Source organism: Cupressus sempervirens, chromosome 11, assembly GCF_028749045.1.
Source record: "Cupressus sempervirens isolate cs-2001-9-10 chromosome 11, ASM2874904v1, whole genome shotgun sequence".
NCBI lineage: Eukaryota > Viridiplantae > Streptophyta > Pinopsida > Cupressales > Cupressaceae > Cupressus > Cupressus sempervirens.
Window position 1 is genome coordinate 181,522,952 of NC_143128.1, and position 144,179 is coordinate 181,667,130.

The 144,179-nt window shown below is 34.6% G+C and overlaps 1 protein-coding gene across 1 annotated transcript; it reads left to right on the forward strand.

The window, feature by feature from the left end:
• Window positions 1-38,296: 38,296 nt before the first annotated feature.
• Window positions 38,297-97,445, forward strand: MSI1 (Transducin/WD40 repeat-like superfamily protein). Its single transcript, XM_089808565.1, has 6 exons — window positions 38,297-38,691; window positions 43,520-43,846; window positions 44,097-44,249; window positions 92,601-92,725; window positions 96,061-96,156; window positions 96,856-97,445. Exons 1-6 carry the CDS (start codon window positions 38,347-38,349, stop codon window positions 97,073-97,075), a joined length of 1,266 nt encoding a protein of 421 aa, XP_089664691.1. The 5' UTR covers window positions 38,297-38,346; the 3' UTR covers window positions 97,076-97,445.
• The last annotated feature ends 46,734 nt before the right edge of the window (window positions 97,446-144,179 follow it).

Here is a 144,179-nt window from a genome sequence, read left to right on the forward strand (position 1 = left end):
ATCTAATTAAAAAGAAAATATGAAAATGTTTAATTAATTAAATACGTGCTTAATTTAAAAGACTTAATTTAGAAATCTAATTTAGAAAAATAGTTAAAGAGAAATTAAAATATGATGATATTTTAATTAATTAAATATGTGCTTTAGTTTAAAAGATTTAATTTAAGAAGTTGGATAAAAAGAGAATGAAAATATTAAAGATTTAATATTGTTTTATTATAAATATTTAATTAATAAAAAATAAATTAGAGTTGCATTTAAATAATGAGCTTTAATTATTATTATTATTAATTTAAATAATAAACTACGCTTTAAATAGTGCCTGCATTGATTAATAAAGCGGAGGAAAAGAAAAGAAAAGAATATTTTAATTAGAAGGATCTTATAGTGTGCATGAAAGGATTAAATAATAAAAGTTTATTTTAAGGAAAGGTCTTTGCATGTTCGAAAACCAAAAACCCTAGGTAGAGTTTAACTCTTTATTAAGAGATTTGAGCTCATTTCTACCCACACGAGGTTTGGGGAGCAAAATTCGAAATTGGATCAAAAGAATTGTTGAAAGTTTTAGAGAGTTTGGGTTTGAATGTGTTGACAAATTATCTCAGATTTTAGCTATGGTTTTGAGTAGACTTTGTACTTGAGACTTAAATTAATTAGTACAAACTTCTTAATGTGACTCAATGTGAAGGAACCCTTGAGGAATGGAAACTTTAATTGTAATTTCTTATTTGTACTTGATGTGTATGTATATATTACTTCCGCAAAAAAAATTAAATAAATAAATTATGAAAATGTGCTTTGTTAGGGTTTGTATGACTTTTGTCTAAGCCCTCGCGAGTTTATCACCTGTTATACCACATTTACTATAGGAATAATTTTCATTTATAATGGCCTTGGCCTTCTTCGAATTAGCAGTTGATGTTGGAGCTAGAGTTGCTGCTATTAGAGAGAATGACATCGCCAAACAAACAGTCGTGCGAGTTTGTACCCAAGGTGTTTCACGAGGTAATTCCTCTCCTGATATTATTTTGAATGTCAAGGATTTTAATAGTGCGTGCACTTGGTTAGAACAACAAACCCTCATTGGATATTATGTGGGTCACACTCCTTCTGAAAGCATGTTGTGGGAATGGGTTTCCAAGGTTTGGACACCTTAGGTTGTTCACCTTGAAGGCATTCAAAGCCTTACCAAAGGCTTTTTCCTTTTTCACTTTAGCAACTTGAACCAAGCTCAACATGTGTTTGTTTGAGGTCCCCGGATTGTTGGGTCCTCCCTCTTGGTTTTTCAACCTTAGTCAAATGATTTTATTGTTTCTAATGATAGCAAGATTAAAGTCCCTACTTGGGTGGAGTTCCCTAGACTGCCTATCCCATGTTGGTCATTTTTGTCAGCCATTGTGCAAACCATTAGCAAGGTTGTTTGCCTTGAACTGAACAAGTTTTTCAACACTTGACCCTAGTGTAGGGTTTGTGTTAAGGTCAACCTATCTAGGGACCTCAAAGACTCTATGGATATCTAGATTTTTGGTACCACCTCCACTTAGAAGGTTCTCTACCTAAACCTTTTGAATACCTGTTATTTGTGCCAGCCCGCTGAGCACGAGATTAGGGATTGTCCTTTGTTGGACCACAACCATCCACCCATTTCAAAATCCAAGCCAGTTGCAACTACTAAGAAAGATGAATGGACTACAGTGGTGAAAAAAGGAAGGGGTTCGACTGCGGCTAAGGTGAGCCCTTTTCCTATGGATAATGGTAGACCTAGCTCAAGCTTGGTTCAACTAGAGCCTTATGTCCCTTTGCCTCCTCTGCCTCCTGTTTCAAACCCTAGAGTTCAAACGACAACAAGTGTTCATACTCCTAATCCTCATCCTTTATGGATTCAAGCACTGCAAGTGGCATCGATGATTTCTCAGAAAACCCTATGTTGGTCTTGCAGCCCAAATGGTTGCGATGAATATATTGATAATGGGGAGAAGATTCAGAGGGTCATCTCTCTTGATGACTCCTCATTTGATGCTCCCACATTTTTGCACAACAATTTCTCCTCTCTTAGAGACAAGGATGACATGCAAGCTAGTTTACCATGAATTGCCTCATGGAATGTGTGGGGGCTGATAGACCTCCCTAGAATATATTTTTTTCATAACACCAAGCGTTGGCTTGGTAATCTTAATGTACTTTGTCTTCAAGAAGTTAGAGTTGTTGGGTTTCTCCTTACCTCAGCTTGTAAGATTATCTAGCCAAACAACACCATATTTGTTTCTTAGCATGAGGTTGGTCAAGGTGGAGTTGTTACTCTTCTTTCCCCTTGTTTACATTCGTTTGTTATTTCACATGGATTTGACCCCCTGTATAGGGTGGTATGGATTTTGTTGTCTTTTTAGAATCATTCTTTTGGTATTGTTAAGATATATGCCCCTAATGATGTTGTTGAGCATTCACACCTGTGGCACTGGCTGGCATATCATTTTCCAACTATGACCTGGGTTTTTTGTGGGGACTTCAACGTGGTTAAGTTGGCCATTGACAAGGAAGGACTTTTTCCTTTTCGATGGGTAGCTGGTGAAAGAGAGGCTTGGTTTTACTAGCAGAACAAGCTAGGTCTTTTCGATCCCAATGCTAGCTATCGCTGCTTAGATGGGGTTTGGCATACTTTGTCCTATTTTTGAGTTGGGTCTAACAGAGTCTTAAAGGGACTTGATAGGGCTATGATTTCTGTACAGTTCTTTTTTTCATTTTCTCACAATTATGCCCTACCTTTCACACCTCTGCCAGATGTGACACTATCAGATCATTCCCCCATTAATTTTTCTATCACTTGGCAAATAACTTAGCTTTGTCCTTGTAAAATCTAATTTTATCTCAATACTTCTTTATTGTCCCATCTGTCGACTATTGCCCACATTCTTCAAGTCTAGAATCTTGAGCCTCGGCCCCACACCCAAGTTGGGTGGATCCAATGGTGGAATGATGCCATCCTCCATACTGCAAGGTTTCTTCATATTTATGGTAGACAGTTGGCTAAGTATCACAAAAGATCTTATGAAGCCACAACTAAAGATTTGCATACTGCCTCGGATGCCCTAGCCATGAATCCGTTTGATACGGATCTCTAGGTTTAGCTTTATAATCTTTAGCACCAGAAGCAAGTTGCACATAGTTATGTTGCTCAAGGAGCTTAGATCAAGGCTCGTCTCCATTTGTTGGAGGTTGGTGATTAGGATTCTAGAGATTTTTTTAATGTTGTGCGGGCTCATCATTCTGCAATTGACATCAAATGCATCCAAGAAAACTAACAAGTTCTTACTTACTTACCAAACATTCTCCAAGATTTTGTGCCCCACTGTGAGAAATTTTTCATGACTCAGGGGTCATTTGATGCATGTCACCAAGCTTTTCAAACTTGTCTTGTTGTCATTCCTAATAGGCTTGCTCCTGAGCAATATGCCTTTTGTGAGAAAAATTTAACACTTGCGGACTTGAAGGAAGCCATCATTTCAATGGTTGATGACAAGGCCCTTGGTTGTGATGGTTTCCCTTGTGAGTTTTACAAAATCCTATGGGATGATATTGGCCCTGATTTTCCTAAGGTGTATCATGAAGCTTACAATTCTAATTCCCCAGGCAGCATTATAAATAAGGGTAATATTAAGTTCATACCTAAAGTTGGTGATCTTGAGGAAATTTGCAACTGGAGGCCTATCACTTTGTTAAATGTCTCCTACAAGATGATTTCCAAAGCCCTCTCTCTTATAATCTGACATTTGCTCCCTTAGATTGTTCGCCCTAAGCAAACTAGTTTCATCAAGTCTTGATACATTTTAGATAACATCATTGTTGTTTGGGAAAGTATGGAATGGGCCTGACAATCCAAACAACGGGCTTTATTTCTCAAGATTGATTTTGCCAAAGCACGACCAAATTGAGTGGCCTTTCATCTTGGCCATGCTTCAAGCTTTGGGATTTGTTTCTAGTCTTTCTATAGTCTATGTAGATGCTTTTGGGTGATGCCTTTGCTTGTATCACCATTAATGGGAGGCAATCTAAAGCTTTTGGGCTCTTCAGATCTATTCGGCAAGGTTTCCCTCTTGCACCTTTGTTGAAGGTTTTGGCTATATTCTTGCCAACGCCATTTTTTGGGGTTTGGTGCATGGAATCTCTCTTCTAGAGTCCTCCATGCAGCTTGTTAGTGGCCATTTTTCTGACGATTCCTTCCTTTGGTAGAAAATGAAGACAATATTGCCAATGCCTTGCAATGCTTGGATACTTTTTGTCTTGCCTCTAGGTCTACCATTCAATGGCATAAAACCCTTGTTATAGACAATCTTTCTTACCAAGCCCTTTGTGGTTGCAGTAGTATGAGTGGAAATGGGTTCAACATGGAGAAATTTTTAAGTTTTTGGGCATTCCCTTTTCTTTTCAAGCCTCCCACGTGGAATTGTGGAATGTTGTTCTTGCACGAATTGAGAAGAAGCTAGAATGTTGGATCACTGAGCCACTCTCCCTTATGGGAAAGTTTCAAATCTGTTCTAAAGTGCTTGTTGTTGCACATGTCTACTACTCTTCCTATTGGGCCCCTTCCAAAGCTTCATACCTCAAGCTCGAGCATCTCCTCTAAGACTTTCTTTGGGCCTCTGATGTTGTGCATCATGACTTTCACAAAGTGGTCTGGGATTATTGTTGTTTGCTTAAATATTCTAGTGGGCTTGGGCTACTTTCCACTCGCAACCAAGGGATTTCCCTTTGTGCAAAGCGGGTCATTCAAGCACTCACTAGAGATGAGACCTAGAAATTTTTATTATAATACTGCATTTCTTCAGGCTTTCCAATTAATCGACCTACCTGGAAGGGGATTGGCTTTCAAACCCTTCTTGTGACTCTAGAACCTGTTAAGATTCAAGGCACTTTCAATGTTAAGAGCATTTGAAAAGCCTATGAAGCCCTCAAACCTTGGCTTCATTGGCCAGGTAATGAGTTCAAAGATGGCCTCTCAATGAACCAACAAAATCTTTGGTGGTCTCCCTTGTTTGCGGCTCCAGGTGTTCCTTTAGCTAAGATAGAAGGAGTTAGTGCTCTGCGCTTGTTTTGAAGGGGTATCATAACTCCCAAGGATTTATTTTCCTGGGTTACTATGAGCCTTTTCTCATGGGAGAACCTCCAAATGTAAATTAAGCTTATTCATGTAGATCAGTAGATAGTTGATCTTCTAGTTTTTGTGGTGCCTCCCAATTTGTTACACAAGCTTGGTATTTACTCATCTCGCCATGGAGGAAAGATTGGAAGTGGTATCTTGCCACTCCTATGACTAGTTGCAAGCTTAAGATAGGATATCGGTGGCTGGTGCCCCATCTTCTAATGGTTGATACTCTTAATCAGCGTTGGTATTTGCATTCTTCTTATAAGACTTAGAGTGATAGATTTACCATTATGGAGCCAAATATTGCTCACTTTGTTTGGTGCCTCCTCTTCCAGGGCTTGCCTTTGGGCCCTTGGCTCCAACATCTAGGACTCCCATATCTTAGATGCCCTTTTTATGGCTAGCCTAAGAGCTTCCTACCCATTTTCTAGTTCTATAGAAGAGCCCAGAAGTATTGGCTTTGGATCCATGATTTTTTCAAGCCTTTTCATCCAGGGGATTTCACTTGGCATATGGTTGTGCTGGAAGATCTGCCCAGGCTTTCTTTTAGATATGCTTGTTGGCTCTTGATTTAACAGTGTTTTAATAACTAAGTATACAGGGTAAGATTGCATCTATGGGTAGCTATCTCCAATAATGGACACGATTCACCAAGAACCCAGGCCAACTATAAGGCTACACTCCTTCTTCATTTCAGGTTCTGCAAAACCTAGGCGAGTGAACCTCTTAGGATCCAATTATGTGACCAGTGCAATGAGCATAATCAGAATCCAAGATAACAGATAAAACCCCCAGTTCTTCTATACTTAACCAAGAAATCACAAGCATGAAATAGCTAAGAACATAACTCATGAAAATGGCAAGCTAAGTGTGGGTTAACATTGAATAACTTTCAACATGAAAGGGGAAATGTTTGATTAATGATGTTGATTCAACACAATCTCAAATATGCAGAAGTATAACAAGTGATCCTATAACTGATCAGTGCCTAATCCATTGGGCAATTCCATGAATTCAAAACATACATCTATGACATTAGGACATATTTTGTATACCCAGACATCAGATCTATCTAATCACCTTGTGATTCAGACATCAGTGTTCATTCAGATCTCATTCTCACAAAATATCCTTCTCAAGTAACCAGTAACCTTGTTAAACATATCAAGCATTTACTTGGCCCTTTGGTCCAACAACAAAATACATCAAACATACAACCTGAAGGGGATGCAAATGGATCTTAGATCTTTGTTCCAAGACCACATAAGACTTACAGATTATTGATATAGGAGACAAGAACAAGAATGGAACTAGTGAAATTATTGCTCATATGTATTCATTTCCTTGAAACTATACATTCAGATGCATAAAATTAAAACATGAAAACACCTAACATATCAGAACTTGCTGTATTATCTGTACTACTGCTATTTACATGAGAGAATTATGCTAAAGAATGGTGTCACAGTCAAGGAAACATGTCAAAATACTGGAACCAATGGTCTCACAGCAATGAACCTTTTCTTCCCAGAAACTGGAACCCGTACAATGAGAAAGAATGAGATTGATATAGAGGAAGGAATTCCTGGATTGAATCTACAATTGACATCTGTTCACATGAAATTCCCTCTCTTTGCCATGAAAAAACTCTCTTTAATCTCTCTCCTCAACTGCCTATCAGATCCCCTTTTTCAATCTGCTTTCAGAGGCATCAAATATCTCAGAAATGTCATGATGAAAGATCATAACTGATTCAGAGGTAAAAGTGAACTCAAGGTAAAAGGTAAAAAATAGTTGAAATGGCCTCAAGAATACAAGAGAACTAATTAAAATCAATTTTCTTCACTTTTACACTTCACGAAGCCTTTATATCTGCCTCATGACCAATTATGATGATCAGTGATGAATTTTGGTCATTCTACTGAGGGAGTCACAAATTGGCTTATAGACTAAACCGGTGAGCACCTGCACAAAAATCAACCTCATATTCAAAAAATTCAGATCTTCCTGGTTCCAATGGTATATTGGAGCACATAGATCTCAATTTGAAAAATCTCCCCTTGGTATGAAACTCTGGCTTGCAAGTTTAAAATTCATAAAATTTAACAATCTCTAAAGTTTATAATTTAGAAAATATGCCCACTTTTGCATTTGTTAGTTATGAACGTGCACATTCTTTTGAAAAAATAATTTTAAAATATTTTTTATTCTTCAATTTTTTCCTTCTTCCTCACCGAGCCCACTAGGTGCCACCTGGGCTGCCGCGTGGCACTCCATTATTGTTCAAAACTTGCATCTGCCATGTCAACACTATCAGGACCCACTGCCACATGTCATCACCACCTCTACCCTCACTATGTCGCCATGTTATCGCGTGAGCAACTTCTCCTTGGCGAGATATCGAGGACTGCTAGATGTGCCACATGGCACGATCTCCTTCCTTTGTTTGTGATCTCGCCACATCATCGCCTACTTCGCCACATATCATTCACTGGTTCGTTGATGGTGCCACATCATCACCACATGGACCCCTCATTGTCTCGCCAAGTTTTTAAGGTTTTCCAGTAGGTTGCTATGTCGCTACCGAAAAACCTTGCCATTTTTCATTAGCGACATAGCGCCTTGTTGGATTTCGACCACTTTCAGGCGATGATGTCAAAAATTTTAATTGTCCATTGGTTCAAAATTTAGCCTTACCCTCCATGGTGGTCAGATGAGTGGGGCCCTTGCACTAGCCGCAGCCTTTCCAAAAGACTCTTTCCTTAATACACAAGCCATTATGCACAAGATTGTATTTAAAGACTTGAAAAGTCTTGCCCACGGTGAATGTGGGATAAAGTCTCACTGTTTTCACATTCTCTCATTTTACATGCCACGACTTGTCATCTTTTCATGTGTTCCCCAGCCTATGCGTGATGCTTTCTATGATTCCCCTACCTTCTATTCAAGACGTGGGTTCTGCAGCTTCACCAGAACTGCAATCTCGCTGTAAGCACATGGGAACAATAGTTGCAAATTTAGCATTGCACTCAGTCCTGATGCTTTCTAACAACCTTCTCTCTATGAATCGTAAAATCCCAATTTTTTTTTTCTAATTAGAAGTCAAGTTCTTGGCATTAACAATCGTCTAATTACAAGCCATCAGTAGGCACCAGTGGTCTTGAAACTTACAGCCAAATTGTTTTAAATGTAAATCAGGCATTACAACAAAGAAATTATTGATTGAATCGGCGAAATCATCATCTTGGATACCATCCAAATGGTCCATCTAGCAAATAAGGTAGAAAAGCAATGAACAGACCAAGCAGAGTCATGCGTGTGTAGAGTGAAGGCTTCACCTTTATTAGCTTTAATAATTTGTGCAAGGTCCATTTTCCTCAATGGAAGCTTCTTGGCATTCTCTCCTTCTCTGTGTCTTAGCCGTGAGCTCTGCCCTTACTTTGTTGGCATGTGGATCTGCAACTTCTTTCTAATTGTTGGGGATCTCTGTTATGGATAGCATGGACCTCCATTTGCATTAGCGGTTTCCAAATTTTGATGTTGCTACTTGTTCTCTTCAGATGGCTTTTTATTGCTATGTTTTGCCTATGATGTGGATGACTCTTCATACATGGTGGGAACTCCCTTTATGTTGACTACGACTTGCTTCAACTTTCGTAGCCTCTTCTTCAATGTGAAACTCCCTCTTTGCATCTTTTATGGGTGTGAATTGCTTGAGTTGCTCCTCATTTCATGTTGCATGAACTGCCCTATTCGTTGTTTTGTCTTTAAACTTAATTGCCCCCTTTTTTAAATTTAATTTAGCGTGTTCTTTTATAAATGGCATGGGCTTCTTTTTTAACATGGCTCCCTTGTCTTTTTGCGTAGGCATCTTTTTACAATATTGTCCTGCTCTAACAGCCATGGATGGATTTTTATGCAATCCTTCTTGTCTTTTATAATAGACAAATGCAAAATTTCTTCTAATTTGTACGTGCATCAGTTTACCATATGGCTCAAAATGTCTCTTGATATCACAAACCTTTGTGGTGTAGGGATCAAAATTGATTACAAGCAACGTCCTTGTTGGTTTTGTATTTCTAGCTCACATACCACCCTCTTGATTTCGAATTCCACAATCTCCCAACCATCTCAAGGACCTTATGAAGAAAGGGTTGAAAAGAACATAATATTATGGAAAATGTTGACTGCAATGAATTGTCTGAATAATGAAGCCAACTAATCCCACTAAACATTATTTTTGCAAGTCGGGTTTGTCAGCTCAATGAAAGTTTGTAGCTACATCCTTTGGGCCTAGGAATGATTTCAATTTTTTCCTTTGACTATAATCCAATGTGCTCAATTTTCAACTTGTGCTAGAGTGTAGTATTCAGAGAGGCAACTTCTATTAATAAAATTCCAGTTTCTTGCCCATCTGAAGAAACCTTATTTTCTCTTTTCCCAACTTCTTTAGCATCTTGTTCAAATTTTTTGTGAGATCTATCATTATTGCCTTTGTATTGTGACATTTAAATAGATCAAAATCATTCTAACCCCTTTTAATCATTCTGACAACTCCATGATGTTGTATTAATCAGATGGAATTAGTCGGGCCCTATAGTGGGTCTGGCTAAAAGAAAAATTCATTTCTAGACAACTAATATGCAAACTGATCCCTCGACCTTCTTAGACTGACTGGAATCCAATTCAATTCACTGAACCATTAATTAAAGCTCACTTTATCACTTATTTGCAAACTGTCAATTTGGTACCAAGAGGTCTTTAGACTGGCCTCAAAAAATGATCCAAACACCTGACCAGGCTCTAGAAACTGGCACATTGAATCTCGGTTATGCATTCTAGCATCCTGTCAAATCTTGTCTCATGAAGAATTTGGGGTCAAAAGATATTCGCTATCGAAGTTGCCTTCTCAGAATTACCTGCAAGTAAACATGTCAGAAGGCAATAAATTGGGTTCGGATTTGACTTTGAAAAACTGGGCAAACTGACACTTGGGAAGACAAAAACTGGGGCATTGGTTCTCTACCATGAGGTGAGTATGATTCTATGATTTGGGCTCATGATGAATAACCAGGCGCAAATGGTGAGCAATCAAAGTAGGCTACTTGGATTTTGCAAACTGGAAAAACTGACATTTTTGCAAATGGAATTGACCTAGAAAAGTGTGCAAATAGATTCGTCAAGACCTAAAAAATGGCACACTTAAATTATTTTTGGAAGAAAATATAGTGGTACAATCCATTTTATCTGACCTATCACGGATCTCAATATATGACGTCACAAACAGGGGTTCTAACAAATTTGCAAATGCTGACACCAGTAAAAAGATAGAAATTGTGTTTGGAATCGCGTTTGAAAACTAATCAAATGGATTCATCACGATCTAAAACTTGAAACATAACAAGTCTCTAATGTCTACAATGCAATGCAAAAGTAATTTCAACATTTTGATCAACTGGTCAAAAGTTATAGCACATCAAACAGGGCTTCCCAGAATTCAGAATTAATTGCAAAAGCATGAAAACAATAACTGACCAACTTTGAGGGATTCAAAACTTAGTCAAATGGATTCGAAATGACTCAAAATCTAAAACATAGGTTCTCGAGTATGGACACTAGACACTCTCAAAGCGGTAAGTCATGAAACATTTTTAGGTGCGAGATATTCACTTGAAAACATGGCCTCCTGTCACTGTTTGACACTTAGGTGAAAATGTAGATTTGGAATTTGCTCAAAATGGGACTTCACAAAATGGCTCAGAATGTCAATTTAACTTCATGAAACACATAGATACACTGAATGGAAGGTGTTAGAAGCATTAAACACCTCATAAGCTTTTTAAGTACAACCAGGTACATAGGCATCAAAAGGCATTTATAGGGCTTAATCTCTCAATGGAACTCAAAATTGATCATGCAATTTTTAGTCCTAACAATGCCCATATTTGGCATGCTTTAAAAATGGAGATTTTGTTTACTATTTAGAAGGACCAAAATGTTGTTTTATTCTCTCATAGCTTTCTTGATATTCATGTTGCTATGTAGTCTAAAGCACATATATGTAATAATGTCATAATGTAGATTAAGTACAAATTAACAAAGTCACATTGGAGGTGGCTCACCTATAGGAGTTATTAGATCATTGGGGAAATGTGCCCTATATGGTTACCTGCATGCCTTCGAATGCTTTATCTAGTGACTACACTTCTCCTCGTGGTCGTCAGTGAGGCCAGAGTAGATCTACATGTCACTCGCATACTCTCGGTCTCAGCCTCATCATTGCTCTCCTAGTGATTTTGGTCGTCGTCGTCGCTCAGCCTCACCTCCATGAAGGTTGGGCTCGGGCTGGTCCCTGGTGGCTCCTCCTGTTGCCCCTGATGTGGGTTGGTCATCTACGCAACATGACCCCAAATGGGTTTTCCCTCAGTTGGACTTAGTCATTTCTCCACCCAGATAGGAGGGAGATAAAGATGTTGATGTTGCTACTGATGATGGTTGAGCTCCCCCTAAGCCAACCACCAACCCAAAGGACTTCTAGGGTTCTAATGATAAAGACCCACCCTCGGTTGGCACTGCTCTTGCAGCCTGAGGGATTTCTTCTTTTGCTTATATATTTTTTTGATGAATAGTTGTTAATCCGACGTTATGTCGTTTGAACTCACGGGCGATCTTGTATCCCCCGACCCCTTTTTTTGTGAATATGTATCTTTAAATTATAATTAATAGAAAAGTTTTATTCATCAAAAAGCTTCAAAAAAAAAAGGTTTAGTATGCATTGTAACATTTTAGGTTTATGTCTCTTGGGTTCCCAAGTGGGGTGTTACATATTACAATTGTCATCAATGACAACCATTTGATAATCATATATGTTCTTATTGTCTTCATGGTATCTCAATGCCAAATATCTCAAAAAAATCCCCCTTTGGCATTGATAGCAATACCAAATACTTATTAACTCCAAATATTTGAGATCAGTGATCTACTCCCTCTTAGATCATATCTCCTTAGCTTTTTGTCTTCTTCCAATTTGCTCCTCTAGTCTTCTTCATTATGACAATACCCTTTAGATATTTGTTCCTTTATATGCTCTATTTATCTTCACCCTTTATTGTCTCCCCCTTTAACAACAATGCCAAAGGTGTAATCTTTCAACAACTTGTAACCATTAATTTATAATCTGTCAAAGATAACCTTGTAATTTTCTTGGGCTAACTCTAAGGATGTCTCCTATGTTTTCTTTGTATGACCCAATGCAATAAACTACTCTTGGATCTTGGTTTCAATTTCATCTAACTTTCTTAATTGACTCTAAACTTGGAAATGCCAAAGCTTCCTCTTTTGTCCTTGTGATTTGTTTCATTATCTCTTTGACAAGAAATATGAGTGTTTTTACTTATAGTATATTCAACATTCTGCTACTCTATTCATCTTGTAGTTGTTTAGTCATGTTCAATGTTTTCTTCACCTCTTTATTGAATAAAGTAATTAAACTTTACAATGGATCAATTCGGTTGCATAAACTCTCAAATTCATTTTGTGCTTCTTCTATTTTTTGCTCCAAATATTTCACTGTTTTTGAATAATTTTATATTTTTGTAAAGATATTTCTTTTACTTCTTTTATTAAGTTAGTTCGCTGACCCCTAACTTCAGTAATTTTCTCTTCTATTTCATCTATCATTTTCTTCTCTAGATTCTCCTTGACCAAATTCATGGTTGTCAATGACAATTCAATGTATTGATCATAGATAGTCATGATTAATGTATCTAATTTATCTATTTTAGGTTCATATATGTGTATCTACTTCAGGTACAAATTCTACTAAAATATTTCTAGCCTCTCTTAGCACTTGTCTCTTCTTGTGGCCTATGATGTCCTTCATCTTTACCTCTTCTGAGTATTCCATTAATTCTTTAGGTTTTCACGTGTTCACATCCATGGGTGTAGGAATAATCTCCTCTTCAACTTCTTCTCCAGTCAAAATTTTTATTGTCTTCCTTTTCTATATTGTGCTTAGATCAAGACTAAGCTTTCTTTTTACTCGATATTATTCCTCACTCTTTTCCTATTGTTCTTGTTGTATTTCTTCAATCATTTCAACTTTCTCTTCTAATTCAACTATCTCTACTTGAAATCTAGTTAACTTAGGCTAATTGGTTGTGTCAATGTCTCTACCTTCACTTGTTGGTGTCTTCACCTATTATGATTGTAGATTTTCTACCTATTGTAGAATGTTGTGTACTACACTACTAATTATCTCTTCAACAGTATTAGTATCATCAATTTTTACTAGTGATGAGTGACCTTGTTTCTATTGTCTTGTCATGTAATGATTGAATGTCTTCTATTAGAATTTTGGTGGTCCTTTCAATGAAGCCATTTTTTTAATGATCTTCATATAGTTTCTTTGCATCTTTTGATTTTAGCTTTGATTGAGCTTCTAATAATGCTTTCTCAATTATATCACTATCCATTTTTATTTTTCATGTCTATCTTGTATTTATAAATTCTTGCAACTCATCAGGTAGTTGTGCATATACATCTGAGGGTGTTCTCTTGAACTCATGCACATGTACAACAATTTACTCTTCAATCTTCTTCCTATCTTCTTCACTTTACATATTGTATCTTCTTGTTATACTTGCTAAACCTCCTAATTATGTTATTCCTCTAACAAAATCATCAATTGTGGGTGCTTTGATTTGCACTCCTCTTTTCTTTAGTTCAATAGCCTTTTGGTTTGACTTCGTACTTTCTTCTTCTTCTTCTTCTTCAATAATAATAATAATAACTTTCTTCTTCCTAGCAGCCTCCTTAGCTAGTTGTCTTTTATTCCTTTATGATTATGCCTTTCCTTCCTTTGTAGTTAACTTGGTAAATTTATTCCTCGCTCTTATATAGGTAGAGGGGATGTTTGTAGATGGATCCTCTATCACAATTTTCATTGTACCATATGTCCCTCCTCCTTCGCCAAGTGTCTTCTGCACTTGGCCAACAAACTTTCTTTGTGTCTTTATTGGTGTCTTCATCTCCTTTGTTGTCCCTACAACAATTTCTTCAAAAGTACCACATCTTTTCTCATTCTTATCCACATGTTTGTACAATAATAAGATAGCATGAAGATTGACCTCTTCTTCGTTGACCTCACAACCCATATGTGGTAATCAATGATTTATGATTTTAATATCCCATAGAATACAATAATTTCTATCTACTAGAAAATAGATATAATTAAATTATAATTTTCTATAGTACTAGCAGGAATCCTTTCATGAACATGCATGCTAGCTAGATTTATTTTAAAGAATTCATTTGTGATATTACTAAGATTTTCATCTGTTCTTTTATCAACTCACCCATTTGAGTAATTATAAGAGTATTCTTTGACCACTCAACTTTCCTTTAACTAGGAAGTAGTTTTGAATATAAAAGAAAATACATACCAAAATAGCTTCATACTTCATTGATTGTTTATTGTCTTTATTTATTCTTTGCATGTTCTCTAAGATTTGTGTCCTCACCATTTCACATAGGTCATAGACTTCATTATTCTTTATAATCTCATAAGTGGTGTGTACTACACTTGTTGGTACACTATTGGTTCTACTTAATCGATACACTCTGTATCCAATAACCTTTGATTCAAAGCTTACTTTGAGATCTTAAATTTGCTCTATAGTCACAGATTGTCCATCATACTTTGATTTGGTTAGATTGGTAAACAAATTAGTTGGTATTTTTCTGTCCTTTCCTTGAGAGATATTGTTACTCTATGGATGCTTGTCTTTGACAACCTACATGGTTTGTCCAGCCACATAAACTGACGATGTACTCTTCTCAATACAATCCTTGTCCAATTTGGATGAAACTTAGTGGGGATGTCTATAACATAGGTTAAACTTTTTTCTTGTAGATGTTAGTGCTCATCTTTCAATACTCCATCTATGCATAAGTTCTCATAATCACTTCTAATAGTCTCATCTCTTATTTCCTTAATCTTTTAGTGAATATAGGCTTAAATATCTTCTAGTTGGGTATAGTGGAAAATGCTCCATTCATGCCCACTTTGAATTTTTCTTCCATCTGAGGTGTGTATACTATTTTTTATTCTTCTTTCTTGCTGATCAAAGCTTTCATCTCAACATTATTTTCCATCATTTCATATAAAAACAATATTTAAATAGTAATCATAAATTGTGGCTTTGTGAATAACTAATTAGGGCTCACGATAAACTTAATTACAATTCCTTTCTCAAATCTTAAAATCATTCTTGCACAATCGTTAGATAATGCCCAACTTTGCTCTTGAGTAGACAAGTGCAATTAAATATGTGAAATGAATCACTTAACTACTATTTATCATCAAAAGACAAACATTGTCACCTCTAACAGTTAGCAATTTACCTTTACTAATGGTAAGAATATTGTCTTGTCACCAATTAATGAATACTTTATCAGTTTCTTCATTATTCACTAGATAAGACCAATTACAAATTAATTACTTAGGATCTCTCTGATTATTCAACACATAATTAATAAAACTTTTTGAAATTTCAAGGTAACATTCCTTAGCATCATACCTTATCTTTTCATCTTTCTTTACTCAACTTTGAGGATTGATGGATGGGATTATTTTGCATGCCCCCCCTAAGCAAATACTTTACATAGTTTGATGATAAGTGCACTGTACTTGGTGATGCAGACGACTTTTCTTGTTCCTATTTCTCTTCCATCTTTATCCAAGCATTTTTTTAATTTCATCTTTGATGTTATCAAGACTGATAGGGTTTTTCATTTTTTCTTTCTCTGACCTATTAAGAGACCGGTTTTTGGACTTGTAGTCTTTTGTAGCATCACCAACTATATTGCAATGAAAACATAACAGTGAAAAATTATTTCCGAAATTGTTTCCTCGTACTCTAAATTTACAATTCTTTGTTAGGTGTGTTGATTTTCCACACACTAGGCATGGGGATTGAACTATCATTTTCTTATATTAGTATTCACTAGTGTAACTGGTGAATTATAAGTTTTAGATCTACATTACTTAGCCTTGTGTGCATACTTATTACATCTATAATAGTAACCATGAATTTTTTTATTACTATCCTTACACTTAGTTTTACAACCATAGGTAGCATGTCCATACTTGAGATAATTAAAGTAATGACCTTCAAAAGAATTTAACTTATTGACATGTTTTCTTCTAAAGACATTTGTAGCATAACCAATCCTTTTGCAATTAAAGCAAGCGGGCTTGTCAGACCTCTTATCTCCTCATGGTTTCCTTTGGAATGATGTGTCTTGTGTTTGGATGTTGATGTTTTATTGATCATGTCTAGTGACCTTTGTATCCAAGACTAATTTTATCGCCAATATTTCTTAGGCTCTTTAATTGTTCATCCAATTTTTGCAAGCTCTAAATGTATTGTTTTAGCTTCTAATTTTCCTCTCTCTCTCTCTCTCTCTCTCTCTCTCTCTCTCTCTCTCTCTCTCTCTCTCTCTCTCTCTCTCTCTCTCTCTCTCTCTCTCTCTCTCTCTCTCTCTCTCTCTCTCTCTCTCTCTCTCTCTCTCTCTCTCTCTCTCTCTCTCTCTCTCTCTCTCACACACACACACACACACACACACATTCTTTCTTCAACTTCTCATTTACCTCTTTCAACCATTGTTTTTCAATTGTAATCTCTTGATTTTCAATAATCCTTGCATAAAGGCATCCATGCATGATAGCATTCTTCTATGATGTACTAAAGATTTATTCATCATTCTCATTAAGTGTATTTTTAGCATTTCATTTTCCATGTTCAACAAGTTTCCTAGCTTATTCAACAATTTTCTTTCTTTCCAGATCTTCACACATTCTGACTGACTAATTTTCTAGTTCCCTTTTTAGGTTCTTAACCTTTTCTTCCAACTTTATATTTTTTTCCATCACTTCCTTAATCACCTTTTTAGATTCTTCTGACGTAGCACCTTCTGATAATTTCTCCATGTGTTCAATGTAGTCATGATGTTCATTCACTTGCATAATAAGCTCCTTTATCAATGCAATAGATTTCCTAAACTTTTCTCATAATTAAAGAATCATGCTAGCTTGCTCCTCAAGTTATTTCTCATGCCTATACCTCTACATGCTATTCAATCTTTCCCTTGAGTTGTTAGGCTTACTATCAAGAGGACCAACACTTTGATACCAATTTTTAGGATTCACAGGTACTGATAGGGTGGGTGGTGAATCAATAAATCCAAACTTCTTCAAACTTTCACTACTAATCCATATTATTGAATTATAAACTTTCTACTTACCGAGCATATAATTGTTATTAGTGATAAAGCATAATAAAACCATTTCACCACATATATGAGATACATAACACAATGATTTTGGTCACATAAACCTTTGGTTAGAAGGTAAAATTGCAGTGGGGATGACACCCACAAATCTTCACTACTGCAATAAATGAGTTTGCCTAGTTAAGAGCATATAATTACTGATGTAGAGAGGGAAGATATTAGGGCCAAAGGAATTCCTAACAATCAACCAACCTTATGTATTTAATACAAGAGAAGCAATTCACAAGAGACAACACTAGAAAGGAGAGAGAAATAAAGATCTTTCATTAATTCATAAAATGTTCATCATATATGCTAAGTCATAAGGCCTTCCTAGTTGTGGCCAAATACAAGATACAATTTAGAATGGATTCTTCATGTATTACAAACAATCTATGATCTTACTCTAGCCTCAAGCACCTACTTCCCCTAATCATCCCCTCCTAAATGTAAGACTCAATCCCTACATTTATACTTGCTATATGGCTTACAGAAGATTCTATATCATCGTAAAAACAAGGTCAACCACTTAATAGTCTATACATATCCTAATGATTGATCCAATATATTAAATGATAATCATGAATTAAACACATAAGTTGGCTCGCAAATGAGAACCTAATAGACAACTTGGTGAGATTCATCACTGAACAATAACAACAAAGGTCACCAAAGAACTCAATGAACATAGAAAAAAACACTCAATGAGAGAAGAGCCTAAGCCACTCGATAAATGAAGACACGACACATTCACCAAGTTAATCAACAACAAAGTTACCGAGTAGGTCCACAATGCTAATCGAGCAAACATCTACCAAGCAAGATAAAAAAGTAACCCACGATGCTCTTGCATCAGACAACCAGGGTTGAAAGAAATAATTCTCCTAAATTATGAGGATGTCACAATCCAAGCTAAATTCAACTTAGATTAAGAAATTCATGCAACATATTTGATTGGTATGTCCTTCCACTTCACTAAATACTCAAAAGTCTTTCCCTCTTGTACTCATACCAACTCTCTAATCCAAAATGTGTTTTATCTCTTTAGTATGCTTCTTAGGATAATCACTTAGTATTTTCATTTTATCATTTGATTCATGATACTTATAGAAATCAACGATATTGAATATAGGAGATATATCCATGTTATCAGGTAACTTAACTTCGTAAGCATTACCACTGTCAAGCTTCTCAAGATTCTACAACAACCAAATTTCTTCTTCAACTTACTATATGTGCCAACAGGAAATCTTCCCTCCTTCAAGTGAACCATCACCTCATCACCAACATCAAAAATTATATGTCTTCTAGACTTATCTACATTCTCCTTGTATTTATGATTGCTCTGCTCCAACTTATGTTTTACTTCCTCATGTAAAGACTTCAAAAATTCAAAAAATTCATCACCTTTAGCACTTCTCTTCATTTCACCAACCACATTCCTCAAATTTTATATATCTATAGGCTACATAGCAGTAACAATATCAAGAGGGTCTTTCTAGTACTTGTGTTCACATAATTATTGTATGTGAACTCATCTTGTGTCAATACTAAATCCTAGTTACTTAGTTTATCCCCAACTAAGCATCTTAACAAATTACCGAAACTTATGTTCACAACCTCCATTTTTTCATCAGTTTATGGATGAAATGTAGAACTAAACTTCAATTTGGTATCCAACTTCTTCCACAAAGTCTTCTAGAAATAACTAACAAACTTATTGTCTTTGTCAAATACAATACTCCTTGGTAATCCATGCAATCTAACAATCTATTTAAACAAAATCTTAGTAACATGCAATGCACCAGTTGTCTTCTCACATGGTATGAAATGTTTCATCTTAGAAAATCTATCAACAACAACAAACATAGAATCATGTCCTCTTGCAATCCTCGGTAAGCCAAGAACAAAATCCACATTGATATCACTCCAAGGTTTCTCAGGTGCTAGAACAGGTGTATATAATCTAGTATTCTAACTTCTTCCTTTTGCAACTTGATAAACTCCACATCTCCTTGCAAACTTTTGAACATCCTTATACAATTAAGGCCAATATTACTTCTCCTTAAGCAAACTCAAAGTTTTATCCATACTAAATTGTCCAACCAATCTACCACTATGTTTATTCATTGTCAAATAAACCCTCATAGATCTTCTCAATATACATAACTGAACTCATTTATACAACATACCTTCTCAAATTAAATAATCTTCATATTTACATAGTTGATCAAGTATCGATGCTCTGCACTCCTTCCACAACTCATAAAAATTAGGGTTAATCTCATACAAATCCTTCATCTCATCAAATCCAAGAACTTCAAATCTTCGTCTTGGTTAACAAAGATCTCCTTCTACTTAATGCATCTAGAACTCTATTAGATACTCCACTCTTATGCTTGATCGCAAATGTGAAATGTGGATAACTCTTAACCCACTTCATATGTCTCCAATTTAACTTATGTTGACTTCCCAAAAATTGTAAAGTCTTATGATTAGTATACTACACAAACTCTTTATGAATTAAACTCCACTTCTTCCAAGCTTTAATAGTAGCATAAAATTCTTGATCATACACATAATACTTCCTCTTACCATCATTCAAATTCTCACTAAAGAAGCAACATGTTTGCCTTCTTGACTCGATATAGCTCCAATTGCACTACCACTTGCATCACATTCAATTGAAATACTTTGTTGAAATTAGGCAAGGCTAACACAGGTAATTCAACAACCTTTTATTTCAAAGTCTCCAAACTCTCATTAGCAACATGTGTCCACTTGAAATCCTTCTTATCTCATCTTATTGCCTCAGTCATAGCATTACAAATCAAGCTGAAATTCTTGATGAACTTTCTATAGAAACTAGATAAATCATGAAATGATCTTACATCACTCATATTCTCAGGTGCAGGCAATTCAAGAATTGCTTTAACCTTCTTAGGATCCATCTTCAAACCATCAACTAAAATCACAAATCACAAATCACAAATACACAATCTCTTCCTTCATGAACAAACACTTCTTCAAACTGATCAACAACTTATCCTCTTTCAATATTTGTAGCACTTGTCTGATATGCTTAAGATGCTCTTCCTTAGTTTAATTGAATATCATAATATCATCTATGTACATAATCACAAACTTACCCAAGATTTTCTTCAATACCTCATTCATCAATCTGATATAAGTACTCAGTGCATTAGTTAAACCGAAATGTACAACTAAATAATAATACAAACCTTCTTTTATCTTGAAAGTAGTCTCTCACTCATCACCTTCTTTGATTATGATATGATGATAGCCACTTCTCAAATCAATCTTTGTAAAATGCATTGCTCCACTCAAACAATCCATTATATCATTTATCCCAAGTACAGGAAATCTATACATTATTATCTTGTTGATAGCTTTGGGATCAATACACATTCTTCACACACCATTCTTTTGTGGTGCCAGTACAACAAGTACAACACATGGACTCAAACTTTATTTGATCAAACATTTTTGCAACAACTCATGCACTTTCATGTTAAGTATTTCATTCTCACTAGGTGTTAATCTATAGGGTGTTTTATATAGTAAACTAGCTCCTAGAATTAGATCCATATAACTCCTAATTGGCAATAATCCATTAGGTAAACTCTCATAAATAATTTCCTAATACTCGGTAATCAACTTCTCAATGTTTGTTGGAACTCAGTCAACACTAGCAACACTTAGTTTACTAGGAATTACAACAAAACAAACTTTCTCCTTCTTCATATCTTCTACAAACTGATTTCCATTCACCATGCAAACCCTTGTAACAGTGCAATTAACCTCTTTCAACCTCCCAATCAAAGGCAACAACACTTTCCTCCTTCCATTCACCTAGAGAGTATATTGATTCAATCTTCCATCATACTTAGCATGTCTATCACATCGTCAAGGTCTACCCAACAAAATATGACAATAATTTGTAGGCATAATATCACACAAGACTTCATCAAAGTAGTTCCCAATCTTGAACTTTACAATTCATTGTTCACTTACTTGTAACTTGTGCCCATCCTTTATCCAAGAAACATGATAGGGTTTAGGGTGTCTTGGCCTTTGCAATAAAAACTTTGTAACCAACTCCTTTAATGCTAAATTCACTAAACTGCCACTGTCAATGATCACCTTATAACATTTTCCTACCATCTTTCATGTACTCTTGAAAATACTCCTCCTTGGGATAGGTTTCTCATCAACTCTCTTATTACACAAAGTTCTCCTTACCATCAAATTTTCTCTAGCCTTAGGTCCACTCAGTGGACTGACATATTCTCCATGAACTACAATGTTTCTACCACTACTACCTTCACTCATCTTTCTAGAATGACCACATTCATAGGCTATGTTTCCTTCTTCACCAAACTTGAAACAAGTGCCACATAAACCTCCTCTTCCGTAACTATATCAATGAGAACTACCACCTTGCCACTTGGTCTTACCTTTCTCATCACTTTTCCATTCAGATTTCCCTTATCTTGTACAATATTGTTAGATTTTGGTGTTTTCTCCATAGGATCTATCTTTGCCTCTTTGAAAAATTCCATCTCTACCTCTTTGTCATTGTTCATGCTTCTTTGTTAATATTTCCTTAGCTTTCAAGGCATATTGATATGTTTCCTCTATACTATCCAATTTCATAAAGATAATCTCATTTTAAATTGTAGTTATCAAACCATTCAAATATCTAGCCACTTTCACTACCTCATCATCAACGTGTCTAGATCTAATGTCCAATTTGTAGAAGTCCTCAGGATACTCCTTCACACTCATATCCCTTTGTCTCAAATTTGTATATCTCTCAACAAATTAACTTGATAATCAGAAGGGAGAAACTTCTTCTTCAATTTATTTACCATCTTCAACCAGGTCGTAATCTTTTATTTTCCTTTTCTCTATCTATCAATTTGTAGATGCTCCCACCAAAGTAAGGCATGACCTTTCAACTTAATAACTATTATCTTCACCTTCCTATTTTCAGGAGTGCCTTCAAATTCAAAGCATTTCTCCATCTCATAAATCCAATCAAACAAAGCATTGGTGTCTAATCTTTCATCATAGTTTATAAATTCAACAATAGGCTTAGAGTGTACCCTAGACAAAACTCTCAGTAATCTTTCCTTGTCAGATTCTACCTCACATCTAGGATTAGGGTTTGGTGCCCCTGGTGCTCCTTCATTATCATTAACATCATCGAGGTGTACTCCTCTCCTTTGGGTTGTCTCGACAACATCTAATCTAGTTGCAATTTTTCTCAACATGTCCATAATGATATTATCAACATTTTTCTCTACCACGAACCATTCTGATGATAGGTTCTTGCAAGATCATAACCCTCTACAACTTATAGGTCAAACTCATATCTGCCACCCTATAACCAAATCAACTAGGGTTCTACACAATCCAAATTCCCACAAACAAACTAAGCTTTGATACTACTTGACATAGAGAGGGAAGATATTAGGGCCAAAGGTACGCCTAAAAATAAACCAACCTTGTAGAGTCAACACAATGAAAGTAATTCAAAAGAGACAATGCCAGAAAGGAGAGAGAAACAAAGATCTTTCATTAATTTGTGAAATGTTCATCATATATGCTAGGTTGTAAGGCGTCCTTGGTTGTGGCAAAATACAAGATATAATTTAGAACTTATTCTTCATGTATCACGCACGATCTACAATCTTGCTTGGACAACCTTAAGCACCTACCTCCCCTAAACATCCCCTCCTAAACCTAAGACTCAATCCCTACATTTATACTTGCTAAGATGACTTACAAAAGATTCTAGATCATCACAAGGAGAAGGTCGACCACCTAACTCTCTACACATATCCCTATGATTTATCCAATACATTAAATTATAATCATGAATTAAATACATAAGCTAGCTCACAAATGAGAACCAAAAAGACAACTTGGTGAGAGTCATCACTAAACAACAACAACAAAGGTAACTGAGGCACTCAGCGAACACAAAAAAAAAACACTTAGTAAAAGAAGAACTTGAGCCACTTGTTAAATGAAGACAACATATTCACCGAGCTAATCAACAAAAAGGTCATTGAGTAGGTCCCCAATGTTAATTTGACGCAGGTAAAGGAGTGAATAACTAAGACCAAAGGCTCACCCAGCTATCCAAACCACTCTGCCAGAGTTAACACAATAGAAGAAAACATAAAGAACAACAACCAAAGGAGGAAGAAGAGCAAAACACTTTTATTGATTCATCAAAATATCTTCATACATGCCCAACTATAAGGCCTTCTGGGTTATGACCAAATACAAAATATAACTTTTAGATCCATGATCCAGCTTCAAATTCACATTTCCAGACACATATCCTTCTCTTTCTCCACCTTCAAAATTTTCCCTAACTCTAAGTCTAAACACCCTATTTATACTTGCCAAAATGGCTTATAGAACATTCAAGAACATTACATAAGAGGAAAGTTGACCCAACAATGGTCTGGACACATCCCAAGAAAAGATCTTAACATAAATGTCATGATAAAAAATAAATCCTGCAAGTTGGCTCGCATAAATCGCATCCAAATGCTGACACTTGGCATGCACTGGGTAACTTAGCACATGAAGGAAAACTGACACTCGATAACAATTGGAAACTAGCAACTTGACATCAACTAGAAGTTGGCAACTCGAGACCAACTAGAAACTGGCAACTTGACATCAACTGGAAACTAGCAACTCGACATCAACTAGAAATTGGTAACTCGACATCAATTGGAAACTGGCAACTTGACATCAATTGGAAACTGACACTCAGCATCAATTGGAAATTGGCAACTCAACATCAACTGGAAACTAGCAACTCGGCATCAACTGGAAACTGGCAACTCGACATTAACTGGAAACTGGCAACTCAACATCAATTGGAAACTGGTAACTTAGCATCAACTAGCTAAATAAACAAAAAGTGCAAGATTACAAGGAAACCCAGGATGCTCCTACTTTAGACAACCGGGGTTGAAAGAAAATAATTCTCCTGAATCATGCAAGTGTCACAACTTGAGCTAAATCCATCTCAAATTGAGAAATCCATGTAGCATCTTCAACTGGTCTATTCTTCCACTTCACCAAATATTCATAGTAATATTTTCCTCTTATGCTCTTGCCAACTCTCTAATCCAATATCTATTCAACTTCTTCAATCTGCTTCTTAGGATAATCATCAGGTATAGCAACTTCATCATCTGACTCATGATACTTATACAGATTAGCAACATTGAATACAGGAGATATATCCATGTCATTAGGTAACTCAACTTCTGTAAGGAAACTCAAGTGTGGAAACAACTTCCTGCACTAATCTCTTGAGAGAAATATGGTGCAAATCCTATTAAAATCTTTTACACTTACAGATTTAATATCATGTAAACAACAATATTGCAGCCAACCAAGCATAAAGAAAATAGATAGAAAAAGAAACACATAACACAAAGATTTGTCGATGGGGAAAAACCTTTTGGTAAAACAACCCCACCCCTCCAGAACCTGCACAATGTATTATCTTCAACACAAGGTTACAATACACTTGCAATGCAAGTTCAACAGTGACAACAGGAGACTCTAGTAGCAACTCACAGTACCAACAATACACTTTCTCGCATCACATCTCTTTGCAACCCTAAAAATGTTTATAACATGTGCTTCACTTTAGGGCTACTCCCAAAGGTAACCGTATTAGGGTTTTTACCATTCTCTGAGAAAATAGGAACCCCGAATTTTTTTTGGGCCGATGCCCCGAACCCCACGATTGGGGTAGAGTGTACAGTACTCAAATTTATCATTTGCCATATGTCTTCACCTGTCATTGAATCTTCCTGACATAGCTCTTACGTGTCATAGGAATTCGTCATAGCCGTTTTAGCCATGATCTCCTTATACAACAATTCAAGATGCCGACACATCAAAATTATTTGCAAGAAATACATTTTACAAAACAAATAATAAGAATAGGAATTATCTAAGGTTGAGACACCTTATTCCTAACAACTTCATAAGCATTACCACTACCAAACTTCTTCAAGATCTTACAAGGTCCAAACTTCCTCATCTTCATCTTATTGTATGTTCCAACAGAAAATCTTCCTTTCTTCAAATGAACCATTACCTCATCACCAACTTCAAAAACATGATGTCTTCTAGATTTGTCAGCATTCTCCTTATACTTTTGATTACTTTGCCCTGACCTCAACTTCACTTCCTTATGCATAAAATCAGCAAATTCTTCTCCTATAATGCTTCTCTTTTCTTCACCACCAACATCTCTCAAATTTGATATACCTCTAGGATGCATTCCAGTAACAATCTCAAAAGGTATTTTCCCTGTACTCCGATTCGTAGAATTGTTATATGCAAATTCAACTTGTGCCAACACCATCTCCCAATTACTTGACTTATTCCCCACTAAACATCTCAAGAAATTACCAAAGCTTCTATTCACAACCTCTGTCTGTCCGTTTATTTGTGGATGGAATGTAGAACTAAACTTTAGCTTAGTACCCATCTTTTTCCATAGTCTTCCAAAAATAACTAACAAACTTACTATCTCTGTCAGAAATAATACTTCTTGGTAATCCATGCAATCTCACAATCTCTTTAAAGAAAAGTTCAACAACATGCTCAGCATCTGATGTCTTCTTACATGGTATGAAATGAGCCATCTTAGAAAATCTATCCACTACAACAAATATGGAATCATACCCTTTCACTGTCTTAGGCAATCCAAGAACAAAATCCATATTGATGTCAGTCCAAGGTTTCTCAGGAACAGTAATAGGTGTATACAAACCAGTATTTTGACTCACTCCTTTTGCAACTTGATAAACTCCACAGCTCTTTACAAATTTCTAAACATCCTTATACATTTGTGGCCAATAATACTTCTCTTTTAGCAAACTTGATGTCTTATCAATTCCAAAATTTCTAGCCAATCAATCACTATGCTTCTCGTTAATCAGATTCAACCTCATAGAACTTTTAGGAATACACAATTAAATACCTTTGAACAACATACCTTCTTGAATGAAATACTCATCATACTTAGTTATGTGATCTGTTAGATTTGCTACTCTGCACTCTCTCAATGCCTTAGAAAAATCAGGATCAACATTATACAACTCTTTCATTTCATCAAAACCAAGAACTTCAACCTTCATTTCAGTCAAAAAAGAACATCTTCTACTCAACACATCAACAACTCTATTAGTAACTCCACTCATGTGCTTGATCACAAATGTAAAACTCTACAAGTACTCAACCCACTTCATATGTCATTGATTCAATTTATGTTGACTTCCCAAGTATTGTAAAGCTTTATGATCAGTATATAGTACAAACTCTTTAGGAATCAAATAATGTCTCCACTTCTTCAATGCTTGGACAATAGCATAAAATTCTTGATCATACATAGAATATTTCCTTTTAGCATCATTCAACTTTTCATTAAAAAAAGCAATAGGCTTACCTTCTCGACTTAATACAGCTCCTATTGCATTACCACTTGCATCACATTCAACTTGAAATACTTTGTTGAAATCAGGTAAAGCCAATACAAGTAATTCGACAACCTTTTGTTTCAAAGTCTCAAAACTCTTATCAACTCCATGTGTCCACTTAAATTCCTTTTTATCTCCCTTTATTGTCTCAGTCATAGCATTACAAACAACACTACAATTCTTTATAAACTTTATGTAAAAACTAGTGGAACCATGAAATGATGTTACCTCACCCACATTCTTAGGTGCAGGCCATTTCAAAATTGCTTTAACCTTCTTAGGATCCATCTTCAATCCATCAGTTGAAATCAAAAATCCCAAATACACAATCTCCTCTTGCATCTTGTATGAAAGAACACTTTTTCAGATTAATCAACAACTTTTCCTCTTTCAACCTCTGCAATATGTGTCTAATATGCTCAAGATGTTCTTCCTTAGTCTTACTGAATATCAAAATATCATCCAAATAAATAATCACAAACTTACCCAAAAATCTTTTTAGAACTCCATTCATCAACCTCATGAAAGTACTAGGTGCATTAGTCAAACCAAAAGGCATAACCAACCATTCATACAAACCATCTTTTGTCTTGAAAGCAATCTTCCTTTCATCACCTTCTCTGATTTTGATCTGATGATAGCCACTCTTCAAATCAATCTTGGTAAAATACTTTGCTCCACTCAAACAATCCATAATGTCATCCATCCTCGGCATAGGAAACCTATATTTCACTTTGTCTTGTTAATGGTTCTGGAATCAGTACACATTCTCCATTCTCCATTCTTTTTAGGTGCTAATAAAACATGTACAACACATGGACTCAAACTTTCTCCGATCAAACCTTTTTGCAACAACTCATGCACTTGTTTATTAAGTTCTTCATTCTCTGTAGGTGTCAATCTATATGGTGCTTTGTTTGGAAAACTAGCTCCAGGAATTAGATCCATACAATGACTTATACTTCTTACTAGAGGTAAACCATCGAGAATATCATCAGCAATAATGTCTTTACACTCATTCAACAATTCTGTAATTTCCACTAGTACTTGGCTATCATTATTTGTTGTCACTCGGTCATTACTAGCTTCTGCTACTCGATGGTTACTACCAACACTCGATCCTCTAGGAACTATGGCAAAACAAACTTGATTCTTCTTCACTTCCTTTTCAAATTGTTTCCCATTAACCATGCAAATTTTTATTGTAGTGCAACTAACCTCATATGGACTTTCAATCAAGGGCAACAATGTTTGTTTCTTCCCATTTACCTAAAGAGTATATTTATTCAATCTTCCATCATGTACAACATATCTATCATGTTGCCAAGGTCTACCTAGTAGAATATGACAACAATCCATAGGCATGATATCTCACAAAACTTCATCAAAGTAATGTCCAATCTTGAACTTCACAAGGTATTGTTCACTTACCAATATCATATGCTCATCTTTGATCTATGAAACATGATATGGTTTAGGATGTTTCAGCCTCTACAACTGCAACTTGGTAACCAACTCTTTTGATGCTAGATTTGCATAACTTCCACTGTCAATGATCACTTTCCAACATTTTCTAGTCATCTTACATCTTGTCTTGAAAAGACTTCTCCTTAAAACAAGTTCCTCATCACTTCCCTTATTACATAAGGTTCTTCTCACCATTAGATTTTCTCCAGCCTCAAGTCCACTTGGTGAACCCTCATCATCTCCTTGAATCACAACATTTATGTTACCTTGCCCACCTTCAGAGGATCTACATTCAAAAGATCTATGTCCCTCTTTACCACATCTTAACAATTACCATGAAATCCACCTCTAGAATAGGGATTACCTCTTCCTCGATAAGAATGAGTGCCTCCTCGGTAAGAACAACCACTTTTCCATTTAGTCTTGTCTTTGTCATCATTCTTCCATTCATATTTGCCCTTATCCTACATAGAACTTTCAGATCTGCCACCTTCACCATAAGATCTACCTCTGCCACCTCTACCTCTTTGTCTTTGTTTGTGCTTCTTTGTCAAGATCTCCTCAGCCTTCAAGGCATATTGATATGTTTCTTCTACACTTTCCAACTTCACAAAACTTATTACACTTTCCAAATTCACAAAACTTATTTCATCTTGTATTCCAGATCTCAATCCATTAATGTACCTTGCAATTTTCTCAACATCATCATCCACATGTCCAGATATGATGTCCAATCTATAGAATTCCTCAATATATTCTTTCACAGTCATGTCTTTTTGTTTCAAATTTTGCATTTTTCTCAACAAACTAACTTAGTAATCAACAGGAAGGAATTTGTTCTTTACCTTGTTCACCATCTTTGTCCAAGTTCTGATCTTCTCCTTTCCTCTCCTTTGTCTATCAGTTTGCAAGTGCTCCCACCATAGTGATGTATGACCTTTCAACCCAATGACTGCAATTTTCACCTTTCTATTATTAGGAGTGTTTTCATACTCAAAGAACTTCTCCATATCAGAGATCCAATCCAACACAACATTGGTATTCAATTTTCCATCATAAGGAACAACTTCTATAGTAGGCTTTGAATTTTCCCTAGACGACACTCGCAACAATCTTTCCTTGTCTTGATCTTCTTCAGGTTCTAAATTATGGTTTGGTGTTGCTGCTTCATCATCACTTACATCATCAAGACGTGCTCCTCTCCTTTGGGCTATCTCTACAAAATCTAATCTAGCTACGATTTGTCTCAATTGATCCAATATAGCAACATCAACATTTCTTTTACCATGAATCATCTTTACAAATCAGGTTCCTGCAAGATCATAACCCTCTGCAAGTTATAGGTCAAATCTATAGATCTGTCATCCTACAACCAAATCCAAAGCAGGCTTCTACATGATCCAGTCTCCACAAGGATGAACCTCAAGCTCTGATACCAACTGATGCAGGAAAAGGAGTGAATAACTAGGGCCAAAGGCTCACCTAGCTATCCAAACCACCTTGCTAGAGTTAACACGACAGAAGCAAACACAAAGAACAACAACCAAATGTGGAAGAAGAGCAAAACACTTGTATTGTTTCATCAAAATATCTTCATACATACCCAGCTATAGGGCCTTCTAGGTTACGAGCAAATACAGAATACAACTTTTAGATCCATGATCCAGCTTTAAATTCGCATTTCCACACACATATCCTTCTCTTTCTCCACCTTCAAAATCTGCTCTAACTCTAAGCCTAAACACCCTATTTATACTTGCCAAAACGAATTATAGAGCATTCTAAAACATTACATAAGAGGAAGGCCAACCCAACAATGGTCTGGACACGTCCCAAGAAAAGATTTTAACATAAATGTGACGATAAAAAATAAATCCCGCAAGTCGGCTCTTAGAAATCGTGTCCAAATGCTAACACTCAGCATGCACTGGGTAACTCGACACATGAAGGAAAACTGACACTCGGTAGCAATTGGAAATTGGCAACTTGGCATCAACTGGAAACTGGCAACTCAGCACCAACTGGAAACTGGGAACTCGGCATCAACTAGAAACTGGGAACTCAACATCAACTAGAAACTAGCACCTCGACATCAATTGGAAACTAGCAACTCAGCATCAACTGGAAATTGGCAACTCAACATCAATTGGAAACTGGCAACTTGGCATCAATTGGAAACTAGTAACTTGACATCAACTAAAAACTGGCAACTCGGCATCAATTGGAAATTGGCAACTCAACATCAACTGAAAACTGGTAACTCAGCATCAACTGGCAAAATAAACAAAAAAGCGTAGGACTATGTCATGAGCCCAAATTTAAGGATATATGAATATTTGAATAACATATTATACAATGATAATAATTAAGAATAATAATGAATAGATAATAATAAATATTATAATTACATTACGAAACCAAAAAAGATTATAATATATTCACATTTGAATATATATGATATAAATAACTAATGATAATTATAATAAATTGATTAATAGACTAATCAATATAATATATATTAACGATACAAGAATTAATATAAATGATAATACACTATGGTATTATATTTGAATAACATAAATTTAATATGTTACAATAACATACAATTATACAACATATTCAATGATAACAAATACCCCATAAGAATATATCAATTATTCAATATACATAAATTACAATTATAAAAGATAAATATTTATAATCTATCTATCCTACTTAATTATTTGATGATAAATTTATATTATCATTACAACATCATTAATAATACACTCTAATAACATTTAAATATAATAAACATTTATAAACGTGAAAACTAACCCATAATCTTGCAATTAACGAGATATTAAATCAATCACCGCTCACACAAGGGTCATGCCACATCGAGTACGGGAGGCACACGTATAAATATGGAATGGTGAGAAGGAAATAAAAAACACACACACATAAATCTAAATATTCCAACCATTGAATCACATTGAAGGACATGAAACGAGTTATGAAGGGCGTCGTCAGGTTTCACGCAGAATAAAGGCTTACGTCCAAGGAAAGTGTGAAACAAACACACCAACGCACACGGACCAAGGTGATAAGGCAGCGGCATCGAATCCCCTAAAAGAAAGAGAAGTAAATATATACCACAATGCTAATAGAAAGTACAGAGAAGACGTGGTTACCAGGAACGACATCAATGTTTTTAAAGGGAATTTGCATCGGGGTTGGACAGACCTAGCATATCAACTTCCGCGAGGGATACACCAACTCACCACTTTCAAAGACGACGAACAAAAGGGAGAGCGAAGGATCCGAATCAGAGATACCCAGTCTACATCGATGTTGGTCGGAAACATAGTGTGTGAGTCACCCAACACAGGGCATAATAGTCTTGACAGCAACTAAAGATCAATATCATATAATCCTTTGAGATGGCCTTCATCGTGATCAATAAACATTATTGGAGGGGGGGTTGCATCCAGTCAACATCAAAAGTCATCAATACTTCATAGCCTCCTATTTGATTGGTCAAGCACGTGGGAGGCCATATGCGATTTAATCGCTATCACTGATATGAGGATGGCATCGAATACAATATTAGACCAAAAAGAACAAATCTCCTTCCCTGATTGTAGAAGACAGGGATCATACCCACACGACATCAAACACATGTACAAGAAGTTATATCAAGGTTATTACTCGAAAGTGATTGAACCATAACAAACATATCTTGCAGAATACTGTTATTACCAACATTCATAATTCCCCATTAAGCCTTTAAGACTCATTTTCAATGCTACAATCACCGAGGAGGTAATCCAGAAAGGACAAAATAGCTGGAGCGGACTTGCATAAGGAAGCTAGCCAACATCAGATGTAGTCCATAGGCTCCAACGAATAATATAATTAGACAAATCCAAGCCACGAGAGGAGCTCACTAAAACACCAAATTCCTTCCTAGTTATTGCTTCACATCATAATGATGGCAAAAATGATCCAAATTAAAGAAAAAATTGCACATAAACAAATGAATCCATTTTGGGTTCATTACAGACTACAAGGAAACCCAAGATGCTCCTGCATCATAATCTATCACACATCTATCGAGCAAGATGGCAAAGTAACCTAAGATGCTCTTGCATCAATTGCCCTTTTTGTAGGTTTACCTTGTTAGGGGTGACTTTGTACCTTGTTATAAGTATGATAAGATCTATTAAGATCTACCTTTTAAAGGGATTTACAAATCTACCCTGTTAGGGGATTTACAACTTCAAAGTTGTTAGGGTCCACCCAATCTAGGGATTTACTAGTTGTAACTGCTAGGAAACAACTAGAATCTTTTATGTATAAATGGAATTATTTGTTGTCAGGTTCCTTGTGTTCTCTAATTTCTTTCTATTGCATTGTTTGCTTCTTTTCTTTGTATCTTGATTACAATCATATATTTATTTTTTGCTAGCTTGTACCAATCATTTTCCTTTACAAGTTTTTGTTTCTCCTTTTGACAACAACATACAATCTATTTATTACTGATACTTTATGTTTCTCTATGATATTTTTCCTCTTAATCCCAACCCTCAATTCGAATTTTTGTTTCCCTCTCTATTTTCTCAAACAATTTACGAATCTCAATAATTAGATTTGAATGGGTCAAATTTCTTTTATGTTCACCTACCTACTACTCGGACTTGTCAAAACATATTACATAGGAATGTTAACCTTGCTACATATCCCAAGGTAACACAAATCTCCTCTCCTAGTCTCCACTATTGGATTCACATTATCCAATGTAATTCTTCCTTTACCTCTTTGCTGAATGACCAAACTTTGTCATGTAACATCATTCTTCATTTAATGATCACTGATTATGATAGGTGCACACATGGACCTTGGTAACCTATTTTAAACATAGTTCTCATCAATCAAAGTTATGCTATAATTTCCATCAATGAAAACCATTCAATAGCCACATACCTTCTATTTGTCTTCATGATATCTTAGTGCAAATTATCACAATACTAAGTTGTCTTATACTTCGTCCTATCTCCCTCATACTGATGACCAAATTGAGGTGGAAAATAGGTCAATGAGATTTTTTTTAAAGATGTCTCACACACCAACACATGCATAATTAGGATATGGTTATCAGCTAAGTAGAGTATGCCTATAATGACTCTATGAATATGAGTATAGGGAAGAGTTCTTTTGAAATTGTTCATGACCAACACCCACAAGGTATCGTGGAGTTGAGAGATCTTCAAGGGATGGACACAATGAGTCTGCAAGAAGAAGACTTTGCAGTGATAATGAAAGATTTTCATGATCAGGTTAGTGACAGATTTCTCAGAAGTGTGAAAAAATATAAGACTAAAGTAGATGAAAAGAAAAGGGATGTCGATTTTTTGGGAGGAGATTTGGCAATGGATTATCTAAAGAAGAAAGCCTTCCAAAAGTACAAAAAACCAAGCTTCTCATGATGAAGCTTGGTCCTTGTAAAGTATTGCATAAGCATGGGTAGAATTCCTATGAGATCGATATGTCATGGGGTTTAACTATCTCACCCATATTCAATGTTTGGGATTTGTTTCCTTTTAAAGGTTTTGGGGATGCAGGTTATGTTGATGAAGATGGTGTGAAATGGCTCAAGATTCTTTCTCATAAAAAACCATTGCAGTTGGATAAGACCTTGGATTCTAAGTTTCTCAAAATGACTTAGAAAAAGACTTGCATAGAATACCTAATCATGTGGAATACCATACCTAATGAAGATGCCACCTAGATGATTGAAGAGGATGTTCTCAAGCATGGAAAAACTAATAAAGCATTGTTGCCTCAAGAGACTTGACCTCTTCTGTCTCTTAGGGAGCATGGTGTAGAACACCTTATGGTTTTAACCAGGGACCTAATTTGGCCTTGGAATGAGTCCATTCAAGTTGTAATAAGGTTTTTTGTGACCTTCACTCATATAACAAGACTAAATAAGTCAATTAGTTGTAATAGAGATATAATAGGGCAATTAGATTCTCATGGTCAACATTGGTCAACACCCACCTTAGGATGGTAAAATGGCCATTTAATGTTTCCAACATATTTATAGATTCTTGTGAACCATTTGCACCTATGTTTGATGGACATTTGTCACAAAATGCAAAAGTTAAAAACTATTGTAAACATTGTCAATATTGTCAAGTGGAACTTGATAACATTTAACAACTTGGTTCTAACACTTAACCAATTCAAATGACCAACAAGGTTGGTTAAGTCATGGCTATATCAGGCCCTCTCAATCACAATTGTAACCAAATTAAAGTTTTGAGAATGACTAAAGTTTGAAAAGATTGCTTGTGCTAAGTTTTCAGTGTAAATCTTGTACTTCTCATGTTCATGTTTCTTTAGATAAGACTGAAATTGATAAAAGGGGGTTCATGGTAGTGTATAATGGCGATTTATCTTCCTTTTGGTGTAATTTTGAATACATTAGGTACCATAGACAAAGATATACATTGATTTAATTGAAAATTGGTCAAAATCGGTCTCTAAAACCTAAGTCCAGATAAATAACAAAGTTTTCCTTATGTTTCACAATTGGTTCTAGCCAAATCTTTGGTAAATGTCAGGGTTATGTGTATACTATATGTTCCAAGTAGTTTTAGAGCAGTCCGGGACAATGACAATTTTTGGCATCTAGCTCAGGCTTGTCATCCCTATGTGACGAGCCTAGTTTTCATACAAACAAATGTGTATAAATGAAGAATGGATGTTGGTATAGAGGTATTCCAAATATTAGTTTGATTGGAGGATGTGAATAGCGAAGGGATTGAAAAGTAAAGCATTAAAAGTGCATAATAGACCTAGATTGAGGGTTTTGGGGATATGTTAGTTAGGAACAAAACCTAATTGGGATATTGTGATATTGTATAGAGATTCCAAACGAGTATCTGAAATGGTTATTAGATCATACCCTTATTTGGGAATTGTAGGAGTAAGGTCCAAAAAAACCAGGCCTAATTCTATTAGGTCTCCCAGTAGGTCTCTTTGCAAAACATTGAGTCTAGTGGCTAGAAACCTTAACATGAGTGGGGGAAATATCCAAAGGATGTGAAAGGGGAATTAAGGTCAGTCCTAAGTTGTTTAGAAGAAGTATGACCCAGAGATCCTTAAATGCTAGGGATTTGGGGTTCTAAGGGTTTGCTTCGAGGGGTGTTTGGTGTGAGAAGTTGAATCTTTTTAAGAGGAGATTTGATTGCTCAAAAAAGTCTTAGAAGTGAGTGAAACTTAAGAGGCAAGGTTGAAGTAAATGGACCATTGTTGGTGCCAAAGTGTGGTGGAAAAAAAACTCTGGAGTAAATAAAGGACGACCCAAGCCTCTGCATCATATTAAAATCATATATTAAACATAAATATGACCAAGCACAATTGTACATTTGCTAAGAAACTTGAAAATTAGGACTACAAAATGAGTGCTACAACAAGCACCACCACACAAATTACTAAAAAAACACTATTTACTTGGAAATTTGATATGTAATTGCAATTATGAGAGATAAAAATTGGAGCTCCAGTTGTAGCCTTTTTTAATCTCTACCAAATTGGGTGCAGAGCGAGCCAAAACTTGTTCAAAGTTTCTGTTTAGAGACAATGCAAAAGCCTTAGAGAAGAATTTTCCAACATCCCATAATCATTCAACACAAAGATTTTTCCTAAAGGATGATTTGTTAAAAAAAAAAGAAAAACAACATTTTTGAATCATTCAATAGAAATTTACATTGACACCCATTTTTTCCCTCACAAATTAGATGACCATTCATCAAAAAACTTTCTTGATGATAATAATTCACAATTCATACAAATAAAGAGCACAACAACATATTGTAATTTGGCTTTCTCATTCTTGATAGAATTAATCATATTCTTGTTAGGAGACAACAATATGAGTGACCTTACCTTCTCCATCCTAGGGTCTTGAGGATTGAGGATGCCTCCATCTTAAAATTCATTGAATATGGGCTCAAATAATCCTTCAAGCTCTAACGAAGACTCCGTTAAAGACAATTGTGCCAACACAAACTATCTTCTCCAACTAGAAACTTTTAAGAGGGCTTTACATCTTGTTCTTCACTTAATTTCTATGGATTAAAATCTTCTTATGCACTTCAAGAATTACCAACAAGATCATTATGAAGGCTATCTGTGCTGACATGCATTAATGCTGCAATTATTAAATGCAATGGGAGACTCAGAGAGTCGAGTCTAAAGGGCACTTTAGACAAACCTCACACATGTGGTACAACAAAGAAGGGCAATGCATATCAAATAAGTCAAGTGTGAGAATAATATAGAGAATGGAAAAACCAAGGAAAGTACATAGGAACACCAACACACTTTGCACACACTCCTAAGTGCAAGACATGGAAGCCGCCTCAACATATTAGTATTTAATCAATATTTAGTAATTAGAGCTTGTTAATTTCATCATACATCGTCATGATCTACTAAAACATAATTTGTGTGATCTAGCTCATTTGATTTGGCAAAATTTTGATGACACATTCATTGAAAACTGTACACGTCATAATTTTGACAAATGTTGGACTTAAAAAAAACATTTTACCTCTTAAAACCAGACAAAACCCCAAAAAGATCCATCATTCATTAGATATATTCAACGAAAATTGCTCCTAATTGAGTTAGTTTGTTGGTAGAGGGGAATATATTTTTTCTACAAAAGATAGTCCTAACTAGTCCATTTCCATGTTTGAAATGACCAATAATTGCCCTTGATCGACGACTCTATTTGTTGATGCATCTACCTTTTTTCTTTCATTATGATATGTGTGGACTATGACAAAAGTTGGGATTTGAGTTAATAAAAATGTGATTTTGTCAATTCGATTAGATGTTTTTCAACTTGGAGAATAGTTTTAAGATATTGCATTAATTACGACATGTGAATCCACCTTTATGCCCAAGTTACGAATTGGTTTATTAATGCAATTTTGTAATTCCAAGGATAATGCCACGTATTTGACTTCATTATTAATACATTATGGTAATTAGATTTTATCCTACCAGTCCACATAGGTACCATCAACATTCCTCTAGTTAACATCCTCCTCTTCTAGCATAACAGATTGGGTGGGATCCAAAGGTTTAGTCTCGATGCTATCATAGATGTACATGAAGTTGTTATTGGTTGATTTGACCAAACTATCTTCTTTTCCCAGGCCTCCTTTTCTATCAACAATGCCTCACCACAATCACTAGTCTTGTCCTCTTCTGAGTCATAATCTACCAATCTCCACTTCTTCCCTCTGATAACCATACAACCTACCAATCTGTTAGATAATCAAAAATTTGCACTTTCACTCTTACTAGGTTCCTCCCCCAAATCCTCCCCTACATTACTAACAACCTCCTATACACTTACATGAATTTTTGATTTTTTTATTACAAAAACTTCATCATATACTGTTTAACCTTCCACACCTAATTACAATTGCTAGCTTAAGCTATCTTAAGAACTAAGACATTTTACTTCTATACCAACACTTACCTTGACTCCAAATTAAATCCTTAGACTTCAATCATTATTACGAATAAGAGGTTCGACCATGGTCCTTTTGTTCCCGCCCTTTTGAGCAAACTGGTTTCCACAAGTTTTTTGGTTTTAATATTTTACCTCCGAAAGGCTTTGACGCTTGTATTCGCAGATGACTAGCACGACCCTCACGTTTATATTTTGAAAAACAACGCCAAATAGAAAAATATATTGCAGGCATTAAAATCAAAATCTATAAACCTCTTCATCTTGATTTGGCGGTAGAACGAAATCATACTCGTTGCTCGTCTTGCTTTTCAAGAATGGCGAAGGACGAAGATGAATTTCGCGGGGAAATGGAGGAACGACTGGTGAACGAGGAGTACAAAATATGGAAGAAAAACACGCCATTTTTGTACGATCTGGTGATCACCCACGCCCTAGAATGGCCCTCGCTTACGGTGCAGTGGCTGCCCGAGAGGGACGAACCGCCCGGCAAAGATTATTCCGTTCAGAAAATGATTCTGGGGACTCACACTTCCGACAACGAGCCCAACTATCTGATGCTGGCGCAGGTGCAGCTTCCGCTTGAGGATGCTGAGAACGATGCCAGGCAGTATGACGAGGAGCGCGGTGAGTTTGGAGGATTTGGCAGTGCTAATGGCAAGGTAGGGTTTCCTTCTCCTTCTCTTTTTGTTTTAGTTCTAGAGGACTTGACCATGTTATATCTGCGAAGGGGTTGGCTTTTTGTATTGACAAAAGTTCGGGAGGCCACAGCCTCCCGTCCCAATCCAACTTCTCAAGGATTCGAACGTAGTATATCAGAAGATTATTTATTGCTGCAATCCCTAACTAGTGCTGGGAAGGGTTTATTTTCTGTTTTTGTAGTTTCGCTTCCTTTTTTGTTTTTGGGCTCTGTTATTTCGTTTTTCCTCTATTTTTGTTTTTAATCTATATGGGATCCTAATGATGACCAGCGGCTCAATAATCATATCCTAAGCCATCTTTATGTTCTTCTAAATGTCAGCTCTGGAAATTTATCAGGAAATAGACCTTCTGTGAAGGATTGCTTCCTTGAAAAGTTCGTAGAAATGGCCCTCCTCCATGTTGTTCTCATATTGACCACAGATAAATTTAGTAAGCAACACATTCAATGATAAAGTGGCATTCAGTTTCACCTACTTCTTTGCTGCAGAAAGTACATGTTTCTTCTTCCCCAATCTCTTTGAGAACCATCCACCCTGTCTCACACCTGAGATAATGAGAACCGGTTCTTAGTTACACCACTGCGATCGAGCCTTACTCCTTCTTGCGAGGTGATGAGATCTGGTTCTCAGTTATATCTCTAACTATCGAGCCTTACTCTTAATTGCCACATGGAAGTAATATTTTTCATCATGATCCCAAGTGGATTGAACTCTTTCACATAATGGACTTATTTGATTGGTTCCTTTCTTTGCTTTGTCCTGTAATTTTGGTTTGGTGAGTTGAAAATAAGTATAACCTGTTCCCCTTTCCTCTTTTTATCCTACGGGTAGACAACATCCGGTAGGCTTATGGTTTTTTGGATCAAAAAAATCTTTACTATCTATTTTGAAGATTTTAATTTTGCTCGGTAAATTTCAAATTCTCTTGCAGGGTTTTTTGTTTTAAATGTTGCTTGGTAAGGTTCCTTTTGTATTTTTTTTTTTTTTGTGACAACCTTCCGTGTTCTTGCTACTATGGAGGGATATTTCTTCATCAATTTCATTTATTTTTCATTCTGCCTAACCCATCCTTTGGGTGCAGCATTTTACCCTATTTCAACATTTTATCGTGCCACAGCAAGCATGCTGGATGCAACATTTTCCTCAATTCTAAAATCTCATTATGCTGCACCCAACATGTTGGATGCAGCATTTTACTTAACTTTAACATCTATTAATGCTACACATAACATGTTGAATGCAGAGTTTTATCCAATTTTGTAATCTATCATGCTGCACCTACTTTATTGGATGCAATAATCTACATGATTTCAACACCTCCAACTTATCTTCCAGGGGTTTGAACATGGAACTTAATGTTTGAAGCCTATTTGCTTTTACCACATATGATCATACCATTCAAATTTAATAACACACTTCATCATGATTTGGATTATTGCAGTTTTTCTTGATTTTTTTGGGAGCCTGAATCTAAAGTAATTTTGGGGCTTTCAGGCCTCCTATAGGTTCAAGCTTGCATCTGTTGCCGAAAGCCTTGTGAAATATCTGAAGACTAATTGGCTCTATTATTATTCTGTGGCACGTCCTTCTTACCTCAAGAATTTTTTAAGTTAAATACTGAGATTCAGATTTGAATGGAAGTCTAAGAAGCAGAAAACCCTGGGAAATCAATTTGATCAAAACACAATTAAAATCATGAAAAATATAACCATAATTTCTTAAAGTTAATTGCCCAATCATGAAAGCTTTGCACTTTTCTTCTGAGACAGAACTCTAAATGAGGAGGGGCAGGTTGCTGCCTTCAAGGAATTTTTCTCTTATATTTTTTGGACGTTTAGTAAGTCAATGTTAAGCCTCCCTTGTTAAGTCAGTTGGACTTGCTAGTTCTCACTTGTTTGGGGTTTGGCATGTATTCCCAAGATTCGTAGTCTCTCAAAACTATATGATTTCTCTAATCTATGGAACTTTTACCAGTGGAATCTGCTTCTATCATTTGGCTCAGTAATTGATTTTCCCTACCACATGATCGAGTGTGCTGGACCTAGGACTTTGTCTACTTAAACATGGGTAGCTTGCTAATGTGATTGGTTGGTGGTATTAATGCTGATGCATGCTTTGTGGGATAGGTTTATACTGTTATAGGTTAGGTTAGTGGGATGTTTTTCTTTTATGCAGGTTTTGTCTGAGAGGAATTATGAACAATAGATTTTTGTGTGTACTCTTATGTCTTCTGGGAATAAATTATATAGTGCAACAATCTGGATTTTGTTTGCAGCAGTTGATACAATGGTTTGTGGAACATGGTTTTTTCAAGTGGTTTTGCTGGAAGAAATGATTATAGCTATATACAAGGGCCATTTTTAAATATTATGTTCTAGGTAGTTGCTTGGACTAAAATGGTACAGCATTTTTAAATGTGGGATAGGTATGTAGGGTTAAACTCTTATGTAAATTTATCCAAGAGGGACATTTGAAATGGTTTTTGTCGGGGTTGGTTCTGTTTCTTTTTTGAGTAAATGTTTTCAACTTATCTTGGAAGGGATTTAGATTTTTGTTTGTCGTGTTGATGAGAATTTATGATTTTGTTCCCTATTATTATGGTTTTGGTTTTCATTGAGATTAAAGTGGTTTTGGTTGGGGTCGTTAGGTATTTAAGTTCAATTTTATTCAATTTTCAATTTTGTCATATTATTTATTGTTCTTTCAAGCAAAGAAGGGATTTTGATTGGTGAGGACTTTTTGGTATCCCTTTTCATGTTATTTGGAGTTGAAATTTGCAACATTTCATTATAATAGGACCATCACGTGTACATCTAGGATTTTAACTTCCACAATGGTGAATTGAGATTTGTTTTTCTTTCTGTCTTTTCATTTTCCATTTAATTGACTTGGCCTTGACCCAGGTTTCTGTTGGACTTTTAGTCTAATGTTTATGAAAGTCACACTGTTATTTCATTTTATATCAAGCAGGTCTTAATTCACCTTTCGTCGCTTGAGGCTGATGCTTAAGAAGAGTTTTAAGTAAGAAGTTGACAGACTTGTTTTGAGGAGCTTCTTAGATGATATTTACCTAGAGGTAGCATGTTTTGAAGAGCTTCATCCTGCAAATAAGAGTGAATGAAGTGTTAAAAGCAGATATCACTGTGTTTGCTGATGCCAGCACAGTAATTATTTCTGCAGCACAGGGTTTTACTATGGTTGTAATATCGAATAAAGCTTTATTTTCTGAAAAAGAGGATAGGAATCAAAGGACTTGACAAGCTCTAAGAATGCTTGGCTTCTATCTGTGTGTGTTTTCATTTGGTATATCATTTGTTAATGTTCACCAGGTCTTGTTTATTATATTATAAACAAGTCAGGTCTTTCATGTTGAAGATATGTATCTACGGGAGATATCTCACTTACCTAAAATTGTTATCTGTGATTGAAAGAGCCATTTCATTTGCACAGGTTCCTGTTCTTCTTTGTATGTACCACATTTGATATTAAATTAAGTGAGCTGATCGTCATTCACTCTGCCAGCGACTATTCTTTATTTCCTACCATTGGCTATAGGCTTTGAAACAGTCTGGGCATTTCATATTCTCTTGCAATAAAAGATTTGTCAGTTATGAGACAAAAGTGTCACACTCTTGTATAATGGCAATGCACTCATTTGACATGACAGACTAATTTTGTGTTGTTCTTCTCTTGAGTTGGTGTCATATATATTTCAGTTGAAATTGGTAGCTTTTCTACTATGCTTTTTGGAGAAAGTCGAAAGCAGCAGTTTTTGTTGTTTTCTGAAAAGTCATTGTTACTGTGTGATTATTGTGAATGATTAGTGTATGTTTATTTTTTGAGTTTTTCATGAGTGTCAAATTGTCCTCAGCAGATGAAAGGTCATATACAGCTGGGCCTCGAATAGTCTTCTTTCGTGGTCTTTGAGTCACCGACTTACATTGATGTGGCTGTTGAAGACTACAAAGGATCACTGTCTAGTAACTACTTTTTGATTCTCAGCGATTAGTTATTCTGGTATTACATTTTGGTGGTGCGGTTTTTGTTATTTTCCATGCTGTTGCAGAGTACTTGAAAATCTGCTTATTCTTTTTGTAGTCAGAGATTACTGTATAGCATCTGTAGGGTGTTGTGATCAGCATGTATTTTTAGCATAACTATTGAACATTTCTGTGTGTTATCTATTCTGTATATTGTTGCTTTCTATTGGGGATTATTGATTCGGCTATCAGCATTCTTCAACAGAGACTAATTATATTGTTTAGAGAGTTTTGGTCATAATTCTTAGAGTGTGAAGTCTGAAGCAGTGGTGAGCATTGTATCTAGACTTTGTTATTATACAATAAATAACTCCTTTTGTGTGGCTGGGTTTTTCATCCTCAAGTGGAGGGTTTTCCCAGAGTAAATCTTTGTGTCCATCTGATTTTGTATTTGTTTTAAGTTATCTGCTCTCTGTTTATGTTATTCTGGTTCAAAATTTAACATTTCAGAATTAGTGGAAGCTGTATAAATCTGCCGTACCTTACAATGTTTGAGGTAGATTTATGTTATTAGTTTGGTTTGCAAGGTTGCAACTTAAGTTTCATACTTTTATTTGTTCTCAGCTAAGAGCATGGATAAATTTTGATTAGTGTTATTAAAGATCTCTATTCTATTTTAGCCTTTTGAGCATGGACAACAATTTTGCCAAATTTGGGCTGCTGGTTTTAAAATGCTTTGCTCTATAGTTAATTAGAAAAAACATCACTTGTTTCTATGCTAGTTTTTTCAGCAATCCTTTTGTTTGCAGGTCCAAGTTATACAACAGATCAATCATGACGGTGAGGTCAACAGAGCCCGATATATGCCACAAAATCCTTTCATAATTGCTACCAAAACTGTTAGTGCAGAAGTTTATGTGTTCGATTACAGCAAACATCCATCGAAGCCGCCTCAAGATGGTGGTTGTAATCCTGATATTAGATTGAGAGGTCATAATACAGAAGGTTATGGTTTGTCATGGAGCCCTTTTAAGCATGGATATCTATTGAGTGGTTCAGATGATGCACAAATATGTTTGTGGGACATTAATACTCCTGCCAAAAATAAAGTACTTGAGGCTCAACAAATATTTAAGGTAAGATCAACAAATATCTAAGGCAAGCTAGTTTAGCTGTTGTCTTTCATAGTAAATTTGGTTTTAAGTTCCTTGATTCGGATGTAAGATAAGCTTCAGGCCTTTACACGACCAGCATTTATTTCCTGTCAATTAAAAATTTTCAGGCCTTTGAAATGTTGATTTATTCTGGGGTTGCAACTTTTCTTAATGTCAAAAGTGTTTTGCTTTTTTCAAGAGTCAACACCGTTCCATGATATAATTAATGCAGGTTCATGATGGAGTAGTTGAAGATGTTGCATGGCATTTAAGGCATGAGTATCTATTTGGGTCTGTTGGAGATGATCGCAATTTGCTGATTTGGGACTTGCGTACATCTGGTCCTAATAAGCCAGCACAATCAGTAGCAGGTCATCAAAATGAGGTAAGTCATATGTGGAATGAAGCTTTCTGAACAATTATCATTTTAGGTTCTCCCCAAAATTTGCTCTCCGTGAATTGAGTTGGAGTTTCAAAATTTGCTTGCCATTTTTGTCCTAGTAGTGTGCTTCTTTTTTATAAACATAGCCGTGGGTTCTATTGGGGCTCACATAGTTTTAGTAAAAAATCTATTGCAAGCTGCTTTGTTTGTTCCTGCTATATATTATAAAGATATAAGCTATTGCATACTATCCCACACAAAAATAACCAAACTAGACATTGTAACAAGGAAATTTAAACAACACAAGCCTAATCTGAGATTAAAACACCAGGTTCAACAAATTCCTTCTGGTGTCCTTGATTCAACCCCTCTGCAGAAGTGAACATGCTGATTATATGGAGATTTCTTTTTTTCACATCACTTCTAAGTTTTCCACCACCATTCCTACAAGCCTATATATCTGCAGAATGCTTTCACACTGGAAAAGTGAGGATCTGTTTCTACCATTCTCCTTGAATCTTCCACAATATTTTTAGTAGTTTAAAGAGTCTATTGCTACATACAAAATAGTACAACTGTAAAACTAAAAGACTAAATTAAATGCTGTAGTAATGTCATATCAATATAGAGTCAAATAATTCAAAACTCACATTACATATGTTTTAGTCATATCTGATTTCGAAATATTGCATATGATCATCTCCATGTCAGATTATTAATTACTGAGATTATCATTACATATTCATATTTCAAATTCAAAAATAGTTTGATGCCAAATTGCTGATATGCAAACAAAAAACATAGAAGTGTAAACAAAAGTCAGAAATCTATCTAGTATCTTGTATGATGATGATACTATCATCTACGTGATCCACAAATTACAAATTTTGTTGTCAGTTGTAGGGTTGGGAATAAAAAAAATAAAAATAAAGATTGATGTTTTTAAAATAAAATATTTCTGACATCCTTGGATTTTGGGATTATGGAATAAAAATGAAAAATATTTGTAATTTTTTTTAAGGTAGTAAATAAAATATTAAAATGACTTAAATGATTAAATCATTTAAATTGCCATTGGTTTAGCTTAAATAAACATTAAAATGAGGGCCAAAATACATAAAATAATTTAATACTATATTGTTTATTTATTTAATTTAGGGATTTTGAGGAGAAGTTCTTAGATTTGGAGACTTGGAGTTTTCAGGAGACTTTGTCGTGAAGTCTCCAACATTTTTTGAGGTCTCCAGAGACGCAAAAAGTCTCTCAGAGGATTATGGAATAAAAATGAAACATGTTTGTAATGGTTTTTAAGGTATTAAATAAAATATTCAAATGCCTTAAATGATTAAATCATTTAAATTGCCATTGGTTTTGCTTAAAAAATCATTGAAACGAGGGCCAAAATACATAAAATAATTCAATACTGTATTTTAAGTTTATTTAATTCAGGAGATTATGAGGAGAATTCAATTTTTAGATTCAAAGACTTGTAGTCATTTGGAGAGTCTTTCGTGAAGTTTTGAACCTTTTTTGAGGTCTTCGGAGATGCAAAAAGTCTCCAAGATGTGTCTTTGAGGATCTTCGAGGGGGGAAGATGAGTCTCTCCGTAATATTGGATTTTTCTCTACAACAAGAACTTTGCATGTGGAGTAATCTATGATTTCTTTCATGTCTGAAGCATAATTTTGTACCATTTGTAATGTGTATGGAATATGCCACAAAATAATTTCATGTTGGGTCAAGTGTATGATCAATAGATGATTATATAATTATTTGTGTCGTGGGAAGTAAAGACATGACAATAATTATTCAAAGGTGTTCATGCAAAGTCTTATGGCTTGCGCTTGTGTTACAATCGATGGATTGTGTGAGATATTAGACAATTAAAGAGATAGTATTTAATCTTCATGATTTTTTTTATGTGATTGTTAATTCATGCATTAGAATAGTGAATTATGTATGCTTCTAGCACTGGTATTTCTCTTGATGTTAGATTGATTTTATGAACTATTACTAATCTCTCTAAATGTTTCCGAGATGGATTGAGGAGCATACTTAGAGATTGCAGTCAAGTGAAGAACAAAATTGATGCAATCTATTAAGAGGTCATGCAAGTTGAAAAATGGAGACATAATTTGCTCTCATAGGGTTAGTAATAGGAAAATTGCGGATTGTCAGGTGACCAATTTCTTCTAAGAAGAGGAATTAAGATTCAAAGGGAGCTTGTGTGGCAAATTGAGAGTGTCAAGGCCTTCATAGAGGATCAACAAACTTTTGCAACAATACAAACTTTTGCAATAGTAGGACTACAAAAGCTCCTTGTTTGGTCAACCATCAGAGTGAATTAATTTATTGTGATTATCAAAGTTGTGAGTATGCTGGCCTTGTTGAGAGGGAATCTCGACTAAATGAGTCCCAAAGTTCAAATGATCTTGTATATGCTCTAATGAGTAATTCTTTGCAAGAGAAGTTCCAAGTGCATGCAATGCTAGGTGCTACCTTCAAAATAGTGTTTCATATTTGTGATTGAAGAGTTGGGTCCTATCTAAATCCTAATCAAGTTATATTGGATTTCAGTGGTGATCCCTTGTTAATGAGTTATTCTTTGTGAGGGAGAAGTTCGAGGTGCAAGCCCTTGTTAAAGATTTCTTCTCTATGAGGGAGAAGTTCAAGTTGCAATCCCTTGTTAACGAGTTCTTCTTTGTGACAGAGAAGTTCGAGGTGCAATCCCTTGTTAATGCGTTTTTTCTTTGAGGGAGAAGTTTGAGGTGTGATCCCTTGTTAATGAGCTCTTTTCCATGAGGGTGAATTTCAAGGTTTAATCAGTTGTTAATGCATTTGTCTTTGAGAGAGAAGTTTGAGGTGAAAGCCCTTGTTCCACTCTATGGGAGTAGCCATGGTGGAAGTTGTGTGAGACTACATGACTTAGGTTTTTAGTTTTTTGCCCTCTGGGAGTAGCCATGGTGAATGTCATGCTGAGATGACTATATCATGTTGGGAAAACTTGTAATAAAGTTTTTTTGACACATGTGGGTGTAGCCATCATGTTTATCTTGATGACATGCAATTTGCAAATGATGTCTCCTTTGATAAGAGGGAGTGTTGATGTTTCTAGTTGCAAGAGATATCTTGATTATCTATGTGGTGCTCTTTCATATATTTGGAAATATGAAGAGACATGTGTTTGAGAGTATGAAGAGACGTGCGTTTGGAATTACGAAGAGATGCACATTTGGAAAATGAAGAGACTTTTCGTTACGATATGAAGAGTCTCTCTCTCTCTCTCTCTCTATATATATATATATATATATATATATATATATTCTTTGTGTGATGAGTTTTGTATTTAGTTAGAAGCTTTGTACTTAGATGTCATGAACCCTAATAATAAGAGACAATGGTAAAGCTAATAAGATATAAGCAAATATGATAATAAAATTTAACATTAGATCATAATGGTTGAAATATGAAGACATAAACACCTTGTCAATATATCCATTAATATATCACATAATAGAAGATGTAAGAGACAATATTTCAATTAATAAGTATTTAAAAAAAATGATTAAAGCATATAAAGTAAATGACTAAATAATTATTAAATCATTATAACATATATGAATATATTAGACATTAATGACTAATAGTAACTAAGAAAATAAACCAATCTTAAATTAAGAAAATGAATGTTATAATTTAAATACTAAAGAATCTTAATTGTAGTCTATGATTATTTAACTAAAACAAATAATATAAAAAGCAATTTCCTAAACACTGATGCTAATCACCATGTATAAAGTGATACAACTTTTTGAGGATAGGCCCACCCTATTTAAGTGGGGTCCTATGAATAGAAAAAAATAGTGAGTCATAAGGTATAATTACAGGGAGATAATAAGGAAATAGAGGAGGAAGAAGATAGGATGATGTGGCTGTAAGGATGGAGAGATAAGGGATATAGAAATAATAAAAAGGTTAAATATCAATTGTGGGTTACAAACATTTTTTCAAATTAATTAAATTTAAACAAGTCATAGTACCGAAAGGGAGACAAAGTAGCCCGAATTATAGGAGGGCCGAAATTATAGGACACAAATAAAATGAATTTTGAGCCAAACAATTTGGATGGTCTAGACAACTAAAAAGATATGGGAATAAATAAGGTGGTACAGATTTAATTTTTAGAAGTGGATTTTTTATTGAATTATTTTATTTACTAAAATCTAAGTCTTTTAATTATATATATATATATATATATATATATATATATATATATATATATATATATAAAAGTTAGATATGATATATAAAGTCTTTAAATAAGATATTGATTTATAATTGTTATATAAGAATTAAGAAATCTTTGTGGGACTTTATGTTAATGGGATTATAGGTAATAATTAGTATTTATAATTAGATTTATATGTATATGAATTGTGATAGCAAAGCATTTAGATTGTTTTAAGTTGAATCCTTTATTCTCTCGTTATAGTTCAAGGAGTTTATAGGTGATGTTGTGTAGGGAAAGGTGGAATAAATCCAGAGAGTATATTGGTGTCAAGCGCCCTATGACAAGTAAATCCACACTCTCCTTATGGTGAGTTTAAGAGGGAAGTAACGATTAAAGGCTTAAACATAAAAACTATAAAATACATAATGAATTATGTAATATTTTCTTTAATTTAATTAGTTTATCACCGAGTAATGAGTGTTAAACATTAGCTATTGACATCCTTTGAGAAGGGGTCATTACATTAGACCTCTATTATTTACTAAAAGAGGTTGTTTTTTGGTGTGGTTGGGTTGTTTCCCCTCAAGTTGGAGGGTTTTTTGAAGATAAATTGTTGTGTCTTTCTATGTCTTAGTGTTCTTTATTTTGTTTATTGCTATTTATCTTTATTTCTAGGGAAGGCATTAACACATTTTGACCTTAGACTTCTTAAAAAATTGCAAAAACAATGACACTTGACCCAACAAAAGATATGTCCAAGGACCAACAGAACTTCATTTTCAAAGTAAGAGAGGAGAGATTGGAATATCCCAAACTTGGATACTCTCTGAAATCTAATTTGAATATTTGAATCTTGACATGTTTTGCTTCATTTCATTACAAAATAACAATATGCAATCTAAACATGCAAGGAAATGAGATAGATTTCCAAGGAAATAATCGATTAAAAACACAAATCTATTGGTAATGATTCCGATATAAAATATGCATGACTATTACATCAAATATATTGCTATCACAATGCTAAACAACATGAATGTTCCTCCAAAATTTGTTTAAACAATAGAATTCTGCTCAATAATGAACTTGACACAAGTTAATCTCTAAGGTAGTGTTGGGCTTTCGTCCAACCTATGAATATCCAAGTGTTTCCATCCTCAAATATGATTGCTAATGTCAAACCAACAACAATGGAGAAATTCTCAAGTAACAAATTTAAATATCATAGTAGAATGAGACTCCCAAACCCCCATCGAACCTTTTATAGAAACCCTTAGTCAAAATGCTATCCATTTCTTTCTTCTAATAATTTTATATAGCAACTTGGGCAAATTATAATATTTGCCTCGCATTTAATAATTCACCCCCTTGGCCTAGGATGGACTTAAAGTAATAACTTAAGTTGGCCCCTTTTTTTGTTATGATAAATCAATGTTATTGTTGTATTAAACAAAGGAGATGAAAGCTCCTCATATAGATTTACAAAGACAATGTTTTTGTTTCGAAACAATCATGAACAAAAGACAAAAATAGAAACTACTTACTAAACTAAAGACTAAGATGAACACTAAAAAAATATTTTAATATTTTTAATTATTGCCAACGAATAATCAAATTCATATTACTGATAACTATAGCTTTTTCCTTTTTTAATAGAATTAAACACTTAATCCCCTTTATTAACTCAATGCTTTAGACTATGGGTAGAATAGATAATAGGCTAGCATTTTATTTATTTATTGATGTACTAGCTAAAAGGGGACATTTCAGAGACAATCTTCCAAACCCACCACATAAGATTGGGATTTACACCTTCTAATAACAAAATCAAGGAGCATTAGATGGTAAAGTATTCATACAATAAAAATAATGTTAAATCTGCCTACGAGGTAGGCCCACATACCAACCACTTGTTCATCTCTCCATGTTAGCAGCAAGGAAGTGTTGCCAACAAAATAATGATTTAAACCATCCAAAACCAAATCAAATAGCTCATGCTAAAGACTAGCTCAAACCCTTACTTGAAAAGATCAAACTTTTGAAGTTAGCAAGTACAAATCCATTTTAGGATGTTTAATGATGAACAATAACAACCCAAACTTCAAAAAATCTCAGTCAGCTTCACATATATTTAAGTTCTATACCAAATTATATGAGTAATGCATTCCCTCTTACCATACTAAAGATGTAGCGATATATCCTAAATCTTGCAATTTTTCCATTGAAAGAAACCACACTGAGTGGTAACTCAAACTTGAATGCACTATGAGATATTTGAACTATAGATTAAAACCTCTTCAAGATGTGGCAGATATCTCTACTTCTCGGGAGAACTTTTGCGAAACGAGGAAACTTAAGGTTTTTTGGAGAGAAATTCAAGCTGAGAAGACCTTATATTCTTGTCGATAAGTTGGCCACTTCTTTGCGATAAATTAATAACATCTCGTAATAACTTAACTACTTCTCTTGGGTGGCACAACTAAAATTGAGACACCCAACGACTTGTCCATTCATTGTTTATTTGCAGTTTTGAGTGTTTCGAGGAGAGGAGAGGGGTTTTAGCAGAGAGATAGTTTTTGGCAGCCATGTAGATCTATCACAAGTGGATTCGAAGCAAATTCAAAGAGGATTTTCAAGCAAATTCAGATTCACAAGTAAGTTTTCTAAACTCTTTTTCGTTTTAGTGAAAAGGGGAAGAGGAAGATGTAGATTAGTTTCATATTATTCTTGACATTTGTATTTGCTTTATTTTTTACACAATTTTTTTTTAAATTTCTAGTTTGCTTTAGAGTTTAGAGTCTCTGAATATGATTGCCATCCATCAACACTCCACATGAGGATGCAATTTTGTTACATAGTATATTTATATGTATCTAGATTAACTCGTTTGGTTTGTTTACTCATTTACTGACTTATTAGATGTATATCCTTATTGAATTTTGTAAAAAAAGCATTTAAATCATTTTAATTTTTTTTAATATTTTCCTGAGAAGTTGCCAATTTATCTTTGATATTTGCCGAGAACTTTATTTTTTGCCTCATTGACAAGTGACAAAGAACAAGATTTTGAACTATCTTCAACAAATCCCAGCTAGGGTAGATCTTCCACCGTTGAAATTGATTTTCTAAAGAGAGTTTTTGTGCGCCGAATGTTGAGATGAACCATCTTAACAACCATGCAGGGCTTTTTCTATTATAAAAAAAATCATATATTCTTCAACATATTGCAAATGATCTCCAAAATGCCTTTTTGTAAATTCCAAATTCAACACCCTAGATAAGGGTTGTGCAATCTTTTAAATTTTACTCTACTAACTCTTCATGTCTCTTAATGTTTTTTTTTGATAGATAAAAGACCTTTGAGGCCAAGAGCTATGACAAATTATAATGGAACCATCTCAATAGGGCACCAAAGATAAGAGATGGGTAGTTATCTTTGGTCTAGCCCTTGCAAAATACCATAGTTAATTTAAAATCACTTTTAAAAGTCTGTTTTTTTGCTTTTTTGTCCTTGATAAAATCTTGTGACAATTTCTTGAAAATCAAAGCTTGGCTAAGATCAAATCTTTAGAGGATAGATTAAAATATAATTCATGTACTTGCATTTGGAGTTAGTTAAGACTTAACTTTTTCTATTCAATAATCTATGTATGTGATAATTTTAAAATCAATTTTTTTTTGGAAATAAAAATTAATTCAAACTCATGCTGAAATATACTGAACAAGATTATTCTTTATGAAAATTAGCAATTTCTTGTTATTTCTTATAGATTAGGAAGAAAAATACAAAGATGTTCACGCACTCCAAATATTTGACTTTTTTGGTCATCCTATATAGACGGAGTAACCTTTGAATCAAACAGTTCAACATAAGGATCATTTGGCTTGATAAATTCTAGGTTGATATTATTGATATCCTCCCATAATCCAACTTGGTCCTTGTTCATAAATTGATCAATCCAATTATTACCCGGAGGATATCTGACGTGAAGAAAGTACATGAGAAAGTCCACATTTCTCCTAATGACAGGTTTCCACTTCTTAAATCTTTTTTGTCTTCAATGAAAACAATAGGGAAAAGAGGAACGTTGTTCCTACCAAGCATATTTATATCATAGTTGCAACGCTGAGGGATCATTCGATTTTCATTGATATTGTTAAGAAGATTAGCAATTCGGTAAAATTGAAACCATTGTTGACGTACAATATAGATATATTGATATTGGTCTACTGTTTACTGTCACTTTGATTTATTCACACACATACACATATAATGATGATTGTATGTTCCTTGATTGGGTTATATATTACCTGTGTATCATGTAGACAGTCTGCTGAAGATTAATATGCTTCTAACTAATATTGTTATTGTTAACCACTGGAGCTAATTGTCTTGCGGATAAAGGGAATAACAATCATGAAATGTTGCCATGCAATCGTGTATCATTTGAATAGTCATATCCACATAGAGTCACAACTCTATGTAGACATGTTTACACTTATATTTATTATGAATAAAACTTTGCAGAAAGACGTCAATAACTGTGGCATGTAATTCTTAAAGCATTAACAGATTATTCAGAGAACAATAATACAGATCTCAGAATCGAAGAGGTCTTCAGAAATCAGATCAAACTAGTTAGATAGTCCACCAATCGGCTCCTAAATATTTACATGGTATCAGAGCCTAGTTGGTAGAGAGACTATTAAAATCAAACATGTCAAACATCGTAAGAGTAGACAACAGGCTTGAAGGTGCTGTAAACTTTTTTTCATGGAAAATTCGGATTACTACGATTCTTGAAGAACTAGAACTAAAATCTTTTATTGAATCTGATATTCAAATTCCTGAAGATGAAATTAAAGAAGCCACTTGGACAAGGCGTAACAATAAAGCAAAGAAAATCATAGTAGACTCTATAAAAGGTCACTCCCCCTTTATATCAGATCTGAAGAAAGCTTTTGAAGTATTTATCGCAATAAAAAATGCGTTTGAAATCAACAACTCAAGCAGATTGATTACTTTGAAGAATCAACTGATGAATACTATAATGAATGAGGGAGAAACAATCTCTTCGTATTTTGGAAGGATCTCTGAAATTAAAAATGATTTAAATTCTATTGGAAACAAGGTAGAAGACCAAGAACTCTCAATATTAGCACTTAGAGGATTACCATTATCATGGGAAGCATTTATTCAAGTCATTAGTAGACCCTCAATTTCATCATTTGATCAACTAAAGACCGATTGTATATCAGAATAGTCAAGATTAATCTCCAAAGGTATTGTATTAAATCAAGAGGGAGAAAATCAAGCTCTTTTCTTTGCTCCAAATCATCAAGGTAAGAAGAGGAAATTTAAAAGAAAGAAACATGACTATAAGAAGAAGAATAATAAGTTCAACAAAACTGATTTCTCCAAAGTTAAATGTTATAAGTGAAAAATTCAGACATATCTCCAGTCAATGTCCTGAAATGGATAAAATCTTAGCATCTTTAGCCGAAAGTAAGAAAGACGAAAATTTGTTATTCTACATTGCTTTATCAAGTGAAATAAACTCTAATGAAATTGTGTTGATAATAGATAGTGGTGCTTCTAGACATATGACTGGATTCAAAGAAAAATTTGAAACACTCGAAAATTATAGATCTGAAGGAGTCACTATTGGAGACAATTCCACTCATCCAGTAAAAGGTATGGGGACTTGTTCCATTCAATTAAGGACTGGAGCTACATTAAAACTGAAAGATGTTCTATTTGTACCTAGAATTAAAAGAAATCTCATTTCAATCTCTGTATTAGCTCATGAAGGATTTCAAGTTACATTCAACGAAGACAAAGTTTTTTACTGGCCTAAAAACTCAAATCTGAAAAATGCTATTACCATAGGAACAAGAGATGGGACCTTATACAAACTATGCAACATTCAAAACCAAGCTCTTAATCATGAAATAACAAATTCAAATGAAATCTGGCATAGGAGACTTGGACATATTGGGTTTAGTTCACTACCTAAGATAGAAAAAATCACCTTTGGTATACCAAACCTAAATTCTAAACGCATAAGTATATGTAAAGGATGTGCTCTAGGAAAGAACATAAAAAAAACTTTTCCTTCCGAATGAACACAAGTCCAAATCAATTCTGGAACTAATTCGCTTTGATCTATGTGGGCCCATGCTGACTGTTTCTCTAGGAGGTTACTCATATTACATAACTTTCATTGATTACTCGAGGAAGACCTAGATTTATTTCCTAAAGCTAAAAGAATCAAATGAGGTGTTATCAAAATTCAAAGAATTGGTAGAAAATCAAGTGTCAAAGAAAATTAGAACTCTAAGATCTGACAATGGGGGAGAATACACTTTTGAACTTTTCAAAGTTTTTTGTGCATTTGTTGGGATTAAGAGGGAGTATACTGTACCTTATAATCCTCAACAAAATGGGGTAGCAAAGAGAAAAAATAGAACTATTGTTGAAGCAGCAAAAGCTATGCTCTATGATCAAAACCTATATTACTCATTTTGGGCAGAAGCCACAAATATTGCTGTATATATACAAAACAAATGTCCTCACTCCATACTAGAAAATACAACTCCTAAAGAAGTCTTTACAGGAAATAAACCTAGCTTAAGTCATCTCAGGATTTTTGGTTGTCTAGTGTATATACATATACCTAAAGAAAGAAAAACTAAATTAGAACCATCAGGAAAGAAAGGAATATTTGTGGGGTATAGTGAAAACTCAAAAGGATACAAAGTTTATGTTCTTGGACAAAAATCAGTGGAAGTTAGCAGAGATGTTATATTCGAGGAGAACACTGCCTTAAAACTATCTAAAAGTACATATGATGAGCCCAATACAGACTTAGATGGAAGTCCTCTATTTGAAACTCAGAGGGAAAGTATATTAGAAGAAATTAGACCAATACAAGATACAAAAAATAGTAACTTTCCTAATGTCAAGAAAAGACCTTTGTGGGCAAGAAAAATGCTCTAAGAATATGATATTGAACCAGATGAAATTACTAAGAAGTCAAGAAAAATTGAAACAAATCATGTTATATTGCACTAGTAACTAAGCTTACTAAATCTAAACCTACATTTGTTGAAGAAGCTCTAACTTGTCAAGCATGGAAAGATGCTATGGTCGAAGAATATCAATCAATAATACAAAATGATGTCTGGGATATCGTACTTAGACCTAAAGCCAAATTTGTTGTCACTTCTAAATGGCTTTGTAAAATCAAATATGCAGTAGATGGAAGCATTGAGAAACATAAAGCAAGGTTTGTTGCTCGAGGTTTTTCACAGAAGGCAGGTATTCATTATGAATTTTTTTTTGCCCCGGTTGCTTGGTTCACTTCAGTTAGAGCAATTCTTGCATTAGCAGTAGCGGAAGGATGGAAAGTGCGTCAAATGGCATTCTTAAATGGGGTCATAAATGAGGAAGTTTATATTGAACAACTTCTCATTTTTGTGATAAAAAATGAAAACCTTTTTGTATGCAAACTAAAGAAAGCTTTGTATGGCCTTAAACAAGCACCTCGAGCGTGGTATGAAAGAATTGACAGCTATCTCACCAAATTAGGATACTCTAAAAATGAAGCCGATCCTAACATTTATTTTAAAGTTTTTAATGGAGATATGATTATATTGGTTCTTTATGTTGATGATCTCTTAATAACAGGTGAAGATCATCTTATTGCTAAATGTAAACAAGTTCTTGCTGCTGAATTTGACATGAAAGATCTAGGGATATTACATTACTTCTTGGGTCTAGAAGTATGTCAAAAGGAAGATTACATATTCTTACATCAAGGTAAATATACTTAGGATATTCTAAATAGATTTGGGATGATGGACAACAAGCCACTTGCTATACCAATCTACACAAGCTAAAAGAGGAAGCAACACATTCAGAACCTATTGATCCTACCCTTTACAGACAAATTATTGGGTCTCTCATGTTTTTGGTAAACACTAGGCCTGATATTTGTTATTTCACAAATGTACTAAGTCACTTTATGTGTAAACCTAAGAAAATACATTAATGGTTGCAAAACATGTTTAGAGATATCTACGTGGCACTATTGGCCTTGGACTAAAATACATAAATGTTGAAATCAAACTTGAAAGCTATATTGATTCTAATTGGGTTGGTTGTTCCATAAATTGTAAAAGTACCACCGGATGTTGCTTCAGTCTCGAATCAGCAATGATATCATGGTTCGGTAGAAAACAACCTATAGTTGCCTTGAGTTCCACTGAAGTTGAATATATGGCAACCTCCATGGGTGCACGTGAAGCAGTTTGGTTGAGGAAGTTGTTATTTGGATGATTTGGAAAGAAGTTAGAGTCTACTGTGATCCATTGTGACAATCAAAGTTGCATCAAACTTTTTGCAAATCTAGTATTCCACAATCGGTCAAAGCACAATGAGACTCCTTACCACTATATCAGAGACATGGTTGACAGTAATGTGATCAAGCTGATCTATGTAACACAATTGATCAAAATGCTGATATTTTCACTAAACCTCTTGCAAGAGTGAAAATAGAGTATTTTAAAATTAAACTTGGTGTGACAAATTTGTAATTACATTTTAAAATTTTTATTCATGAATATTATATTAAATTATATTGTTTGCAAACTTGTTAAATGGAAGGTGGCAATTTTTCATGTGTTTAAAGGTCTCTATTGTAAGGTGACGATCTTATCAATAGTTGACCAACCTTCTAATACCAAAAGTATTGAAGGTTATTGGTGTCATTGTTATTAGGCCAGATTTTGTCGGACACATTGATATCAATCATGGTTATTAGGCTAGATCTTGCTGGACAACATGAAAATTATTGGTGTCATTGTTATTAGGCTGGGTTCTGTCGAACACATTGATATCCATCATGGTTATTAGGTCGGATCTTGCCAAACATCATGAAAATTATTGGTGTCATTATTATTAGGCCGGATTTTGTTGGAGACATTGATATTCATCATGGTTATTAGGCCAGATCTTGTTGAACACCATGAAAATCAACTGTTATGGTTCTTTAGACCAGATTTTGCCGGATACCATATCCTATCAGATATATTTGAGTCATACTTAATTGTATGAAGAAGTTTCAAACCCTCATTGCTAAAGAGGGAGTGTTAAGAAGATTAGCAGTTCGGTAAAATTGAAACCATTGTTGACTTACAATATAGATATATTGATATTGGTTTATTGTTTATTGTCACTTTGATTTATGCACACACACACACATATAATGATGATCGTATATTCCTTGATCGTGTTATATATTACCCGTGTATCATGTAGACAATCTGCTGAAGATTAAATGCTTCTAACTAATATTGTTATTGTTAACTCCCGAAGTTAATTGTCTTGCAGATAAAGGGAATACCATTCATGAAATGTCGCCATGCAATCATGTCTCATTCGAACAGTCATATCTACATAGGGTCACAACTCTATGTAAACATGTTTACACTTATGTTTATTATGAATAAAACTCTGCAGAAAGACATCAATAACGGTGGCATGTAATTCTCAGAGCATTAACAAATTATTCAGAGAACAATAGTACATATCTTAGAATCGAATAAGTCTTCAAAAAATTGGATCAAACCAGTTAGATAGTCTACACCAATCGGATCCTAAATATTTACAAATATTTATTAAAACTTTCTCTAAATCTCTTAAATATGTACTGTTAAATAATCTTCTATAGAGAAGATCGATACCATATTTTTCGGCTTCAACCATATGAGCCATAACAACAAACATTGATGAGATACCAGTAGGAACTTTGTACCTATCTTGATTAACAATGAATTCCTTCCCCAAAATTTCATAAACCGCTAGAATGACCAAGAAATCGGTAGACATCAACATATCCTTGATCCTTAACTCTGCTATAGGTCCATTGAAAGCAGATTGAGTCTCAAGGCCATAAAGCTTAATCCTAGTCTCCATTTGGGCCTTAGAGTAAATGAACCTATATTAACCTAATGACTTACTTATTCTTTAAATAGAGAGCCTAAGTTTGAAACTAAAACAATTTTAATAATGAATTGAAAAGACTTGCAAGAGTTTGTTGATATACCCAACCTAACTAAACAAATTAACTCTGAATAAACTAAGACTATTTTTGATGACTTTTGAGATTTGACCACAAGAACTGAAAGGGCATAAATTGATTGATTTTATAAAAAATAATTATGCCAACTATGTTTAAATTGAAAGGTATCAACACTAAAGGATGCATTCCCTTTCTAGTGTATCTTGAAAGTTATTACTTTTAGGATACACCAACAAAAGAGGAAGGCTTCCAATTTCCAATGCAGAGCAACCAACTTGGACCTATTACAAGGTAATTGGTAAATACTTGCTTATTAATAACAGAGACCGAAAGGTCAATTTATACAAAAGGAAGAGACGATGTTTCCTTAGGAAACGATCGTAAAGAATAGAAACATTCTATTCCAGAGAAAGCAAAAAACGAAAGCAAACTAAAGCTAAAGATATTTACAAGATAACCATTAACTAATAATAGACGTCTTATCTATTATTGTAATACACTCCCTTAATGGTTAATCTATCTAACACACCAAGCTGTCCTCTGAATTTGACAAACTTATCAGGACCAAGAGGCTTGGTGAGAATGTTTGCAGTCTGATCTGAGGTAGGAACATACTGCAGATCTATAGTCCCGTCTTCAACTAGCTGTCGTATGTAATGACAATGAACATCCACATGCTTGGTTCGTTCATGGAAGATTGGATTCCGTGCTAACTTGATAACGCCTTCGTTATCAACAAATAGAGTAGTTGGTCCTGCTGGTGACATTTGCATATCCCCAAGCATTCGACGAAGCGAGACAGCTTCACATCCTGCCTTAACAGTCCCTCTATATTCAGCCTCTGTAGAAGAGAGAGAAACTGCCTGCTGCTTCTTGCCGGTCCATGTGACTGCACCGGATCCCAAACTGAACACATATCCAGATGTTGACTTTTTATCATCAACAGAGCCTGCCCAATCTGAATCTGTGAACCCACTGAGTTTAGGATTAGAACTCCGAGAATACAGAAGTCCATAATCAAAAGTGCATTTCACATAACGAAGCACACGCTTTGCTGCCATCCAATGATCAGCCTTAGGAGCTGTCATAAAGCGTGAAATATAGCTGATTGCGAAGCTGATATCAGGCCTAGTAGCAGATAGGTAGGTAGATGAGGCTGCCTACTAGTTGCCTATACGTAGTATCATCAACGGAAGGAGAATCAGACTTGGCTGATAACTTGAGACCTTTCTCCATAGGTGTAGATGCAAGTTTGCAATCTTGCATTCAGAATTTGTCTAACAAGGCTCTGGCATATTTGGACTGAGAGATGAATATACCAGAAGACTGTTGCCAAACTTCAACACCTAAGCAATAATGCATGAGCCCAAGGTCAGTCATATCAAAAGACTGGCATAAGTGTTGTTTGATTCCTTGAATCAAAGATGCCGAACTGCCAGTGATGATCAGATCATCCACATAGATAATTAGAAGGATGATGTCACTGTCAGTAGTCTTGATGTACAGATTTGAGTCTGAAGAACTCCTCTTGAAGCCTTGATCACAGAGGTACGTATCAATCTTGATGTACCATGCTCGAGGGGCTTGCTTCAAACCATAGAGAGCTTTTACCAATCTGAGAACCTGATGGTCTTTACCAGCAACCTTGAAACCAGGAGGCTGCGTCATGTAGACCTCTTCATGGAGATCACCATTCAGGAAAGCACTCTTTACGTCCATCTGATGGACCTTCTAGCCAAACTGTGCTGCCATGGCTAGGACTAATCTGATGGTGCTCATCTTTGCAGTAGGAGCAAAGGTCTCCTCATAATCAATGCCCTGACGCTGAGAAAAGCCCTTTGCCACTAAACAAGCTTTGTACTTATCCAAAGTACCATCTGATTTGTATTTGATTTTGTAGACCCATTTGCAGCTAATGGGTTTCTTCCCTGGGGGAAGATCAGAAAGGACACAAGTGTTGTTCTTCAGCAGGCTCTGGTGCTCAGATTGCATGGCCTGTTCCTACTCTAGAATTCCTTTAGCCTCGGAATATGTTTGAGGTTCAAACACACTGTGAATGTTGGCCATAAGAGCAAAGTTAACAGAATCTATAGTTTTGCTCTTTTTCCGAGTAGTTCTCCCATCAATGAGCTCATCATCATGAAGATCAGCAAGTGTCTTAGCCCACCACTTAGGCTAGAGAGGAGAATGACCAACAGTAGTACTAGGAGATGCTTGATCAGCAGGATCCTTATCAGAAGAATCTGGATCAAACTCAGGTGAAGCATCTTCAAAACAAGGTGATCCTGCAGGAGAAGCCGGAGGTGGCTGTACAGGTATCACTGGCAGGACTGGAGCTGTAGGAGCTACTGGAGCCCTCCCATCAGGTGGACCTAATGGAAGCCGAACTCCCAAATCATGAACCTGCATAGGCTGGTCTGCTGGATCAAGAACAGGAGAAACAGGCATGAATGGTCCTCGCTGCTCATCAAAGACTACATCGTGGCTGTATATGAGACGAGATGTCTCAACATCAATAAGGCGGTAGGCTTTGTGAAGACTGCTATATCCAACAAGCATCAGTTTTTGACTCTTGGCATCCAACTTGGTGCGTGAAGCATCAGGGATCCAAACAAAAGCAAGAGAGCCAAAAACCTTCAGGTGACTGATTTTGGGCTTGCGACCTGACCAGGCCTCTTCCGGAGTTTTACCTTTCACCGCCACTGTGGGTGATCGATTCAACAGATAAACTGCAGTGTTAACTGCTTCTGCCCAAAAACGCTTCGGAACATGTCTGTGTTCGAGCATGGAACGAGCCATCTCGGTGATTGTCCTGTTCCGACGTTCAACTACACTGTTCTGTTGTGGCGTGTGGGGTGTGGTGAACTGACGTTGGATGCCATGTGTATCCAAGAAGCTGGAGAAAACATTAGAACAAAATCCCCCCCCATTGTCTGATCTAAGAGTAATAATAGATTTCCCAGACTCTTTTTCAACTAAGGGTTTAAACTTCTGAAATACAATAAATGCATCGGATTTCTTTTTAAGGAAATACACCCACATTTTTCTATTGAAATCATCTACAAACAACAAAAAATACTTGTACCCAAGAACAGAAGGAGTGGCCATAGGGCCGCAGATATCAGCATGAACAAGCTGAAGTACTTGAGAAGCTCGCCAAGAATCGCCACTGGGGAAGGGTGTGCGATGTTGCTTCCCAGCATGACATGCGTCACAAACTCCAAGGTGTTGGGTTTGAATCTCTGGCAAACCAAGAACAAGCTCATCCCGAGCAAGTTGTGAGAGATAATGCACATTTAAGTGCCCATATCGCTGATGCCAAAGTGTGCTGATGGAAGATCGCCAAGCAGCCATAGCTAAGTCCTGAGAATCACCAGAATCAGTAAGTCTGAAAAGACCATGATCCTTAAGACCAACTGCAATAGTAGACTTAGTCGCCCGATCAGTGATGGTGCACTGATGTGAACTGAAGGTGACTGCCAAGTGTGGAGAATGTCGCAACAACTGACTGACCGAGAGTAGATTTAGTTCCATCCTTGGAACGTAGTACACATCAAGGAATATGAGCTTCCTCCCAACAGACTGAATTTGAATGTTGCCTTTACCAACAACCGTGTACTCTTCTCCACCACCAAAGATAACAGAATCTGAATAAGGCTGGTAGTCAGTAAACCAGTCTCTGCGGTGAGTGAAATTTCGAGAGGCACCTGAATCAATGTACCAGGCAAATGATTGTACATGATCTGCGGGTCTTTTAGCCATGAAGGCGTAAAAGGCAAATTCCACCTGCTCAGTGTGCTCTGCACTGTTCGCTTTGGGTTGTGAACGTGATTGCTTAGACTGGGCAGCTAAGCGTTTTTGACATGCAACCTTCATGTGACCATACTTGTGGCAATAGTTGCATTGAATGTTCTTCTTTTTGGTACCATCGGATGCTGGAGCAGAAGACTTCTGCTGAGATGGTTGCTGAAACTTGCCCTTATCCTTCTGAAAGGATTTTGCAGCAAAGGCTTGCTCAGTGGAGGTGGAATTGGAGCTGCTACCGAACTGTTGTTTCCACCGATCTTGCTGAAGTAGCAGGGTGCAGAGATTAGTGAACTTTAGATCAACACCAGTAGATGTGATGTTGAGAGTCTCGATAAAATGCTCATAGGAATTTGGTAAACTCCGAAGAGTGATTACCACAATATCCTCTTCCTCCATCTTGCGACCGATGACAAGTAACTGATCACGGATTTCCTAAATCCGATTCAGCTGTGCTTGGAGTGAGGTGCGCTCATCCATGACAATAGAAAACAAAGTGTTTTTCAAAAAGAAGGCTCTGCTCTTGTCGGAAGTCTCATGAAGACCTTTTAGATGTGTCTAGATTTTGGCCGCTGTCTTGCCGGATGGAATATGAGAAAGCTGGTCATCAGCTACGGAGAGTTTGAGAAGCATTACTGCCTCTCGATTGTTCAGATCCCATGTATCTTGATCAAGACTCGGAGAAGTCGGACGCTGCTTAACACCCAGAACAAGTTGATCGGTGTTTCGATATTCGAAGATTGCGATGATGCGCTGCTTCCAGGTTCCATAATTGCGACCATTGAATTTGGAATTATGCTCGAGCAAAATATTTGTCAGAGATGCCATGGCACGTTTTTCAATGAAAAACTGTGAAAATCTATGAAGGCACGTTCTTCGAGGCAAAAATACGGAAGACCCAAAAGAATCAGAGAATGACCCAAAAGAGAGCTCGAAAAACCTAGAAGGAATCTGCTGTCGTTTTTTGAATCCGTTGGCTCGAAAATCGAGGCACAAAAATCGAGGCACCCAGAAAAAACGGACGACAACTCAGTTGAGCTCTCGAAAAACCCACCAAGAATCTGCAAACAAAAAATTTTTTCAACCCCAAAAATTAGGGTTTCGAAAAAAAACGGCCCTAGCTGAAAAAAGCTTGAAAAAACTTCAGATTTTTTGATGAAAAATGGTCGAATCTGCTTCCCAGAGCACGATGACAGACTGAGACGGCTAAGAGCATGAAGATTTGATATAGAAACATGCAGATTTTCACCCCAAAAACGTGAGTCTTCAAAAAATGGCCACAATTTCCACGCGATTTGCAGACCCGTAATTCGGGAATTTCTCCAAGCAGAAAAACCCTAGGTGGGTTTTGGAGAAATTAGCTGAAATAATTTTGGAAAAAATTAAACAAATAATTTCAAGAAGAAATTATAAATTTTTCCGAAAAAATTTAAGTATTTAGCTCTGATACCATATTACAAGGTAATTGGTAAATACTTGCTTATTAATAACAGAGACCGAAAGGTCAATTTATACAAAAGGAAGAGACGATGTTTCCTTAGGAAACGATCGTAAAGAATAGAAACATTCTATTTCAGAGAAAGCAAAAAACGAAAGCAAACTAAAGCTAAAGATATTTACAAGATAACCATTAACTAATAATAGACGTCTTATCTATTATTGTAATAGGACCACCTATAACTATCTAGTAAAAGAAAGAACAGAGAAAAAAAAAAGATAACCAAAGGCTAATTTAAAGTAAAAAGGAAAAAAGAAACAATACTAAGTTTGTATACATCTTGCATTCACGAATAGAGGCACAAGGCCAAATAGATGTCAGAGCCTATAAAACTGATGATCGAAAGAAATACAATTCCCAAATTGACAAACCTAGGAAACCTAAGAAAAGTTAATTGATATTTATCAAGGGAAATTTGTTTTTGGGGATATAGTTATGTTTGGGAGTGAAAATTCTCAAACATACTATGTCACTAGAGATTAATTCCCTTTCCACTATATTAGAATAGTGAGATTGAGAGTTAAAATAAAGGAAGAAACTATACGATACCAATCTTAACTATATGAATTAGGCCCTTTGCATGGAAGAGAAATTAGTAGAAGAATAAACGGAATTTTGATGAAGGCCTTCATATTAATAATTGAGCCAAGAGAATAGTAAATAAAATGAGAAGGAAACAACGAAAGATACTGGAAAAAGTTGGAGATATGCTAAAAATGGTACCAAACAACAGATTTAAGTACCTTATAGACTAGTAGGCAAGTTAATGAAGGAGAGTCCTTACAACCATGATGAAGGATACATTATAGAGGTGAGGGAATACAAATGAGTTATAATTTAATAATGAATGAGGGATGGACAAGCTACTCCATAGTCTCTAATAAACCAAGTCCTTAATTAATGAGCTAACCTTGCTTGATAATGATGGAAAACCTGCTCGTACTTGATAATCAATCACATGACTTAAATTCAAGATCTCTAGAAATTAAATAAAGGGAGAAAGTGATGGAAACAATTGAGAATAATAAGGCCTAAAATGATATCCTGATATGTTGAAAAGAAAAGAAAAACATTGATATAGTACGTTGATATAAAATTTGATCTTTTCGGTTCATTTAATAATACTCATGTATCCTATACAAGCCAAAAACTTTCAAATGTTTGCTAGGGGCTAATAATGCTAGTATATTAGTAGACTTTAAACGAGAATTATATCCATAACGGTGCAATAATTTCGAAAAGTTATTACACTTTTGCTTAAGAAGTATTTGGATTAAATCCTCTGTTATTTTATAATTAATAAGTACCATCCTATATCTAATCTAGTTTTCCCATATCGACAAAGTGTATCTTTTTGTGTTTGAAATTAGTTGGGGGTACCTCTTAAATATTAGATATAGACAGTGTCTATAACATCTATTTTTTATTTTATAAAATGATATATTTAGGAGAGACCATCTACATAGTGTATATTGTGGCTTACTTATTGGGTATCCTTTTATGAATGAGAATGTTTTAAGGATGCAAAATTCCTATTGTGGGTATTAATTAGATATAGTATTCGATTGTAATATACTTATATTTGAGAATATAGTATGAATAGATAAGTCTCTATTCTTGAAGTTTTTTGTCCAAAATAAGCTAGTAAAAGTTCTTAACCAAATTCTCTCCAGGGACATGATGAGAGTAAGCTCCTAACTTATTAACTTATCTTATTAGAATCTCTTCTCCATCTGCTCCTTTATTAGTAAGACTATTTGCTTCTATATTACCTTCCTTATAAATATATTTTATGATAGTTTCTTCAAATTTATCAACTACGGTTAGAGCATATTCAAGTTTAGAATTAAGTCAAGTTTACAATTAAATATCCAATTTGTGGTTTCTCTTTTTCTTAACACATTCAGGATAATTTGCGAATCACCTTCAATAACTAATATGTTAATTCCTATCCCTCAACTTAAAATTAAGCCTTCTATCAGGGCCTCTAATTCTGCCAAGTTATTAGACATTATGGCCAAGGGTTTCTCGTGTTTAGTTAGGCATACTCCATTATCTGAAAAAATAAAACATCCTAAACTTGCTGGACATTGATTACTCATCTAGGGATTTCCATTGTTATCCTCCGTATTGATTATTGTTAATTTTAATTTTATAATCACTCACATACTTACCACACAGAGTTGAGAGAGTATTTTTTATATTTATAGGTAGATTTGCATTGTCTGGAGAAGGAAGCCCATCCCATGAATCTTCCCAAAAGAGAGCATCCTACCCTAGATTGATATCCCAAGTTAAGTTTTTAGCTATTAATGGGTGACAAATTGACATAAAGTTCCAAATTCTAGAGTCTTTTGGAGGAATTTTTGTTCTAAACAATGATAAAGGATTATTAATGTTTAAGTACTTATGATTTTTTTGGGCCCATTTACTAATATGTTCTTTGAACATTCTCTAAAAAAGTTTTGCCGCAATGCCTCATTTTGCCAACTCCAATTTTTTTATGCCTAGGCTTCCATACTCTTTAGTTCTACAAATATTTTCCCATTTTATTAAAGCTTGTTTTTTCTTATCTCTAGTACCTTGCTAGAAGAAATTTTTAAGTTTAGAGTTCAATTTTTTTTTCACACCTTTGGGTAGGGGAAGACATGACATATGATACGTGTAAATGGCTGCGAGTACCACTTTGATCATAGTTATCCATCTTTCTTAGTTAAGCATTTTCCTTTCCAACTTCCCATCACTTTATACACTTTTTTTATAATTGAATCTCCAATCTACTTTGTCATAAGCTTTGTGAATTTCTAACTTCATTAGCATACAAGATTCCTTATTAGTTTGTACAAAATGAATTAATTTTTGAATTATGATAGTACCATCAAAAATTGACCTCTTTGGAACACAACCTGTCAGTTCTTCTTAATTGAGCTTTGGTGTAACTTTTTTAAGTCTATTGGTTAAAGCTTTTGAGAGAATTTTGTAGATTGTATTACGTAAAGCTATGGGCCTAAAGTCTCATGGGTCCTCATATTCATATTTCTTTGGAATTAAAGCTAAGAATGTATTGCTAATTTTAGAAAATAGGAATCTAGAATTCCTTGTTGCCTTAATAGCCTCCCAAAGATTGTCTCCTAAAATCTCCCAACATTTTTGAAAGAAAAAAGCCTTGAAAGCCATCAAGGCTAGAAGATTTCTCAAGGTTAAGTTGAAAAAAGACTTTTTTAATTTCTTCTTTAGTAAATTTCTTATTAAAATTTTTATTATCTTCTAGAGTTATTATTTTTTGGTCTATATCCTAACATCCTATTTTGTGCTGTTAAATTTGAGGATTCAAAATTATTTAGGATTTATGTATAATATTTAACAAAAATTTCTGCTATTTCATTTGGGTTTTTAGTTACCCTTCCACCATGATCCTTGATTTTTGCTATTCTATTTATACTTCTTCTGTTGATAGTACTATTATGATTTTTTTTTTTTGTATTCCTATCTCCTTCTAACAACAATGTTTCTCTAGATTTTTGCTTCCAGAATATTTCTTTTTTTGCTAGGATGTTTTCTTGTTTATCTAGAAGTTCTTTTTCTTTGCTGTATTTATCATTATCCATTCATATCTTGATGATTTCTTCGTTTAGATTTTTTAATTCTTCTTTGTTCTTTAATTTTTCTTTAAAAATGTCATTAGAATGATCTTTATTCCATCTATTTATTTTTCTTTTAATGATTTCAGCTTTTGATATAAAACAAAACATCTTTGATCCTTCAAGATTCTCTTCATGCCACCATTGTTTTATATATTATTACGAAAATCTTTCTCTAGAAACCACATTTTTTTCACACTTAAATGGATTTCTTGATGGTTTTTGTGGTTCACTTATTTCTAACTTAATTGGAAAATGATCAGAACCTGCATTTGGGAGAATGACTACTAAAAGGATGATGACAAGATATTAACTTTCTTTTAAATATAAATCTATCCAATCTTTCTGCTATATCACAATAACCAATTTGTTTATTATTCCATGTAAAAATCCCATTAGAGGATGGAATCTCTATAAGGTTATTTTTTGCAATCCCTGCTTTGAAGTCTAACATAACTACAGTGGTGGCCGAGATCCACCTTCTTTTTCTTTTGATTCTAGGATTGCATTAAAATCACCCCCACATTTTTTTTTTCTAGTGGGTTTGATTTTACAAAATTACTAACCTCATTCCATACTTCTTTCTTATTTGATGTTGGGGTTGACTTTCACTTTGAAACTTTTAACTTTCCCCCATCCAATTGCTTTTAGATACTAGTGATGAAAAGTCTACCCTCCTTGGATCCCATATAATACCAATCCCCCTAGATGCCCCAACTATACCAAACAAGTTTGTCTTCCAAAGCTTCAATTTTCTTCCAAGTTTTTTCCTTCTTTGTTAAGTTTTGTTTTTTGGATTAATACTATATCTGATTCAAATAATGTTAAGTTACACTTAAGTAAACACTTTTTGTTGGGGGCATTTAGACCCCTAATATTCCATGAAGTTAGCTTCATGACTCCATGGGAAGGAACATCCCCTTCCCTACATTCAAAAGATTGTTAATCTTTTTTTCGTTACCAACCAAACTTGTAGCTGCACTAAGTTCAGCTAAGAATTTTCTTCCTCTTTTTCTTTTTTGGTTTTCCACATTTTGGATGTTTTTAGCCTTGCAAATTTGTTTCAATACTAAGGTTGTCTAGATTGTTATTAGCATGCTGGCAACTAGTATCAATTGATTCATCTTCCTTTTTATTTGAATATTCTTTCTCTAATTCTTTCATAATTTTGTTACTAATTTCTTTGTCATATTCATTCGTTTCTCTGTCTGTTCTTTTTTGAATTTGATTGCTTACTCCATTTCTTTTGTCCATGTTTTGCTGTAATTCTTGTATTTATTGGATCACTAACTCCTCCCAATTTTGGATCTTTCCTACTTTGTTATTAGATTATGCAAATTCCAATTATTTGGTATCACTTCTTGATTTATCAATTCAGATTCCCTAAATAATGTCTCTACCTCAATAGGAGCATAACTACAAGCTCCTTCTCTTTTTTCTACTATATGTCGGTAGGATGAATTGGATTCCATGTTCTTTTGTTTTACTTATCATACTCTTTTGATGATGTTATAATCGAAAGTTTTTCTTCTCCTACTCCTACTGAACAGTCTAAGACTATGTTTTTATCTGACGAAGAGGTACTATTCCTTTGATATCTACCGAAATGTGATTTTCTATATTATCATCTAGAACCTCCTCTTTAGATTCCTCCTTATCCATTTCCATGATTCTTCCAATTAACTAAATTTTCTCCCTTATCACTTCTTCACTTTCTCCATCTTCTAATTTAGAATCGAGGTCCTCCAAGAATTCTTCTTCATCTAAGTGTACTTTAGGGGTGATTTTTGCTCAAAGAGATGTCTACCTCCAATTGGTGTTTGTCAAAACTTATATATCTTTTGATTCTTTTCTGATTTATCCTTTTTCAAGTTAGTAACCGCTTTATCTTTGTTAGTGTAAATAGTTATTATTTACACTTAAGTTTACTTAGGATAAATGCATTATTTTATTATTTTTTTAAGTTAGACACCTAGGAGTTTGCATACTCATGAGTTGTCGTGTTGACAAGACAGGAGTAAGTAACTCTAATTTATCACATGGTGTCTACAACGTTGGAGTTTGCATAATCAACTGAGTTGTCATGTTGACAACACAATTGTTTGCACTCTTAATTGAGCACATGATGTCTACAACATAATTTTACGTGACACACCTTTGTAGGCTTATCCTCTCATCATCGCACTATCTCTTGTGCTTAATGGAGGATAATCCACTTTTGGTAGAAATGTGCTTGGTTGTAAGACTTATCAGTGTGTTGACTCTTAGACATTCTAGAAGCATTCTAGAGGCTTTTATATACAAGCACTCCTAGTGTACTATTACATCAATTGAATATCATATTGTTATTCTAATCATACTCTATTGGTCTATTTTGTGTTAGTTGTTGAGCTTCTTGGTCTTGGGTGATTTTGCCTTGAGGCAAATTCTTACATGGTATTAGAGCTATACCAAATTATTATAATAATTAAACAAGTCTCTTGATCAAATCTTTTGGGTTGAAGCAATGAACTGTGCTAACTATATCCAGAATAGGAGTCCTCATAAAGCTTTGGATGGTGTTGTAGGCTTTTCACACCATCGACCCATTGCAAATGGGGGGCCCCCTTTTGTCTCTTGGTCTTGTCCTTTTGGCTTTAGTTCTTGGTAGTATTGGGCTAAATCTTCTAAAGTTCGCTCTTTCAAATGAGAATTGGTAAAATTGGCCAGATGTGAAAAGTGTTGTCCATGTGGCTCTGAGAATGGAAATTATTTGTTTGTTTGAGAATTGAATGTCTTGACTTACTATTTTTAGAAATTCTATTATTAGTAAGTCTATTTTTAGTAAATTTCATTGCCTCTTAGATTGGCTTTATTTTGACTTTGGGACAACTTACTATTTTTATAAAGTCTATTTTTAGTGAGTCTATTTTTAGTAAATTTCACTGCCTCTCAGATTGCCCTTATTTTGACTTTGGGACAACTTACTATATTTAGAAAGTATATTTTTAGTGAGTCTAATTTTAGTAAATTTCACTACCTCTCAAATTGGCCTTATTTTGACTTTGGGACAACTTACTATTTCTAGAATGTCTATTTTTGGCAGGTCTATTTCTGCAACAAGTGAGCTATGGTTGATAAAGAGCCAAAAGGGTACATGTGTCTATATCCAAAAGAATGAGCAAGCATGACAGTCAATCAAGAAAAAAAATGCTTGAGTCTGGAATCACCCATGAAATATCCAAAAGTAGAAAGGCATGAAGATAATAGGAAAAATGGTGGTTGCGGAATTCTTCCATCATGGACAAAATCCACGATCTTTCAAAAAATCCAGCCTTGGAGAAAAATGGTGGTTGCGGAATTCTTCCATCATGGACAAAATCTACGATCTCTCAAAAAATCCAACCTTGGAGAAAAATGGTGGTTGCGGAATTCTTCCATCATGGACAAAATCCATGATCACTCAAAAAGTCTAGCCTTGGAGAAAAATGGTGGTTGCGGAATTCTTCCATCATGGACAAAATCCATGATCACTCAAAAAGTCCCACCTTGGAGAAAAATGGTTGTTGCAGAATTCTTCCATCATGGACAAAATCCATGATCTCTCAAAAAATCCAGCTTTGGAGAAAAATGGTTGTTGCGGAATTCTTCCATCATGGACAAAATTCATGACCACTCAAAATTTCCACGAGCAAGAGAATTAGAAATCATGGAAGCAAATATGGCTAAGTGTTGGAGATTTGTTCTTCATAGAAGCAAAAACAGCGAAGTGCTAGAAATTCCTCCTTGATGGAAGAAAAAAATGCTAGTGTTGGACGTTTCTCCTTCATGGAAGAAAAATTGGCTAAGTGTTGGAAACTTTCTCCTTCATGGAAGAAAAAATGGCTAAGTGTTGGAAACTTTCTCCTTCATGGAAGAAAAATTGGCTAAGTGTTGGAAACTTTCTCCTTCATGGAAGAAAGATTGGCTAAGTGTTGGAAACTTTCTCCTTCATGGAAGCCGAAACTTTCTCCTTCATGGAAGAAAAAATGGCTAAGTGTTGGAAACTTTCTCCTTCATGGAAGGAAAACTGGCTAAGTGTTGAAGATTTCTCCTTCATGGAAGAATAAATGGCTAAGTGTTGGAAACTTTCTCCTTCATGGAAAAATGAAAAAGGATTAAGTGCTAGAAATTTCTCCTCCAGATCTTGAATTTCACCCTCTTCAATTGTGTACCCAAGACTGGAAAAATGATTGATGATGATAAAAAAAAAGGGGGAATTCTTAAAAATGTAAGAAAAGGCATAATAGTGAATTGAAAGCATTTGAAGAAAAAGGAGGAGAAAGCTCTAGTTCTAGAAATTCAAGAAAGACGCTCAAATCCAAAATTCTAGTACCAAGATCAAAGTACTAAGTGATTCGGTCCCAGACATTCAAGGTTCAAAGATCAAAGTTCAAATCCAAAAATCCAAGAACATGGCGAAGGAAGTTCAATATGAAGAAATTCTAGAGTAACATAATCATCAGCAACGGATTCCAATCCATTTTAGGGAGATAAATTTTCAAGCAAGTACATGGAAGACGAGAATGTTCGAAGAGAGATTTTCAGAAAAGTCAGTCAAAGTTGGATCTTAGTTAAAATGATGTAGTTGGAAAAGACTCGAGCTTACATGGCCTCCGTCATCATTTCATGGCATCCAATTATCTTTGATGAAGAACTGAGGTCTCCAAGTCAAATTTCTATGCATTCAGAGAATGAAATCAAGAATAATTTATTCAAGGAGGACTGAGCATTTATTGAGTAATGGACATGTATAGGGATCATTTATTACACCCAACTCTTTCTTAAATTAGCATGCATGATGGGCATTTATTACCCACTACAGTAGCTGATTCCTTATGGCATTAATGTAGATTCTTTTCCATTGCCCTAACCCTAATTAGGGCTGATGTGGCATGATCTCGGCCATCGGTTATTGTGATCATCCGAGCCACCCGTTGTAATCGAGGACCTATATAAAGGCCTCATTTTCTCATTTGTAGGGAGATTTTTTATGAGATTGTTGCTATGAGTTATTGAGATAATAAAGTTTTTATTGGAGTTTGGTGAATACTTGACGTGTCTTAGTGCTTGCTTGTTCTCCTAAAATTTCTTCAAGTAGATTAAGTTTAGCATAGTCAATGTGTGGTGATTACAATGGAGAATATGATGGTGTATTGATGAATTCCTTTGGTTCATACTTTTGACGTTTTAGTGATTCTAATTCGTTGTGTAAAGTTAGCCTGAACCTCTTTCATGCATATGCTCAACTTCTATCATTTGTATACATTGTTTTTTATGATGGTGTATGCGGTGATATGAAAATCTTTGGCATAACCCTTGAAGATTGCACTAGTTCATGCTTAGTTGTAGTATAACTTGGCGAAGCTGAATTCAGTAAATTGAGGAATTTGTCTGCTAGAATACTATTTGTTGTTATCACTACCCTTAGGATTAGAATAGAATTCTTGAACCCCATCCTATTTAATTTCTGCATATTCTGTGAAAAATCCAAAAAAAAAGCGCTTCATTGCAAAACCTTAAGATAGCTCCCACATCTAGTATGGCTTGAAATGAATATGAATAAACACGTAAGGCCCCTTGTGATCATCAGCAAATCACATCAACCACCGATCTTATCAACAGTCAAGACCTGGCATTAAAGGAACCTTGAAGTCATTGTATGATCTTCTAGCAATCTTAGCATACACAAAGACTTTATTCAAGAGAGGATAAGATATTTCGGTATTTTGTTCTACTGTTTGGTGAGTCATAAAACACACATCAACTGATGGTATAACTCTTTTTGAAGCTTGGAATGACAGGAAACCTTTTGTTAAGCACTTGAGAGTCTTTGGTTGTCCAACATGGGCAAGAATACCGCCATAGAAATGCAAGGCATTGGAAGCACAAAGCAAACCTTGCATTTTTGTTGGATATGCGGACTCACATAAAGCCTACAAGTTAATGCATCCAGAGACACATGATATATTCTATGGGAGGAGTGTACATTTTGAAGAAAGTGGTCCAAGCTTTACTTCTTCAACTCCTCCTTTCTTCTTCATTGAAGAGAGTGATAGTGATAACAATGATATGGAAGATGTTCGTCCTCGACCAATACAGAGGCATCAACCAGTTGAGATTGAGGATACTCCTACTACATCTTCTTCCAATATACCTAGATGGGCTAAGCAGACATTGGATGCGGTAGGACCATTGGCAAGAAATCCTTAAGATAATAGAAGGACAAGATCACAACACAACTCACTCTCACATGCTTATATTGCAGTTGCTTGAGATCCACAATAATCTAAGCAAGCATTAGGTATTCCAAAATGGGATAGAGTAATGGAGGAAGAATACAACTCTCTTATGATAAATGATACATGAGACTTAGTGTCTCTTCCTAAGGGAAGAAAATTGGTTCAATGTAAGTGGATCTATTGGACCAAATTTGTAGTGGATGGAAGTGTTGATAAACATAAGGCTCGACTTGTTGCAAAAGGTTTCTCTCAAGTACTTGGCATTAATTATATTGAGACCTTTGCACCATTTGCAAAGATGAATTCCATTCATTTGACACTAGCTATAACGGCAGCTCCAAAATGGGTTGTTCATCAGATGGATGTGAAAAGCACATTTTTGAATGGGGATCTTCATGAGGAGATATATATGGAGCAGCCACAGGGATTCATACAGGATGGTACCTTGGTTTGCAAATTGAAGAAGTCTATCTATGGACATAAACAAGCTCCAAGAGCTTGATATGCCAAGATGGACTCTTTTCTTCTCTTAGCAGGGTTCACCAGATGTCATTCCGATCCAAATGTCTAAATTCTTTAGAGGGATGATTCGCATTTGCTTCTTGTGCTTTATGTTGATGACTTGATCATCACAGGGAGCACAATATCCATTATTGATAGTGTCAAGGCTACTTTGCAGGACAGGTTTTTGATGACAGACTTGGGTATACTGCACTATTTCCTTAGTATAGAGATACATTAGTTTTCATTAGGGATAACATTATCGCAGCCCAAGTATGCTCTTGATCTACTTGCTCGGTTTCGCATGAGTGACTACAAGGTTGCACCTACTCCCTTTCTTTCAGGTGTTAAGTTAGAAACAAAGTGTTCCACTCCACTTGTTGATGCGACTTTGTATAGACGGTTGGAAGCCTTATCTTCTTAACACATACAAGCCCTGACATCTCATGTGCAGTTGGCATGGTTTCTCGCTTTATGCAAGAGCCACATGAACTTCATTGGAAGGCAGCCAAATGAATCTTGCACTATATTCAGGGTACAAATACACATGGATACACTATGTAGCTGGTATTGAACTTCAGTTAGTGGGATATACAGACTCAGACTATGCAGGGGGCCTTGATTCTTACAAGTCTACTTCAGGATATATGTTTCATCTTGGTTTTGGCCCCATTTGTTGGCAGAGTGAAAAGTAGAACACCATTGCTCTTTCATCGACTGAGGTTGAGTATCGAGGAGCTGTGAATGTGGCGACATAAGCTATTTGGTTGCAGTAGATTTTGAAGGAGTTTGGTTCTGATCTACCCAGATCCACAGTCATCCATTGTGATAACTAGAGTGCTATTGAGATCTCAAAACATCCATTGCAACATCAGCGCACCAAACATATTGAGGTGCATATGCAGTACATTAGAGCGCTGATTCATGAGTAGGTCATCACATTGCAGTATTGTCCTACTGAGCAATAGGTAGCCGACATCTTCACCAAACCCTTCACGGAGGTTAAGTATCATCATTTGTGAGATCTCTTGGGGCTGAGGGATTTTTCACTTGGGGGGGTCACATGATCCTTCTCTTCTATATTGTACATATCTCTCTTTTTGGAGGAGGGTTTTTCCCATGAGGTTTTCCCTCTTTCTCCGTTTGCAAAGAGATTTCATTGCATTTCAACATTGCATTTGTACTTGTGTACCTAACATGGCCTAGCAGCTGGGACCTATTGTGCATTTCATCATAGCTTTTGTAAGCTTAAGTGCATTCCCCTAAGTTGCACTTAAGGGTGGGTGTTAGTGTAAATAATTATTATTTACACTTAAGTTTACTTAGGATAAATGCATTATTTTATTATTTTTTAGGTTAGACACCTAGGAGTTTGCGTACTCATATAAGTTGTCATGTCGACAACACAGGAGTAAGCAGCTCTAATTTAGCATATGGTGTCTACAACATTGGAGTTTGCATAATCAACTGAGTTGTCATGTTGACAACACAGTTGTTCGCACTCTTAATTGAGCACATGGTGTCTACAACATAATTTTACTTGACACCTTTGTAGGCTTATCCTTTCATCATCTTACTAACTCCTGTGCTTAATGGAGGATAATCTACTCCTGGTGGACATGTGCTTGGTTGTAAGACTTACCAGTGTGTTGACTCCTAGACATTCTATAAGCATTCTAGAGGCCTTTATATATAGACACTCCTAGTGTACTATTACATCAATTGAATACCATATTGTTATTTTGATCATACTCTGTTGGTCTATTTTGTGCTAGTTGTTGAGCTTCTGGTCTTGGGTGATTTTGCCCTAAGGCAAATTCTTACAATCTTGATGCGTTTCTACTTCTTGAGTTTATTGACTATTTTGTTTCTTTAATTGTTTTGTATGTCTTTTGCAGAGTCCATTTTCATACTATTAGAAGACAATGAATGGCTTTTATTCTTATTTTTAATATGCCTATTATGCCACTACTACAAAACACTTTATTAAAGCTGTTAGAACACAAGTGATGCCAACAAAAGCTCCTTCTATAAATGACAATGTTCTCCAAATACCATAAGCCGCCAAGGTCATTAATGCAATCATCAACTATCTCAAAATAGTGACATTGCCAAAACCAACTAAATCTATAAGGTTTCAATTGATGCCAATTTGAGCTCATGTTCTAACTATTAGAGTCCCTGAGGATTGAAGATTAGTGCCATATGTTGGTTCCAAATCAACAGAAATACAAAACCTTAAGAATATGCCAAATCTATTATACGGTTTCACAAGCGATATGGCCAACAAACAGAGTGTACCAATATGTTTGCAATTCCATACTCCTTAAGCTCTGCTATGTCTAGATGGATTTACCTTTATCACCAATAATTATTTATCTCGAGGATCAGTTGATGATAATTAAGTAGATTAAAATGCCATGGTGATTTGTAGGGTTTATATAATTATTATTACATAAATAATTGGTAAAATATTGGATGAATTAATGAATGAACAAGACGTTATGATTGGTTTTGTGCTTACGACTTGACCAAGCCTCATTGAGTGCCTTTTTCTTACTAACCATTGTAGGAGAGCGGTTGAGAAGATAGACAACAATGTTGACTGCTTCAACCCAAAATCTCTTTGGAAAAGTCACGTTCAAGTGTATATTGGGCCATTCTAGTTATTGTGTGGTTTCTCCACTCAACGACACCATTTTGCTAAGGGGTGCAGGGTGGTGTTTATTGAAGCTTTATACCATGTTATTTACAAAAATGGGAAAAGGTAGAAGAACAAAACTCACCCCCATTGTCAGTTCTGAGAGTAACAATAGGTTGACCATACTATTTTTCTAAAGATGCTTTGTACTTTTGAAAGAAAACAAACACTTGAATTTTTTATGAAGAAAATACACCCACATTTTACCCACATTTTACAATTGAAATCATCAACAAAAGGTAAGAAATACTTAGACCCAATAATAGGAGTATCCATAGGTCCACAAATATTAGCATGGAACAATAGCTGCTGTCTAAAATGGAGTGTGATGTTGCTTCTTATCTTGGTAGGCTCCATAAGCTTTGAGGTTCTAGGTCTAGATCTCAGGTAGTCCAATGACAAGATCTTCGCAAACAAGGTGACAAAGATAGTGCACATTTAAGTGCCCAGATCACATACACAATGTACTAACAAAGGTGTGCTTGGCTGCCATGGCTAGCTCCTAAGAATCACCAGATTCAACAAGTTTGAATAGACCATGATCCTCGAAACCCACAACAACAGTAGGTAGAGTCTTAGTAGGCTGAGTCTCTTGATTAATGATATTTCATTGATGTGAATTGAAGGTTACATCTAGCCGAGGAGAATGTCTTAGAATTTGATATATTGAGAGAAGGTTGAGTTCTCGTCTTGGAACATAATACACATTGAGGAAAAACAATTTCCCCTCGCCAAACTGAATTAACATATTGCCCTTTTTGACAACTATGTACTTTTCTTCTTCAAAAATTATTGATATGTGAATGATTGAAAGGTCGTGAACCAATCTCGAAAATGAAGTATATGCATCGAATTTTGTTCTTCTTTGAGCCTTTACATGTTGGAGCAAAAAATGTCCGCTAAGAAGATTGAGAAGATGGAGATTTGGTTGTGAAGGCTTGTTCTTTGGAAGATGAATTGGTACCATTGCGAAATTGTTGTTTCCATGGATCTTGTTGTAAAAGCATTGTGCAGAGATTGAAAAACCTCAAGTCAACATTAGTTGAAGCAATGTTGAGAGCCTCAACAAAGTGCTCATAAGAAGACGATGGACTTTTCAAGGTGATCACCACTATGTCTTTTCCATTTTGGGTCCAATTGCTCTTAACTACTCTTGAATGTCTTTGATTTTTTTGAGAAGATCCTAGGAAACATAGTCATCCATCATGATTGTGAAGAGTATGTTCTTTGAGAAGAGTGCACAACTCTCAAAGATTTCATGCAAACCTTTTATATGCAACCAAACTTTGTAGTTGTTTTGCTTGAAGGAACTTGTGGAAGTTCAACAATTGAGAGTTTAACGAGCATTATAGCTTCTTGATTTTGCTCAGCAAATTTGTCTTGTTCCTTGCCTTCATCTTCAAGAAAATTTGTCTCTCCCAAATCAATTTTGGTAAGGCATCTATATTCAAAGATTGTCATCATACATTGCTTCTAGGTATTGCAATTTCTACTGTTGTATTTTTAACTCAAGTGAATATTTGTCAGAGATGTCATTGTGAAAGTTGAAGTTAAAGTTAGTTGATTGAATGTGAGCACAAATATAGTTGCAGAAGACGTTCAACATGTAGATTGTGTAATGAATGAGTCTGAAATAGAATGAATGCAAAAACAAATTCACAAGCATAGATTTCAATATGGGAATTTAAGAATACCTAGAATTTTTTGAGAGAAACCCAAAAAACTTGCCACGAATCTAGATTTAAAATCAAATTTGACTAAAATACTAGAGGGTTTTGAAGATACCTAATTTGGCTGAGAATTTATGCAACCTTTGAGATAATGGAGGGTCTATTGAATAAAAAACATAGTTCACCCAAGCCGTTGATCAAGGATGACCATAGATAGCTAGAAAAAGCAAAGTCTATTGTAGGTGAGAAGAAAAGTTCTCGTAGGTAGAAAAAAACCTATTAAATAATTGTGGTTGCAGAAAAATGACACAAAAAAGGGTCAGACGATCTTCCAAGTACTTGTAGACAGCAAACAAATTCCTTCTTGTTGCTGATACACTAGGAAAAAAGGGGAGGTGGAGAAAAAAAACATTTTCCAAAAACATAGGTTTAAAAATGCTCACAAAACACATGAACAACCACACACAATAGATAAAAGGCCATTGAATCTTGTGGAAATGGTGTTAGAAAATGATGCAAAACCCTATCATTTGTGACCATGAACAAGAATAAAGACCATGCTCAATCAAAATAGTTGCAGAAAATAGTGTCATTATTGATTCAAAACACTTCATAGGTTGTTTGAATAAATGAAGAATATTTGCAAAATCAATTTCAAATAGTTCCAAAATAATATTGAAAAATTTAGAACAAATAATTTCAATTAAGAAATTTTAAACGTTTTGAAAAAATAAATAAATTTGGCCCTAAAACTATATTACACAAGTAATTGGTGAAATATGGGATGAATTAATGAATGAACAAGATGTTCATTTATAGTTTAAAAAGAGACGATGTTTCCAGAATGAAACAATTGTAAGAATTAGAAACATTCAAATATGTATAAGATTTACAATATTGACCATAGACAAAAATAGAAAGATATCAATAGAGATTTTATTCTAATAATCACAGTGTTGCAATTATCTTGTCTCAATCTATTTCAAATTGGCATGGAGGTTTGAAATAAACTAACACCTACTACTAATCCTACATCATGTAATTGATATAAATATGAATGATAATTTGTTTTGAAGGGCTTATGAAATTTCAATGCCTTTCTTCCTCTGGGCAATGGGGTCAATAATGATATGTGTTTTACTATTGGCTATAACTCAAATGGGCAATGGAGTCAATAATGATATTTGTTTCATTATTGGCTACAACTCAAATTGTTGATGTCTTTCATAAATGTGCAAGGAAGTTTGTTATTAGTTTCTTAAACCAAACAAAATCTTCAAATCATTGTGACTTATTGTGATAGAGGGCATGCTCTAATACCACTAACAAAGGGCCACACCACCCTACCAACTCACAACCAAGAAAGCAACAATATGGAGACCAATAAAAAAAATGCTTCACAAGAAATTTTATTATACTTGAAGATCCTTACAACACCCACAAGATGATATCAAGCTTCTCCTTGAGCTTCTCCTTCCACAACTTCTACTTCTCAAGCTTCTACTCCTCAAGCTTCCCCTTGAGCTTGATTACAAATGATAATAAGCCTTGCTTAAATAGGCACTTCTAACCCAAGACATTACAAACACAACCAATGTGGGATAAAAGGTAAATACAACTACCTTTAAATAAATATTAAATTCCCACCCCAAATACAACTAAGCACCCAACAAATATTAAATACATGATTCAAGGAACTTTTCACAAACTTCTAAATTGCCACTTATACACCTCGATTAATGGAATGACAATTATTTCTATTATTTTTCTATTTTATGCCACTTATGCACTTCGAAAATAGAAATTCCTTTTTTTTTTTTTCTTTTTCTCATTTTTATTTTTATTATTATTTCTCCTCTAATTTTCGTCACTTTCTCTTTCATTTTTTTTTCAATTTTTTTAAAATTTTTTTTTCAATAATTTTCCAATGCAAGATGCTCTTGCATCAGACTCCCCCGGTAGATAGAAAAGTGTGTCCCACACTTGGACGCCAAAAAGAAAATCTACAACCATCTTCATCTTCACCAAAGGTTTCCACCTCAATAGGGACAACAAAACCACCATGCAAATCTTCCACACCAACATCTCAACCATCCAATCAACAAGCTCATGCACAAGAACAAACTGAACATAATGCTTCATTAGCAAACTCCCATTCACATCAACAACTAGTGAATCCACACTAGCAGCAACAAACCTCACATCAGCAACAACAAACTTCATATCAGCACCAACATGTAGATCTCCATCAATACATGCCAAACTCTCAACACCAACAACCTCATTGCTCACAACAAGATGCTCTGCAATACATAACTCACCCCCAACAACTGGATCATCCACCTCCAAGTGCTCCATAATCTCCATGTCAGATTCAACCAATTGATCATGAAAACCAACCTCCATCCCAACATTAGCAAGGTTAGGAATATCCTCAGCAACAACCTCTATTTGCTCTACAGGTTCTGCATTAGACTCCATAGACTGATCAGCAAAACCAACCTCTTCCACCTCAACCTTGTGATGCCATCTTCTCTCACGAACCTCCTTAACTTGATCAGCCAATTTATCATCCAACTGAGAAATCATTTTAGAAAAATTCCTCTCCACTATATCATGGATTTTGGCAATCATCTTAGGGTCCAATCCTCTTGGAGCCATCTTCCAAGATCTTCGTAAACCCTCTGCAACAAATCCTTCCCACGCTCCTTGTGACAACCAAATTGTTTGCAAGTCAGATCGCAACCTGCCACCTCGCACGAACAATCAGGAACCACATCACAAGTTTAGGACAACAGATTTGCAGTCCACCAGCTCTGATAAACTTTGCCCAACCAAGGTCCTGGTACAAACTGTCTCACACTTCGGCGATCTGCTTGTACACTCAGGATCTCCTGCTCTGATACCACTTGATAGAGGGCCTGCTCTAATACCACTAACAAAGGGCCACACCACCCTACCAACTCACAACCAAGAAAGCAACAATATGGAGACCAATAAAAAAAATGCTTCACAAGAAATTTTATTATACTTGAAGATCCTTACAACACCCACAAGATGATATCAAGCTTCTCCTTGAGCTTCTCCTTCCACAACTTCTACTTCTCAAGCTTCTACTCCTCAAGCTTCCCCTTGAGCTTGATTACAAATGATAATAAGCCTTGCTTAAATAGGCACTTCTAACCCAAGACATTACAAACACAACCAATGTGGGATAAAAGGTAAATACAACTATCTTTAAATAAATATTAAATTCCCACCCCAAATACAACTAAGCACCCAACAAATATTAAATACATGATTCAAGGAACTTTCCACAAACTTCTAAATTGCCACTTATACACCTCGATTAATGGAATGACAACTATTTCTATTATTTTTCTATTTTATGCCACTTATGCACTTCGAAAATAGAAATTCCTTTTTTTTTTTTTTTCTTTTTCTCATTTTTATTTTTATTATTATTTCTCCTCTAATTTTCGTCACTTTCTCTTTCATTTTTTTTTCAATAATTTTCCAATGCAAGATGCTCCTGCATCATATTGTAATCCCCCGCCTTGTTGGGACATTAGGAAATTTACAATCAAATTCATGATATATTAAAGTAGGCTTATGGGAGCTTACTGTAGATTTATAAAAGGTCAATTTAATATTATAAAGTGAGGTAAAAGGTGACAATAGGAAAGGATAGGAAAAGGAAATTGAAGGTTCACAAGCTTGAGCATTAAAAGAAGGAAGCTAGTTCATTTTTAGATATGCTTTGACATTGATTTGGTTTTGAGAATTCTCTTGGAGAAATTGGGGAAGCTTCAACTTCTATGTAGGGTCCTGAGGATAGAAACCTTCAGGCATCTTCTTGGTGAATTGGATGCAAACTTGATTGAACTTGGTGGCAGATTTGAGACAAATTTCACATATGCAAGTATAGGTTCGTTTTCTAGTTGTACTAATTTGACAGTTGATACTCTGCTTAAGATTGGAATTTAGAATGTTATTGTACTACATTAAAATTATAAAGTAATAACAATTTTTGAGTATTTTACACGAGCATTTGCTATTTTATTTACTAGTTTTTATTGCATAAGTTATCTTCTTGTAATTTTAGAAATGATTTGGGAGTTTTGGGGAGAATATCTAGACTAGGATATTATAGTGTTATCATAGTTGGTTTTCTTGCCAATCTGTGAAGTTATATCAGAGACAAATTTACAGAAAGGATTTATTAGTTGGTCAACCTGTGAGGTTTAAGAAATATTCTACATAATATTGTTTTGGATATATTATCTCTTGGCAATCGTTCTTTCATGGCAGAGCACCTTATAAGTCTAGAATCTAAGTTACCATGGTTTGTCCCTGCACACCTCGGACCAGCAGAAGTTCATAATGGTTCAATGTTCGGGTTTGGTTCAATGTCTAGTCCAGGCAGGTCTGATATTTTCCCTGCTGGTTTGAATTGGCAAACCATGCCGTTAATCGTTGAACCAAGTTCAAACCATGTCATTTCTAGGCCTCCGGGACGACAATAAAGTGTTTTGTCTGCAAAATTGATTCTTTTTTAATTGTTACCATGTGTTGTCTTCATAGGTTGCTACTTCTTTTGCATCACAAAGAAATTGGAACACCTATTCTTTCATCCACTCGGTGAAGTGCCATTAAAAAATTAGAGAACCTTGTATTTGTGCATTACAACTCGCACCTTCTTTTGCACAAGAGTAAAGAATTCAAAGAAGGTGAGATAAGTGGGATGTAGGTGCAGAGGTTGTAGACTTGGATGCTTTCATTGCTCAACTTATGGATGATTTTGGAGAATTTGATGCCAATAGTAAATATCATTGTTGCTGCTGCTGCTGATCTCATTGGCCTTGGCTTTATTGCTGAGCCAATTAATGCTGGAGAAGAAGAATATGAAGAAGAAGATGAAGATTGAAGAACTTAGAATACTAATTGATTTTTATTCCTTTAGTTAAACAATGAATGTGAAACAATGATACTTGAACTTGATGCTATGATTTATTTTTAATGTTTTGAATCTTTGATGTTGAACTTGTTGCTTGAACTATATGATGATATGGTCATTACAAGTGTATGGTGTATTTGTTGTTTAAATGTGTTTATGGATACACACACATATTTTTGTACTAACAAACCCAAATCCCTTTTCAAAAATTTGATGAACTTGCAAACCGGTTCCCGAATGTAAAACTTGGAACTGAACTTGAACTAGTAACTTAGTCTAGAATTATTTGGAATGATTGTGTTTTAATCTTTCAGAAAACATATGGACTCAAATATTAACGCAACTTGAGTGGTTATATTACTATCGTGAATTTCTTTGGTTGGAGTTAAATTTATGACTGGGCCGAACTTTGGAAATTAATGGTTTGAATTGAGTTGAAGATTATTTGTAGGGATATTTTAATATGGTATAGATGTTGTTCTCATGGCGATTAATTTAAAAGGCAAATTTGAAGAACAATTTTCTATTGGTTCAAATTTTGCCGTGGGATATATATTACAAAGTGACTCGTTCGAAACTCAAACTCCAAAATTTGCCAAAAATGCTAGTTAGCGGAGAAAATGCATTGATTGGAAGGAAATAATGAGTTGTTGCTTCCTTAATGCAGGTTCAACCACAAAGGATATATGTGTTGGCCTATGCAGATTAAACTATATGTCTGGTTATTGTGGGGAATAAAGATCAAATGAAGGCTTCACTAATCTTTCGAGTGTATATTTTGGAATTAAAAAGTTGATAGGTACAATAGATATTACATGACAACTTGATTGATTTTTACAAGGAAAGTTTTGAGAGCCGACATTCTTTAAGAAACTTCCAGTTGTTTGCTGTGAATGATTGCAGAGAATGGCAGATGTGTTAGCTAGCCTACTAGTAATTGGCATTATTGGCAAAAGATTGAATTTTTGTAACTGCCACATATATTTACGGAAAAGCTATGAAGTGACCAAGACACTTGTGAGATTGCATACTCTATTGCAAGGGGAGAGTATTAACACATTTTGGAGCTTTGGTTAGTTCTTATAAATAATCCTGAGTAGGGCTGTTTTGGAATTAAAGAGTTGATAGGTGCAATAGATATTACATGACAACTTGATTGATTTTTACAAGGAAAGTTTTGAGAGCTGACATTCTTTAAGAAACTTCTAGTTGTTTTCTGTGAATGATTGCAAAGAATGGCAGATGTGTTAGCTAGCCTACTAGTAATTGGCATTATTTGCAAAAGATTGAGTTTCTGTAACTGCCACATATATTTACGAAAAAGCTATGAAGTGACCAAGACACTTGTGAGACTACGTACTCTATTGCAAGGGGAGTATTAACACTTTTTGGAGCTTTGGTTAGTTCTTTTAAATAATCCTGAGTGGGGCTGACTTAAATTTGGATTTCCAAATGACTAGAGTTGCTGAGTTTAATTTGTGCAATGATGGTTAAGAGAAAATATCATTATTTGCTAAAGTTTGAGTATTAGGTTTCTTTGGTGTTACACTAAGCAGATAGTGTTGGAAGTATTTTCACCAAACTTGAGCACTTGCCAATTAGAGGTGTCGATTCGTCTATATGGGAAAATTAACTGTGATGCATTCTATATCGTAAGAGGGGTGGAAAAAGTTGTAGGAATCATTTGGGATGTTGCACAGTATGAAATTCATAGAAGTCCAAGTAAATCATTCTTGAAATGAATCATTACCATGAGTAAGATATTACGAAAGATTGCTTGTTTCTAACTTCAAATCTCTGTGACAAGTGCTATTAGGAGGCATTTTCAAAGAACAAGTGTGATCTGAAGTGTATCATTAGCAGAAGATATATGTCAATACTGTAATGTCCCCATTTTAGCAGTTGACCAAGTGTGTGTGCGTTAGCCTTGTTCTACATGGTCCCGAGGGCTAACGAAGGGTTTAATGGGATCTTGGAGTGTTTTGGCCTAGTCATTTCCAATTTGGGCCAAAACGAAGTTGATTTACTCAGTTTCAAGCATACTTACTATTTTTAGTAAGTCGTCAGGACACAGTGCAGGTCAATTTTGGTGATTGGATTCGATACTCCTCGGTGAGAGCTTTCCGATGAGCTATCACTCGCATTATTCGGAGTCCGATTGCTAATACATTTTAATGCCTGAAGTTTTATTAAAGTAACGTCTAATTTAATTGTAAAATATTAAAATGTTACTTTAATATTTATTTTATGGTGATGTGTACCCAAGGGAGACATAAGGGGTATTTTAATATATGTTTTATATTACACATCTTTATCCCACATTGCCCATATGAGTTGAACGGACCCGTGGGAATAGAATAAAAGGAAGCATTTGTAGCTTCATTAGACAGGTTGAATATGAGAAGAAATTGGTGTGTGAGTTGCAGCTTTGTTCTTGGCATTTGAGGACGTCTATCCTCTCTTGTAACATTCTAGACGTCATTCCCTTGGGGTTTGGCCTTTGGAATTCTTTCTTATTGGCTTCATTATCAGGCAGTTTAGTTGCATTTCCGGCTACAGGCAGATTTGATATTTTGCTCATATCTTTTTCACTACTTGTCCGACGCTTATGCCGCTTGGAGGGAATGGTATTATGAAGGTAGTGGACTGATTGGAGGACAAAGTATTGTAGCAGCAAGTTCGTAAGCATGGGCTGGAGTATTATGACAATATTGCTGAAGTAATTAGTGAGTTGATAAATCTGCCATGTATTTGGTTTTATGAATTCTGAAAATAACATTTTATTAGCAGCAGTTCATTTCCACTTTGCATATTGTTGTAGTTTCTTTCTTGTTTATGTTGTATGATACCAATTCCATGCACGAAACACAACAAACAAATAAACGTTTGATTTCCAGAGTTATAAGGGGTTTTAAGAAGTTGAATGCAAACTGTTTGACATAATTCCTTTCAGCAATTTGGTTTAGTTTTTGGGACATTCAGGGGTGCCCATTACAAATACCTAAGCCATAGTTGGAAAACTCGGTTTCGGCAATATCTCGACTAGCTCAAATTTTTTGAAAAACTCCGAATTGCTAAAAACTCGGCAAAAAATTGCCAATAAATCGACACTTTTATTGAACATTTGAAAATATATAATTTTTATAGATATATATTAATAAATAATTATGAAGACTATAATAAATATATTTGTTCTTTATAATGATTTTATAATTTATAAACGCTAAAAACTTATAAATGTTGTTAATAAACAATGCATATGCATAGTAGCAATAAGAATGAATATACAGTATTATAATTTATTAGATATATAGTTATTAATTTATTCTAATTTATAACTCTTTATACTGAATTTATTAATATATAATATTATACTACTTTAGTATTAATATATAGTATTGTAAATTTGTATTATGCAATATTATAAATTTACAAAACCAGTTCAAATAAATTAAAATTTGTATATTATAAACTTATCTATAAGTTCACATCATCAATTCATAACTTATATAAATTTACAACTTATAGCTCTATAAAAGTATGTATAGTGATGTTGATGCGTATACAGGAGCATAATAGTGATGTGTATATGAGGAGATTTGACTACTATGCGTTGACTTTCCAAGTCATTCATTGGGGATGAAATTTGGGATACTTAGACAAATTTACATTAAATTTCCAAAAATGTTTTCTATAACCTATTGAAGAGAAAAACCATTATGTGTGTATTCTACAATCGACACTCCATGTGATGGCATCTTTGAGGCATATCGTCGAAATAGTTCCTGTTTGAATTTGTGCTTCTACGTTTTCTCAGTAGTCTAAATTTGTGTGCTTTAATAGTCCTCAGTAATCACACCTTTCCTCAGTAGCCATCACAGCTTGCAGGAAAATGAAAAAGCTCTAAACGTTTTTTAGAAAACTTTATTATTTTTTCAAGTTGACTTAATCAGCAGGTTTTTGACCCAAAAAATTGTAAAAATCGTGATTTTTTCATCCCTAATGCGGTGCGATTTTTTCAAAATATTGTCAATGATTTATTTGGCAATTATATCGGTTGGCAATTTTGCTCCCAATATCTCGCGATATTAGAGATATATCATAGAGTTTTTAAACTATGGCTTGAGCAATTTATTTGCAATCTTGCCACGGAGACAAAAATTTAATATTCGTAGATTTTTCTATTGCTAGACAATTTTTTTTGGGTTTGTAATAGCTGATTTTATTAATATATTAAGAAAAGAGAATTACATCAAAAAAGTCTTCGACTCCACTGTATCACTATTCACATATACCTACTATTATAAGAGAGCATAAAATTTCATATTGCAGAGCCTTTAGAAGGGTTCTCAATTGTTAAATAATAAAATTCTCTCCTAATTGTCCAAATACCTTGCTTGCAAATCATTCATTAGCTGTCAAATTTGTAACCCAATACCACTGACATCTTTGGGTTCATAGATCTTGTCCCAGAGCAATAGTGGAATTTTATCCTGATATTGGCTGCCATTTCAAAAGAACTTTCTCATTCTTTTCTCTATGGCTTTAGTAGATTTTTACTATGTTTTAAACATGAAATGATATTGTTGATACCACAGATTTTTTCATCATAATACACCCTTTGAAGACAACCTTCTATTCTTCCACCCTTCCAATCTTGTAATACAGCTTTCTATTAAATTGCTCCAAATATTTGATCTACTTGCACTTGTAAAGAGTGGAATTTCTAAAAATTTCCCTTGTAAAGACCTCATTTTAATCCACAATATCCTTGAAATGTTAAGTTTTTTTTTTTTCAATCTTGGTATGAAAAAGGATAGCTCCGATTTAGTCAAATGATTTTTGACCCGAACTCTTGCTATCTACATTTAATGTTGTCTTCATTGTGCTTGCTTCTGCTCAGAATTCCCCCATTAAAAGGGTGTCACCAACAAACTGTAAATGAGAGGTACTCTGAACAACTTCAGCCACTCTCATCCATTTCCAAAGACCATCCCTCCTCTTTTTATCAATGGAAAACACTAACACCTTTTCCATGATGATAAACCTATTTCCAAAGACCCTCCCTCCTCTTTTTATCAATGGAAAACCTTAACACCTTTTCCATGATGATAAACAAAAATGGGGAGACGGGGTCTCCATGCTGTAACCCTCTTGATGTGTGAAAAGAACTTTGTTGGTTCCCATTTACCAAATTTGAGAAGAGAAGGTTGTAAATACAACTTTTTACCAATGATCCAATTTTGACAAAAACCAAAGCACTCCATCTCCTTCGACAGATATTCTTAGTCAACTTGGTCACAAACTTTTCTTATGACAAACTTCACAAATGTCCTCTCCATTTTAGCACTTCATATTGAGTGATTTGCCTTGTGCACTATGATAATTTCTTCTACAATTGATCTATTGGGAGAAAAGCCACTCTTTTCTTTTGAAATAATATTATCTAAAACCTTTTTAGTTATTTGCCATGACTTAGAGATAATTTTACAAATTGTACAACACAAGGGAATTGATCTAAAGTCTTGAAATCCTTGTACCTCTTCTTTTTTTGGGATCAAAGCTATCAAGGTATTGTTCAAGTCTTTTAGCACTACACAATCCTGCCTCATCTCTTCAACTACATTCTAGATTTGTTTTAAGTTTTTTTGAGATGTTTGTAGGCAGTGGATCTTGATATGTCTTTAGGCATTTGTCATTGGCACAAGAGCTGCTTCTTCATTTGGGGGATTCTTATCCTCATTTTCTTTCTCTTACAAGGGATACTTATTGTACTATTGTGATAGAAGCAGTGCTTGGGGGTCACATCAAGTCCTCCTTTCCTCCCTTCACTAGTGCATTTTTCTATTTTCTCCTGTGGAGAGAAGTTTTACTTTTTTTCTCATGTGGTTTTCTCCTTTTCTTGGGTTGTGAGAGTTTGCATTGGTTTGAGCATGCGTACTTGATCAGTCCTTGTTTCTTGGGACCCATTTGTTCATGTTTGCATTCATCATTAACTCTGTAGCTTTTCCCTAAGTTAATGTTAAAGGGGCTGTGATGAAGTAATTAGGACATTATCTAATTAATTCTATAGTTTGGTCTTTATTGCTTTATTCACTTAAGCTAATATTTATTTTCTTTTTAACCTTTTATAAGATTAGGCTAATAATAGCTATAGTTCTTTCATTCATTTTGATTGTGACTCTTGGACTAGCTAATTTAATCTTTCTTTAGGGTGTGCATCTAGGGTTCTATCATGGTGCTTTCATAAGTATTTATTGTGTACATTGTAATGTGTCCAATTATTGGCTTATATATTGATAAGTTGGAGGAATGGTTAAATAAAACTTCAGAGGGAGGAGTCCAACTTGCCAAATATATGGTGAAGTTGCTTCTCTATGCGGATTATCTTATTCTAATTGCGCAAACAGCCAAGGATCTAAGAGAACACTTGAAAACTTTGGAGAGTTTTTGCCACGAAGTTGGGATGCAAGTGAACACTAGCAAGACTAAAGTTATGGTGTTCTCTCTAAGAAAAAAAAACAAGTTGACTTCCAATTTGAAAGAAATATTTTTTAAATTGTGGAAGAGTATAAATACTTGGGCATAGACTTTAACAAGAAGCTCAATCGGGAAACTTGTAGAGCTAAGCGGATACAAGGGGGTTGGAGGGCTTCCTTTTTGTTGCAAAATAGGTGTAGATAGAGAGAGCTTTGGGATTGGAAAACCAAAAAGATTCTTTTTGGATTGCTGGTCACCCCTGTTGTGTTATATGGGTGCGAGGTTTGGGGGAGCAGCCTATCCAACCACAAATGGAAGCAAATAGAAAGAATACAAAAAAACCTCATCACTACTAACCTTAAAGTCAAATCAACCACACCATACGAGATCCTCTTGGCTGAAGCAGGGATGTTCCGGATGGAAGCCTCTGCGGTTATACGTCTGTTAAGTTATTTAAACAAGGTGGAAAATATGGACAAACAACGATGGCCCAAACTAGTGGTTGAAGAGGGGCTAGCCTAAAGAAAGAAAACGTGGATGAAGCAAAACGAAAAATGGTTAATTAAGTGGGACATTAACATACTAGAATGCCCCAACACCAATGAAGAGATAAAAAGGTTTGTGCTGGAAAATTTAAAGTGGTAATGTGGACAAAACAATTAGGGAAGAAAAAGGCCCACTTTGTGAAAGAGTTCAACCCCATGTGGTGTCATGAGATTAAAGATTACCTTCGTATAGATATGAAAGGAAAAAATAGGCTGTTAGTCATGCAGTTACGAACGGGATCCCATCATTTACGGTGTGAGATGGGGTGGTGGACGGTGCCCAAGGAGGAATGGGAAGAAAGAAAATGCATCTACTGTAGTAAAGGATGTGTCTAAATGGAATGGCACTTCATCTTTGAGCGTGCAGCATACCAAGATATCCAGGAGCAGTTCGAGGACAATTTGAAGGAGGGCCAATTACACCAGATTTTTGAGGAAACAAGACTACATAAAACAGTGAGATTCTTAAAGCAGATTCATAACAGGCGGGCTGACATTGAAAAGAACATGAAAAGTGTCCCATAGGCTGGCTGGTCTCATGGACTTCATTAAAATTCCTTCATTCATTCATTCATTTACAGATTAATCTCAATATCAGGTTCCTTTTTGGATCAATTCTTTCTTAATGTTGCATAGCATCAATCATGGACAAACCCTAGTGCAAAATTCTATTTACAAGGAAAAACGTTTTTACACTATCTACCTGAAACATTACCTCTTTACTTTGGTTCGTTGCATTTGGCTGATATATGCCAGCTGTCTGATACACTGCAAACATAAAACAAAACTATACATTCAGGAAAGCCAAGTATTTAATTGCCAATCACCACTATTTACCCAGTAGGATCACTTTGTAAGCTGCCTGGCTAAAAGAAATAGTCATCTGAACCTGTGGACTATTAGCTCACCTATTTCCCACAAGCAACCATAATACCACTTAATATTGAGAATTCCACCCACACTTCCAATCCTCAATTCCTATATACAATGCAATTAGTAACAATCATGCTCTGACTTAGGCAATATGCAACCTTAAGCCAAAACTCGAGCATTTTTAATAATCTTGTTTGTCAAATTGAAGGCTAAATCTTAGCCTCCTAGTATAAATACAAGGAATTTATAAAATGTAAAGTTCTATAATTAGACTAAACCCAAACCTTTTAAAAAATTGGTACCATGCAAAAATCAAGAGGTTGATACTTGAGAGCAAAAGTGGCACTACAAATCTGTTCAGAATTCCATGCTACCCTTAGAATTCCTTTAAACAGAACTATCACTGCCAAACTTCGATTGCACCTAGATGCCCCATCAAATTCAATTTGCAGAGCTATTTAGAGCAGAATTTCATATCTTGTTGGATTTCTGCTTTCTGCATTATTTCTTATTCTATTAGTAATACCAGTTTTGTTAGCTATTAGCCCTTGAAGGGAGTTTCATGTGCCATAGAATTATATTGCTATTTGTACATTATTGAAATTTGATACTTTGTTTTCCATCTCTCCCTGCTTAACTAGTGATATTGACATAATCATGGATGTGATGATCCTTGAATGTTATATGGAAATTACTTATAAGCTTAGGGCTGTTAACTACTAGCACTTACTAATTACTGAGCCACAACTCAAATTTTCTCCAAATATTAAGCTTGCATGTAAATGATTAGTGTCAATATTTGAGGAAGTATTGACAATGTGTGGAAGATTGGAACTATTAATTCACATTGTCGTAACTAAAGTTTTCTCCAAATATTAAGCTTGCATGTAAATGACTAGTATAAATATTTGAGGAACATGTGTTGAAGTTTAGAACTATTATTTAAATTGTTTGGGTGGTGATTTTTTTGGTTCTTTCCTTTTCGCCTTTCTCATTAAATGAGTTTAAATGCAATCTATTGATGATAATTTTAAAATTTGGTGATGTTTTCTTTCTAGTAGTTGTACTCTTTTTGATATAGTCTAATATATATATTTTATTTATTCAGGTTAACTGTCTAGCTTTCAATCCCTTCAATGAATGGGTATTGGCCACAGGATCTGCAGACAAAACTGTGAAACTTTTCGATTTGAGAAAGATCTCCAATGCTTTACACACCTTTTCGTGTCACAAGTATGCATTTAGATGGAATCTGTTTTATTTCATTTCTTGTTTGTGTAATGTGATTAAACAAAATCAGCTAATTAACATTTGAAAGTTGAAATACTGTCTTGAGTTGCATTTGTTACTGGAATGTAAATGGACTTAAAGGGATGCTAGATAGGACAAATCAATTTGAGAACATTCACAGTTATTGACCCATTAGATGCTTCTCCCCATTAATTTTTGCAAAATAAAAAAACATTTCTAATTAGATATAAACAGTTTTTTCAGTTCCCAAGTTTTTCCCAAAAACAATTTCAAGCCCTGGCGAGTTTTCTAGCTATGGTTCTGACATTGCCTCCTTTTAAGTCTAGATATATCTACCTTTCTGGTCATTTCAGTTTAATTTTTTCTGATTCATTTCTTTTGTAGAGGCTATTTGTCCTACAAAATATTAGATTTTTCGTGAGATGAGTGAACATGCCTCCTACTCTTCCCTTGATAAACTATTTCACTTGCCTGGCATTTGGGCATTGTTTCCAACCTGCTAGATATTTGTGTTCATCTTTTGGTTTCTCCATCCTCATGCAATGCGATGTCCTCTGGCTCCTCTGGTGTATCTGATTCAAAGTGGTCAATGAAATCTGGTAATTCAAGTTGCCTTTCTTCTTCCTCATACAATGAAGGCCTATAAAGATGTCAGTTTTTCATAAAATGGTGTTCTCACCAACCGACTTTAAGGTTGGGAATGGTTTATATATCATCTGCTTAAGCTTTCTTGCTTGCCATTGGCACTTGCCTTTGCTCATGTGATGGCATGCTTATCACCCATCTCGGAAGTGTGCTCTAGAAGGTGCTGGTTGTGTCTATCTTGTTTCTGGCTGGAGATTTATCCGGCTGTTTTTCCACCTTGTCTTCTAATGAAAAAATTGGTGAGCTTCTCTTCTCCATTTTGCTTCTTCACCTAGCTTTGCTCATGTAATGGCATACATATCACCCATCTCAGGAGTGTGCTCTAGATGGTGCTGGTTGTGTCGATCTCGATTTTGGCTTGAAACTTATCCGGCTATTTCACCTTGTCTCCTAATTGGAAAAAGTGGTGAGCTGCTCCCTTTTGCTCCCCCTCTTCCCCATGGAGAGCAAGCCAAAGAGAGGTTGCTGCTCAACTTACAAGTGCATTTTTATACTGAAACCTGTGTAGTTGAATCATTAGAATCTTTTGCACATGCTACAATTGTGTCCTACAGTCAGTCGTGCTACAATGGCTGCCATTTGCACATCAGATTCATTTTGCCTGCTACAATCTAATGTTAGTGTGGAACATACATGGCACAATACATTGTAATGCACAAGTTAATCCTTTAAATTTTTTAATAAATGATTAAACATTTAAAGTGAATGGCTGGAAGCACAATCTCTTCTACATTGCCTTCTCTGGCTCTACTTGAGTAATCAATCGACAATGGATGTGCATAGAAATATCTTTAATTAAGGTGTTGGTTTTTTTTAAACGATGCATCCATGATAGCACCTGTCTTCTCTGTGAAGTGATACTTATCTTGAGTGCTTTCTTGCCTTGTTAAATAGTATGCCTTTTTTCTTCCACCATAAAAGCAGCACTTAGGTTAATGACTATGTTTGACAGCGTTTAGACCAATCAGTGTATCCACCTCAACATTTGCCATATAAAATCAGATCCGGTAAACCTACTGCAAAGATTGTATGTGCATTTACCAAATGCATGCTAAATTCTTTACCATACCACTATGCTTTTGCTCCATATTTTATTCACAGATCCCTCTCATTCTCATTTTACTTCTTTTTTAGAGTTCTACAGTTGTTAAAGCTGTAGTTATTCTTTTTGGGTTACCCCCTAAAGTTTTTCGAGTGAAGTTGGGATTAGATTTCCCACAATTTGCTACCCAATGCCCACTTAACGTCCAATGATGACAAAAATTATTAAATTTGCATGTAGACAAGTGGCATTTAATCTGCCTGGAGTGTGAATTGGTTGTACTCTTCTTGCTTGATTAAAGGGTATATTGTTTTTTTTTGTTGTCCTGTTTCAATGAGCTTGGGCTCTTTAGTGGCATTTCTATCACACATCCAATGCATACTAATTCCAAAAAAGTGCAGTGCATAAGATACTGTTATTCTTGTGTTATGCGTCTTATATCCTTCATTGGAAGCAAACAATAAGGTACTTGTCCTCATGTTTATTTGCACAAGATTGGTGGAGTGGTTGTGCTCCACATTATCTTCATTTGGTGGTTGTCCTCTATTTGAAGATATTCCACATTCGTCTAAAGATAATCATCCTCGATTGGAAGGTAGAATTTTGTTTGGAGGAATTACACTAACCCTTTGTGGTGGCACAATGCTATCTTTCTCTTCAATAGCAAACTCACTTCTGATAATATTCCCTACATTCTTTATGATATTTCACAAGAAGAAAATTAGAGTTGCATTTACTTTGTCAAAGGGATGATTTTGCAGAGATAGTTGCCCAGGCTTCATTACATTTTAAGTTCGTCTTGTTTTGTATCCCGTGATTTGAGAGGCAAAATGAAATCAGTTCTTATCATCTGATTGAGCTCAATAACAATTTGCATCAAAACAAAATAAATGAAATTGCAGATTCTAAATTAATGCAAACTGTCATTGCAAATGGAGTGGATGTGCTCAAATGATTTTAATTTATGATATCTTTTGCTCAGTGCTGCAGCATCTACTTCGTTCATTTTGGATTGTAGGTACCTCCATGTTATTAAAATATTGAATTACATACAATTAAGCTTGCATTAAATCCAGTTTGCTCAAATATGAAATATATAGTCATGAAAATAGATTTTGGCATTAGGTCAAATTACAGAGTCTTAAATATAAACAAAACATAATAAAACACATTCAAATACAAGAGACCATATTGTTGAATATAATGAATATGCAATGTACATGGTAATAATCCTGACAGGAGCTTCTGACATCTGAGCGCACCATGGCAGAGAACATTACTGAAGCATATGATGTTTTCATTTGCTTTGTTATGCTCGTTCTCTTGCAAGTTTTTATTAGATAGAGCGTAAGTGGACATGAGTAATATTAGCATGTTCTATCTTCTCTAATGAATGTAAGATCACATTAGACTTGGTGCTGTGAGCATCATAATTTGCAGGCTTTAATGTAGATCAATAAAGGATAGAACTTGTGAACAACAAGGTTTTCAATATGAGATATATATTTGATGAGTTCAATGGAATAACTGTGCCGATTACAAATCACATGCTTTTTGCTTTCTATCAAATTTGTTATTCATTAACTTTGTTCATTGGTTATTATTTAATTATTCTGTTAATAATTTTCAGGGAAGAGGTTTTTCAAATAGGCTGGAGCCCTCAAAATGAAACAATATTAGCTTCCTGCAGTGCAGACAGGAGACTCATGGTGTGGGATCTTAGCAGGTAGGCTTTGAAACACTATTTAATTTCTTTTATGTCGCGCTTCACCATGGCTTGATTTTGAGAATTATGTTGGAGGAATAACATCATTAGTGACCCATTTGCTATTTGTTGTATATTTTCCCTTTAGCTGTTTTTAGAATGCAACATTTTTTCTGTCAATTGAAACAAATACCGGCTTAGCCTTTTTTTTGGGGGGGAGGTGTGGGGTGGTTATTACATTTTTAATATTTAATTTCTCATGCTCATTTATGATAATCAGAAGTATTAGTTTAATGCTAAACAATTGGTACATCAGTATCCAGTGTTTCTGTTTCGGAAGTTGTAAGGCCTCTGTATATTTCTGATTTATTATTATGTTATTGGTTTTACTTTATATATTCCATAAAATCCAATTGAGACATTTTTCCTGTCCTACTTTTAGTCCTTGGGTGTTTGAATTGTCCTGGATAAAGCTTTTTATTTTGTTACAAAAGTAAGAATTATGTTTGCAAGTGTACTTTTAGTCCTTGGGTGTTTGAATTGTCCTGGATAAAGCTTTTTATTTTGTTACAAAAGTAAGAATTATGTTTGCAAGTGTAATGGGTACACTACAAATTTCTGGTTCACGATCCCTGAATATCTTCCGTCCTTGCATTCTAATTAGTTTATTGTATTTTTCAGTTGCAATTTGATACTTACAAAAGGCCTGCGATTTTACAGGATTGATGATGTGCAAACACCAGAGGATGCAGAAGATGGACCACCTGAATTGTTGTTCATCCATGGTGGACATACGAGCAAGATATCAGATTTCTCATGGAACCCATCTGAGGATTGGGTAATAGCCAGTGTGGCAGAGGATAACATTCTTCAAATCTGGCAGATGGCAGAAAATATCTACCACGATGATGAAGACATGCCTTCTGAAGAAACATTGTAATATCTAGTATGGTTTGCTTTTACAAGTTATTCAGGAACGACAGTCAGCTGGTCTACCATATTTGGCTATCCATTGCTTTCCTGTAACTAGACCCAAAACTTAGTCGGCTTGGTGTAGGGGAACTGGAGGTTTGGAAAAGCTCAAGCATTGAAGAGTTCAACTTCAGTCTTTGTTTGAAATTAGTTATCACTGTTTCCCCCCCACTTCAGTATGGAATTGGTAAAATCTCCACCAGTTCTGCCAAGGTATATAGTTGTACGGTGCACCCATCAAATTTGTAGGAAATAAATTATATTCACTACATTACATCGGGGAAAATTTTAAAATTTTAAGAACTCGAGGTCTTAAATTCTGTTATTTATGTTGACTTTTCTCCTTGATTCACCTATTTCTGAGTGTTGAGTCTCCGTTTCTGCGAATTTCTTGAAAAATCTATGTTTGAAATTGTTTATTAATTTTCTTATTTCTGTTATTTAACATTTTTAAAAATGGAATAAGATACTATTTTACTCATGTTTTAACAAGGTAATAATTAATATCTGTAGCTTCTAAGTCCTAGTTCTTGGGTCTGTATCTCCTTGATATGGTTATGCATATCCATACTATAATTTTATTTTAATTAATATTAATTTTCTTTTGCACATTAAAGGAGACATTATTGTGCACAGATGACTATCAATATCAGAGTCCTCATATTGAGTAATTCTATTATTTATGTTACTTCATACATTCTTTTTGAATGGAATATTCATAGCGCATTCAATGTCAAAAGATCTAATCTTGGATAAGTGAAACGACTTTTTGGGAAGCGGTCCTATAGTCTTATAATTTGATTCTGGATTTTTCAGAAGGGTTCCTTTTATGTCTTGATGCAAGGCCATATGAAAAATCCTTAAACAATAATCTACTGTTTCCTAGTTTTTCTTTTCTGTATAATTCACACATCCAAAATTCAAAGGTTAGATCAAGATTTTTGATTAATGCAAGGGCACACAGGATCATCATATGAAAAATCCAACATTATTCTACTGATTGCTAATTTTTCTTTCCTGTCTCAGTCACACGTCCAAAATACAAAGGTTAGGCAATGATTGAATGATTGCAAATGTTAAGAACTCTTTGCTTGTCACGTGGGCATATGTTTTGGTACAAGTGCTTAAGCCAAATTGGACTTTTCTGGTTGACAAAGGCTTTGTGCAAAAAAGCAAGCGATCTGTCTCCAAGGTCGCCAACTGAGATGTCATTGGTTGCCACATATAAGGATTTGTAAATACTGGTTGACAAAGGCTTTGTGCAAAAAAGTAAGCGATCTGTCTCCAAGGTCGCCAACTGAGATGTCATTGGTTGCCACATATAAGGATTTGTAAATACCGCTTAGATCAAGCGATCTGTCACCAGGGCTGTCAACTGTGATTTCATTGGTGACCACATATAAGGTTTTATAAATACCGCTTAGAACAAATAATAGTGAGAAATCAGATTTCCATAATCCATTACAATTACAGTGATTAGCTTCTGGATTCAATTGTTTTTGTATTTTTACCATCAATGTTTCAAATCAAGGGAGCGTGAGTCAAAATGTTGTAAGTTACCATTGTACCTCCCCTCCCTCCTAGACCAACAAAAGTTCAAATTGATCCGAAGTTCTGGTCCGGTTCAAACTCTGGTTTGGATAGGGTCCCATATTTTGATTGTGGGTATGATCTGGTTTGAAACCAGTTTGAACTAGGGCAAATCAATTCTGAAAGTGTGAACCTATTGCAAATTGGGCCTCGTGAATAGCTGGGCCCGTGAATAGTTGAAAACATGTTTTTTTTTTCTTTTCAAAATTTAATTATTTTGGTGTTCACAACCATAAAAGGTTGTTATGCATTGCTTTTGGTGGCCTTTCATTGTCATTTTATGTTTTCAAATAGATTATTTTGTTTTAACAAAGAGCACACAAGTGGTTGAGCGAGATTGGTTGTGTAGGGAGTTTGAATATTGATTTGTGGGTGTACTTTTAAGTGTGTCTCATTCCCACACATTTGCACGCTTACAATGGCTGGAAAAAGTAAGTTTTTGTTCCATTTGCTTTTGTTTTTGTTTTTGTTTTAGATTTTTTTCCCTTTCTCTTTCATTCTTCATAACATCTTTTTTTTTTTTTTTTGAACTTCTCATTTTCTTGCATATAAATTATAAAATGGACATGTATCTAATTTCTTGCCATAGGAAAGGAATGACATCTACCTCTTCATCAGTAGGCAATATTGAACAAAAAATGGAACCCCCCAACTCCGATTCTCCTCTAGAGAAGTATGTAGATATTATAAAACCCCTTCTAGGAGGTGGTGCATTTTGTTGGAGATGTTGGGGTTGTGTAGAAATAAATAGTTTTGATTATCGTGTGTTAGGTCATTTGTGTGGATACACTGGAAGAGGAGTCAAGAAATGCCTTGGCAAAAAGGGCACCCCTATACCAAATGAAATTGTGTTAAAATATATTGAAAAGAATGAGGCAACATAATTGAGAGAGGGACGCACGGCAACTAAACTCGACAATAATAAAAGTATGGAAAGAGCAAAGGGAACACAATCCCCCCCTAGACGTTATGGTAACAAGACCACTCCTTTTTTAGTATTGCAATGAACACTGCAATTGAATTGGTACTCCTTACACAAGAAAATGATCACTAGAAACTACTTTTCAAAATAAAAGTAAGGAAATTATTGACGTTAAGGTGGGAAGATGCTTGTATGCAAATGGGTTGTTTTTTAATGTTGTTTGCCCTCCATTTTGAAATGACTTGTTGAGGGGTGCTAATGAAAGCTTCAAGAGGGTATTGTGACAACGAGATTGAGAAAGTACACACCACCTTGTTGGATCATGAGGTCCATGGGATTAAAGATCAATTGGAACCCATAAATGACTCGTGGGTTGAGATAGGGGTGACAATTGTTTCAGATTGGTGTAAGGATTCTAGGAATCATCCCTTTATTAATGTCCTTCTGGTGTTCGCTAATGCGGCAATGTTTTTGAAAGTTGTGCATTGTGAGGGCCAAGTAAAAGATGGGCCATTTATTGCTAAAATTCTAATTGAGCCCATTGAACAAGTGGGTGCTAGAAACATTCTCTAAGTCATAATGAACAACACAAAAAATCATAGAGTTGCTAGTTTGTTGGTTGTAGAGTGATATGACATCTTTTGGACACCTTGTGCGGTCCATTCACTCAATTTTATGCTACAAAAGATTGGGAACCAAATTGAGTGGATCAAAACAATGTATGAAAATGTTGGGACATCCAAATGTTTGTCACAAACCACCACGACTCAATCTTTTTACAGAAACCACTCAAAATTTGGGCTATTGAAGGTAAATGAACTTGAACTCAATTTAGTAATTTAATTTTCAATATTTGACAATTTTTGATTTTTCATATTTTGCTTGTGTAATGAATACATTTTTCTAAAATATGTATTTGATAGTGTTTTTTCCCTCTTAGTTTATGTCGCAGGTTGTTGAGACTCGTTGCATCACATATAATCCTCTTGAGACAACTTGTGTAAGTGAAAGAGGCACTTTAAGGTATGGTAATCAACCACAACTGGGGTTGTATGGAAGCAAAAGAACCACTGATAGGGCAAACATAAAAAGGATATGGTATTGGTTGACTCATGGTGGGAACATGTGGAATATATCCTTAAGATTGCCGATAATGACCATGTTTGGGTACACTGACATGGATAGGCCTTGCCTTGGAGAGATCTATTATGGCATAAACTCAATGCTTGAGAAGATCAAGCAAATTAGAAATGGGGAGCAAGATTCGCAAGAGACCTTCAAAAAATTGCAAGCAATTATTGTTGAAAGATGGAACAAAATGATCATTCCACTACATTTGCTTGCCTATGCCTTGACACCAAATACTATAGCTCTTAATATTGCAGCCTACGAGGAAGGTTGCCATCATAAAGAGATATGAAAGTATTTGACGGGTACCAAGCAACATTTAGAAGACTATTTCCTGATGATGATACGAGATATGTACTCATGGATGTGTTCATAGAGTTTGGGAATGTTAGAGGTCTAAATAACGATGCTCTTTGTCATCGGTTTAGAAAGGATGCTCATAGTTGGTGGTACCTCCATGGCCAAAGATTTCAAACATTACAACCCCTTGCAAACAAAGTTATGTCACAAGTAAGTTTTATTTAATTTTAAATTAGCTAGCTTCATCTTCAGAAGAATCATAACTAAAAAGTAATTTTTTTTAAAAAAAGATTGAATTAATTCTTTTATAATTGCTTACTGTGTGTTGTCTTCATAGGTTGCTAGTTCTTTTGAATTAGAAAGAAATTGGAGCAGCTATTCTTTCATCCACTTAGTGAAGTGCAATAGGTTGCAATAAAACAAAGCATAGCACCTAGTATTTGTGCATTACAACTTGCACCTTCTTTCACACAAGAGTAAAAAATACAAAGAAGGGGAGACAAAGAAATGAGATATAGGTGTAGAGATTGCGGACTTAGGTGCTTTCATTGCTCGGCTTATAGTGGATGATTTTGATAACTTTGATGTTAATAACATTGTTGTTTCTATTGTTGATCCCATTGGCCTTAGTTCAACTAATATAAGAGAAGAAGATGATGATGATGATGAAGAAGAAGAAGGTGAAGATTGAAAAACTTAGAATATTAATAAATTTTTATTCAATTAGTTGAACAATGAACGAGAAACAATGATTTACTTGAACTTGATGCTGTGATTTATTTATAATTTCTTGAATCTTTGATGTTGAAGTATATGATGGTATGATCACTATGATTGCAAGTTTATGGTGTTTTTGTTATTTAAATGTGTTTATGCTACTATGTTACATTCTAATTTTAACTCATGTTTCATATATATATATATATATATATATATATATATATATATATATATATATATATATATATATATATATATATATATATATGTTTTTGTACAAAGAACCCAAACCCATTTCCAAAATTTTGACGAATTTGCGAATAGGTTCTCAAACTTGGAACTTGTTATTTTTTTGGGAGGATCGTTTGCAAATGTAATAGCATTGCTATTGCATTTGCAATCGATCCTCCCAAAAAATCAACATGATATTAGAGCCAATTTGTAGATGTAAATTGAATAGGAAAGAAGAAATAAGAATAGGCATTAAAAGACATGTACAATTTTGCACTTGTCATCCTTAACGGATACAAGATAAATGGTTAATAAATTGTAAATAGTGAACCCTCACATTTGATGCACAATTTGCTTCAATGCTGGGTTATGACCATAACATGAGCAAGATTAGGAAGGCCCACTCTTAGTACACAGTCAATATTAGCAAACATAATGGACACACCACCACCATGAATGTAGGGATGACAAAATAGTCATCAATGTAAAGGCCTCACTTCAAATTTGTGCATAGAAGATGGGACCGCTCAATTGCGGCCACCCTTAAACATCACACACTAAGGGAAGAATTAAGCTTGGGAAAAAAAAGTGAACTTTGACTATTTAACACTTCTGGTCTAGGAATTAAGCTTAGTGTGCGATGTTTACGCCATTCTCTCAATTGCCAGTCTTATAAGGTTTATTCATAGACATTGGAAACCAAAATTTGAATTGCTTGACGAATAGTTTGGATTGTTGTAAAGGATGAGTTGTGTTAATGCACTGGTAGACATATACGCTTGTAATGGAGGCCAAAGCATCACTCACTTATGACTATTTAAGTTCTCTTTCTTATGATGCAACACCGCCATCTTAAGAAAGTCATTTAATGGACTTTGCATATAAGTATATAGTCTTCGATCTTGGTTTATGATTTCTAATAACCCCAACATATTATAACTACTTCAAACACCAAAATCTTCTCTAGTTTAGTTGTTTGACATTTTGTCAAACACTTTGCAAGCAAGTTCTGTTACCAATGTAATAGCCCCAACATGTTATAACTTAACCAAAATCTTCTCTAGTTCAGTTGTTCGACATTTTGACAAGCAATTGACATACAATAATGACTATAGTAATGCCAAAATTTGATTCTGAATTATCAAAGCAAGATCATATGTTTATAAATTACAATGATAACTACTAATAGTTGCAAGAGGAACCTGATAATAGTGATGCCCAAGAATGGAAATGAATCAAACATAAATACAGTAGCGTGACATCGTGTATGTGTACTGTAGCAGTCAAAATCTATTCTCCAATTGAAGCACATATAGAACTCTTGAATTGAAGCTCTCCTAAATACTAAATTTAATGGATATTTCACCACCTCAAATGGTTGCAACACTGAAGAGTTGACATTCTCCAATGGCTGACTGAAATCAGAAACCTTAGTTTCTTCTCCCAACTTAATATCAAATGCAATTCACAATAATCAAATGATAAACAATGAAGCTCTCACATCTATTTATACTTTTTCTTCACCCTTCTAGAAGGAAATAAAATATTTAATAATTGCATTCTCTAAAAGTTTCTCCCTTTCCAATAATTAATGTGCTTTTAGGAAATTAAATTACTAGAAGTTTTTCCCTTCCAATAATTAATGCACTCGCTAGAAGCTTCTCTCTTGCAATACAATAATTAATAAAATATTTAGTAATTGCAATTACTAGAAGTTTCCCCCTTCCAATAATTAAAACATTTTCAATTAATTAAATATAAAGTCATCTTTTTATTTTAATTTATTTAATGACTTTCTAAGAAATTAATTTAATCAATGTCTCCAATATTTAATAATTGCAATTACTAGAAGTTCCCCCTTCCAATAATTAATGCACTCTTAATTAATTAAATTAATTAAATATAAAGTCACCTTTTTATTTTAATTTATTTAATTACTCTATAAGAAATTAATTTAATCAATTTCTTCAATATTTAATAATTGCAATTACTAGAAGTTCCCCCTTCTAATAATTAATGCACTCTTAATTAATTAAATTAATTAAATATAAAGTCACTTTTTTATTTTAATTTATTTAATGACTTTATAAGAAATTAATTTAATCAATTTCTCCTTATTTTTCCACTTAGCTTTCGGAGAATGTCAACACTAAGAACTCCACTGAAATGCTAAAAAAATGGGGACATTACATGATTATCTGCCAAATTTAATATAGTCGACACACTTCATTATGACGGTTTGCCTATGAAGTGCTTCAACTCAGTCCACGTTTCTACATTTCCATTATTGGACCATAATCTGATGTGGATAGAGTACATGAAAGAGTTGTGCGTGAAACTCAAGAAGATATCAAGCTTTATAAAAGAAACTTTTGTTATATATCAGTGGCAAGTGGAATATATGTCAGATAAGGTCGGGCGAAGATATCTGTGAACACATCCACACAAACAATGATATTAATAGAATGTTGAAAGTGTTGAATAACACATAATAACAAATTCCCAGTGCCGAGTCATATGAGATAGAATACCAACAATTCTTATTTGGAATGAGCACAAATCATGGAATACATGCTCAATTCACTTCTATGCAAACGTGGAGAAGAGACCCAATCACGGTAAAAATAGGAGGTACAAGGACATGGCAAGATTAAGGAAGATATCGTCAAACAAAATAAAGTATTAAAAGGAAATTAATTTATCATCAGGTATAAGGTGAAGCATAAGCTGACCCCTATGTCTAAATGTGGATTTTATACAAAACATTAAATGTAAAAGGTGACAAAATAGTCTATAAAAAAGAAATGACAGACGTAATAAAGATAAATCCCTATGTAAGGCTTCTTTGGGCTTGGCCGATTAAAACTAGTAGTATGAACCAAAATAAGATATGGAAATCATATAACAAGATCAAATGACCATTTGTAGATAATACTAAATTGGGAAAGATAACACCGAGTAGTTGACAATGACATTAGAGCCATGTCACCATTGAGGCAAGTATGTGAGAATATATTATAGTTAAGTTGTCGGCCATTCAGATTTTGGTAGGGATGCGAGTTTGAAATTCAGATTCAAAATTTGTCTAAATTTTTTTTAGGCTTAGGTTCGGATTCGTTTTGTTCATCCGTACAAAAATATATGTTTTTAAAAATATTTATATGTGTTTATATATATATGCAACTAAAAATAAATTCATAGTTGAATCTACTAATAGTAAAGGAACATAGCAAAATACACCACCAAATCTAAGACATTAATCGCATCGTTTAGCCAGACATACAATTTGATACACTTGCTTGGTCACATGCATGGAACATATTTCCATATCAAGGGGACAGTTTGAGAATGAAAGGAACTGTCAAAAGATAAGTGTAGTTTTCTGAATTTTTATTTTGTATTGGTTAGTGCATTTCTTACTAGGCTATATTAAAAGTTGAGATACAAATTTGAAGTTTTAGATTCAAAGATATCACATCTTTTTAAAGGCATTCCTCTATAATGATAATTTAGATGTCACCTATTGTCAATTTGGATTTCCTTTATAAGCAATTTTTTATTTTCATACACAAATGCATAAATGACATATAAACATCTTTTTTAGTCTTTTTAATAGTCACAATAGAGTTGAGAGGTTAAAAAAAAACACTTTAAAAATTCTAAAAAAAGTGTTCTGAGATCAAATTCAGCTCAATTCTAGACAACAAATTCTTCAAAATTCATTGCAAATTCTGCCTAGGTTCCTTTGATAGAATTTACAACAAATTTAGAGCTTTGCAAAAGAATTTGGAGAGAAATTGACAAGGACCAGACTTTGAGGGTTGCTCAAGAGAATATGGTAACTTAGTACTGTAGTAGTGTTTATTTTCTTATGAATATATTATAATATTTTGATTAAGAACATTAATAATTAATGAGATTATGATGGGGTTTTATAATTATAAATATGATAAAATTATATTGGAATAATGGAGATCATTTTCAAAATATGACGTTTTATAATTATCAATATCCTATTGGAAAAGATCTTATATTGATTTAATACGTCCTTGCCTTGACCTTGTCTGAGAATGTTCTTGTAGGAAAAAAATGGAGATTGAGATTCAAAGGGAGACTGGTATTTCATTATAGGCAACCTTGAAAAAGAGGGAGTAGATAGAGGATATGATTCAGTCAACCTTAAGTGATCTCGATCATATTGATTCAGAGGGAATAAACCATGTTGAGATAGATTCTCCGATAATCAATAAATAATAGTAGTCAAGAGGACTGTGATTCATGAATATACCTCGTGATTGTGTGATTTAATGAGCCTAACCCCTTTGTACATCATGAGGAAGTGACAACTTCCAAATGACGTCACTTGTATTTGCAAAAGTTATTGAAATGTGACAATCTTACAATAACTTAATTTTCTATTATGATGGATATCTTACGATATCTGTGCAGATCATGATAGATTATACTTTGCATGTTGGATATTTGTATGGTAAACATTCTCAGAATGCATGTGCACATACCTTATAAACAATTTTTGAGTACATGGTGAATGTTATGCATATTGATGTTTTGGAGGGCCATTACACAAAGTACTTGATGAATATCGTGCGACTTGATGTTGTGGAAGGTCATTACTCACAATACTTGGTGAGTATCTTCCATCTGAACATTTTGGAAGGCCATTACTCAAAGAGTATTTGATAAATATCATTGATATCCTGGGAGACCAATACTCATGATATCATATGTGATATCAAACATTTTGAATAGTTGGTGAATATCATGTATTCTGGGAGACCAAAACTCATGATATTAGACGTGACATCAAAAATTTTCGAGTACTTGGTGAATATCGAATGTCAATATTCTGGGAGACCAATATGCATGATATCAGATGTGATATCAAATCTTTTGAATATTTGGTGAATATCAAATGTTAATATTCTGGAAGGCCAATACTCATTATATCACATGTGATATCAAAATGTTGAATATCTTTTGATCAAAGATATTTTTATATTACATTGAGGTAATATATGGTCATGTGTTTATTCTTCCTAGTTAAGAGAGTGTTAATATTGGAGCTTCAGTTAGACTAATTTAATCATGAGATACATTGGAATGACTAATTATTATCATTAATAATATTAGACAATTTGTGTGTGTGTGTGTAATCTTATAATAACTATCTAATTTTAAATCTTAAATATTAATTAATGAAAAAACATAGCTCCGTCTCTTCTTGTCTTAAACCATGTATAAATGCAAGAGGTCGATGCATTTGAAAAACACATGCCAAATATTATGATAGTGCTATTACATTTGTAAGTGGTCCTCCCAGAAAATCAACAAAACCGAACTCGAACCGGTAACTTAGATGAAAATGTTGATGCATTGTTGCTGTGTAGCAACATGGTCCAATCAATCTGACTTAAGCCAATAAAAACATTGTCAGAATTAGTGATTAGTTATTTTATAAACACTACCAGATAGGAAACACGGTTCAATCAGTCATCTCAGTTAAATGATAATTTTTTGGAGAATCAATTATTTCTAGCTGCTGACTGAATGGAGCTGTAGGTAGAATCATAGTTAAATTTCAACCCCACATCGAGTGCTCAACTTGTTGCCTTAGCTCTAGTCCATGATCCTAAGCTCTTGTGCTAGATGTCTAGTAGCCTAAGTTTCATTTTAGGAGAGGTCTAAGATAGTTCATATTTCGCAAATGAATATTGTAAGATTTCTACATAAAAAGCTGTCTTGGTGAAGACATTCGACTATCCACCTGACTGATGGCCTTTGCAATTTAGACAAAATGCTGCAAATATTGAAAATGCTCAACAATTAAGATAATAGCAAAATAACAGTGAAGGTTGAAATAGTCTCATATTATCGACTATTATAATTGTCAGAATTTCATTGGTCCAGTTTATTAATATTCTAGTACCTTTTGGTGTTTGACCTGAAGAGTTAGATGCTTTCCCAGTGCTTTCATCTTTCATCTGGAGGGTGTATCAATACATTCAGTCTTTTGTTTTAGTGCTTTGGAAAAATGCTTGGTGAAATTCCCTTCACTGTTGTTCTCACCAGGACTATGTGCAGACCCATTATCTGCAATGAATTGAGTTATACACATTCTACTTGATGACATCCCAGGGTGTTATGCATGTCACCAAAATCTCATCCAAGTTTTGCTTTTGTTTCAAGTATTTTGAAGGCATTTGTGAATCAACATTCCTTATTGCAAGAGGAAGCTACCTTGAGCTACCTTGATGCTCCCCAAATACCTAAAAACTTTAGTAATTTATTTGGCATAAAATAGTAATATTTGCTTGACTTACAGGTGACATGTAGAAGAATTTTACCTACAGGTTTCTTAATAGTTCTTCAAAACTGTAGTGACATAAAACAGTAAATATTTACTGTGCTTATATACACTATTTAGAAGGTTTTGACCTCTGGGTTTTCAAAGATTTGAAGGGAAGTGTATATTTTATTCTGAAGGCTCTATTTGTTGAGGTACACATTCTATAATAGATTCAAGTCTGCGAAAAAATCATTTTGTAATAAGCTATTCTAGCATTTCAGGATGCCATGTATGTAAATAATTGTGGCTAATAAGAAGTAATGATCAAATGCATGCCAGTAAGGTTATACAACTTCTTATAATTTATCAACATGAATTGTCAGTCTCCTGCGTAAAGATGAAAATTTGATGCCATGTTTTATTCATTTAAAGTAGTGTAAATGGGATGCTATACTCCTAGATAATAAAAGCTCATGGTGGCCTTGAACATCTGCTCTATTTAGCCTATACTGTGCACAAGATGTAAAATCATGTTCTTGCTCAGTAGCTACGGAGATCAGTCTGCATTTGGTTTCTTATAGATTGCATAGACGTATAGTGCCGAAAGGGCATTGACACATGTGATTTTTTGTATCTATGTTTGCATAACTTTGTCTTTTGGAATCCATTTGAGCTTATTTTCAGTTGTTCAGAAACACGGGGGTTAAAGGTCCCATAATATATGTTGGATTATTGAGGTTGTATTCTTAGATTGATGAGGTTGTTTTATTAGATTGTGACGATTTTTTGGTCAAATTGTAAGCTGTGTACTTATCCATTTGTGTTTGACCAAGTGGGAATTATGTAGCTCATATTTAGGGTCTTTTGTTTTAGTTGGGGGAGGGAAGCATGCAATACAAGGCTGGTGAGATCATTGAGATTGTGCTTGAGATAGTTTTCATATGATCTTCTATCTTGGAGAAAGAGAGGTTGTCTTTTGATAGATTGGGCTTATATAGGAATGACTGCTTGGTTGAAGTTAGTAGGACGATTTAAGTTAGGGAAATGTGAAACACATATCTAGATAAACAAAGATAAGAACGAATCAAGGGGAATAGTAACAATAGGAACATGTCTTCTTGCTGGGATAAAAAAGCATGGTAAAAAAGGTAAAGGAACACTTGAGAAGTGAGATGGAAAACCCTTTGAAAAGAGTAACATTTTTGAAGCTCACACTTTCATGAGGTTTATGCATATTTTTTATTCAAATTTGATGACTCTATTGTAGCTTATTTCAAAACTTCATGACCATTATGCACTTATTGACTTTAATAGTTTTCATGTCCTACTCTAGTGCAAGCATTTTTGGTTTGTTAAATCACTTCCTCCTTAAATGACATCTTCTTTGTTGATCGGTGTAGTAAGCAAGTAGCTTGTTCACTTGGGGACAATATCCCAGTTTTGGAAGATTCTAAAGTGCTTCTCTATAGGTACCTAGAATACATCCCTTTTGAAAATAATATATTATAAGCAATTGGATACAAATCTTGCTCATCTCTATGAGGAATTCTTTCAAGAGATAATGCCATGTTTTAGAGGTCTCCTAAAGAACTCCAAATTCTAAACAACTTAGTCAACCGCAATTGACAATTCTTTTAGGGCCAGTTTGGTTGCTAGAATAGGAAGAGAAAATTAGAATATGTTTTATATTCACTGTTTGTTATGCTCAATTAGAATTGGGAATAGGAAAACATTCCAATTTTGCCCCTAAAATGAGCATGTCTATGCCAAAAAATAGTTGTAATGGGAATAGGCCATTCCTATTTCTAATTTGATTTAAAATAATAATAATAATTTTTAATTTTTTTTTTAGTTTTTGGATTTTTTTGATTTTTTTTCAACATTTTTTTAATAACATGTTTTTATTATATCTATATGTTTAAAAAATGAAATAAATAAAATAAATAAAATAAAAATGAAAATAAATAAACCTTTTTACCATTATTGAAAAAATTAACCAAAAAATAATAAATAAAAAACAAATTTTTTTAAGGGAAATATTTTTTTAAATACAAAACTTAACCTTATTCCTATTCCATTTTTGTACAACCAAACAATGGATTAACATATTCTCAATCGAATTCCAAGTGAACCAAACAGGATTGGAATTGCCTTGTTCTATTCCCATTCCCTATTTCCATTTCCATTCCATTTTTCTATTCTAATTTTCAATTCCTATGCCAGCAACCAAATGGGCCCTCAAGGATGTAGAGTAGGATAGATGCAAGAAAATGTCTTTAGGGAGAGAAGGGTAGGTGTCTTATATATAGGGAGGTGTAATTCTAATATTAACCATAAATTATATTCTTAATTATTTACTAATCAAATGATTAATAAAAGATAAATGTATTGAATAAAAAATAAATAATTATTAATCAACAAATTAATATGTAATAAATGCAAAAAAGTAATTGTAAAATATAAGTAATGAGCATTTACAAAGGTCAATTTATGAATGGATAAATATATCCTATTACTCACTCCTAACCATACTTCCTAAATGCTTGAAAATCAATAATAACTATTAAAGTGGGCAAGAAGACGTGACCCATTCATATGGGTACTTATAAGAACCACATCGATCAAAGAGAGGGACATGAAATAAACTTCAGAATTTTATAAATCTGTCATGGCAAACATATCTAGTACATCTCATCACATCGATTAATCAGGGTGAATTAGATATAAATGAATCCTTCCTGTCATTGTGCAAGGGAATGGGGATCAATCCAATATACATGGAAGGATAATTGAAATAGAAACCCACCAATCAGGCAATGTAAAAATAGATCAACACATCTGTTATCCAATGTGGGCTATCACAGAGCAATAAGAGAAAGTGTGCAATTAGTTAATATTGAAATACAAATGTGGCACCTAAGGATATGGATAGAGGAGGGATATATAATGCATCAAATAAAATAAAACATAATACTTATTAAACAAGCAAGCAACAACTACGGAGTAATAGTGACATGGAACTCGCCAAAATTTAGAAGGTAATCGAAAGAAAAGGAGGGAGTGACGTGTATTAAGGTGAGTAGTAAAATACAGATTAAACAAGGAGGTGCATTTATCATAGGGAAAGGTTTAGGAGTTTAGGACATGGACCCACCATGAAAAGGAAAGCTGATTGATAAGAAGAACCAACCACATAAAAAGGATAACATCGGGTAAATGTACACCCTGAGTTGGCCTAGTGGTGGAGAACTAATACTCTTGAAAGAGAGGTCACAAGTTCAAATCCCATTGGAGGTAGGGTATGTACGCCTCATTTTTAGTGTAGTTAGGTACCTCCTGAAAAGGAGTACGAGGTAGTCCCATATTACTATCACCATATGTCAACCCAAATACTATGGTTGGTGTCATCGACTATAAAAGCCCCTTTCCTTTCCTAGTCAACGGTACAAACCATGATGTGATTCAAGCATCAAAATTAAAGGAGAGTGGAAAACCATGGGTCTACATGAGAGGTAATGTATTATGTTTATATATTAAATTTGAAGGCTAACGCAGATATGTTTAGATCTATAGGCTATCATGAATATGTTTATGTCTATAGGCAATTTATGATATTTTATTATATTGAATATAGATATATTACTTTTTCATGAACATATTTCAATTTGTGATAATCAATATTGTTCTTTATGTAAGGAACACTTGGTTTTTAAATTCTTTGTGTTAGTTCATGGAATTGACACCATGGAGGTTAATGGGAGTCGAAGTATGGGGTATGTGAGATGTTAAGATCTCCATTTGATTGCCATGGATGGGAACTAATAGTTTACAAGTTTTCTTAACCCACTCAATTTCCCTCTATAGTCAAAAGAGTCTACATTAAGCAAGTAATTTATTAGTTGGTACCTTACAAATTTCTATGCTTATGATATTGTGAATACTTCTCATTGGATGCGTAGCCCTTCGACTCTAACATTGATTCAGTGGTATGCTTGGTATTGTTCCAGGAACTATCAATATAGGTAGGGATTTTTGAATGACCAAAACTCTAATAAAAATAAATTTTTGTTCTTTTCCCATCAACATCTTTCTTTTTGTAAAGAGGACGATAAATAAAAGGTCTTCTAAACTCAAGAGGTCGATAGTAATACTATCTCTTGATGTACTAACAAAAAAGGGAAGAAAATAGTTTTATGGTAAAAATGGATTAATAAGATAAAATGGTATGAGTAGGGATTTGAATCTTCCTTCAAAATTCACACACCTCAATATGTATAAGGCTACCTCGCTCTATGGAGGTTTTAAAGAGTGTCTAGCATGTCCGAAATGAAGATTCTTTAGGTCTTTGCCCAGCTTAAAATAGACAAAGCTAGTTGTCACATTCAACAATAATCTATCCACAAACATAATTTTTTTTAATCAGTTCCACCAAGCCTACTTTAAAACAATTAATTACTAAAATATATGAACATGAAAAACACAACCTCAATAAACACATGAAGCACCACATTTAGGTGGAAAAATTTGTAAAGAGAAAAATGATAGAAAAAAATATATGTAAATATATGAACACTAGTTAAGGTGGATTACAAGAAAGGCTCATTGTTAAAGGCTCACTACCAAAGGGCTCATACCTAAAGAATGTTAGAGAGCTTGCCGCTCATGTGAAAAAGGATAAGAGAGTAGATCCACCACTGATATACAACATCACAATTGAAAGATTCGTACAAAACTTTGGCTTCCTCATATGAAGAAGGATAAGAGAGAATAGATCCACTAGTGGTATACAACCACATCACAAGTAAAATATTTGTTGCCAAATTTGGCTCCTTTCTTTTGTTAGCCAACACATTAACGATCACATTGTTTTGCACCACTCTTCAGACTTAACTTATGCAATCAGGGAGGTAGATCCTCTTTCATACATTTCCATTGCACTTATACATACTTCCAATGCTTTCACAAAAATACACACATATGCCACAACATGCCAAGAATATTTCATCCTTTATTTATAGAAAATTTACATTTCTGAAATCTCCCACTATATGTTATGAAAGGACCAAACAATATTTAAATTAATGACGTAGAGGTGCTCATAAGACCCAAAAAACAACAACCCACAACAAACTTATTCCCAAAGTTCCACAACTTAGAACTCTTGGAGACATTTACCTTACTATAGACCCAAGTTGGTTTAGGACCTCAACTAGGTTCCTTTCTCAAACATGGCACCCTTTCAATAACAAAAGAAATGAACATTTGAGATGTTCACAAGCTTTTAGAGGCTCAACAACACTCAACAAATTTGTCACACAAACCAAACTTGTTCAACAAACACAATTTTTTTTAGGAGGCTATTATTCATGGAATTATTGTCATTGATGTCAGAGATTCACTGACAAGAAAAATACTGTTAGAATAATCTCATTAATGTCAAAGGTATGAATATGAAATCATAAGGGATGAGTATGGGGTGTCAAAGTTATGATGTGTGAACAAGTTTCAAATCCACAGGACAACCAATACTATATAAGGAAAGCAAGACTCACGAGTTATTGGATTGTAACATAAACATAAACATAAACATAAACATAGCTCATTGATAAGAAGACAAACATAGATGATGAAAATATAGTCTTATCAAGAGCAATGAGGGAATTCTAGTGGTACAAATCCAATTGCAATTAAAGAAAGTTAATATGATATATATTTTCTAAAACACATAGCGGTGACAAAGAAGCAATCTAACATTGAAATAACTTATAGATTTTGAAATTATACTTCATGAATATGAAGTTAATAGAATGTATCTCCAACAACTTATTCGAATGATGATACTATTGAAAATGTCAGCAATGATTTAATGATTAACTTCAAGCCTCATAGAAGGGAAATAAGTTGATGGAAGAGAGTGATATACAATGTTTAAAAAACAAAGTTTATATGACAGTGATATGTATTGGGTAAAAATAGGTCAAAGAAATGTTAATCTACAACAATGAATATATTAGCAGAACAAAGATATAGCAAGCAACATCCAATGGTGAGATATTGAAACCTTAAGGGCACATCAACACAAAATATAATTATTAGGACTATGATAAAAACAATTAAATATTTCAAAGTTCTTGTAACATAAGCTTGATAAAAACACGATGATAGCATCTCACGGGAAGAAGACTTGTACACAACAATAGAGCAACCATTAGTATTTCTGATAGCAGTGAATGTGTGACTCGTTGAAGAGGAGTTTAGTTATGAAGCAGAGAGGATTCTATAAAGAAGAAAATATATGTAGGGACGTTGGGATAAAAACAGACCAAATGAACAATACGACAACGACTATGTCTGCAAGGATCAAATACATAAAGCAATAAGTTTTAAGCAATCACTACTATATTATATATGGTTAATACAAGTTGCTCAAAGGATGGAAGTAAAAGCATGTCACACAAGGTTATTATTGTGTGAAGAAAAATGATGTGAAAAATGCCAGTTCAGACGTGTAAATACCCACAGCAGATATGTGATGATTATTTCTATAGCAGCGATAAGCGGTTTGAAGAAAAGATTATGATTGACAGGGATATTTGGATACAAAAATCCATATTTGAGTTGTGTGTTTCTTCTATAAGAAGAAACAAAGACTAACACAACGGATAAAGTCAACGTTAACAACCACAAAGAAGAAAATAACATAACAATTTAAGGACTCGATACTATGTTCAAGCAACGACAACAAATGGTTGGGATATATATATATATATATATATAGAATAGTGTGAAATCAATAATTAAATAGTATTGGGCTTATGCAGTTCTAATCAAGATTGGTTGAGTAAGTCATGCGATTAAAGAAAAATAATGTCATTCATATATTACAAAAGGGTGTCATTAAATTGAGATTATAGTAAAGTTAAGAAAATAACTAAATGAAAAGGTGCAATCAAAAGGTTACATTGATAAGGTGTGAAACGTCTCTTTTGCCAAGAGACATGACTTTCTTTTGGAACAAATAGATATAAATAGAGAATATATCATTTGAAGAAAAGTGAATGAAAAAGAAACAACAAAGAAAGAGAAGCGTGGAAACGAAAAGAATATATGAATTCAATATGTGAAAGATAAGAAACGAAGAAGGGTAATATAATGAAATATATATATATATATATATATATATATATATTGTTGATCAGATTTATATATTTATACGTGTGAGAGAGAATCATATGAATTAAGGAGAATGAGTGATAAGAAAGAAGAATAAATAAGAAAGGGATAGAGGATATGTATTTGATCAAAATTTCAACTATGGTAAATATATAAAAATATATATTTCTTTACAGATGTAAAGAATAATATAAGTGAGAAAAAGAAGAGATGTATATGATCAATTTTTAACTGGACTTATATATTCATACAACAATTACAAAAGGAAGTGTGAAGGATGCAATAAGAAAATAATATTTTATAAAGAGTGAAAGTTAAAGAATTTTATAGATATCAGATTAAAGAATGGAAGTTGTGAAAGTTGAAGTATCCATCATCACTTGAAGCAAGAAACATAGTCAAGTTGGAAGAGAAGTTTGTGTGTAGTGGGTTGGTGCTCACAAAGACAAGTAGTGTGGGTTGGTGCTTCTAGTTTGTCAAAGCCCATGAAGTGTGGGAGTTGGAGCTTCCAGTGAGTTAGTGCTCATAGACATAGGGGTTGGAGCCTATAGTAGATCATAGCCAACAAATCTTTGTAAAAAGAACAAGTTTATATAAAAGCAATATTTTGCCGTGCTTTTCTCCTGCATTGGGTTTCCATATAAATCTTGTGTCATTGTGTTATGTGCCTAATTGTTCATGACAATATTTGAAGTTATTGCTTGGATTAAAGTTTAAAATTGGAAAATTTAATATTTTACTAATTCACCCCCCTTGCCTTAGTATAATCATGTGCTCTTCAATTGGTAACAGAGTGAGTTCCTTCTATAAAGCCTAACAACTTAAAGATATATCCATCAAGCACACACGGGAAGAAGGAAATGAAATAAGAGGAAAGGAAATACAAAGAAGAATATTAATAATAATGCACCAAGTAAAGAGTTGAAGTGATCGATAATGAATTATTTGAAAAAGGAGCTAACACTATATACAATAATGATTGCATTGACATTATAGAATCAAATACACACAATTATATGAAGGAAAATGCATGTAATGAGGCAACACTTGGAAAATACTTGGCAATGGAAAGTGATGATGTGACAAATGAAGATGACGTTGTGAAGAATGGAAAAGAGATGATAAAAAATGACAATGAATCAAATGCTAAAGAAGTCCCAAGTGATGGAAAACTCATAAAAGGATCCATTACATCTACAGAAGATGAAGAAGAGCCCTAGAGAGAGGAAGAGGATGTTGATATCATGGAAGAACTTCATTATGCTTACAATGAAAATAGAAAGCTTAAAAAAAAGAATGCAAAACTAAAAGCACAAATTCAAGAATTATATAAATCCAAAAAGGAATCAAGCAAAGTAATTGGAACTTCGAAAGAGCAATTAAAAGAAGCTAAATGAGATTGAGATGAGATGATGAAAAAGTTGAATGCTAAAGAAGTAGAGAATGCCAAGTTAGAGGAAGAAGTTACCATGTTGAAAAGTGATTTAGAGAAAACCACTACCAAACTAAATATTAATCTCAAGTTTGAAAAGAGTTCTGAAATTTGGATAGATATAATTGATAGTCAAAGACCATCCATGAGAAAGACGAGAGTAGGATATGAAGGAGAGGATACCAAACAAGATCATAAATTTAAAGGCTTTTTTAAAGAAGGTTGTTGTATACAAGATTCATCCACAAAATTCAAAGGAGTTAAATTTAAATAGGATTAAACGAAAAGGAAGGATATTATTACAATAATAGATAAGACGTCTATTATTAGTTAATGGTTATCTTGTAAATATCTTTAGCTTTAGTTTGCTTTCGTTTTTTGCTTTCTCTGGAATAGAATGTTTCTATTCTTTACGATCGTTTCCTAAGGAAACATCGTCTCTTCCTTTTGTATAAATTGACCTTTCGGTCTCTGTTATTAATAAGCAAGTATTTACCAATAACCTTGTAATATGGTATCAGAGCTAAATACTTAAATTTTTTCGGAAAAATTTATAATTTCTTCTTGAAATTATTTGTTTAATTTTTTCCAAAATTATTTCAGCTAATTTCTCCAAAACCCACCTAGGGTTTTTCTGCTTGGAGAAATTCTCGAATTACGGGTCTGCAAATCGCTTGGAAATCGTGGCCATTTTTTGAAGACTCACGTTTTTGGGGTGAAAATCTGCATGTTTCTGTATCAAATCTTCATGCTCTTAGCCGTCTCAGTCTGTCATCGTGCTCTGGGAAGCAGATTCAACCATTTTTCATCAAGAAATTTGAAGTTTTTTCAAGCTTCTCCTGCAGGATCACCTCGTTTTGAAGATGCTTCACCTGAGTTTGATCCAGATTCTTCTGATCAGGACCCTGCTGATCAAGCATCTCCTAGTACTACTGTTGGTCATTCTCCTCTCCGGCCTAAGTGGTGGGCTAAGACACTTGCTGATCTTCATGATGATGAGCTCATTGATGGGAGAACTACTTGGAAAAAGAGCAAAACTATAGATTCTGTTAACTTTGCTCTTATGGCCAACATTCACAGTGTGTTTGAACCTCAAACATATTCCGAGGCTAAAGGAATTCCAGAGTGGGAACAGGCCATGCAATCTGAACACCAGAGCCTGCTGAAGAACAACACTTGGGTCCTTTCTGATCTTCCCCCAAGGAAGAAACCCATTAGCTGCAAATGGGTCTACAAAATCAAATACAAATCATATGGTACTTTGGATAAGTACAAAGCTCGTTTAGTGGCAAAGGGCTTTTCTCAGCGTCAGGGCATTGATTATGAGGAGACCTTTGCTCCTACTGCAAAGATGAGCACCATCAGATTAGTCCTAGCCATGGCAGCACAGTTTGGCTGGAAGGTCCATCAGATGGACATAAAGAGTGCTTTCCTGAATGGTGATCTCCATGAAGAGGTCTACATGACATAGCCTCCTGGTTTCAAGGTTGCTGGTAAAGACCATCAGGTTCTCAGATTGGTAAAAGCTCTCTATGGTTTGAAGCAGGCCCCTCGGGCATGGTACATCAAGATTGATACGTACCTCAGTGATCAAGGCTTCAAGAGGAGTTCTCTAGACTCAAATCTGTACATCAAGACTACTGACAGTGACATCATCCTTCTGGTTATCTATGTGGATGATCTGATCATCACTGGCAGTTTGGCATCTTTGATTCAGGGAATCAAACAACACTTATGCCAGTCTTTTGATATGACTGACCTTGGGCTCATGCATTATTGCTTAGGTGTTGAAGTTTGGCAACAGTCTTTTGGTATATTCATCTCTCAGTCCAAATATGCCAGAGCCTTGTTAGACAAATTCTGAATGCAGGATTGCAAACCTGCATCTACACCTATGGAGAAAGGTCTCAAGTTATCAGCCAAGTCTGATTCTCCTTCCATTGATGATACTACGTATAGGCAACTAGTAGGCAGCCTCATCTACCTATCTGCTACTAGGCCTGATATCAGCTTCGCAGTCAGCTATATTTCACGCTTTATGACAGCTCCTAAGGCTGATCATTGGATGGCAGCAAAGCGTGTGCTTCGTTATGTGAAAGGCACTTCTGATTATGGACTTTTGTATTCTCGGAGTTCTAATCCTAAACTCAGTGGGTTCACAGATTCAGATTGGGCAGGCTCTGTTGATGATAAAAAGTCAACATCTGGATATGTGTTCAGTTTGGGATCCGGTGCAGTCACATGGACCAGCAAGAAGCAGCAGGCAGTTTCTCTCTCTTTTACAGAGGCTGAATATAGAGGGATTGTTAAGGCAAGATGTGAAGCTGTCTGGCTTCGTCGGATGCTTGGGGATATGCAGATGTCACCAGCAGGACCGACTACTCTATTTGTTGATAACGAAGGCGTTATCAAGTTAGCACAGAATCCAGTCTTCCATGAACGAACCAAGCATGTGGATGTTCATTGTCATTACATACGACAGTTGGTTGAAGACGGGACTATAGATCTGCAGTATGTTCCTACCTCAGATTAGACTGCAGACATTCTCACCAAGCCTCTTGGTCCTGATAAGTTTGTCAAATTCAGAGGACAGCTTGGTGTGTTAGATAGATTAACCATTAAGGGAGGGTATTACAATAATAGATAAGACGTCTATTATTAGTTAATGGTTATCTTGTAAATATCTTTAGCTTTAGTTTGCTTTCATTTTTTGCTTTCTCTGGAATAGAATGTTTCTATTCTTTACGATCGTTTCCTAAGGAAACATCGTCTCTTCCTTTTGTATAAATTGACCTTTCGGTCTCTGTTATTAATAAGCAAGTATTTACCAATTACCTTGTAATAGATATAAACCCAACTTTTATGGATATTTTCACTCTTGCAATTATTTTGGTCATAGAGTGAGAGAATGCAAAGCACGATATATAAACTTTCATGGATGGAAAATAAGTAATGATGACCACCTAGTGCAACACTGCAAATATAGATAAATGAAATCGCATAATGAATACAAAAGAAGTTATACCAAAAAAAAAAGAAAGGTCCTATCCTTTCATGGAGAAAGAAACTTGACAAAAATATACAAAAGAATGAATCTTTATGGACCTCAAGGTAGAATTATCAAAATGGAAGAAACTATTAGAGTAAAACGTTAATTTAATTTAATTTATTAAATTCCCTTTACTTCTTAAGATTTTACTTAATGCACTTTACATTTCTATTTAATAATTAATTAGCAATTATTAAATGTCATTTACCTCTTAGGGTTCCCCTTTTAGATTTTTTGATCATTTCTATAAGGATGTATCTTTTGTAAATATCTCTCATTCTTCTAGTCTGATAATATAATTTGCATATTCTCAGAGCAAAACCCTTGCCTCTTCTTTGCTTTTTCTTCTCCATGATAGGTTCTTGCATGCAAGTTTTCTTTGAGTTTTGTTGATTTGTATTGCTCAAATCTTTCACGGTATCAGAGTTTGACTTGTTGTAACTTGTTCTTATTTGGAGAAAAAGAAGAACAAGGGTTTGACATAATAGATCTAGCTTTTTAAAGGTATTTTCTATGAAAATAGGGAGTCTCTAATTTTTGGAGCACTTTGAGGCCAAACAGATCTCATGGTTGGATTTAGAAGGCATTAAAACCTCTATTTTCATATAAAATTTGTCAATTTTGGACAACTTTGATTAGGGAGGCATTTTTTTTGCATACCAGGACCGTATGACTTATGGCACACACTTTGAGGCAAAAAAATGTAAAAAAAAGACAAAACCAATGGAAAAACCATAATTTTCTTAACATAGATGGTTTTAAAAAGACTGCCGCAGTTTATAAATCGCTAGCAGTAAATTGTTAATTGCAAATGGTCACCGCTAAACAGCTAGTGACCAACAACTTTGATTGCCTCTATGCCACCATCGCACTGCCACTATCATTGGCGCTTGCCACTATGCCTTCGCTTGACCCATGAGTCACCACTGCCGGCCATGTTGCTCAAACTTTGCTTGCATTTTATCTATTTATTTAATTTTTTTTTCTAGCCTTCTGGAGGCCTTGACAGTCTTTTTGCTCTTACTTGAGCATACAGAGGTGTTTTTTTCGATCTAAAAGAAGTGCTGAAAATATGATTAAAAAAAGAAGACAATGACAAAGGTATTTTTTGAATTTTTTTTTCAGTTTAGTACCTATTATTTCCTTCAAAGTCAGATGATGCCTTCTCTCTTTTGGGGGGCATAACTTGCTTGTTATAGCTCCTTTTTTTGATCCAAAAGAAGTGCCATAAAGATATTCTTGAGAACTTTCAAGATTATTTGTCATTTCACTAGTATTTTATACCAGATATTTGTTATACTCAACTAAATTCTCGTCTTGTATACACATTCCTTCAACAAGATGGGGTTCGGTTTATTGCATTGTGGGGAGTGTTTTATTTTTATTTTTTGTTATAATATCAACATATCAGAAAACTTCAAAACATTTTCTTAAAACAATGGCCGAGACCTGTTCTTGTCTAGTACTTCTAAACCCACACAACCATCACACATGGAAATCACATATGCAACAACTTCTCCGTTCAAAGGGTTTGTGGTCTTACTTAGATACAATGCAACTAGTATTTCAGAGTCGATATTAGACTTTGCAACAAAGAAATAAGATGGATATGTAGGATTTGAGCAAATATGCCAAACAAATATGCCAATCAAATCCAGGAAGCTCAATAATATCTACATGTACAAAACCTGTCACGAAGAAGAAAAAGACAAGAAGAGGCAAGGGTTTGATCTAGAAAACATGCGAATTGTATTCAGATGAAGAAAATATTATTGAACGGATTCAATGAATTACAAAGAGATCAATCCTTATAAAAGGAGATTGAAACTCGAAAAGGGTAACCTAAAGCTTAAAAAAGCTAGGTTGCACATTATAATTAATATAAAATATTAATTATATGCACCTACGAGATAGCTTAAGAAAACTAGAGTAATAGGCAACTTATTTAATTAAATCAAAGTGATTTAATTAATAAGTGCAAACAAATAATTACTCTAACAGGATAAAGCCATGGGTTTGATTTCTTTGAGTGTTTCAGATAGCTTATAGTTTCATCTTGATGAGTGTTCCACTCCTCAAGAGATGTGAGACAAGTTCAACGACTTGTTTGGTACCATCAATGAGTTCAGAGCACTTCAAATTGAGGCAGAACTTACTTCTCTTGTACTAGATTCTTTTCCATCCATTGAGGATCTTCTCATGAGGTTCAAACAAGAATGGACTTTGTTATAGAGATGTAGGAAAGAGAAGACATATAAGGAGTGCATTTATATGATTCTATCAAAGCTTTGAGGAAACTTTCAAATTTTCTCTTCTACCTTCCATTCCACTATGGATGCTTTGGATCCTAGATTTACCATGCCCACCTTTGAATTTTTTTGACATAGTTGAACTTGAGATCCAACTAAGCTCTCTCAGTTGGATTCTCTCATAGGCTCATAGAATTATGCATTGGTAGCTTGACCATCATCTAGGATGAAGGAGAAGAAACAAAAGTCACATTCTATAGAGTCTCATATTGATTATATCCCTCACATCACATTAGGCCCACCTCCTCCTCACATCACAAATCTTGATCATCATCATCATCATTTTAGTCAGATGGTAAAGATTTAGGAAAGGGTCATGCACTATATGAAACTACTACTCCACACTCTTCTAGATGGTTACTAGATTCAAGTGCTTCACACCATATGACATCTTCTCAAGATTTGTTATCTTCTTTTGAGGCTTCTCCTACTCTACACATTTTGATGGGGAACAACACTTTTATGATTGTATGTGGGAAAGGTTCTATTGACATTGATGATGGTACATCTCATGATGTAATATGCGTTCCATCTTTTTACTCTAATCTTCTCTCTATTTATCAGATTACACACAGTAGGATAAGGAAGGCAATTGAGTTTGCACAAGATTTAGTGTACATCAGAGATAGTGAGATAGACAATATTGTTTCTATAGGGATTGTTGATCATTCTTCTAGCTTATTCTATTTCTGTCATTTAGGTCCACCATCTCCACTATTAGAGACTCACTCTACTTCTTCATGAGAGACTATTGAGGTGAAGTCAGGTCACTTGAAGTTATGTGTTGTTCTCGAGACCAGTGTTGTAACTTCCACACCTCCACCTCTTGTTCAGATTCCATCTATTGCACATGATTACTCTTCAGCATTTCCTACCATTGTATCTCTAGTCATCGAGCCACCTACTACTATTGTTGATGATATATTAGAGGACACACATCTCCTCTCAGATGAAAGATTCAATACACCTATTATCCCACCTCTATTAGAGATTCTATTTTAGGATTCTCATGCATTCTCCTTTGAGCATTAGCTAGGACTTCCAACTTCACCTTACATTTAGGGGTTTCATCCTTGTTGTCCATTGCCTTTGCTTCCTTTAGATTGGAGCCAAATTGGTCTATTCATCGACATAGGAGGTTTTCCATTCTAGGGGGGCTATGGAGTCTCAAGCCTCTATCATGGGGGGTTTCATTATACTTATGGTTTTGAGAGAGTCTTTTGAGAGATATCATTTGTACCTTTTTCTTTTCTATCTCTTTTTGGAGTAAGATTTTTCCCCTGTGGTTTTTCCTATTTCTTCATTTCATAGAGATTTGGTTGTAATTGGGTACCTCATCAGGCCTTGTTGCTGGGACCCAAGTTTGCTTTCAACATTGTAGTTTACTTTCTTTTTCTGCATTGTTGGTAGCTACATTGTTGTTCATCTTAAAAGGGAGGCGGGGGGGGGGGCGTGTTAGAGTAAAGTGTTAATTTAATTTAATTTATTAAATCACCTTTACTCCCTTCTTAAGATTTCACTTAATGCACTTTGCACTTCCATTTAATAATTAATTAGTAATTATTAAATGTCATTTACCTCTTACGGTTTCCCTTTTAGGTTTTTCGCTCTTCTTCTATAAGGATTGATCTTTTGTAAATATCTCCCATTATTTCAATTTGATAATATAATTTGCATATTCTTAGAGCAAAACCCTTGCCTCTTCTTTTATTTTTCTTCTCTGTGACAGGTTCTTGCATGTAGGTGTTCTTCAAATTTTTGTGGATTTGTATTGCTCAATCCTTCATAAATTGGTGCAAGTCAGCTTGACCTCCTAGTTTGTGAGGATGCATGATCTCAGGGGGAGATGCATATGAGATATCCATTAAACCCTTAAAAAAAGAGCAATATTGATGATGACTTGAAGATGTAAAGCTAATTGTATCGATGTTAAAGAGAAGCTTGAAAGAGGAAGATATTGTAATTGCAGTCTTAGAGTATGCAATAAGAATTCTTCTTAGGAGTATGAGAGAATTGGGGGCATTTGATGACATCTTTTGACGGTTAACCCTTTTCCATTGATGTCAAACAGAGAGAGAGAGAGAGAGAGAGAGAGAGAGAGAGAGAGAAATGAGGAGATTTAGAAGATATGTAATTTCCATCAATGACAAATGGGGAGATTGATGGAATTATTGTCATTGATATTAGAGATTCACTAGAAAGGAAACTATTGTTAGAATAACCTCATCAATGTCAAAGGTATGGATATGAAATCACAAGGGATGAGTATTGGGGAGTCAAATTTATGGCGTGTGAACAACTTTCAAATCCACAGGGCAGCCAATAGTATATACAAAAAATAAGACTCATGAGTTATTGAATTGTCATGAAAGAAACATATACATAGTTCATTGATAAGAAGACAAACATAAGTGATGAAAATGTAGTCTTATCAAGAGAAGTAAGGAATGTCTAGTGATACAAATCCAATTACAATCAAAGAAAGTTAATATGATAGATATCTTCTAAAATAGTGGTGAAAAAGAAGCAATCTTCCATTGAAATAACACATAGATTTTGGAATTATAATTCTTTACAAATATGAATTTATGAATTTAATAGAATGTATCTCCAAAAAAAATTACTTGAATGATGATACTAATGAACATGTCAGAAAAAATTTAAGGATTAACTTCAAACCTCATAGAAGGGAAATAAGTTGATGGAAGAAAGTGATATACAATGTTTAAAAAATAAAGTTTATATGACAGTGATATGTATTGGGTAAACAATAGGTCAAAGAAATGTTAATCTACAACAATGATTATATTAGTAGGGCAAATATATAAGAAGCAACATTCAATTGCAAGATATTGAAACCTTCATGATACGTCAACACAAAATATAGCTATTGGGACTATGATACAAATAATTAAATATTCGAAAGTTATTGTAACATAAGCTTGATAAAAACATGACAGTAGCATTTCATGACAAGAAGACTTGTACACAACGATAAAGAAACGATTAGTGTTTTCGATAGCAGAAAATGTGTGGCTCATTGAAGAGGAGTTTAGTTATGAAGGGGAGAGGATTCCATAAAAAATAAAAAAAATATAGGGACGTTGGGATAATAACAAACCAAATGAATAGTATGACATCAAAAATGTATGCAAGGATCAAATATATGAAGCAATAAGTTTTAGAAAATCAATACTATATTATATATGGTTAATACAAGTTTCTTAAAAGATGGAAGTAAAGCCACGTCATACAAGGTTATTATTGTAAGAAAAAATTGAAGTGAAAAATGCTAATTCAAATGTGTAAACACCCACGTCAGATATGTGACGATTATTTCTATAACAATGATAAGTGGATTGAAGAAAATATTATGATTGGTAGGGATATTTATGTACAAAAATTTATATTCCATTTGTGTGTTTCTATCATAAGAAGAAACAAAGACTCACACAGTGGACAAAGTCAAAGTTAACAGTCGCATAGAAGAAAACAACATATCAATGTAAGGAGTCGATACTATTTTTAGGCTATGCCAACAACAAATGTTCAGGAAATATATATATATTGAATAGTGTGAAATCAATCTTATAAGTCCAGATAGATGTGCATGCAAAGATCCACATGAATATTTAATTGTTTGGATTATTCAACGATACTAAAGATTTTTATGTGATATCTTCTTTGTGAGAAATATTAAAGTAAATTCACACTTTTTAATAATTTTCACTTGGCACAGACTATTGCTGAGTGCCAAATTATTAAAAGGTGTGAATTTATTTTAATATCTCACATGGTATCAGAGCTTTGAGGCCCCACATCCACAACGAGTTAGTGCATTTGTTTTCTTGGGATATTTGACATGGTAGGAGATGCAGAAAAGATATGGCAGTAGCCATCACCTTTCAATGGACAAAATTATGATACATCGGCAAAAAAGATGAAAACCATTATGGTTGCAAATGATTTGTGGGAGTTTGTAGTTAATGGGTTCAATAGTGTGACAGACCCAACTCAGTATGCTACCCTCACAAATGCACAAAAGACTCATTTGAAAGAGTCAAGGAGGAAGGATGCTAAGGCATTAAGTTTGATTGAAGCAGCAATGATAGAGACAGTTTTTTCAAAGATTGCAGTAGCAAATTATGCAAAGGAAGCATGGGATATCCTTGAGACGAACTTCAAGGGGACTGATAAAGTCCATATAGTAAAGCTACAAAATATAAGGAGGGAGTTTGAGAACCTTTAGATGAAGGAAAATGAATCAATTGCAAATTTCAGTTCAAGGACCTCAAATGTGATTAACCAACTGAAGTCAAATGGAGAAGACTATTAAGAGCAGAGGATAGTGGAGAAGATATTGAGGAGTTTTCCTCATAAATATGACAATTTGGTCATGACCATAGAAGAGGCAAAAGACCTCACTGTTTTGACAATGGATGAGTTGATGGGTACTCTTCAAACCCACGAGCATAGGATCAATAGATCTACATCTTCTTCTTCAAGAGAAAGCATTCAAGGCTCAGTCAAATCCAGGCGGAAGGGGGAGAGGAAGAAATGGCTCAGGTAGAAACTCCAGAGGCAGAGGCCGAGGTAATGGAGGACAAAAAAATGCTGCAGCAGAAAGATCAGGAAGAGCAGATGGAGAAAGTAGCTCACAAAATACTTCAAGAGAAGGTAAGAAAAACTACAACTCAAATAAGAGTAATGTAGAATGCTACCACTATTATAAATATGAGCATTATGCAAGTAAATGCTGGGAGAAGCAAAATGATCAGTTAGGACAAGCAAATGTGGTTGATGTGAACATGGGAAGTGAAAATAATTCCACTACCTTCATCATGTGTAATGTTGGTGAAGAAGGAAGCCCTGAGGTTTGGTACCTCGATAGTGGATGTAGCAACCAAATGAGTGGTAATGAAACCTTGTTTTCATTCATTGACAAGAGTTTCAAATCTAAGATTAAAATAGGTAATAATGAAACCCTACCAGTAGTGGGCAAAGGATCTATTATGGTCCGCACCAAGAAAGGTGAGAAGAAGGAAATACAAAATGTATATTTTGCCCTTGGTATGAAGCACAATTTGATGAGCATTGGTTAGCTCATTCAAAATGGATACAAAGTGCTGATGGAGAATGACACGTGTCATTCATGAAAAGGATGGGAGCAAGAACTTACTTGCAGCAGTTCAAATGACAAAGAACAAAATGTTTCCCTTGAGGATAGAGACATGTTTCTCATCTCAAGTTGGTGCTGCACTTCCCACACAATCAACTCTAAGGAGTGTGATTGAAGACCCCTCACAGCTATGGCACCTCAGGTATGGTCATCTTGGCTATGCTGGTTTAAATTTATTGTCAAATTAAAGAATGGTAGAAGGTTTGCCATGCATAAGAAATTCATGTGACAAGTGTGAGGCTTATATTTTGGGTAAGCCACATAGTCTTCCTTTTAACTCTAGAAATTCTAGGAGGCCAAGATATCCATTAGAGTTAGTGCATATTGACCTAGTCGATCCTATGCAAGTTACTTCCATTGGGGGGAGTACTTATTTCATGACATTTATTGATGATTTCAGTCGTAGGACATGGGTGTATTTCTTAAAGAATAAATCTGAAGCATTTGAAAAATTTGTAGAATTTAAAGTCCAGGCTAAAAGAGAATGTGGACACTATATCAAAGTCCTAAGATCAGATAGAGGAGGGGAGTATACCTCCAATTCTTTTGTAAATTTTTGCAAGAAATATGGTATAAAGAAAGAGCTCACAGCCAGCTATACACCACAACAAAATGGAGTGGTTGAAAAAAAGAACATGACCATTGTTGAAATGGCAAGGAGCATGATGAAAGAGAAAGGTCTCCCAACCAAATTTTGGGGAGAGGTTGTGGCAGCAACAGTTTACCTAATTAATAGGTGTCCTACAAAGGCAGTCCGTGATAGAATTCCAATGGAAGCATGGTCACGAGGAAGATGGACAGTTGAACACCTAAGGGTGTTTGGATGTGTTGCATATGCACATGTGCCTAAAGAGCAAAGGCAAAAATTGGATGACAAAGATGTGAAGTGCATCTTCATAGGGTACAACTCAGAATCAAAGGCATATAGATTGTATGACCCATTGAACAACAAGATGACTCTTTCAAGAGATGTGGAATTTCTTGAAAATCAATCTTGGTATGGTTTAATTGATGAGTCACCGAGCACATCAAGTAAAGTGCCAATTATGAGTGAAGAAGATGCTGATGAACAAGAAGAAGAAGAAGTAGATAGAAGAAAAAGAAAGCAGCCTCAGTCATTGCCAAGCTCCTCTAGGCATGACCGAGTGTTAGTGCCAAGTAATAGTGTAGACTGAGCTGGTCGGCAAAGCAGTAGCAATGAAGATTCTAATCCCACACTCTCCTCCCTATTACCAAGAAAGACCAAGAGTCTTAGGGAGATATACCAAGATGAAAGGTATGAAGATTATGATGAGAGTGTTAATTTTGCATTATTTTCTCATAGTGATCCAATATATTTTGAAAAAGCTATTAAGGAGAAGAAATGGTGTAAGGCCATGGATGAGGAGATAGATGCTATATAAAGGAATGAGACATGGAAGCTAACTGATTTGCCTCCCAAGAAGCAAGTGATTGGAGTGAAATGGGTCTACAAGACCAAATGCAATGCTAAAGGAAAGATTGATAGGCATAAGGCAAGGCTGGTAGTCAAGGGCTACAAACAATAGTATGGTAGAGATTATGATGAGACATATGCCCCAGTTGCAAGAATGGAAATTGTGCGTGCTATCATAGCAATTGTAGCTCAACACAAATGGAAGGTATATCAAATGGATGTGAAGTCCGCCTTCCTAAATGGTGTATTGAAAGAAGAAGTGTATGTGGAGCAGCCACCTGGTTATGAAGTTGTAGGTAAAGAACACAAAGTATATAGATTGAAGAGAGCTCTTTATGGGCTCAAGTAAGCTCCAAGGGCATGGTACAGTAGGATTGACTTATATTTGATGAGAAATGGCTTTAGCAAAAGCAATGGTGAGGCTACTCTCTACATCAAGACAACAAATGGAAATATGTTGATTGTTGTCTTGTATGTAGATGATTTGATTTTTATTGGTAATGACAAGGATCTAATTGGTGAGTTCAAGAGACCATGAAAAATGAATTTGAAATGACAGACCTAGCTCTCTTGAAATACTTTCTAGGCATAGAAGTAAAAAAAATGTATGATGGCATCTTCATCTCTCAAGAAAAGTATGTAGGGCAGATCTTGGAGAGATTTAAAATGAAAAATAGTAAGTCAGCCCCCACACCAACAACAGTGGGTCTGAAGTTGAGCAAGGAAGACTCTAGCAAGAGAGTGGATCCAACATTATACAAGAGTATGGTTGGAAGTTTATTGTATTTGACTACAACTTGACCAGACCTAATGCATGTAGTAAGTTTGATTTCCAGATTTATGGAAACATCAAAGGATTCCCATTGGCAAGCTGGAAAGAGGATCTTAAGGTATGTGAAAGGTACCAAGGGATTTGGAATTTTGTATACTGCAAATAATGATTTCAAGTTGGTTGGTTATACAGATAGTGATTGGGCTAGAAGTATAGATGATAGGAAGAGCACTTCCGGATATGTATTTCATATGGGATTGGGTGCAATTTCATGGGCATCCAAGAAGCAACCTATTGTTGCTCAATCTACAAAAGAGGCTGAATATAGCAGCAAATTTAGCAACATGTCAAGCTATTTGGTTAAGGAGGATCTTGACAGATTTGAATGAAAGGCAAGAGGATGGAACCACAATTTATTGTGACAACATCTCATCAATTGCATTGTCCAAGAATCCAGCCTTCCATGGGAGAAGCAAACATATAGAGATCATATATCACTTCATCAGAGAGTTGGTGGAGAATGGAGATATCAAAGTAGAATTTTGTAAGTCTAAGCAGCAGCTAGCAGACATTTTTACCAAGCCATTAGGGATTGGAACTTTTGTACACCTAAGAGAGTGTCTTGGTGTAGTTGATTTGGATCAGCAATGATCCTTATTTGTTTAGCTCGGGACAAAGGGGGAGTGTTGGAATATTAAATGCAGTTAACATTTGTCCCTGGAGCCAAACACCCACCTACCATCCCTAATGACCTGCACAATAGTCATAAAAATTTATTACAGGTAGGTGAGTTTTCAAATTTGCAAATGAGAGGGAAAATATTTTTGGTAGAAGACAAAAAGGAATGTTCTTTTCCATTCGACCAGTAGACAGAGTGAAGGTGAAGAAGAGTAGATCAGAGAGTTGCAGAGCACAAAAAGAGGAAAGGAAGTGATCAACAGATCAATCATTGTAGAGACAGAAGGAATCATTGTTGTGACTATAGTTGCACGTGTTTCTACCTGTCATTTTGTAAGTTTATTGTTTTGTTGAGTGCATCCTGTGAAGCAGTGTTTGCTCTAGGCACCATTGTATGTAGCCATTAGAGCTGCAAGTTTAAAGTTTATGAAGTTTGAAGTTTTACCAGTTTTAGGGTTATTTTAGGGTTTTCTAGTAGAAGCCATATGCTCCCAGATTTTGTAATAGTTTCAATCAAAGTTAAATAGCAAGCAAGCAGGCATACGTGAATCCATTGCTTCTTGTTCATTGCATTTGTGAAGTTTATTGTTGAATATTTTAAGCCTTGGGTTCTTTGGTTTTGATGGTGGTAATACTCACATTGAAAGTCTGTCACTCTGTTTGCTCTTTATTTGAGTTTTTTTTAACTCTATAATTATTGATGAGTTCACTTGGCATTTTCTTCTTTCGAGCTCCTCTCTCCAGTGGCTACCAAGTTCACTCGGTAATCACACTACCGAGCTCTACCCTGCAGTGGCTACCAAGTTGACTTAGCATCTATTGTTATCGAGTTGTTCATCTACCTAGCTCACTCGGTACACTCTTGCCACTCAGTTTATTATGGTGGCGAGTAAATTTGGCACTCGACAATAGTTTGTGCTGAGTGAAAATTATTAAAAGGTGTGAATTTATTTTAACATTTCTCACACTCTTGAAGAGTTAAGAATCAACAAAAGCAAATATAAGTGCAACAATGGCATTGATGAGTTTGAAAGATTGATGCTGTCTAGATCACCACAACATATTCTTTTTAAAGCAGCCTACTGTCAATAATTAAATGGTATTTTCCTTATGCAGTTCTAATCAAGATTGTTTGAGTAAGTCATACGTTTAAAGAAAAATAATGTCATTTGTATATTACAAAAGGATGCTATTAAATTGAGATTATAGTAAAGTTAAGAAAATAATTAAATAAAAAGGTGCCATTAAAATATTACAATGATAAGGTGTGAAATTCCTCTTTTTCCAAAATACATGACTTTCTTTTGGAGCAAATATATATAAATAAAGCATATATCATTTGAAGAAAAGTGAATGAAAAATAAACAATAAAGAAAGAGAAGTGTGGGATTAAAAAGAATATATGAAGTCAACATGTGAAATATAAGAAATGAAGAAGGCTAATATAATGGAATATATATAATTAGATTGTTGATTAGATTTATATATTTTTATGTGTGAGAGAAGAGGATGAAGTAAGGAGAGCGAGTGTCAAGAAAGAAGAAAAAATAAGAAAAGGACACAGGATATGTTTTTATCAGAATTTCAAATCTGATAAATTTATAAAAAATATTAAAATTGTTTAAGGATGTAAAGAATAATATAAGTGTGAGGGGTGCAATAAGAAAAACATATTTTATAAAGAGTGGAAGTTAAAGAATTTCATAGATATCAGATTAAAGAATGGAAGTTGTACAAATTGAAGTATCCATCATCAGTTGAAGCAAGCAACATAGTCAAGGTGGAAGAGAAGTTTGTGTGCAGTGGGTTGTTGCTCATGAAGACAAGCAATGTGGGTTGGTACTTCTAGTAGGTCGAAGCCTGGGAAGTGTGGGAGTTGGAGCTTCCAGTGAGTTAGTGCCCATAAACATATGGGTTGGGTCATAACCTACAAACCTTTGTAAAAAAAACAAGTTTATATAAAAGCAATATTTTTTCATGGTTTTCTCTCGCATTGGGTTTTCACATAAATCTTGCGTCATTGTGTTATGTGCCTAATTGTTCATTACGATATTTGAAGTTATTATTTGGATTGAAGTTTATAAGTGAAAAAGTTATTATTATACTAATTAACCTTGCCCCCTCCACCCCCCCAGTATAATTGTGTGCTCTTCAATTATATCAAAATCCTTGATTCATGAGGGTGTGAGAAAACTTCACACCAATTACTATTGATACCTTCAAATTTATGTTTGACCACTTCAATATACCAAAGACAACATAACACATTCATTGAAATAAGATCAACACTTTATTTTTGGTCAAATTGTTTCAATAACCCTTATTAGGTCTACTTAATGAGTTTTTGGGAAACAAATTTCTATTCCCTAATCACATAGACAACCAAAGACTATTTTCTAATACCCTTTTGGAAACTATGAAACATATCACATAACCAATATTAAGTCCTTTGGAATGATGAGATCAAAATTTTATGATCACCAAGACCTAGTAGGGCAATTAGGCCCAATTAACAAAGCAAGTACCCTCTAGATTCTTTACCCAACCCAACCATCACATGGAATATCTCAATTTTATCTCCAAACCAGATATTCCAATATTAGGTAGTGCCTAAACCTCTCAAATTGTTTACTATTACAATCATAACATTGAAATGCTTACAACTTAGTCTGCCACATAGAGATGGGAGATCCTTAATATGCAATTTTGATTGTTACCCCCATACGGGGTTGCTCTAAAACCTCAAAAGTCTTAAAGGTAATCCTAAACTTCATCATTTCATCAAGGAAAACAATTCTACCTATATAATGGAGAGATAATGATGTTTTATGTCAATACCATAGGTAATTATGGTTTTAAACCACTTTCTATATGTCTTCTTATATCTTCTTCAAATCTTAATGGATCTTCCTCAAAACAAAACTAAAAGACAAATAATTTTAATATCTACAATTCCATATATGTTTCAGGCCCCTTCCAATCAATACACGAACATAAAAAATGATTGTTTGCGAGTGATTATTTATGAATTAACTTCAAAAATTCAACAATTACCTATATAACAAGCCAAATAGGCATAAATAGCCAAATACAATAGTTTATGATCAAATAATTGTAACCTTAATTGGATACACTTTGCAACTGTAGTAGTGAAGATTTGTGGGTGTCATCCCCACCTCAGATTTACCTTCTCATCGGAGGGTTTTTGGATAAAAAATTTATTATGTTATGTGCTATTTATTTCATGCTATGGATGAACATGTGTAGTTAGCTATTTTAGTTTACATGTTAAATTATGAGATGGATGTGTGGTGAATATTTTATGGTTAAAGTTTCGAAGTACTAATTCAACACCCTCCCCCCCCTCAACATTTACTTTCCCATTGTTATTTCCAACACTTGGTGGTGAGACAATTGATTTATGGTCTGAATGCTATCATGTAGTTGATTGATGAATAAGATTTGAAAAGAGGAGATAAAAAAAGAACCTAGAGAAAGGTTGAGTTATTTAGTGTATAAAAAGAGCACTAAGACCAAGTAAGACATTGATACTATAGTGTATTGTTTATCTACTTAAAGTCTATAATGAAAGATTACTCAAGCAAAGAATGGACGAAGATCAGGTAAAGAAAAGTGTCTGCCAAGCCTTGCCAAGAAAATGATGCAACTTGAGCAGAAAATAGTAGAAGTTGAGTGAAAATCAATAGGTGCTGAGCAAAGAGACAAACAATGGAAGCCAAGTGAAAGTTAGTAAATGCTGAGTAAAGTTTAGTTGGTGCTGAGCATCTGTAAACTTTAGTGTTTTCCGAGTGAACTAGTGTTGACTGATTAACAAAATAATGTAAGTGATGAGTGACAACGAACAATGTTAAATCAAAGATTTGATGAATCTGAGCCAACTAATTTGATTTCTTGAATTATGTGAAGCATGTGGAAGATTACTATGATGAGCTAGTGGCATAGAATTCAAGGTAAACCATTTTGAGGTGAATTCAAAGAAGATTATAGAGGAAGTTTCTAGAGGAACTAAAATAGAAAAGTAGGTAGACTCATCAAACCTTACCTAACCCTAAAATGGATGATTGTGGTTAAGAGACAAAAGATCTAAATTCTCTATTTATAGAGATAGCTAGCCAAAAGAAAAGATTGTCATGTGCAAGAACCTAAGGAAGACAATAAGTCTAGGGTGTTGCTTCATCTAGTGGCCAAACATAAGAGATTACAATTGGCATACAAAGAAAGAAGGATTAAGGGGATGAATTCTTTAAGGGTAAAGAAGCTATCAGAGATGAAGAGTATGAATGCCAAGGAAAATGGAGGACTGAACCAAAGATTTGTAATTTGCAAGTGAGTTATAAGTTTTTATCAGATCAAGTTTTGCTGTTGCTTTCTAACAACTGTACTAGTGTGGATAAAATCCTTTGGATTAAGATTGACCTAACAATCATTTGTAAATCCTTTAACCAAGTGACATTCTAATGGAATGTTCTAAATTCCTCTAACAAGGCTCATTCCCAATAGGGTGATTGAAATCCTTTAACCAGGTCACATTTAACAATGTGTATTGTAGATTTTAACAAGGTTGGCCTTTCACAGGGCATCACTTTAGAAGAGTGAAATTGGGTAGCATGCTACTAGTGTTTTTTCCCAAATTGGGTTTCCACATAAAATCCTTGTGTCAAATTGTGTGAATGTGCTTATGGTATTTTATGTTTACATTTTTGCAAAGTTATTTTGACCTAGGACAATAACCTACTAAGTGATGCAAGAGCATCCTAGGGAAGTCAGAAATCCTATATGATGGGGATCCATGATTAAGTTGTGGAATTATGGTTTGCAAGATCAGGGATATGTTGGAGACATATTTTTTATCCTTTTACTATGTGCACATAGATTTTGGAGTTATCATGTTGAAGTTAGAGCCATTTTTACCTTGCTACTGGAGTTGTATTTTCTAGTATCTACATTCCTATTGTGGGTGACGCAACTAATTTTTCATAATGATTCAGAGGCTGAAATATTTAGGGATTTAAGAGGGCCTATATTAATATATATGATCCAAGGAGAAAGTCCTAATTCATCATGGTTTGGGAGATATGGCTATTTTTCTAACACATCAATTTTTTGCTAATTTTATGACGGGTTTCTATGCATGACTTTCGGGATGGATGTGTAGTTATCCTTGAGAAATCAACCTTTTATCACTTAATGGGTTGTAGTGGACCTAAATTAATACCTTTTTTTAGAAGAACAAGTTCAAATTCAATTAGAGCTAGGATATATTGTGATTTTTCTCGGGTATCAATTTTTGGGTAGTTTTCACGTGAAACGTGTGGAGTTTTCATCTTGCACGATTTCAATGAGGAAATGGGATCTTGCTAAGAGAGATACATATTATTGGGTCATGTGTGGACCTAAATATAAATTTGTATTTAGTTTTGTTCATGTTTGTTAGAGTTTTGGTTTACTCTTCCAAGGTCGGTCTATATTGTAATTAAATGCTTGACTAGCTTACTTGTGGCATAGCTGGCTATATAAGGAGCATGTTTTGATGTAGAAATCATTATGGAGGAGTGTGGATCATTGGAGGATTCAATGTCATTTTTAGAGGAATAGCTAAGATAACGCATTCTGAGAAAAGCTAGTGGGTGCAGTTTAGAAACAAGGAGGTTGCTTGGTAGCTTGCAAGCACAAGTTGAGATCTTGGAGGTTTCTACCAGATTGCTATTGTATTATAGAACTAGGCTAGCTAGGATTTGAGTTGGGTCTTGAGGCATCTTGCTGAAATATTGTAATTTCTTTGTTTTTGGCCATAACTAGGAAGGCCTTGCAACTTGACACATTGATTGCAATAAGTTATTTTATGAATAAAGAGTTGTGAATTAGTATCCGATTTTGTGTTATTGTTAATATTTCGCTGTGTGGTTATTTTCTTGGGGTTAGGACATCCACATATCCATTTGGGATTCTCTTACCTTGCACTACATCAGGTGGTATTAGAGTGGAGGTTTGAACTAGTTGGTTGATCTTATCATAGTGAAGATTGGATCTGGTTGATTATTGCAGAGGGTTTGCAAATATCTTGAAAGATGGCCCTAAGAAGATTGGACCCTAGGATGATTGATGATCTTAGTGATGCTATGGAAGAAAGGATCACAGAGAAGGTTAAAAAAGAAATTAGATTTGAATTTGAGAAGGTTAAATCAGATTTCCAATCTGACGTGGCGTTGATGAAGAGTGATATGATCATTGAGATCATAAGTGCTATAGGTGGTGTACCTCAATATGTGGGTATTGAAGATGGATATGAAGAAGCCTCTGAAGACTTTGAAGTTTCTAGATCAAGTGGAGGAGGTAGAACTGATCGTATGGAGAGACCTATGGGAAATAAGGCTGATCAGTTTGATAGGCCTAGATCTTAGTTAAAGTTGAAGCATAAGATGGAAGTTTCTAATTTCTCAGGTACTTTGAATCTTGAAGACATGATTGATTGGATTGGTGAATTGGAAGACTAATTTGAGCTTGAGGATATTAAGGATCCACTTAGAATAAAGTTGGCACAAACTAAGTTGAAAGGACATGTTGCTCTTTGGTGGAAAGAATCATAGCGAGATGGAGAAGAAGAAGGTGAATTGAAAATCACTACATGAAGATTGATGGTGACTAAGTTGAAGGCTAAGTTCATTCCTATTGATTATGAACTTGAGTTATTTAAGAAATTGTAGAATCTGAAGTAGAAGGATATGGCTATGAAAGATTATATAGAGGAGTTCTTCAAGTTGACTATTCGGTTTGGACATAGAGAATTGTCTAAGGAGAAGGTGGCTAGATATATTAATGGTTTGAGATTTAATATTTAGGATGAGGTTGACATGCTGAATATTTATTTGGTTGAGGATGCTTATCAATATGCTTTGAGAGCAGAAGAGAAGCTGAAGAGGAGACATTAAGGTAATCCTCGAGGAAAGGATAAATAGGGTCACTTGGTGAAGAAAAAACAAATTGTTGCAGATAAACTGAAACTTGTTAAACAGAGGAAAAGATTAAACAAAGATTCATTTATGGGTACTTTCTATAGATGTCATGAAGGAGGACATAGAGCTTATGAATGTCCTAAGGCTGGTAACAGAAGAACTACTGTGGTGCAAGAAATTGAAGATTTAGTAAATGAACCTGAGAAGGATGGGGATAACTTGTTGATTCAAAAAGTGTTGCTTGGAAAGAGGACACCAAAACCTTGTCAAAGGAGGAATTTGTTTAGGACTCAACTGGTGGGAAGATCTGTAATGTGATTGTAGATGGTGGTAGTACTAATAACCTAGTTGTTGAAGAGATGGTTCAAAAATTTCATTTGAAGAGGGTAAGACATCCTTGTCCTTATAGGATTGGTTGGTTACAAGATGAACATGATTTGGAAGTCAGGGAGCAATGTCTTGTTGATTTCCAGATTGGGCAGCATAAGGATCAAGTGTTGTGTGATATTGTGGACATGGATAGTTGTCACATATTACTTGGTAGACCTTGGCGGTATGATTGGAGAGCTATGCATGATTGTGTCAAGAATGTGTTTATGGTTGGGAAGGGTGGCATGAAGCATTCACTGATTCCTTTGTAGAATGGAGAACTCAATAGGAACCTGAGTATTGGTAGCCAAGTTGAGTTAAAGGATTTTAAAAGGGTTAGAGATCAATGTGGAAAGCAAACCTATTGTACACAAAAGATAGATGTGAAGATGATAGTTGCAGAAGAAGAATTAAGGAAAGAGCATATAAGTTGATGAGGTGGAGGACATGTATGTTAAGAAGCAGTTTGGGGTTTATGTGTTGAACCCTGAAAGATGTTCTTCTAGCCATTAAGAACATCTTTTCTTCTCACCTGGGGTGTCTGATGCAGGAGCATCCTAAGGAAGTCAACAATCCTATATGATGGTGATTTATGCTTAAGTTGTGGAATTATGGTTTGTAAGGTTAGGGATATTTTTTAGACATAATTTTTATCCTACACATAGATATTGGAGTTATCATGTTGAAGTTAGAGTCATTTTTACGTTGCTATTGGAGTTGTATCTTCTAGTTTCTGCATGCTTGTTGTGGGTGACATAACTAATTTTTTGTAATTATCAAAAGGCTAAAAATTTTAGGGATTGAAGAGGGCCTAGATTAATATCTATGATCCAAGGAGGAAGACCTAATTCATCATGGTTTGGGACATATGGCCATTTTTCAAATGCATCAATTTTTTTCCAGTTTTGCAATAGGTTTCTGTGCATGACTTTTGGGATGGATGTGAAGTTATCCTTGAGGAATCAACATTTTCTCACTTAAAGGGTTGTAGAGGACCTAAATTACTACCTTAAATTCAAAGAAAAAGTTCTAAGTCAATCAGAGCTAGGAGATATTGTGATATTTCTTGGGTATTGATTTTCAGGCAGTTTCTGCATGAAACATGTGGAGTTTTCATCTTGTACGATTTTGTATGAGGAAATGGGATCTTATTAAGAGAGGGATATGTTTTTGGGTCTTTTTTGTACCTAAATATAACTTTTTATTTGGTTTTGTTGATGTTTGTTAGAGTTTTGGTTTACTCTTCAAAGGTAGACCTATATTGTAAATGAATGCTTGACTAGCCAACTTGTGGCTTAGCTAGCTATATAAGGAGCATGTTTTGATGTATAAATTATTATGGAGGAGTGTGGATCATTGGAGGATTAAATATCATTAGTAGAGGACTAGATGAGATAGCACATTTGGAGAAAAGCTAGTGGCTACAGTTTAGAAAGAAGGAGGTTGCTTGATGGCTTGTGAACACAAGTTGAGATCTTCGAGGTTTCTACTAGATTACTATTGTGTTACAAATTTGGGCTAGCTAGGATTTGAGTTGGATCTTGAGGGATCTTTCTAAAATATTGTAATTTCTTTTTTTTATCCATGACCAGGAAGGCTTTATAGCATGACACATTGACTATAATTAGTTATTTTATGAATAAAGAGTTGTGATTTGGTATTAGATCTTGTGTTATTGTAAATGTTCCACTGTGTGGTTATTTGATGGGGGTTAGGACATCTCCATTAGGGATTCTCCTGCCTTGCACTACATCACTAAGTTAGGGTATTATATGATCTAATGGATGCATTCATGTTATGGTTTTATGGATATGGATCTATTAAGCACTGAAAAGTTTTATTTGTACATCTGGACCTTGGATAACTAATTCACCCCCCTCTTAATTATTCTAAAGGATTCTAAATTTTTTTTTTGCAAGATTGTTCTAATAAAATACATCATTACATCAATTTTTATTTAATTTCCACTTGTTGAAATAAGATAAATATAATTTAAGATCACTATTTACCCTTAATTAAAGTTTTGATAGTTTTTGTCAAATCCAATGCAACTTCAATGAAACTTAATGAAAATAAGTGAAAATGAATTCATAAGAAAAATAATTCATGAATATTTAATTCAAAAATATATAAATGTCAAAATTATATCAAATGTGAGCATCCTTGTCTTTGTGATAGTCATAGATACCTTAAAGCTATATGACAATTTGAGTGTTTAATGGAAAACCTTTGATCAAATCCACTCCAAAGTGCTCCCTTCTTTGATCACAACAATTTTTTTTTTATAACCTTTTAAAACCTTCCATAACTCCTTATTTCCTAACCCCCTTTGGAACCAATGGATTGCACATTTACATTTTTTTGCACTTTTTTTGTAAAGTTACAATGTTATTAATATTTTCAAAACTCTTCCTAGACAACTTTAACATGTCAAAATTGAATTATTTTTACTGATTAAACTTTTCAAACCCTTTCTTGGACATTTTTACACTTTTACTAACTTTGACCATGTTAGGACCTATTACATTGCTTGGTACAAAATGACTCTTCAAGCCTTACAAATAAGTTATTTTTTGTACCAATGAACTTCATTAAATTACAAATCATAAATGAAAAATGAAAAATAATTAAAAATTCAATTTTAATTCATATAAAATCTCCATTCCTTGGTGCTTTTTCACATATTAGGTTGGAGATAAACATTTTCAAGGTGGGGAGGAATGAGAAGCGAACCTCAACATTCCTTAATTGAGACCAAAAATATCATCATTCACATTACATATCTTATTTCATACATTGAGACAAGAAATTAAAGTGTAAACACTTGAGGTTGGTCATACCAAGAATAGAAACATCATTGAGCTTTAAACTACATATTTAGAGCCTAAAATGTCATGCCAATTGAAAGGAATGAAGCACCAAACATTACTACCTTATTTCCAAAATCATATAATAAAAAACTGTTATGAAGAAATGCAAAGAACACATTTTATTGATAAAATATTGTCAGTTAAAATCCCATTCAAATAAATATCACATTCATCACATTGCATTTTGAACAAGAAAAATTAAGTCCAATAACTCTAAATTGTACTTAACAACATATCAAAATCCGACCAAAAAATTTGCAACATAAAAAATATGCAAAGTGAAATCCTTATAAACTTCATAGAAATCATTTTGACATTAATGTAATAGAGTGTTGAGATCATTGACAACCATTCCAAAATAATCATTTTTAGTCATTTTTTATCCAAACTCACTCATTCTTCCCAATGCCACAATAATCTCCCCCTTTGTTATTGAAAAAAATACATCAAAGGCATAAGAATACTTTCCCCTTTTGGATGCCATTTAAATACAAATTCATTATCCCCTTTTGACATTAATGACAAAGGCTAAAGATATAGATCAATTACTCATTCTTCTCAACTCCCCTTGAGATATACAATTCAACTTACCATAGTTCTCAACTCTTAAGAGACATCCAAAATCATTAGTCTATAGATCAAATATATGATTATAGATCATTAGGGAAATGCATAAATTAAAACAATTATCTCTTGTAAAGTGTTGGAAGGATTATTGGGAAACTAGATACTTGTGGGCGGGGGGGACGGGGGGGTGAATCAGGATCTGAAACTTTAACTTCAAAACCAAATTATTGAATTCACACCTAATTCATTTGATATCTTAGGTCTAACATTAAAACTATAATACTAAAACATAAATAAAATACATCACATCCATGAAAGATTCAACACATAACACAAATGATTTGGTAGGCCAAAAACACTTCAATGTGAAGGAAAAACTGGGGTGGGGATGAAACCCACAAATCTTAATTGTTGCAAAAATAAAGTCAACTTGTTAGGGTTACAATGTTTGATGATAACATATGATCTACCCTATGAGGGGTCTATTTTGTTAAAAGCTTCAAGACTATTAATTCCTACCTTGTTAAAGGATTTCACACTTATAAGGACTCTGTTAGGAGGTTTACATAGACTTGTTAGGATCACTCGATTAAGAGATTTGCCCTGATTCAAAATTGATTCAATACATGACCCTCAATTTTATCTACAAGATTATTTTGGATCTCCTCTATACAATCTTTGATCTTGATCTCTCAACCTAATATCTCCTTTCAGTTCTTCATTGCTTTGATTGCCCTTGTCTGAATTGAATCTAGACTTAGCCTTCCTTGCTTTATTCTGTCCTTTCTTTTTTGCTTCTTCTCATCACATACACGCTCACATACCCATATGCATTACTGATGCTAGGGTTAGAATCCTCCTTAAATAGATGTTCTATGAAAGTTCTAGATCTCAATTGACAATTTATAATTCATCATATCTTGTCATTTCTATCTGATTTTCTGTTTGGTTGAATTGCATTCCTCAAGATCATTACCTTCTATGATGATGTGTAATCTTCATCTTGACTATCTCTACAAACCTTAAATATCATATGCAAGTTAGCCAAAATGGTTTACATAATTGTTTGTACAATTACAAACTCATATGACAATACTGAATTGCTCGACATCTTAATGTGCTGACACTTGGTAATTGTTTGCATTCATAATGACACTCAACTTCTATATGCACGTGGTTCTCTATTTTTTTGGAAAATATTGTCTCTTTGATTTACTCGGTCTCTACTAAAATAACTCAGCTCATATATATGGTTGGTCTCCACTAGGTTGCTTGAAAATCACTAACTTATTCGACATGTAATGCAAAATAAACAAGTCCTTTGTTATGATTGACCTTTACTAGATGACTCAGCCGTAGTGATGGCCGTTCATCCATACCTAGTAAATGTCAAAGTGTTTGGACACTAATAGACAACATAGGCTTAGAGATCAACAATCTCCCCATTTGACATTATTGGCAAAAATGCTTTGTCATTCATAGTCATTGCATTCAAAAAATGAATACTCCCCCTAAGACTATAATACAAATTTGTAAAATTTGGATGCTCTAATGTCTTTGACTTCTTCTTGTATTTCCTCCTTATCTCATTTTCCCTTTTGCTCCCCCCTTGTTATCTAATGTTTTCCCCTTGTTTTTGTCACTGATGGCTTGGGGCTGCTAGGGTTAGGTGATGCTTATCAAAAAATTGCTTATGGCTTGCTAGGATGTTTGCATAGCCTTTATTCAAGTGTTCTCTTATTTTCTCCAAGACGTGAGTTTGAATTTCTAGCTCAATAGTTAGATCAATGAAACCTTCAACATGGGAAAAATGAGTATCTTTCTTCAAAATATTGTGTGCAATAGATACTTCTTTTTAAATGATTTCTAAATGGGGCAAAAATTGGAATTGAATTAAGATCAAATTATTTTTGATCTCACTATCCCTAGTCATGAGCTCGGCTAACCTTTGCTGACCAGTTATCAACTTATTATATTAAAGGGAGCTTGAACTTACATCCTTGCCCATTGAAATTGCACTTGCCCTCATATCTGAATTGAATAAATCAACAAAACATTGATTTTCCAATGTAAAAAATTCAACATCACTCAACTTCATGTACATTGAATGAATGATCTTCAAATTGTTTGTAACTCGGTGACTAATTTGAAAGCTCTACTTGTCTATTTACAAGTTCCTAAGAGACTTTCACCAAAAATTTATGTTCAAATCTTCTTTCAGACCATTGCATGAGTTTACCATTGGTCTCTATATCCCCTACCTGAATTTTATTAGTTATATATATTAATTGGTCAAAAAATGGATGTTGACCATCTACTTAGTTATTCCAAATGCATCAACAAAAATATCTCTAATAGTTTGTAGTACTTGTTTCTTCTTTTTCTCTCTCCTTAGCTATTTTTGTTTTTCCTTACATATCAAAAAGGTTTGTAGTTCTTGCATCTGTTCAAGTGTCAAATTATTTAAGTCATATATGGGTAAAGTGAATACCTCATCTAGACTTACCGACACATCATCTAGTTCATCTGTCTAAGTCAAAACTTGAGATTTGGGAGTTGTATCACTGGGTAGTGATAGTTGCAATTGTTTTCCCTTCTCACTCGATCTCATTTCCTATTGTTTCCTCCCTTGAGTAGGTGTCACCTACTATTCAGGTGTTCTCTACAATGATATTATAGATTCTTAAAATCGTCCCAAGCACTATATTAATTTATTTAATATTTCCCTTGAGATTATAATTAATTATATTGATCATACTCTTCTACTTATTTAATTAAATTTAATTACATAAGTTCACTTTCCTTATGTGTTTAAATTTAATTTAAATACTTCCATTCCCTAATGTGTTAAATTTATTTAATACATGATCCTGCATAAATTCCCCTTTTAAATAAATTCTATTTATTTAAATCCCTCCATTCCATTGATTTCGCGAAACCTGTGATTAAATTAAATCATATTTAATTTAATCTTAAACCTAGCCTAAAACCTACTCTACAACCATCACTTTCATCCTTCTAAGCCTACCCACTACTTAATCCCACTTAATTTTCCTAATCACATTGC

Bases quoted from the DNA above. Each gene is read 5' to 3' on its own strand.
- MSI1 (XM_089808565.1), top strand. From the start codon at position 38,347: ATGGCGAAGGACGAAGATGAATTTCGCGGGGAAATGGAGGAACGACTG. The intron at 44,250-92,600 runs GTAAGTCATATG...TTATTTATTCAG, and splicing joins TAGCAGGTCATCAAAATGAG to GTTAACTGTCTAGCTTTCAA. The intron at 92,726-96,060 runs GTATGCATTTAG...AATAATTTTCAG, and splicing joins CACACCTTTTCGTGTCACAA to GGAAGAGGTTTTTCAAATAG.